At 37.1% G+C, this 115,759-nt stretch overlaps 5 protein-coding genes across 17 annotated transcripts in view; 3 read left to right on the top strand and 2 right to left on the bottom strand.

The window, feature by feature from the left end:
- Positions 1–41,576: 41,576 nt before the first annotated feature.
- Positions 41,577–72,082, bottom strand: LOC132153005 (TBC1 domain family member 4-like). 10 transcript variants are annotated; one of them, XM_059562076.1, is made up of 21 exons: positions 71,294–72,082; positions 62,099–62,704; positions 60,942–61,031; positions 60,455–60,559; positions 59,919–60,051; positions 59,738–59,829; positions 59,528–59,638; positions 58,595–58,717; positions 58,044–58,094; positions 55,949–56,157; positions 54,145–54,297; positions 51,408–51,559; positions 50,724–50,933; positions 48,703–48,864; positions 48,145–48,303; positions 47,799–48,043; positions 46,649–46,808; positions 46,294–46,463; positions 44,089–44,265; positions 43,129–43,388; positions 41,577–42,849 (listed from the first exon to the last, which is right to left on the bottom strand). In XM_059562076.1, exons 1-20 carry the CDS (start codon positions 71,693–71,695, stop codon positions 43,146–43,148), a joined length of 3,753 nt encoding a protein of 1,250 aa, XP_059418059.1. In that variant the 5' UTR covers positions 71,696–72,082; the 3' UTR covers positions 41,577–42,849; positions 43,129–43,145. The 10 variants fall into 10 exon arrangements, with proteins under 10 accessions (XP_059418059.1, XP_059418058.1, XP_059418061.1 ...); XM_059562075.1 differs by having other exon boundaries at positions 41,577–43,388; XM_059562078.1 differs by having other exon boundaries at positions 41,577–43,388; positions 55,949–56,154.
- A 2,714-nt stretch (positions 72,083–74,796) lies between these two features.
- Positions 74,797–76,674, bottom strand: commd6 (COMM domain containing 6). Its single transcript, XM_059561228.1, has 7 exons — positions 76,471–76,674; positions 76,200–76,258; positions 75,951–76,016; positions 75,782–75,858; positions 75,456–75,624; positions 75,214–75,366; positions 74,797–75,118 (listed from the first exon to the last, which is right to left on the bottom strand). The coding sequence occupies exons 1-7, from the start codon at positions 76,493–76,495 to the stop codon at positions 75,068–75,070; spliced, it is 600 nt and encodes a 199-aa protein (XP_059417211.1). The 5' UTR covers positions 76,496–76,674; the 3' UTR covers positions 74,797–75,067.
- A 641-nt stretch (positions 76,675–77,315) lies between these two features.
- Positions 77,316–92,088, top strand: morc3a (MORC family CW-type zinc finger 3a). 2 transcript variants are annotated; one of them, XM_059562074.1, is made up of 20 exons: positions 77,316–77,378; positions 78,566–78,638; positions 78,979–79,111; positions 79,446–79,669; positions 79,909–80,074; positions 80,194–80,341; positions 80,481–80,612; positions 80,876–80,995; positions 81,154–81,251; positions 82,294–82,392; positions 82,488–82,616; positions 86,900–86,974; positions 87,158–87,200; positions 87,328–87,435; positions 87,542–87,620; positions 87,698–87,761; positions 87,880–89,077; positions 91,170–91,250; positions 91,281–91,411; positions 91,535–92,088. In XM_059562074.1, exons 1-20 carry the CDS (start codon positions 77,340–77,342, stop codon positions 91,686–91,688), a joined length of 3,294 nt encoding a protein of 1,097 aa, XP_059418057.1. In that variant the 5' UTR covers positions 77,316–77,339; the 3' UTR covers positions 91,689–92,088. The 2 variants fall into 2 exon arrangements, with proteins under 2 accessions (XP_059418057.1, XP_059418056.1); XM_059562073.1 differs by having other exon boundaries at positions 91,170–91,411.
- Positions 92,089–94,033: 1,945 nt separating this feature from the next.
- On the top strand, positions 94,034–106,877 carry LOC132153003 (chromatin assembly factor 1 subunit B-like). Its single transcript, XM_059562072.1, has 14 exons — positions 94,034–94,185; positions 94,639–94,772; positions 94,879–95,011; positions 95,103–95,223; positions 95,753–95,856; positions 98,440–98,536; positions 98,678–98,762; positions 98,922–99,015; positions 99,744–99,813; positions 102,174–102,265; positions 102,351–102,510; positions 104,832–105,371; positions 106,055–106,134; positions 106,434–106,877. Exons 2-14 carry the CDS (start codon positions 94,647–94,649, stop codon positions 106,571–106,573), a joined length of 1,842 nt encoding a protein of 613 aa, XP_059418055.1. The 5' UTR covers positions 94,034–94,185; positions 94,639–94,646; the 3' UTR covers positions 106,574–106,877.
- Positions 106,878–114,081: 7,204 nt separating this feature from the next.
- Positions 114,082–115,759, top strand: part of LOC132153002 (uncharacterized) — a 7,864-nt gene continuing 6,186 nt past the window's right edge. For all 3 annotated transcript variants that reach the window (XM_059562070.1, XM_059562069.1, XM_059562071.1), the window contains exon 1: positions 114,082–114,580. In XM_059562070.1, coding sequence (XP_059418053.1) covers positions 114,256–114,580 — 325 coding nt within the window. In that variant the 5' untranslated portion in view covers positions 114,082–114,255. The remainder of the gene's footprint in view (positions 114,581–115,759) is intronic.

The raw sequence follows: 115,759 nt of genomic DNA, 5'->3' as shown, positions 1-115,759 counted from the left end.
CCATCTTACTTTTCAAAAAAAATAATAAAAAAAATTACCTAAATTACATTATACAAATTACAAATATACATATATATTTGTTGTTTCATGCTGTGAAGACTTACATTTTTTACTCAATATCTCTGTGTAGTGGCATCCTTAATAGTCCATTCCTTAAATATACTGTTTTTAAACACTGCGGTGTAACACATTAAATGTTTAGGGACTTGAAACATGCAGATAAAATTTCTCAGATCAAAAATTAATTAAGTAATATTGATTCCCGCAAAGGATAACCCACATACATTGTAACTGTGAGATAATTATAAGATATATCAATACAATATCATTATGGTGAATTACACAGGATTAAACAATGACTCGTATACTTGGGTCTGACAAAATGGCCATTGTAATACCTCTCTGCTGATGCCTTTAATGATGATAAGCCCTGATGCTTCTTCATGAAATGCTATACCACCCAGCTGCAGCCTCTGACAAGAGTGGCAATTTCCCCAGCAATAATGACATCTCAAGGAAGTAGTCCCGCTCTGCCCGCACACACCCATCCCAGCCTGGCACACAAAGGGTCCTGGCATGTCTTGTAAAGGGATGAACTGAATCAGGCTTTCCAGTGGGAGGGTGAGCTGTGTATGGAACTCTGCCAGGGAACATGGCCCCATCTTAGCTCCCCTGCAAAGAGGAGAGAGAAAGAAAGTGAACAGAAAAAGAGTGAACACCCTTGATTACAGCTGTGGAACGGAAAGGACCCAAGGCTATTAGGTGGGCTCTAATGTCCGTGTTTACCATGGTTAACTACACAGCAGGCAAACAGTTGGTGTAAGGTGATAAGATTAACCAAACCCATGTAGGCCAATATATACACATTTACACTTCAACCATAAATAACATGCCAACAAAGGTTTCAGTTCCACCAGCCTTGTCCAAAGTATAAACGTGACTGTCATCCCTCCAGCAATCCTAATCTATTTCAACATTAGAAAGGGCATGTCTACGGGGTAGTTTTTTTAATACATTAATTCTCATGATGATCAAGCTTGCATGACTTTCTCTGTTGTGTGAAACACAAAAGGAGATGTTTAGCAGACTAACCAAGCTGCTCTTTTCTATACAATAAAAGTGAATGGTGACCATGACTGCCCCTGGTCCATATGACGTAAAAATTCTGTTTTACACATTGAATAATAGGATTAAAATGGCATGGGAGATTTTTCTGTATTTTCATTAACCTTTTAATGTTTAGACAGGTGTGACTGCAGAAATACTGAAAAGAAAAACATAAAAAACTAATCAAATCAACTAGTCCAATGTCCTAGTGTGAAGAACTAGCTTTTGATGAGGGCAATGGTGGGCCATCAATAAACAAAGTACTTAACGATCTACGGCATTGTGTGGAAGCTGGGAAATGTGTTGATGGTGCATTAGCCATAAAGCTTTCCCGGCTACATGAGAGACCTGGTCGCTGCGCAATAAATGCATCTCCTGCTGGGTAACTTACCGCTATCTGTGAGCCTGCCCTGCACATTCTGCGCAGAACAAGAAAAGGACTTGATTCACAGCATTTCACTTTCAAATTTGACTGGACTATAAATATCATGACATTATGTGCACATCCTTTACAGCTGCAGTTGAGAATTGTCACTACGATAATAAAGTTTTGTTTTTACGTACTTACTAAGAGTATATTTATTGGTCAATTTCAAACTAAATCAATAACAAATAGATTCAAAGTGAAATTAGATTATATGTCTGGATTAGAAATCATATTACACAGAGGTACTGTAGGTTTAGACCTACTCTGAATCCACTTACAAACAAGTAGCATGGTGTTATTATGCTATCTCTGCCATGGTTATACCACAGGATTCTTGGAAGTATAATGGAGTACTATGCAAATAAATACATGAAAAATCTAATATATGAAAAATGCTAAATGTACAGTACCATGATACCATTGTATCTGAGAAAGATAGGTCTATGGTGACAGGGTATTTCTCCATGTTGTCTGGTCACTTCATTTGTATGGGCTCTGATCTCTTAAAGGGTTAGTTCACCCCAATATTAAAATTTTACTCACCCTTGATGAATCCTAGGTGTATGTGACTTTCTTCTTTTAGAAGAATCCAATCTGAGTTATATTTAAAATTGTCCTTGCTCTTCTGAGCATTTCAGTGGGGGTAAGTGGGTGTTTGTTGTCAACAGTTCAGAAGACGTTGAATAAAGTGTTTGCATCTGTAATAAAATGTCCCTCACATGGCTCCGGGGGCTGAATAAAGGCCCACTGTAGTGAATCCATGGGTTTTTGTAAAATAAATATCCAGATTTCAAACATAATAAATACCTTTTTCTCACATCTGCTGACTGTGGGACGTGGAAGACGTGCAGGCAGATGATGTAGTACGTCAGCGCTGCGTGGTTAGTGACGAGTGCAAAGAGAGAACCAAACAAATGCCGGTCATGAATTAGAAGCACAAAACTAGGATTTGTAAAGAAAAATGTTGGAGGATTTCGATATAAGCCAAGAGGAGACTGGTTTTCCTTTGCTAAAGCAAGGAAACTGTTTTCTTTGCTCCTACATTTCCCAAAGGAGCATGCGTGATGCGTATGTCTTCTGCATCCCTCAGTCAGCAGATGTGAGAAAAAAGTGTTTATTAAAATGTAAATCTGGATATTTATCTTATAAAAAAGGCATGGATTTGCTACAGAGGGCCTTTATTCCACCCCCATCAAACACCCCCCCCCCCCCCCCCCTGGAGCATGTGAGGGATGTTTTATTACAGATGTGCGCACTTTATTTAACTTCTTCTGAAATGTTGACAACAAACAACCACTTACCCCCACTGAAAGGCTTGGGAGAACAAGGACACTTTTTAATACAACTCCGATTAGATTTGTCTGAAAGGAGAAAGTCACATACACCTAGGATGCTTCGAGGGTGAGTAAAACTACCTAATTTCACCTCATATTTGGGTGAACTAACCCTTTAAGTCTAATGAACGATTTGCTACAATTCTGGGAGGAACCTTGTGTTTCCTGAATTGTACGCTGATTCAACTCAAGTTTAGTCTCAAATGTTTGAATATTCCTCTTTTTAGGATCTATAACACAAATACATATGCAGTATATACATTTGAAATGACATTGAAGGCCAGCATCACTATTAATATTTCTAATTTTTTGGGTTACGGATATGTGTTAAACTAAGATATATATAATACAAAACTATGCCTCAAATTAAGCAGTGTTTAAAGCAGAGGTGTGCAGTTACTTTTCAAAGTGATTGGATTCGTGATTTTAGCCCGTCAGAGGATAATCCAAGCGAAAAATCCTGCATACTTGCACTGAAGCGGGGGAGCTGAGCCATATCTAGGGACCAGAAAATCATAGACTTGTGCCTTTTTTGGTCTAGTTAGCAACCTCCCAGAACAGCCTAGCAACCACTCATGACACCTTAGCAACCACATTGCAGTGGCCTGGCAACCACTCACAACACCCTAGCCAAGAACCACTCACATTATTTTTCAGAAAATCTAGACATTCAGTTCTTTCAAATGTTATGGAAGGTTTACTGTGAAATTTCCACCAGTTGTCAACAATATAAAGCCAAGAAAGGACCACAGACCATAGAAGAACTGTAAAAGTGAAATCAGGGACTTGGGGCCAATGGTTTTATTACTTTAACTAGTATAAAGACACGTAAAATAATCTTTGCGTAAAGTCTTTTTCTGACTAATAAGTGTATTATTCCAGTAAATGTTCTTCAGTGTGAAGTTCATAGGCACATGACATGTTTTGGAGCCAGGGCTCTTCAGGAGGCTGTGTTTGTGTGTGTGTGTGTGTGTGTGTGTGTGTGTGTGTGTCCACCTGCACAGACCCTGGCTGTAAAGAGGGGGCTCTGGCTGGTGTGGCTGCAGGGTCTGAATCGGGTCTGTATCTTTGTGCAGTGGCCAAGGTCAGCACATCTCCGCGGGGCAGAAGCAGAGGCAGGGGCAGGAGCGGGGGCGGTTGCCTAAACACCACCACTACCTCTACTGTGTCCAATAGCAACTGCATCCGCAGAAGGAAGAAGTGTGCACTCTGTGGGCAACTGCCTACCCCGACACAGACAAACACACACTAAAACATATATATCACAGCTGATCTTTGTAGACATACACAAGCAAACAAAACTACTGGAGAAATGGAGCTTTGTAAAGGACAGCTGTGAAAGTACCAAGCGAGAGCGATGTGTTCTCAGACTGCAGGCTAGGTATTATGTGATTTCCACTCAGATCTATTACATGGATCATTTTCCCTCACAGGGTCTGACTTAGCAAAGGTGGAGCTGACATTTAACCCCCAGGAAACTGCTACCAAAGTCACCTGAACATGAGCGATGGGCGGATGAGTGATACGACTACCCAACTTCATTAATAAATAATATATAGTCATTCACACATTTTCCTCTTCTTTTTGAGAATTTCACAGGCTTCACTGTTGTTAATTTAGCTAGCAAGGGTTGAAATAAATGCTCTTTTCCAAACTCTATTCCACTGTCCATGTGGCATCATTTTATAGCATCACAGTAATGCTTAGTACCTTTCACTGTTGTAAAGCTACCAAGAAACATTGTTTTAGACATTTTCTAACACAGGATCACATAAATTCTCCACAGAGAATGCATTTCCAGAATGCACTGTGAACTATAATCCAAGAATGCAACAGAAGTGAGAGAAATGTACTATAAATATAGTCAAATCTAATTCAATACTAGAGGTGCAGACACATTAGAAAACTTTTTCAGGCCAAAAAACATCCCTAGTCTTCTGTCAATATATGAGTAACAATGTATAAAGCACAGCTCACACAGCTGTAACTTCCAAACCAAGCAGCCTTTAGCTGGTCAATGCAGTGAATCCAGGTGACCAACTTGAACCATGGCAAAATCTTTTGCCCTCATGCAAAATTCCAGATCGTGTGGATTCCTATTCGATTTCACCTATTACAATTCTCAAAACAACAATAAATGTGATCACACCTTTAAAAAAAAAGGTTGATGATTTTCAAATAGCCAATTGTGAACTCCTCTTTAAGTGCTGTAAAGTATTATTTATTTTACCCAATACTATATATGTATTAAATATTTTTAGAGTATTGGGCTATTAGCTTAGTAACAAGCTAATCTTAAACTCTACCAAAATCAAAAACAAGGTGCTTCTCCCATGGGGAGCACTATTTGCATGACATGCAGAGTTGCTGCCAACATACAAAGTTTCAAATTAGTCACATAACAGCTAGGATGCTGCCTAAGAAGACTGTGTAGGCAGCACAGCAGCTCACTAGGTTTTAGAAAAGACATTATCGAATATCGTCATATAAACCATACTCTTCCCTTATAAACATTTACCATGATTTCATTATGTATAGTAACACTTACTGCAGAAACATAGTTAATTTTGGTCTAAGCATTACATTTAGTACCCATCCTTGCTGGATTTACCTGCTGTTACTAGGGTCTTAACACAAATACCACAATTCAACTATAGTTATATGTGCAAACTATGGCCAATTTTAAGAAGGATACATTTAGGGAGTTACAGCAGAGTTGAATGCAAACCCAACACTAAATCAACCTGCATAAGGAACTATAACAGCCTCTGGCATCATCTGAAGGGCCAAATACTGTATACAGAGCACACCCATCACCCAGCCACATGGCCACTAGGAGAGCATTGGGTTTGTGTTGAACCTTTTGTTGCTCTTTCCCCAGCCAGCAGCCATGGTTTAGTAAAAGAGAGACCTCCCCTTGTTTCCAAGCAGCTCCACCCCTCCCACCCAGGCTCAGGGTTGGGAACAGTCAGTGCTGTTCATTCTGGGGGCTTTCGGTACACAGAGGAGGCTGCCAGCAGGTAGCCATGGCAACAACATTGCTTTCACTCTCTACTTTTTTGTGCTTTAAAAGGGGACTGTGGAGAACTGGAGGGGCCCTCATCACAGGCCAAATTAAAGAGGTCACAGTCATTTGCTGGCACCAGTTGAAATAATCATAGAGACGGATGTGTTGCAAAGCAACAGTGAAATGGAGGGGAAAAAATGAGCATATTAAGCAGACAGCTCGTTCAATTGTAATATGATTAATTTATGTTGCAAGTGGGAAATTGGAAGAGAAATGAAAAGAAATGCATTTGTCAGAAGAGTTCGGGGTAATTACGAGCACAAGCATTCTGCGTTAACATAAGGGCACAGCATTCATTTCAGACCAGAGTTGATTGGTCGGGTATGCAAACATCTAACTTTAAAGAGAAGTGCAGACAAGCTTTATCTTTCAGCAAACACCTCAAATCAATAGCCATGAGTGCTGTTTACTCGAACACTACATATTTACAATCAGACAGGATTCACTGCTCTGCATGCATGCATGCTTGCAGCATCCTGCGCACATTCTGATTTTTTCACAATTTCTTCCATAGCGTATAAGCCAAACGTTATAATCTAGATCATGTATATTTACATTTTGGCAAGGGTTAGAATTCCACAGGCCACAAAACCCTTGACTCTGACTAGGTCTATTTCCTGTATTTTCATCAGCTTTTTGTGTTTTTAACTCAGCACGGGTGTAAAACAGGAAAACCGATATCACTGTAAAATGCTGGAATGTCTCATATTGGTGAAGCCTGCTTTGACTTTATGATACTGACCAGGGCAAGTCACTCAAAGCTGCTTATTTTTATTTGGACTTTACTGAACTTAATCAGGAGTGGGATTTGATTTATTGCCCATGTAAATCAAACACGCAAAGAAGTGCATGCAGCCAAGCCTGGGGTGAATTGCTGTAAAGAATATTACAATTAGATTACATCACAACCAAACCATTTCTATTGTTACATTCTGATTAAACACAATTTTTCATATCAGTAATTTCCAGAAGAGAGGTCCAAAACTGAACATAAGGCTTTCCTACTCATGCAAGAACAGTTATAGTTAATGAGGGCATTGTTATAGTAAGCTTTAAAAATCCTTTTTCCACTAGATATTTCTTGGCAAATGCATTTAGTTAAGATCCCATACAAGGTCATTTTTGGGTCAGTGACGTGACGCTCACTTCTTGGGTACAAAAAAATACATTACAAATGCCCTTCATGCATTGAACGACTTGAATGCTATATATATATATATATGACTTTTTCTATGTACACAAAAGGCCTATTTCTCTCAAATATTGTTCAGAAATCTGTCTACATCTGTGTTAGTGAGCACTTTTCCTTTGCCGAGATAATCCATCCCCCTCACAGATGTGGCATATCAAGATGCTGATTACACAGCATGATTATTGCACAGGTGGGCCTTAGGCTGGCCACAATAAAAAGCAACTCTAAAATGTGCAGTTTTATCACACAGCACAATGGCACAGATGTCGAAAGTTTTGAGGGAGCGTGCAATTGGCATGCTGACTGCAGGAATGTCCACCAGAGCTGTTGCCGGGTGATTTAATGTTAATTTCTCTACCATAAGCCGTCTCCAAAGGCGTTTCATAGAATTTGGCAGTACATCCAACCAGCCTGTATGGCGTCGTGTGGGTGAGTGGTTTGCCGATATCAACGTTGTGGATCAAGTGGCCCATGGTGGCGGTGTGGTTATGGTATGGGCAGGCGTATGTTATGGAAAACGAACAACGAAGGTGCAGTTTTTGATGTAATTTTGAATGTACAGAGATACCGTGACAAGTTCCTGAGGACCATTGTTGTGTCATTTATCCACGACTATCACCTTATGTTGCAGCATGATAATGCATGGCCCCATGTTGCAAGGATCTGTACACAATTCCAGGAAGCTGAAAACATCCCAGTTCTTGCATGGCCAGCATACTCACCGGACATGTCACCCATTGAGCATGTCTGGGATGCTCTGGATCGGCGTATACGACAGCATGTTCCAGTTCCTGCCAAAATCCAGCAACTGCACAGCCCTTGAAGAGGAGTGGACCAACATTCCACAGGCCACAATCAACAACCTGATCAACTCTATGTGAAGGAGATGTGTCTGACCCCCCAATACAGTAAAACTGCACATTTTAGAGTGGCCTTATATTGTGGCCAGCCTAAGGCCCACCTGTGCAATAATCATGCTGTTTAATCAGCATCTTGATATGCCACATCTTGTGAGGTGGATGGATTATCTGGGCAAAGGAGAAGTGCTAACTAACACAGATTTAGACAGATGTCTGAACAATATTTGAGAGAAATAGCCCTTTTGTGTACATAGAAAAAGTCTTAGATCTTTGAGTTCAGCTCATAAAAAATAGGGGCAAAAACAAAAGTGCTGCATTTATAAATTTGTTTGGTGTGTGTTATATATATATATATATATAAATATACATATTAGTGGTGGGGATAGATTTTTTTTTTATCTAGATTAATCTCACTGTAATCTTGGAATTAATCTAGATTAATCTAGATTAAAATGGCTCATTTGAATTCTGCCAAAGGCATTCAGAATATGTGTGCTACCCAAATAAAATAATGACTAAAAGTAAGTCTTTTAGAACAGGTCTCTCAAGCCAGGTGGTGCATTAGACCAGGGGCTCATTTCCTGTTTCCAAAATGCATCACAAATTGCTTGAGAAAGCTGTAAACTAATTCCACATTGTACAAGGTGCAAACAACCTTACACCTGTTTCACACATACTCCGTCTGCAGTGCGTATGCGTTTTGTATTTCTTTTAAGCACCCATGTTAACGGATTCCAGCATTCATACGGTTGCGGTCCATCAGTGCATTCCAGGAGCGTTGCGTCTGCAGCAGTGCAGCGATCGAAAGCACAATGAGTATGAGTCCGTGCTGCTTCTGCACCACACACGAAACGCAGACGGACTGCATACGTACTGCAGACAGAGTATGTGTGAAACAGGCGTGCGTCTTGTTGAGGTTTCCATTGGGAAGCTTCTTAAAAAAAAAAGAAAAATTCCCTGAAGCAACCCGGCGGCTTTAGCTGCATCCATGTTAGCACGTCACTTTGATGTGGTAATTTCACAGTAGGCATACACACAAGTTCGACGACTCGTTCTCGCCCCCTACAGTGCAATTTGGCTAGGTATACATCCGCGCTAAAATATCAAGGTGAAAGTTATCATAGCTCGCCTAGTATAGACCCAGCTCTCAACCCAACTTTGAGAATAGATTAACGGCGATAATTTTTTTATCGCCCGATAAGAGTCTCCTGTTAACGCAGCACGGTTACGTCGATAACGGCCCACCACTAATATATATATATATATATATATATATATATATAGAGAGAGAGAGAGAGAGAGAGAGAGAGAGAGACTTTCTGAATATATATACATATATACACATACATATATACACACACATAGGTGCATTTAAGTCGTTTTATATATGAAGTTTATGCTGTGCATTAAAGTGTCAAGAGTGATACATGTTCTGGTATCATAACACAAAAAACACTTCACTGAATATACTTCAATATATATATATATATATATATATATATTTATTTATTATTAGAGTGGAGACTCTTTTATATTATTTACCCAAAAGTGTTTAGTTAAAGTCTCATACAAGTTATTTTAACTTTCTGAATAGCTTAAATTTCTGGTCCCTAATATATCTAAAATAGCCATGGCAACACCCGATAACGAATCATGATGGTGCAACATTAAGTGTGAAATCTCAAAGGAAAACCACATTTTTGCATCGTCCATTAAGCCAGCATCATTTAGCATCAGATCTCATTTTAGAGTAGACTCTGAGCAATCAAATTTCCTTTGTTTTATCTACTGTCAAAATGGTAATTTATGGCTCAGACAAAACTGCAAAAAATGCATACAATAAAAGAGAAAGCATTAGCAACTTATTTCATCATGTTACATATATGTGACTTAGCTTCACAAGTATAAAACCAGTGGATCACTTGCAAGCCATGACATCATTTTACCCATTTCGCCCACTTCTAAGTTTAATCATCTTTCAGCATGGTTGTGCATTGTGTATACTGTACCTCAATAGGTCACACAGTTTTAAAAGACCCGTGAACATTTGCCTATTAATTTACTTTGCATTTGTGTGAGATCTCAGAATGATGGAGAATCCAAAGTTATCAGTTCTCTAACTGTTTGATTGACATGTGTGCACCTTGCTCACAAACTCCTTTACTTGTTTTTCTCACTACCACCCACCCGGCCCCCTCCCTTTCCTGTGTGATAGGCTAACAGGAGACATCGCCCAACCTTATGCTTGACTTCCCCCACATTTGCAGCAGATGGCCCTCACCATCAAGTCTGATGGAGGAATTCATCTGGCTGGGCTTCCTGACCAGGGGCACTCCTCCTCTACACTGACTGACCTATTTGTATTCTCTGCACAGCAGATGAGGCACCCTGCCCTCTTCGTTCTGGGCATCTGGGGACTGGCTCCTGGACCTAGAGCCAGCCTTTCCTGGCAGGAGCTTGCTGTAACCCTCTGAAGCTTCTCGACACGCTTATATGCACAGAGAGAGAGAGAGCAAGAGAGTCTAGCCTCCTGTCCTCGCTGTCACCTGGGCATGTGGTGGTCTGAGTGTATCCTAAACAAAAAGGACAAGTGGTCAGTGCACTGATGCGCTCTGATGTTCTACTAAACCATTCTTAACACAGATGCAACACTTTCAACTTAAAAACTGACACTATGAAAGCAGAGGAAAGAAAATTGACAAATGGGATGTCTTTAATGTCTAAATAATGTATTTATTTTTTTTAATTCAGCAATGAGAATTAATGGAGATCAACCCCCCCCAAAAGGTCTAAGATTTCAAAATTAACTCAAATCTGTTATCAAACTATTACTATATTTTTTATGCATGTAAACATTTGTCTATTTTAGCTTCTCCAAAGGAATTTTAGATAAAGTAACACAAAACTAATAATTCACAATAATCATTTATAATAAATAATCATTAAAATAAACTTAACTGAGATCTAACAGAGCAACCTCTGAGCTATTAAAACAGTGGTTCAGATGAACATTAGGACATTTCTTAAACAAGTGTGACCGAGCCTGACACTGCAAGCCCATGAGAAAGAGAAGTCACAAATAAGACCTATTTAATTTTTCATTTTTGTTTCTCCTAGTCAGAATAAGATTAAATGAAGAGCAAATGGCTTAAATCTACAATCAAAAGTTTGAGATTTCAAAATTATCTAATTTTTCATTAACAATTAACATTAGTTATCAAACCCAAGACCAGATTATGTAAGCTTTGATAATTACATTAATTTTGCATCTTTATGCTCATTCAGTATGTAAACAGTTGTCTCATTTGTGACTGTTTGAGACTGTTTTAACATAAATTAGATCTCCTGAGACCTCAAAGAGCAACCTCTGAGCATTAAAGCCAGTGGTAAAGAGCTCTCATTAGTCCTGATGTTCTCCTGAACCATTCTTAAACAAATGTGACACTATTGATTTCTAGCCCTATACTGCAAACCCATAAGAAAGATGAATCACAAATGTGACCCTGGACCACAAAACTAGGATATTAATTAAAGATCATGTTCCATGAAGATATTTTGTAAATTTCCTACTGTAAATATATCAAAACTTAACTTTTGATTAGTACTAATATACATTGCTAAGAATTTATTTGGACAACTTCAAAGGTGATTTTCTCAGTATTTTGACTTTTTTGAACCCTCAGATTCCAGATTTTCCAGAGATAATTGTATCTCTGCCAAATATTGTCCAATCCTAAGCAACCATACATCAATGGAAAGTTTATTCAGCTTTCAGATGATGTATAAATCTCAAATTCAAAAAACTGACACTTAAGACTGGTTTTGTGGCCCAAGGTCACAAATAGGATCTGTAACTGTTTCTCCTAACAATGAATAAAATCTAATAAAGTGAGAATTGAGTCTTCTGCTTACATCCCCTGCTTCTGAGAAAAAGACGCTAATCTTCCCATATCTTGGTTAGAGATCTAGAAAAGATCAACAGTGATCTTTCAAATATCGATATTTCGATGATTAACAGAACAACATCACAAACTGTGCTCAGATTTGCTAAAATATGTTAGCAATCAAATGTCAGAGATTTCAAAATAACAAACTTATTTTTACCAAAACCCTTATAGGCAAAATTATCTGAACTGTGATATTCACAGATAGTAATTTTATTTATTTAATTTTTTTTTATAAAAAAAGTAATATTTCAGGGGTGACATATCATACTCAGAACTGTCAAGAAATATTTGGCAACAATGATCCAAAGTACCTATCAAATCTGAATGAATTTTGGCTTGGCAGGGGCAGAAATATTACAGTCTGATAAAGTGTTAGCAAACTGCTGCCCGCCCCCACTGTCAATCAGAGCAGCTGAATGTGGCCAGGGATAGAGATGGTTAGGAGGTTCATTTGAAACCAGTCAGGCATTTCTGATATACCTCCATTTCCCTCTCTCCATGTCTCTATCCCTCCCCCTCTTCCTTCACTATCTCTCCCTATTTTTTCATCCTTTCACTTTCTTCTGTGTCCTCCCTCCCTTCTCTAACACACGATGAAGTAGGGTCTACTACACTGTTGTGGGGCAGAGGAATGCAGACCAGGGTAATCACAACATCATCAACTCAGGGCACTGATGTGGCCGGCCCAATAATGCAACTCTAATTGAATAACTTATCCACCGCACATGTCCGGTGGGGACACCCCAGGTGAAGCTCGAACTGAGAGACAGATGGCAGAAGCAGAGCGAGTGCTCATTCATGCACTTTCACAACTCCACCACTAATGATTTTCACTCTTTAGCTAAAGGAGGGCAGCTTTTATTTCATTTTTTATTTTCTGGGCAAAGCAGACAGAGACAGAGAAACATACATGAGATATAGTAGATAAACCCTACTAAGATCCCTCCTGGGCACCACTGGGTGATCCTGCCACATTTGGCATACTATATAGGCAAGACACACACCCACAGCAAATATGTCAGGCAACATGCGGTAAAAAGAAAACTTGGTCGGTACTAACGAGCAGAGTATCAAATCTACATTAACAAAAATGCTGGGAAAATAAACAAAAAGCATGATTTATTAATAGCTAACGTAGACTACACCACTTGGAAGTTGGAATAAAGAAATAAAATAAGTCCTCTGTGAAATCTTAGCATCTCATCACTCTAAATAGACATAGGGCAATTTTGCCTATAAATAGACCAACGCAACGTCTTTTTTAACAAATTAAATTAAGATAAATTTTAAATTAAGATGGGTATTTGGCAATAACGAAATTAAGATAAAGGCTCCGCAGGATTTGCTTCGCCACTAGAAGCTGACATTTAATAAAAGAATAATGCCAACATTAGCATATATACTCTGTCTACATTAGGCATTTAAGACTCAATGAATATTTCGTTTTCATTTTAAAAAACATTTACTCACAGAGATTAGGCTAGGTCTACATGTTTTTGTGGAGGAAAATGATTGAATCCACTGTAGATGTCTTCAGCGCGTTCCTGCGCTCACTGATGGTGTGTCATTATTCACTCATTATTCTCATTATAAACACTTTTCCACACCTCAGACTTTGCTTTAGTTGCTGGTGCACCAAAAGGTAATCACCAGAGGCAAGCCTCCGCTACACCTACTCAGCATACATTTTCGCATCTTTCTCGCGCTAATCGAAACACATCACATGACCGCTCGTTTACCTCGCAAACTGGAGCGCAAGCCCGAGCCCGAGCCCACATAAGATGATATAAATTAAGACCGAACCCGACCAAACCCGTCGGGTCCCGTCGGGTTTGGGCAAAGATCTTAAGCTCTACTCTAGACAAACTTTAAAACATTACTTTAACTTGAATTGTAGTTAAAGGTTAAACCAAAGTTTTGGGGTGTCATGTGATCATGTGACGTCATTACGTCTCGGTACATCTCAGTCGTTGAAAATTTCTGCTGTCCGCCATTACCTCTCTTCACAAGCAAAGGACCATCTACATGTGCGAGTCTGCAAGAAAATTCAATTAAACAAGGTAAGAGCTCAAATGTGTTTTGCTTGGTGACAACATATCTTTTTTTTTTAAATTAAGGAAATTAACATTAAGTCAAAGAACCGGGAACTACTTTACAGACGTCGGGGTGTTCTGTGATGGAGTTTAAGAAATATGAACTGGTTAAAATTGTCATCTTCGAATTTTGTGGTCGCGTAGTTAAAAAAATAACAAAACTTAATAATCATGTCTAGATCGCTCTTAATTCAACTGAAGAGCCCCGCCAGTGTCTGGACATGTTTAATCGGTAGCGGGGTCACTGCTAGCCCCTCAGACATAGAGCTGCAACCGAGCCAAAGTTTTGGCAGGATTAGAGTAGGGTGCTCCAAGGACAGACTTTACGCGGGCTTTTCACCAATAGCCTAACATTAACTGTATTGACTCCGTACTCGTGAGCTTGTTGAGATTGGTGAAGGAGCACGCGCTTTTGAACCCGATCGGTGAACGCTACGGGTCGGACATGGAGCCTGTTTTAAAGCTCTAAAACAGCTAAAAATTGTGTCAACCGCTTGATCTACATCTGTGCTGTTTTGTGCTGTAAAGATTTCCGTCTGTGCTGGTTCGGTTTTTAAATTATTAAAAACTTTAGAGCCTTGAGGCGTCTACAGTCCTCTGAGGCGCGCGCACGTGTCTGTGTGGCGCACGGCAACACACACTGCGTGGAAAAAAATATCTCAAAAACGAAAACAGCACTAATGTAGCTCAAACGATTGACATAATTATTATATACATTTATGTTTAGGGGTGTGTGTGTAATGTATATTATATACATTTACGTTTAACGTACTTGCTAATCAAACGCTTTATATGAACAAACTACTCATCTATAAAACACAATTGGTCTTCCGACCTTTTATTATTGTTAATTGATATTGATATGCGCAAGGGAGAGAGAGCAATACAGCGCTTGTGCTGTTTGAAGGCGATGAGAGTGCGCGCAGCCGGGGCGCTCTCTCTCTCTCTCTCTGCTTGTTTTTTATGCGCCCTGTCCACTGATCTAAATAATTACGTTAGTTGTTACGATGACTTATTTGTTCCCTCGTTTTAATAAATCGTGGACACGTTGAACTATTTCCTTCCCATATTTTGATTTAACAAATTACAACGTGGCCACAATATAGTAAAACGAGGGAACAAATTAGTATAACCTGCTGAGGTTTTATTAATTCGTGCCACGAAACAATATTCGCCTGAATATTCACCAATGCACAAAAATATAGGTCTTTTTTAATATTTAAATATTAGAATAATATAAACCAAAATGCGCGGGTAAAACTGCTGTAGTGAAACTGCGCATGCGCAGGGTGAAACTGTGGCTCTGCAGTCAGACCCTTCTCTAGCTGCGTGCAGTTTATGGTCTGGGTCGCGATCGCACAGAATGTTAAACGAGCTCGGGTAAGGTCATGTTGGATTTTTTTGGGCCCATTGTAAACTCGTGCACCCTGTGAATCTGCTCAGATTAGAGATAGAAGAGGATGACAGTGTTGCTATACACATTTATAAATTCAGTGTCCGTTTGCCACAATGGCTATATTTTCTCTTAAAAACCTTCCTAATGTTAACTTACTATTTACTACTTGTATGTATTTGTTTATCACATATTGTATTTGTAGCAATGGTGAGAGCAATGACTGATTAAAGAGAAACACTACATAAGTTATAGACCGATAACAACTGACTTCCAAGTGACTAACTTAATGAAAATAATAATCACTGTCCCCTATAAATTCATGCCATTTCCTTTGTATTTACAGGTGCCCTCTTTCTGGAATCATTAACCATAAGTTAACTATAAGTAATGGCTTGTAAAGTAGAGGATACAAATGGCCTATTATAAGAAATCTGCTATGAAATATTAAAAATTTGTTCAAAATGACATGCATTTAAACAATTTTTTTTGTAATTTTGTATTTCAGAATGTATCTCACATGTAGATGTCATGTAATCGTTCTTCTGTGTTTTGTTTCATTTCATATTTTTAAGATCAATACTGAATTTCTCAGGATTACAACTGTTCCACTTCAGACAAGATTCCTGGCTTCTTTGGACAACCACCACAGCAAGCTGATCGAGCTCTTCAGAAGGATGGAGGAGTTATCAGAGAGAAGACCCAGAAGTTAATTAAAGTTCTTGATCTCGTATGTACTCAGGTATTGCGTATAGATAGATCTAGATTCATTTGTATGCCTATCCTTTGATCCTTTGTTTGCCTTGTAACTTGTATTCTGAATTAGAAAGTTACAATTGTGGATTGAAATTAGTTAAAAAAAATTATAATTAAGTGCCTGGATATGGTAAATGCACTCCAATTGAGTGACACTCTCATGGTTTTATTTCCCTCGGAGAAGTTATCATATGTTGGTTATGTGTCCAATTTGGTCACTTAAAGGAGCTATATCACACAAACTTTTTTTTTAACTTGATTCATGCGTGTTTGAGTAATCTTCGTGGATCCTGCTTGCTGAGCAGCAGCCCCTCCAAATATCTTTAAGAAAACTAGATAGAACATGGTAACCGTTAACGTGGCAAATGTGGCGGACATTTTGTGAGTGGCTGATTAGCTGGATTCTTATTTTAAGTAATTTAAGAAGAGAGACAGAAATGTCAATAAATGAAGGTCAAAGAAGAGATCCAGTGGTAATGCTGGAGTCCTAACAACACCGGGAAGGGCATCTGTCTTTATCAGGACATAATTCTACTGAACATAATTCTACATTATTATGCTAAACAGGAATATAGACTAAATAACAATTTTTCTTAACTAATTTTTAATTAGTTAAGAACATTTTTCTTAACTAAGTCTCTTATGCTTACAAAGGTTGAATTTATTAGATCAAAAATATAGTAAAAACAGTAATATTGTGAAATATTATTGCACTTTAATATATAATAATATTAATGCTATTTTAATATATTTTAAATCCAGTTTATTTCTATGATGGCAAAACTGAATTTTCTTTCTACTTCAATGTCTTCAATGATTCTTTTGCTGCACAGTTATTGTTGTGATAAATTATGAATACTTTTATTATTATTATTATTAGCCTATTATTTTTGTCAAAAACCATGATACATATTTGACAGAAAGCAGTTCTTTTAAATTGTAATAATTTTTCACAATACTGGTATCATTGTCTTTACTGTATTTTTTACAAAATAACCCTGCTGAAAAAAGAAAAAAAAACAGCTAAAAACGTTCCACCTGGAAACAAAGATACTGTGGCACAAAACCACCTCACGGAAATAAAAAGCCATAGTGTTTACAACTGTGACGACGAGCACTTATCGGGATCAACTAAACGCTGGAGTATGTGAAATATTTAAAGTTCGCAGCACAGAATATTTAAAAATATGTTTGAAAGTTTTACACACTGTTCTGTTATTGTGGGGACATTTCCATGCCGCAAAACATGACGATAAATGAAACGAACTGTGATTCTTTGATATGTTTGTCAAATGGCCTCACGGGTGGGCCTTGACCAATGAAAGCTGACATGAGTTCCAGACCTTCAGCCGTCAGTCAGAAGATATGGCTACGCGAGATTAATTTCGGACAGACGTAACGAATTTCGGCAGCGTAACGGTTTAATGATCTAAAACAAAATAGAACAAATTTTTTTGATAACTAAACAAATATTTAATTACTAAAATACTGATTTCTCGTTAGAAATAACATCAAAAGTGCAAAAAGTTAGTCAGAAATATACATTTTCACATAAACTGACCACCAAACGCAAATTTCAGATGGTATTTGCTTGCTGACAAATCAGCAGAATTTAAAAGCTTGCAAGGCATAAAATGGATTTATAAACTGGATTTAAAAAAAATACTTTCCTAGTCAAACAGTGGGCATGTAAAATTTGATCTTTCCTAGTGTTGAGGCCATTCGAAAACTTGAAAATATAAAACTAACTCCATATATTCAGAAACATACTTTTGCTGGTATTTGCTTTGCACACAATGCCAGGCATTAACTAACTGGTCTGTAATTTTTAACACAATCTGTGGCAAATCAAAAGAATTTGAAACAAAAATCCAACTAAAAGTGCAAAAAATTGATACAAGCTATAATTCTTAGTGGCAACACCGCATCGGTCTGACAGTACAAGTGATTGCTTCATTAAAGTCTCTCACGCTCTCTCACACTGGCCCATTCTTATTGTTGAGTCCCACTGGTGTTATTGATTTCATTCCTTATTGAACCTGTGCATAAATGTCTGTTAACTATTAAGCAAGTTTGTATTCAATATCAAGTCAAACTCTCTTTTAAATATCTGTTTGTACCACAGCAATATTTCCCCACTCTGTTTGCTTGCCCTTTACACTCTCTCTAATAGTTACCTTTGAGGTCCCTCAAATGTAAATGTTGTGTTTTAAACCATACAGCAGCACTTATTTCAACGTATTTCAACACAACTTTGAAATCTCCCAAACTATCTATAAGCCAATACATTGCCTTTGAGAGGAAATGGTCCAAGTTAACCTTTTTTCCTCTAGGATTTTAACCCTCTGTAAAGTGAACACCTTTCCTTTATGTCCCTGGCAACCCAAAGTTGGGCAGATCCGGCAAGACTGTATTTCTTGGATTCAGCCCCAGAAAACAAAAGCTACCCTGTCCACTTCATCCCCAGATGTTTTGTATTGATCTCCCTGTGGTTTTGGCAGGGTGGAAAGTCTGGGATTGTTGCTCCCCTTTTCTCTTTTATTGTTGCAGACAGAATTAGAAGACAAAAGAGAAGGAAAAGTCTGCGGGTGTTTTTGGCGTAACGGTGCATGTCTACTAGGCGTAGTGTCACATTTCAGGCAGAAGTGCAGCTGACCCTGCTCACAGTATTATCTCACTCTCTCTCTTCCCCTTACCTGATCCCTCCCTACACTCCCTGATTAATAATGCAGAGTGTCTCTTTATCTAATGATCAGCTGTAGGTGAGTGCTGCGGATGGGGATGTGAGGAGTGTACCTGTCTGCCTTCGAGGCTCAGGGACCTGGCTGATGGCCTAATGCTGGGAGGCATGAGGAGAAAATGGACAGCAGAGAGGTCTGGCAATCCATATACAGTACATAGATACTATATAAATCTCCAAAACTGACCAAGGAAACTTTTTGCAATTATTATTTTGATCCTTAAAAAAATAACATTAAAATAAATGGGGCTAATTTTGGGAGGAACGGTTTCTTTTGTGTTGCTATTTTTAAGGAAGAGGAGGGACATGTCAAAATAACTTTTTGCTGCAATCAAAATTATGCCAAAAATGCTGCTAAATAAACTTTACATTTATTAAACCCAGAATATCCTTTTAATTCAAGTATGATCTTTGTCTCGGACGTTTCCTCTAAAAGTATTTTGGAGTAATAAAAGCAAATGAGGAAATTGTTGACAGATCATAAGAATAAAGTTAATGTGAACCATGCACATTGCCAGATTATTTGGTTTTGGAAGAATTAGTTGAGAATAATTTTTTAAATCTCTGGGTCTGAAGATGCTGTTATCTAAATCTAACTACTGTTGCGAGACATTATTCAAATTTAACTTATGTGCAAAACTGGAATATCGCATAAAACATTTGTGAATAAAGCACGGTTTCCATCCAACGAGTAACGGAGAACAAAATCGTCAGTTCCTGATTAACTGGCACTAAATATCTCTAAGAAAACTAAGAGAAGAAACTATATAAGCTGAATATACATAGAAGAAACTGTATACACTGAATATAATAATTTTCATATGTGATAAATTACTAGCGCTTCAGAGAGAGCAGACGTAAAACAAATGCGGTCATTGCTTTTAGAGGTGAATGCCGTTTTGGAGCACAGTCATGTAAGACAGTAATTATACAGAAACACTTTAATGACAGACATTCCTCAGACATTTCAGAACAACCAAAACAACATATAGATGCTGTGAATAGAGATGCTCAGTTTTTTATGCACATCTTTTGAATTTATGTGCATCTTGGCGTTTGTATCTAGCGTTGTCTTTTATGCGATAATCCAAAATGCGCATAAAAATAGGTGGATGGAAACATGTGGAGATTTCATCTCCAACTTTAACTCTAAGCAACTCTGGGTATTTTTGCTAAATAGGCTTACTGGGAAAATGTGCCTCTGCCTTTGCACAACTCCAAAAGTATACTTATACATACATTCACTGTAGTTTCCAGCTAAAATGAACACTAGTGGCAGTAAAAAACCTACAACGTTTATTCCTTTTCGTACATATTATGATTACACTGGCAGATTATCAATGAATTTAGACTTATTTTTAAGTGGTTTCTTGCACAATACTAATATATGCTATAACCTCAAAACACTTTAACCATAGTACATGATATGTAAACGAATACATTTTGACAATTGCATCAAATAACCAGCTCCATATCTATGGCTTTTATGGCATAGTAAACTTGCTTTTTAGCTCACATGATTACAGCAATCCACATTGCACTCAGGTAAAATTTTGCCACGTTAAAATTCATCTGTTTCAGATAAAACAGAATGCTCTTATCGGCACTCAATGGACATTGCACTTTGAAAATCTTGCGAAACATGCAAGAAGCAACATAACGTAATTTTACAGAAATGCCACCACAGGCACATTTTTCCCATTTTGCCTCAGTTGTATTTTTCTCAGGGAAAGAGAAGACTTGACTGAACGTTGTTGTTGTTGATGAGATACTTTTTTAAAAACTTGCTCTTACTCCAGTTTAATATACAGGGACAACAAAATGGAACAGCATTGACCCGAGGTAAGTGCACCAGATTTACAGCTGTATGCAAGACGGTAGACTCACAACCTCACCCACGTCCTGTTTCAATAACCCTTCATGGCAGCCCTCTATAAATGGCTGTCAGCTTAACGAACAATCCACTGCAACACAAAATAGCTATGAATATGTACATGAGCTACACCAAAAAGACACCAAATATCTGTGATAGATACGACCGGAACGATCACAACTGTTCATTCCACGCTCAGTGAATAGGGTTTTCAGACTCATTTAACCCAGCGCTAATATTCAGAGCTAAGTCACTAGGAGAAGCTCGTCATTTCTCCCTCTCTGCGTCAATTTTCTTTATCTGTCAGAGTGCAGCTTGCACACGGAATCTGCCCCGAGTACACGGCTGCTCCAGTGTGGGTGGAGAGTGGGCGAAGGTGCGTGGCATCTGCCACAGTCCACCGCCTGAGGAGAAATAGCAACACTTCACATTCAAACTCACTTCCACTGCAGTTTTAGGCACTGGATAGATTGAAAGTGAATACCGTGTTTCAATGAATCATTTTCTTTGGCCAGACTTTACTCTCTACCTTCGACATTTCTTACAGCACACATTCAGAACAGTGAAGAGGAGGTGGAGAATGGATCATAAAAGCTTCGAGCACACTGTTTACACACAGAAAACTGTAGTTTGTTTAGATGAAATATTATCTTCAAGGATTCAATGATAAATAATTATTTTCAGGTTTGTTTTTGAGCTTTCAAGTGAAATAGCTTTATATAGTCTTTATTCTTTATTATATGAAAGAAATATATATAACGGTTTCCAATTAAATATCAGTTGTTGTTGTTTTTTTTGTTTGTTTTTTTTACTGGACCCTAGACATAAAAAAATACACCAAAGATTGCATGATTGAAATAATTGTCAGATAATATTTTTGATGCTCATTTGTGTAGTGGAATATATACATATATACATACATTATATAATGAAATATGATCACTATAATTTTTTATTATGAAACAATATTCGGTTATTGTATTTTGAGTCTTAGAACTTGGACACCACTGTCCATAGTTGCTAAGAAAGTTAAATGGAATAAACACACTGTTTCAATTTGCAAATATGAACTCCCAATCTGAAATCCAGTGACTCCACTGTGAAATTTTTGACTTGGGATACTCCCAAAAGTAAAGTAAATTGGTGTTTTATTCTCATTCTGGCCCAGGCTTTGGCATCCTCCTGCCAAACCTTTCTCATAAACAAACTTCCATTTTGACATCCAGCCAGTGTCCTATTACATAATGTCCCCTTCTTCCCAAATGTGTTTCATCAACACTCAATCACTGTCACAAACTTACACAAACCACAAGATTCATGTCGTCACTTCAGTTTGAAGTTTTTAAGTATCATGACATGGGAGACATTTTGTTAATACTGTTCTATATAAAAAAAAATTAAATAATATTTTATAATGAAAAATTATTTTATTATATTTTTATAATAAACACACTTGATTAGAGCTAACTAGTTTTAATATTGTCTTAACAAATGTGATGTGGCAAGTCTTATTTGCTCTTTTTAAAACAACAACTTTTAGCTTAGCTAATTGTTTTCTGTAGATTTAGTTGGTAGTTTTGTTTGCTACATTTTTGGAGTATTGTAGCTTGCTCAACACTGGTCTTGTGTTACTTTTTCATAATACTGAATGTTTGCAGTAAGACAGACTGTACTACAAATCCTTTATTCTCAGTGTCATTTCTGTTATTGTTAATTAGTGCGCTATCCAAGAAGAAATTCATGAAGTTGTTTTGATTGTGCTGTCCTGTTCACTGCTTTGTGTAAATCATACTGATACCTGAGAAGTCTCATGTTTGCATCTAGCAAATCATCAAGAAAAATGAATGCATTCACTTTTTCTAGTTAGATTCATAATGTAGCTAATTCAAGTTTTCATAAGGTCACGTATACTACATAAGAGGTGTGTTATTAAATACATTTCACTGACATTTTATGTTAATTTGTAGTGGCTATTCTGTAACACAGTTTATGTCTGAATACTAGGTGGCTGGCAAAAACTTTTTAATGCTAATTGGACTCCTATTACTCTGAGGCTGCTTTTATTTCAACAGCGAGAGTAGAGGAGACTAAACTATGGTCTTCAGACTAATCTTTGTGCTGTCTAGTGTGGATGCTGAGGCATAACAGAAATTTCTTTCTAAAAAAATTAAATAAATAACATTAGGAGAACACTTATCCCCCCCCACTGCTGCTGATCATGCACACAATTTCACTCAAAGTGTGCCACTGGATAAATTGATTCCACACTTGTCAAGGCATCAATTATTCAGTGGCTGAGCCTTTCAGCACCGCCATCATGTCCCTCTCATTTGATTTGGAGGACAGGAGAGGAGAACAGTGCCGAGGCGAGTCTGGCGGTGCACGGCGGAAAGTGGCAGAGACTCCTGTCTGATTGGAGCGCGAGGACCGCCCAAGTATTCATTAAACCCCAAAAAGTACATGCAGGCAAAGAGGACGATAACAAGACCCTTGAGCTGCTAGTACCCAGCTCTCTCACACTTCTGGAAGCCAATAAATATTCTCCTGCTCTCCCTCTTGCACAAACAGGCATGTCAAATGCAGCTAACAAGTCAGCAAAATAGGCGATCCCTGTCCCTGTGGCGAGAGCAAGCTAGTTTGATTTGTTCTATAATGTGGAGCTCCTGCAAAGGATTAATAGACCCAGAGTCATTATAAAGGGTTGAGACTTGGCCTCTGTGTCCAAGATTGACATCATTGACACAAGTTATAGTTCCCATGCAGACTGCAAAATGAACCTTTTTGCCACATCTAACGACAAGTAAATTGTGACTTTGGCATATGTCTTCAGCAACCATGAAACAGTTTTTTTTAATAGTTTTGGTTCAGTGACAATGGAATAATGTTATGTTTTGGTTTGCTTTTTCAGTAATGAGTCACATCATTACTATTGGCTTGAGGGGGGTAAATATTTCTATTTAGAGTTTTTATTTCAGTTAGTATTTCAGTAAGAATTTCAACTAAGACTTATTTGAGTGATATTTCAATTAGTTGCCAATGTAACTTAGTTTAACTAACTTGTTTAAATCTTATATTTCTGTTTTGTTTAAATTCAGCTTCATTTCAACTGATGAAAATGATTGCTTTTTCATAAAAGTTAACAATAACAACACTGAACTGGTGATTATATTGTCTTGTTTTATATGTAATACATAGATTTGGTGCTTGGCAAGTGTTACTTGTTACAGGATGCTTGATTTGTTCCTTTTGAGTGCCGTGCTGTAACAGATCTTGAATCCCACAATTCCCTGGATTAAAGTGGAGTGAGGTGAGCATGTTGCCTTAACTCAGGCAAGAAAACTATATGGAGTGTAATATGAATAATGAAGTTGTCCCCTGAGCCACTAATATGACCTCAGGGCTGTGGTCCAAACAGTTTGCCTCAGTGTTTGGGTGTAGTCGACCCGGGGTATCCTTCAGACCCTGCAGCCACTGGAATGAAAACTGCCTCACTGCGGTTAGTTAAATAGTTGGACAATGACTCAAGGCAGTCTGGGTGAGCGATGGAACTGCTGAGCTCTGGAGGACAAAGGAGAGAGAATCAGCAAGAAAACACACACTGACCTGGTTTAAATTTACATGGAATGATAAGAAGAATTAGATTGTTTCCACTGTCAATGTTTGTACGCATTTAACTGGATAGTTATCCCAAAAATTAACATTATTTCATTAATTACTCACCCTTATGTCATTCCAAACCCTTAAGATATTCATTCATCTTCAGAACACAAATTAAGATATTTTTTTATGAGATCTGAAAGCTTTCTGACCCTCCGTAGACAGCAAGGTAATTTCCATGTTCAAGGCCCAGAAAGGTAGTAAGAACGTCATTAAAATAGTCCATGTGACATCAGTGGTTCGAACCGTAATTTTACAAAGGTATGAGAATACTTTCTGTGTGCGAAAAAAAGACTTTATTCAACAATTCTCCCACGAGTTAGCATCTACCGCCATTATCGAAAGTAACACAACGCATGCACGTGATGCAGCTGACATAGAACATGCATGCGCTGAGCCTTGTTTACGAGAGAAGGAAAGCACGCACATGCGTTGTATTCTCCATAATGGCGGCAGATGGTAACTCGGGAGAGAAGAATTGTTGAATTAAAAAAAATTTTTACGCACAAAAAGAATTATCATAGCTTCAAAATATTAGTTGAACCACTGATGTCACATGGAATATTTTAATGACGCCCTTACTACCTTTCTTGGCCTCGACTGTGGGAGTTACCTTGCTGTCTATGCAGGGTCAGAATGGTCGCAGATCTCATCAAAAATATCTTAATCTGTGTTCCGAAGATGAACAAAGGTCTTACGGGTATGAGGGTGAGTAATTAATGACAGAATTTAAATTTTGGGTGAACTACTGTATGTCTTTAAGGTTGCATTTACTAGGTAGTAGTTTTGCTTGTTGAGTAAAAGTAGGGCATTATCTGTGACCAAATATCACTGCATTTATCTCATTTTATGACCGCTGCTCATCTTATCATGTCATTGAATGTGATTTTGTGTAACTTTTTATGACCTAATGGTTTATTGTATATAATTATAAGGGTTTGGTTGTATTTAGATAAGCAAATGTAGCATGCAAGTGATATCAAACACATTTTTCATACTGTCATCTCTTTAGGTTTCAAAAGTTATAAGAACAACTGGCAGTCTCAGTTATTTGACTGACATAATACAGTCTGAATTCTTTATTGGATTACATAACTCTTCTGGCAACATTTGGGAGCACAAGATGTGGAATAATATTATAAGCTCTCTGATTGGTGGGTAGATCTTAATCCCCGCCCACATTCCATAGTGACTGCTTGCTCTGAGAGCTTCTTGTTTTTCCTGGCAAATTACACCACTAGCACATTCCAATATCAATATCACCATACGCTGCACATCAATAAAACATACAATTTCAATCTTACCTGAATCTGCTCTGAGGTTTCCTTTTGCTCCCAACTCTTTCAGTTTTCATGAGTCTCTTTGCTTTATTTTAGGGGAAGGAATTTCATGATTGTAGTCGGCAAAACAAAGTCTGAAAGCAATCTTTGATTTCAGAGTATCTTCATTTATCAGAAGCTAAAAGTTCGTCAGAGTTTGGAAGACAAAAGTCTCTCAAGACTCCATGCAGTGAATGGGATGGGTTTCATAAATCTCAGAGCCAAGTTCCTTTAAGTCCATTGGGAGGCCAGGCATCAGCTATGACTCAAGTCTTTCAAGTGTAACTTGAGCCAGGACATCTGCATCATTCGAGAGGAGGGTACCAGCAGAGGTGTCAAGTAGCAAAGTACAAATACTTCGTTACTGTACTTAAGTAGAAATTTGGGGTATCTTACATTTTCATGCAAGTATCTGTACTTTCTACTCTTTACATTTTAAAAATAGCTTCGTTACTGCTATTTCATTTTGGCTTGTTTTCATTCCGGCTTGTCATCATTAAAAAAAAAAAAAAAAAAAACCTATCCAGATAAATCGCGCCATCCGGATGGAGTGAATTTGATTGTGGTTGGATGAGAAGTATAAACATATACCATTCCGATATGGAATTACATTTGCTTCAATAAAAATGAACGAAACTTTATAAAACTGAACGTAACTTTTTCAGAAACTATCAAAAATATGCCATTACAAAAGAAAAAAAACACAATGAAAATGAAAAAAATTAACACCGTTGCACAAATGTAACAGGCTCTTCCAATATGCTTCATTTTTGTTAATGTTTTTCAAATATTCGTTTTCGCTGATCGTGGATTCTGAATGCATTGCCACAGATTTCGCTTTTGCTTCGCAGTTTTTCGTTTGGAGTTTTGACACAAACTTCTCGTGGGGGCGGGGTTAACAGTGATCTACTCTGATTGGATAGTGAGCTTTTGATGGACAGGTGCTCTCTGACCGGGAAGTACAGACGTCACTCAGTCAGTGGCACCAGAGAGTGGCGTGCATATTGGAAAGCTCTCGTGGTGATTTGTATACTAAATATGTAAATAATATTTGAACTTCGATCGCCTCAGTCTGTAAAGATGAGCTCTTGTCCTTCAAGGCAGCTTGAAGTAAGCTTGTGTTACTGAATGACAGTAATTATCCGCATTAACTGTTGCACACTGTAACATGAAAAACTTGTATCGATGCTATTGGTTACTTCAGTAACACAAGCTTACTTCAAGCTGCCTTGAAGGACAAGCGGAGGAGGAAGATGACGCCGCTCCGTGTCTCCTGAGAGCTCATCTTTACAGACTGAGATGATCGAAGGTCAAATACTATTTACATATTTAGTAATACAAGGCACGACCTATTGCATACAAATCACCGCAAGAGCTTTTTTTTCTTTTCCTTTTTTTATTAATGCAGAGAACAAAAACATACAAAAGTATAAACATACATCACATAATATCAACCACAAAAAAAAAAAAAACAATAAAGAATAAAATAGAACTAAAGAAAAGAGGGCCAAAATCTAAACAAAATCACACGATCAAAGGCGGATCAAATTCTAACAGTCCTTTCTTATTAGATATTGAGATTACATTCAAATAGTTTTCCATTTCTTTTAGAAAAACAGAGAAGACAGGTTTACAGTTGGAGAATTTGCATTTGTGAATGTGAAATTTGTTTAGGAAAATTTTTTAATTAATAACAAAACTGATATTTTCGTTTGTGATAATACCCAAATATAATGTTTTTCATATGTACTGAGAAGTCTGGCAAAATCGTACACTTGACAAACACACCAATATCATCCCAAAGTTTCTGAGTGTAGTTACATGACCAAAATAGTGTACAGTTTCTTCAGAACTCGAACAAAAAGAGTGTGTAAGATCAATGTCAGATTTAAATCTTTGTATTAACTTCTTTACAGGGTAGAACCTGTGTATGAGCTTAAAATAAATTTCTTTCACTTTGTCTGTAAAAAATAATTTTTGCGGTAGAGACCAGATTTAATCACCACGAGAGCTTTCAATATGCGCGGCGCGCACCACTGAGTGATGTCTGTACTTCCCTAAATTTTTTTCATCTTCATAGTTTTTTTTCTTGTGTAATGGCATATTTTTGATAGTTTCTGAAAAAGTTACGTTCAGTTTTATAAAGTTTCGTTCATTTTTATTGAAGCAAATGTAATTCCATATCGGAATGGTATATGTTTATACTTCTCATCCAACCACAATCAAATTCACTCCATCTGGATGGCGCGATTTAAGTTTTTTTTTTTTTTTTTTTGAATGATGACAAACCAGAATGAAAACAAGCCGAAAGTACAGATACTTGCGTGAAAATGTAAGGAGTAGAAGTAAAAAGTCGGCTGAAAAATAATTACTCAAGTAAAGTATAGATACCCCAAATTTCTACTTAAGTACAGTAACGAAGTATTTGTACTTCGCTTGACACCTCTGGAGGGTACTGAGACACCGATTTGGAACACTCAGCATCAGGAATTTTGGCATGAAGTGAGGCCTATCAAGCCACTTTGATTCTGAGATGCTAATTTGTTCTTTGTTGCCGCAAGATGTTGTTTTTGTGTTACTGATTGTCAGTTGAGCCACTGGTTTTAAGAGGAGACAAGCAAAAAGCAAGCTTTGTGTCATTGTTTTCCTCAGGTGCTTCGATAGCCGTGCTAATGTTCACATCCAGAGGGAAGCTGTGTGTCCGAGTTCAGCAACAGCTGTCATTACTGCAACACCTTGGTAAAAGTGGAGAATTATTACACCACTATGCAATTTATTATTAATTTGTTTTTCTGTCCTGGGCTTTTAAAAGACAGTACACTGGAAAGGTTTTGTGGTCATTTAGACTCTAACCGCAGTTTGTTTACACTCTTAAAATGAAAGGTTCTTTATTGGCATCTGTGATTCCACATATAACATCCAGGGAAACTCTTCATTGCAGTAATGATTGTTTGAGATGGAACAGGTTCAATAATATTCTTTACACTATTAAAAATTGTTCTTTTAAAAACTATTCACTGAAAAACTATTTGGAACCTTTATTTTTAACTGACTTAGAAAACATAATCTCTCTTCAGTTAACTTCACATTTAGCAGAGTATCTAAAATAAAATCTAGGGTGTTGCTAAGGTGTTCTGTGTGGTTGCTATGTAGCTGTTTAATGATGCATTTTCCCCAGCAGGGTGGCCAGTGCATGCATTTCCCCAGCAAAGATTAAGATTTCTATTCTGGTAACAATGACCACACATTCAACTGATGTGCGTTGCATTCCTGTGTACAGTGTGTCACTTTACTTTTACATGAAGGAAAATAGCTGATTAAAAAGTTTCTTAAGACTCAGAATATTGGTAAAAGTACATGATGCATCCACATTTTTTTTTTTTTTGTACACAGATTTTTGCCCTGATGTACAGTTTCGAGGAGACTGATTTCACAAGAAAAATTAATTAAATAATAATAATGCATAGTCAGACTGCTAGCTTCAGACTTTAATTACCTCCAGTTTGAGGATATCAAATATGTTTGATATTTTTAACTGATATTACAATACTATTTTAGGCGCATGTTTCTGCACACATTTGTTGTGTTTGGAAAAAGTTGTGACAATGTGATCCTCAGTCATTACGTGTACAGTTCAGAGTTTTTCGTATTCTCAAGCCTTAACTTGATTTTCTTCAAACTGTTGCTACACCATAGTAGTAGCATCAAAAATGAAGAAATTCTACAATTCTCTGAAGATATTTTACACCAATGCTTGTTATAATACCCCTTGCAGCATCTTGCTTAGCTAGAAATGCTTGCATTGATTTATTTGCATAAAATAGGCCTAATACCTAAGGTTAGGAGTTGTTGTAGTTTGTTCTTAACTTATAAATTATAATACATAATTATTATTTGATATTCTATGTCAAATGTAACAAGAAGACAATGAAGAAATGTATCATGAATAGTTGTCATTTATTTTCTTGAAGGATTTCATTACGTTATAATAGATAATTCTTTTATAATAGACTTCCAACGGAGACACATGTAGACAGGAAGTGGCAAGCATAATCGCTCACATTTTATTGTGTCTCTCCTTTTTCTGCTAACAGTGCCTGTGTGTGTTTTTGTGTGAAATCTTGTCAGTGTGTGACCTCCCATGTCCCAGAGTCCTGCCACCACACCCCCCAGCTCTCAGCATGTCTATTCCACCCTAGACATGAGCCAGGTTGCCAGAGCTACGCTACTCCCACCCATTAGCTGCAGGAATCCAACATAACCATGGTAACAAGTCTCTCACCCCAGGGGAGATGAGCAACAGAACTGAAAGACTCCATTCAATTTCCACATCCCCAGTCCACTAGGGCTGACAGCCTCTCATCGTTTGTGTTGCAATGGGCAGGGGTATGTTCTCATTAAAAAAGCCAACACACACTTGCTCTCTCTCCATACACAAGTCCGTGGACACACACTGGCGTACATGCGCTTTGCATTATCTTCACATTAGACCACATGTTTCCTTACCATTTTAATGCTTGAATTGCATCTGCCCACTTAGCTAGACAGAAGAAAAGCGTTGTTTTAGGATTGTGTTTCCACCCTCAGTATTAATCGAGTGTCAGTCTGTACACCTGAAAATGCTGGATCAATACTCTTTTTCATTTTTGCCACCCCTTCCTAATAATTCAGATCTGTGTACATACAAAGATATCTGTTATGTGGTTTCTGACTCACATTTTTTGTATTATTTCAGTAATCAAGCAGTACGGAGAAATGAAAAATGGCCCTGTACCCACACCTGAGGCACACCAGTCTCCTTTGCAAGCACATGGCTGTCTAATCTGTGGTTATTAATCCGTAGTTTATCTTTTTGCAGTTAGACACCACAATATCTATGCATCTACTCCCTCATGTGATGACTGCATTGGAGAACATGCTTCAACTGTACCTCGATGAATCTGTGCTGATGAGATCTAGGAAAGGTTAATGAAGCTCAATGGGAAATCAGCCCTCCTCCACTAGTGCTATGAAGAGGCTAGAGGAGTTTTCTATAGGTAGAGTGGGAGAGAGCAGTTTCAGGTTCTCTCCAGTGAGCGATGAAGCTGCAGTGCCCACACTGCCTGATTCAAAGCCCAGCCCCAGTGCGCAGGGAAACCATGCAGGCTTTCAATTATTAGTCAGGCTGGGGACTGGGGACTGGAGACTGGAACCAAGAGGTAAGAAACTCTGCTGGCAAAACTCCATATATCAGTTACTCTACTTTTTAAAGGCAAAATAGATGTTAGGAATAGAAAATGTAAAGCCTTGAGAAACATGGACTAGTTTCAGTTTTTTTATGAGAAACTGTAATGGGCAATGCTTAGATTCTCTTTAGTGCAGTGCTCAGGTTGGTGAATGCTACTCAGATTAGTGTTTTGATTGCACACTGTCAGGTTTGTAAATGTGATTGATGTAGTCTAATAACCAAACAAATTACTCTTTTGAGCTGATCCTTATAATGAACCATTGAAAGTATCATAAAATCATGAACCATTATTGTTTGAATCAGTCTGACAAATCCCTCTTTGATTTGACAATCTGTCAAGTTATATAACAAATTCAGACCTTTCTTAGTCTCATTGATTTTCATATAGTAATTTTTTACTAAGTCAGAGTGATCAATGGCAACTGTTTGGTTACCCACATTCTTTAAAATACCTTCTATGTTCAACAGAAGAAAGAAACTCATACAAGGTTTGGAACAACTTGAAGGTGAGTACATTTTTGGGTGAACTGTCCCTTTAATAACAATTTTACACAGGAAATGCTATTTAAAGTTTACTTTAAACATTTGTTTTTGGTTGTGATGATTATTATATCTATTAAATATCATAATCTTGGCTCTGTTAATATTTAACATTAATATTTTCTTAATGTACCAAGTTAGACAGTTGCCTTGATAAATAAAGAGAATGTATTTCAAATATAAGCAAGCATAATGCACACTGCAACTCAAATATAACGAAATGAATTGGGATTCAAATCAAGAGCTTGTGAATTAAAATTCAATCAAGAAATGTATAACGACATTCAGCCCAACTTGGAAGGCATTTACATGATCTTTCATGATCTGCCTAGGGTAGCACCACTTAAAGGGATAGTTCAAATTCGCCCAAAAGTGAAAAGAACCCAATAATCTCTTTATAATCTCTTATAATTCTTAAGTTTTGTCTTTGAAAGACATAAAAAAATAGCTTTCAGTGTTTAACCTTCAGTGTTTATTTATTAATTATTTTTAGTTTATATATTTTACTTCCTTCTTTGTATTATTTTTGAGATATTTTGTCCTCTAGTGTTCTTCATATTGTATAGTTATGTACTTGTTATAAAGTATTTTGGCATTAATAATAATAAAAAAAATTTTAAAAAGTGACGAATGTGGAAGCGCAGAGGAGAGAACAAAACAAAACACAGGTGAGAATTAGAAGTAAAAAATTTGGATTTGTAAAGAAAAAAAAGTGATTTCTGTTTATGACCATATGCTCTTCGGTTAGTAGATCTTGCAATGATTTTTAAAGCAAAGATGGGGTTGATTTCGACTTCCCATACAAATTTAAGTAGAATAGGCGAATTAAATTTGTCTTAATTTTAATGCACTACAAAATATTTTTTGTCAGTGATAGAAATATGATTTTGGATACGTAGTGTAATCAAGTTTAGTTTGAAAAAATGTAGTAAATAAGACACAATTAGACAATATTTGAATAAAATAATAATAAGAAGAAATATTTATTTGCAACAACTGATGGAGTGCTGAATGCTGGACGCATCCACAGAGTTGTCAGTGTAACATTTGGTCAGTCATTTCCTTCAAGGAAGTTCCAAATGCTTATACGAGACGAATCCAATCAGAGTTATATAAAAAAAAGCTCTTCCAAGCTTCACAATGGCAGTGAATGGGTGTTATTTTTTAATAGTATAAAAGAAGTCCAATAAAGCACATCCATCCATTCTAAAAAGTGCCCCACATGACTCCAGTGGGTGAATATAGGCCTCCTGAAGTGAATCAATTTTGTATGAAAAACACATTTTGGGTGAAATGTGTAGGGGTGAAAACTTTTGAACAGTCAAATTTTTTCTTATTTTGTTAAAATATCTTATTCATTTTTTTCATTTAGTAATGCCCTTCTGAAGCAACAAAAGATACTTGCATGTGATCAAGGTAAATTTTACTTAATTTTTCCCGGAAAGTCTTCCAGATATCTTTATCCAGATATGCTAAACCCAAGTGACCCTGACCATTACACCTTAGTGCTTTCTCTAGAAACCTCATTTGGAAAGCTCAAACCCTAAAGGCCCTAAAAAATGTGAGAAATGAGGTGTTTGTGTGAACATGATGAGAGCTGGTCAGTTGTGGTGTGAGGGTGGAGGTGGTTTGTTATTAGTTAGAAGGGTGTGGTGTCAACACTACGAGATGTAGGTGGGTTGTGAAATTAATTGAGGTTGCGTCCATGGTTGCACTCCTTTATAATGTTATTAGCTCAGCAGAGCTTGTGAAAGTTTGTCCGGAAGATAGTTGCACGTTGTTTTCAAACAGATGGCCAACTCAAAGGACGTCAAAACATGCTTTTAACACTGGTCCTCCCAAGGCAAAGTTCAATCCAGACATGCAACGTGGGGGATGAGCAACAGTCTTATCAGCAGTGGCTGGACCCATGTAGAAGGGAACAGGGCAGAACAACAAATATTTGGCAGCCGTTCACCTCTCCAAAGGCACACAAGAGCAGCCCCCAGTCGAATGTTTGCTTTGCTGGTGGAGAGTGTCTCACACTGATTTCACTGAGGTCATAACAGATGTCAGAAGAGTGTGGTTTCGGCCAGTTCTTTCTCCCTCTTTCTTTTTCTGCCCACCACCACACCACTGAGGATGTATCTATGATGTCAGTGTAGCTTCACCCATAACATCCCTCACTGATAGTCCCCAGAGCTGACCTCTCCCTCCAAAGGTTGTCAGAATTTTTTTATTTTTTTTTTGCAAAGAAAACATGCTGCTTTCTCTATTGTTTTTGTCTATGTAAACAATCGGTCTTGATCTGTCTTGGTGAAAGGATAATTTGATTAAAAAGGGAGTAGAAAAAATATTCCAAATCTCATTTTCTGTTCCTAATAAACATTGGGATTCAATACCTATATTTTACATTCGTATAACACATTTTATGTGCTGATTTTGGGGGGAAATCTGAGGAATGGATTTAAATAGGCTAAAATATATTCAAAAGAGTTAAGAGTAGCCTAGTAACCACCAGTGATGCGCAGGTCAGTGTATAAACAACCCGCACCCGACCGATGTTTTCAACTAACCCGCCCGCTACTCGGACCGCAAAAAAATAAAAATAAAATATTGTACCCGACCCGCTTCCTGGCCCGCATTTTTAATAGTAGTAAAAGCGTCGCCCCTTTATATTAATTTAATTACGTAAATAGGCTATAGCCTACAGGATAATAAGCGTTATGACCGCACACATAAGGCTTGCCACAAAGAACTGGTTAAAGAAATGATTATGAATGTGTCTAAATTAGCAAGGAGACATCTAATTGTTTAGTAATAAACTGGTGTTTTCGGTGTCGCTGCTAAGATGAAGTTAACGATGCAGACTTGCCATGAACGCCAGAGAGAAATACAGCTTTTTTCTTAGCTATTTCAGAATCTGGGACTGGGGCTAACTTGTTACTGCAGTCGGGAGAGCGATATGAATGTGTGTGATGTACGGCATGATAAATGCTCGTCACTTCTGCTGCCGAGACTTCGTCAGCCTGTGGGTCATTTGGTTTATTGAAAACCGATTGCACTGATTTGCATGTTTCTTGATGATGTGCTTTTTTTCTGTGGTAGCCTACTCACATGCACCATGTTGCTTCACGTCGATATTCTCCACCATGTCCCACAGAAAAACTGCTTTTGCATAAAATGCAAAAAGCTCTCTCTGCTTCGCCATCTACAGGTCTTTACCAAGAGTAGGTTGTGGTCCATTCGCTATTAAAAGTGCATCTTGCCACGGCTGCTTAACCTGACCAAACAGCGCGCGCGCTCTCAAATTTGAGATTGTTGAGGAGGTGTTCGTGCACCAGTCAACGGTTTGATTGACGTACGACTCAGCCTATCAGCTAACGCTATTATTGCTCTCCTCTGCACTATTGGACATAAGTTAACAGTACGCCTATGGACGTATCCGTGTTTTTATTAGGCAGGGTCGAATGAAAAAGCGGGACAGATGCTCAATTTGCATGAGGCAGGACAAAGGTAAAACTGCTGTACAGTAGCCTACTACAACGTAAAGCGGGACAGGTGGTCACTCTATAATCGCGCCAGATATTCAGCCAATAAGTGTAGGCTTATGTATTTCAAAATTGTGTCTAGTACTATAGAAATTACAAAGGTTTAATTGCCATCTTTATTTCAAACGACCCGACCGACCGCGACCTGAATATCATTAAAAGAAATTCTGGATGACTCGTAACCGCGGGTAACCGTGCATCACTGGTAACCATTACTCCAGTCTTCTGTCTCACATGATACTTTAGAAAATATTTTAATATGCTGATTTGGTGCGTGCGATACATTTCTTCTCATTTTTATTTTCGGAGAAACTTTTGGATACATTTTCATGATTTTTTGATGAATAAAAAGTTTCAAACAACAGTCTTTACTGTCATTTTTATGTGAAATTAATTCTTGCTAAATCTAATTAATAATTTATTTTGCTAATTAAAAAATAAACAAATGTGTAGAATGGAGCCACCTCACTGTCTCCATCTCAAATCTAATTTTCCTGGCCTGGAAATTTTCAAACAAGGGCTTCCTAAAGCATGAAGATCTTGTATTGCTTAATTATGTTCACCATGTTTTTTTTTTTTTTTTAGCAAATAAATGACTGCTATTCATATTATCCCTCTCCTCAAGTCTCTGCACAGGCATCAGTAAAATTATATAAAATATCTCTGGGTTATAGCAGTTCTGTACTGTGAAGGTGAGCTTATCACACGACAATAGCGTTGTGAGAGGAAAAAGAAATGAAGGATTCAGGTGATTATTATTTTGATGCCGGTCTAATCAGTTTACTACATTGACATTACAGTTAATGTTATTTTCCACAGTAACATAAAATTGCCCATACTGTGGTCATTAAAAAGTGAGCTTCACTTACAAAAGAAATAATAAAGAGATGAGCAAAATAGCTAAAAGCAGACATTTTTGGAGATTTGATACATGGTGGCACCAGCTGGGAGGGGGTGTAAGCGTTGTGCTATGCTGAGGATGTGCATGGAACCTCCCTCTCACCATCCCTCCTGAACCAAACTGTGCTTTGTTCCCCTCCCAAAGGAGAAGGAGATTAATTCAGTGCTGGATCAGGTAAGCCCAGTGATTTTGCAGCTGCTCTTTTGGGATTAGCTGCACGGTCTCCTGGCAGCTGGGGGATGAAAGTGGAAGTGTGGCTTGCAAATGGCCTCCAGGCAAGAAAGGAGCCTTGACAGGTACACTAGGATAAACATTGATTGCATTCAAGAAACACATTGTCTGCTGTGATACATATCAAGGAGGGATTCTCTTTGTGTTTGAGCATCTGTCTTCTGCTTTTAAAATGTGCTGTGATTGTAAAATGTCCATACTGATAATCTAATGAGCTGCTACAGATTCTTGACAGATATCTAAAATATATACCTAAATAAATGGACAGATGCATATAATGTGACTCTCTGTATGATGTTTCAATAGCATGCAGTGTCTGTGTGTAGAAGATCGAGTATATGGCAAAATTAGAGTTGGTGTAGACTGAATGAGGAAGTGGGGACGAGCCCCTCAGGGATACGGAAGACTTTACCTCACTCTCAAGGCCAGACTCGGTACACCTGCATCTCGGTAGCGCCGGCCCCCTGCAGCTGTCTGCACACCTCTGTCACCTGGCCTCTGTGTACAATTTCCAAACACAGCACGACTCCCAATCCAGAGCCACCACTCTTATCAGTGTGCAAGTTTGAATGTGCAATGTAGACACAAAAACAAAGAGCCTTGATAAAATAAGTGTTTTTTCATTAGATTCATAATGAAAAAATTTAGCAGATCTTTTTTTTTCATATTGTGACACATTTGAGTGTAACAGATTATTGACAAAATGACATGCAGGGGACTTTGTTCTACCTTTACGCAAATTATCCATGGTTTTTATTATAGTAAAAGTGAATTAATGTTTTGGGGTTTTGGTAATGTTTTAATTACCATTTGTTTAACCACAGTTTTACTACAAATACCATGGTTAACTATTGTTAATGTAGCAAAACCATGGTTTGGTTATGGCTATGGTTTAACTTCAACCACCATGTTTATTTTTTATTTATTTATTTTTTGTAGTAAAACCAGGGTTAATTTTTGTAAGGGTATCCATTATTGTTGGTTGGATTTTGCGTTGTATGCAAATGAATGCAAGCTTGCAGTTGATTTTGTAGAGGCAGACTAAATGACTGGAGAAGTATGAGATTTTCACTGGAATATTGAGTCATCATAGTTCACAATAAGACTAATAACATGCATTTACAAAAAAAGGATAATTATCATTTTATAACAAATTTAAGAGGCACATCATTTTGATTGCTTGGTTAATGTTTCTGCATGTTATTTTTCATTATTATTTTAATGTAGACACAAAAGGGCTTTTTTACGCTGTGCTTAACCATGAGTTATCATCATTGTAAACCCCAGTTGTGACCTAATGGTTAGAGAGTCAGACTTGTAACCCAAAAGTTTGAGGGTTCGAGTCTCAGTACCGGCAGAAAATGTAGGTGGGGGGACAGAATGAACAGTGCTTTCTTCCACCTACAATATCCACAACTGAGGTACTCTGGTCGCCGCAGCAAAAATGGCTGCCCACTGTTCCAGGTGTGTGTTCACGGTGTGCGTGTGTGTGTTCACGGTCTGTGTGTGTGTTCATTACTCAGTGCTCTGTGTGCACTCATATAGGATAAATGCAGAGCACAAATTCCAAGTATGAGTTACCATACTTGGCCACATGACACGTCACTTCACTTAAGAGAAAATTTTCCAAAAGGTGACGGAAAATGCGTCAGCTAAAGTGAAGAAAAGGTTATTTAATTCTTACCCTTGTAGTCCAAAAAGTCCATATAATATGAGGGTGTGCAATGCTAGATATAAAAAGGTCAAGTGCTGCGTTAATTCATCCAATCAGTGACACTGTCAATGCAGATCTGCAAATAAGACTGATAACGCTGTGCTTAGGAGTGTACAATGTTTGAAAGGTCACTTTATGAATACCAGGATTAAATGTTAACCCTGGGTAAATTATGAGCAGTATGAAATGTGAAACAGGATTCCATTCACCTGGGTTTAGAAAGACCCAGGATTAACTAAGTGTGAGAAGCCATAAAAATATTAATCTATAGATAGAATTGAAATTGTTTTGTTCACATACTCATTAAACAATTATGAGACAATATTTAAGTCCTCAAATGGATATTGCATCTATTATTAAATGTGCTGAAATCATTATTCCTGTACATCTACAAATAAGACATGCTAATAAATAACCACAATAAAGCAATATACAGGCTCAGAATTTGCCAAAAGGGAAAGTTCAAAACCCAGTGAGTTTGAACAACATAAAAATAAAAGATTACATTTTTTTAAAGATATTGTTATATTTTAAAGAAGAAAATCAGTAGTGCTTGCCTGTTCAAAAGTCACAGAGGGGTTGTGGGTGTTTGCTATCCCATTGCTACGTGGTTGTTCACAATGGTTTTATGTTGCTGTGCACTTGCTAATTACGGGGCTCAGTCTGACCAGTCTAAAAGTTAGATGACAAGCATTTTATGCAACTGGCCAATAAGCGATATTTAGTTTGTTGCTGTGCAATTGCTAGGAGGTTCTGGATGTGTTTTAGTATTTTGCTATGCAGTTGCTAGGGTGTTCTGGACAGTTTTTATCACGTTGCTGTGTAGTTGCTAGGATTTTAATGGTAGAGTTTAACACGTTTCTTAGTGTTTGCTTATTGGTCCGAGTCAGTAAATCTTGTTACTTAAAGCAATAACACACTTACCTTGCATTTATGTGCATAATTTGAGGTGTCTGTAGCACAAACCTTTAATGAGCAATAATGATAGCTTGCCTTTGCAATCTCAACTGAAGTTACCTTCTAAACCAAACTGATCAAAACTCATAACTCAAAACCCATACTGCTCTGATAAATGAATGCAGAGACACACTTCACTTAAGCTAGAGGCGAGACACTAAGGGATACATAGATATTTTATTATGCCATTTAAAAGTTAGGGAATAGTAAGATTTGTAATGTTTCCAAAATATGTTATGCAGTAATATTGTGAAATATTAATGTCATTAAAAAAAAGTTTTCTATTGTAATATACTTTAAAATATAATTTATTCCATCAGCCATTACTCCAGTCTTCAGTGTCACATGAATCCTTCAGAAATCATTCTGATTTGATTCAAAAAAGAAATCTTTTCTAACAATAAGTCTTTACTGTCACTTTTTATCAATTTACCACTTCCTTGCTGAATAAAAGAATAAAACTTACCCTTATTCATTCTAGAACTGCATGACTAGAATTGTTCTCTCAAGAGGAGTGAAAACATGCCTCAAAGTAGTTTGATGGCTAGTATTTTTTTATCACTCTGTCACTCTTTGACAGGGGGCTCTTTATTATGCATCTCTGAGTGGGAGGATGGATCTGGTATTAAACAAAAGCTCTGATAAGGTTGTGCAGAGGAAGTGCTCTGTGCGCCAATCCCCTACTGCCTTCCACGATCCGTCCAGGCATTTCCCCTCCACAGGAAACGCCCTCACCAGGGAACATATACTGTACAGAATGCTGCCTTTTGTTCACAGAGAGAGATAAGTGCTGTGACAATGCTCCAAGTGTGGTATTTTTGCATCATCTCTCCATCGAAAGGAGGTTTATCGAAACAAAGGGTGGGTAATGCACCGTCTCCATCTCTCAGCTGGTCCTACATCTGGTCCAATGACTCATTGTCTACTCCCTGCAGGAAAATTGGGCTTAACTTCCCATCTATCTTGTAAGACTACATATCACCACTTTCTGTGCCAAAACTTCTTCCGAGTACTGTGGTTGTGAAAGGACTGATGCTCTTTTGCAGAAGCATACGCATTTATTAGGGCCAAACACAATCAACCCAGACTTTCATTACACTTTCACAGGTCAGCCAAACAATTTTTAGGCAAAACCTTTGCAATTTTCTAAGAAATCCTTAGGTTTGACATACAAGCAGTCTTTTCTAATTTACAAAAAAGTGAAGGAGAAGTAAGTGTTCATGTAAATGTAAATGAAGAAATGTAAATAAAATTATATGACCCTAAAATCAAAAGGTTTTTTTTACTGTTCGTAAATTTTTGAAAATATCCATGTTTAATGTAAATTATTTTAGGAGAAAATTGAGGGCTGAATTGTTGTGCATAAACAGTATACCTGAAACAGCGAATAATAATACTTATTACATTATTGCGCGTTATAATTATTCTTGATCTACCATACTCTACTAACAGGCAAAACTTCCTTATTTATCCTTTGAATATGTATTATTAATAACAACAGGACACATAACGGCAACCTTTTAATTCACCACTGACTTTTTCAACATCACTTCAGAGACTAAAACAAAACCAAATGCAGGCTGTGCTGTTGTATTACATGTTTGCAATGGCAACATTCTAAAAGCATGAAATTTACATCACAAAATTGTTGTGGTGTTACAAACCAATACTGGGCTTGAGATAAAGGAGAAGCACAGCCAGCTCTCCATGACTGGAGTCTCAGACCTGCTGTTTGACAGCCGCCGGTAAAGGGAACACAACCATAGGGCTCAATTTCAAATTCAAGCACGGTTTGCAGTAGGCTCTGTTTACTGCACAGTGAAGAAAATAATGCAACATGGCTAAACTATGCCATAATTTTTAGGTCTTACAGGGATTCTGGTGCTCTTGCCATTGTACACATTATCGAACACATCTGGGAATTAATATCCAATGTAAACCTGGAAGTAAAAAGGATTTTGAAAAATGTAAAAAATAAATAAATTAACCCCACTTAAAATGTCACTTTATCATTTTTTTTTTCAGATGGTGTAAACTGTCTATGAGGGTCGATGACTGACATTTTGCAATGTTATTGGCAGATGTTCACGCTAGAAACACTATAAATAACTATGGCAGTATCTGATCACCATATATAATTATTCAAGTTTATATTGAGTTTAGTTACATAGAAAACTGCAAAAATGTGCATTGTGCTTGCCATTGTGTTGCTATGATTGCATATTGCAATGTGGTAGCCAGGCGTTTGCTTACTGCTTACAGTCAAAAGCCTCTTGGCTTGAGTTCTTCCTTTAGTGTAGGTTTACAGAATGCTCACCACGGCAAGAACAACTAATAATAATAATAATAAACAGAAATTGAGGTACAAAAAGTTGATTTTAATAGATTATAGAGAACTGACAACTCAGCCAAAATCAAAAGAAACAATCGAGACATTGTCAACACACTGCACATACACTTTCAATGGTGACCAGAGATTCATTTCAAACAAAAGTGCATCTGAAATAAATGTAATCCAACAAAACTCAACATCTTCGTGTAGGAGTTATTGAGAAGCAACGGCCCGTGACAGTGAAAATGTGATGGTAATGATCAACAAGTTTTGGCACACTGGATTAAGTATGATAAAGAATGACTGATGTATCAACCATCGCACCATCAGACCATTTGTCTTTTTTTGTATGAAGACATCATATTTCATTATAACATTGAAAAATACTGAAAAGTTGGACAATGTGACCTTTTTCTTGCTCAGTTTCTCCTCTGTCCTTCGCACTGCTACACTTTGGTGTAGGAGTATTGCTAGAATGTACCTCCACTGAACAGGTGATGTATTTGCAGCCCTTGATTAAACGTGCAAATGTTTTCACTTTCTCCAAAGATAAGCAAGTCTTTTCGATTTGCAATGTTACAGAGATGTATTTTTGAAAAAAAAAGATAAAAGAAAATGATCCAAAAAACAATCACTACCTGGAAGAAAATTGATCATACAAATTATTCAGAGCACCACCACCAGCCCAGCACTAACACTTCTTAATATCATCTTTTGCCATATTATGTTCACACAAACATAGAACAGCAGAAGATTACATTTACCAACACTTTTTACCTTCCATTAGGGTGAGGCAATGAGGCAAGTTCTAATCACTTTAGTCAAGACAAACATTGAAAACAGACATACAAAAATTTGTGTTCAAGTAGAGATTCCTGCTTTTAATTTACATTCATTTGGTTAGATGGGTGACCAATACAGTGTCATATCTCTCATGACATATGTACAATCATATTTGGCCACCATCAAGCTGAACAGGTGGTTTAGACCAACATCTCATCTGTCAGTTTTGTTGCATTAGGCTCATATGCCTAGGCCAAATTGAACTAATGTCAAATTTCTGACAAAAAAAAATGGATGAAATATAATGCTTTAGCATTTGATATCTACTGTATATAAATTCTGACATATTCTCCTCGTAGCTGACCCTTTTGTGAGCCGCTCACCACGACACAGAGGAATATTTTGAACATGTCAAGACCCCTGCACTCTTATACACTACAAAAATATTTGCACAGATGTACAAATACAGTTGGCACAACACACACACACACACACACACACACACACAAAACTACAGATAATTTTAAAAGAAACCCAAACAATGGTAAACTCCCTAAAGGATTGAGGGTTGTTATTTTTTTTTTTTTATGCCCAGGCAACCATTATACACTGCATTTTAAAGAATGCACACACACATTTTACGGCATAGTATGCAACACAAGGCACACTTCTTCAACGCACACACAGAATACTGTGCAATATCGAAGATGTTTTGAGGACAAGTTACTCCTCATGTCTTCAGACAGTGATTCGTTTGAAGTCCATTAGCTCAAACTGGGAAGTCTGGACAGCAGGAGTGTTTGCAAGTCGCAGAGGAAATCATCCAGCAACAGTTGGTTTCACTTCCTACCTGCACTTTAGGTGAAGCACTTTAAGCAAAAGGTCGACATGGTAAATATTTGGTTTCCTCCAAACACCTGGTTTGGAGTGCCAGGCAAAAAAAAACCTTCACAGTGAGCATTTAGTCACATGTGGACATTAATACAACACGCCTCGTACATGGAGTAGCTTGCTGCTCTTTGGAAAGACACTTTTGTATTATTTCAAGTTTTGTCTGTGAGGCTGCATGTCTTTCAATTATGCCATCAAAGGTGAAGCATGATGGGAACACAAAAGAGGAGAAACAGACTAACTCTCTACTGACGTACCTATAATGAAGCATCAGTCAGTAGGATGGTGGCTTTTTGCAGCCAGTTTCTTTGGCTTTCCCGTTGGTGCTGGACTTGAGTTGGGTCATCTCCACTTCAGCCATGGCATCCGATGGTAAACTGCTACGCAAGCGCTCAACGGTCTTTTGGTAGGAAGCTTTCTCCTGTTCCAGAGAACGGATCAGGTGCTTCATCTTGCTCTCGCGTGACAGGAAGCTCTCCACACTGCCCTCCAATGTCTGAATCTTCAAACGAGCCGCCTGTTAATAAAGCCAAACATCAGAATTGATGAAGGAATCTTGTGAAGAAACTATGCCCAAATTTTTTTCATGTGACTATATACTCTACTGTTGAGGTAGTTTGGGGTTAATCCAATATTTGTATGTTTTTGAAAGAAGTCTTATCAAGACTGCATTTATTTGATTAAAAAGCAGCAAAAATATTAATATATAGAAATAATATTACAGTTTAAAATAATGGTTTTCTTTGAAGAATATATCTAATAAAAAAGTAATGTAATATAATGTTTATGCAAAAAGAAAAAAATATGTATATACACACACACACACACACACACATATATATATGCTTTACCAATGGCTCAACTAATAGTATTAGTAATTGTAAGTTTTGCATCCAAATACTCTTACGTTGATCTGGAAAATTTGCTAAGGAGGCCAGATATCTTTTCACTCTCCTTTATACCATGTTTCTAGGAACAGCTTGTTTTTATCAACAAGTTAAAAGTGAGCATGTTGTGACATTTCATGTTAAGACTAATGGAGTTTCAAGGATAATTCATTCTCCCACTAGCAGATGACAGTAGTGAACTGAGAAGTGTACAGTATCTGTAAAGATCTTAGGTTTCAGGCTGTTTGTCTTTTGTACTGTGCTGCCCCACACTGCCAATGAAGGCACTCAAACCACTTATTGTGCTATTTTAGATTTTTATATAACTACCTGTAGTTTCTCTAGTAATTCCATGTTCTGTTTCTTGAGCTGTACACTGGCTTTCTCCAGTTTATCAAGCCTATCCGAGTCCTCTGATGGTGGAGGGGCGTCTGACAGCTCATCCTGCAGGACGTGGTACTCCACTTCATATGCATGCAGCTGCTTGGAGATATCCATCTCAGTTGCCTGCAAACATCATTTCATATTGATAGTTATTATTGGAGAATATGGCGCTACTGGAGATTCACACACGTAGCATAGCAAAGTATATGCAAATATAAACAAACAAAAACAAAAATTAAAACTGTAGTTAATGAATTTTTCGGTAAGAAACACTTTACATTTGGAAACTCACTATTCACTATTAACTAGATGCTTATTGGCATTCACTTTACGAGCATAATTGCCGTTTATTATTAGTACTTATAAAGCACATTTTAATGCTTTATTCTGCATGAGCATATTCTAGATCCCTTAGCCCTACTCAATACCTAAACGACTACCTTAAATGCCATCAATAAGCAACAAATTAGGAGTTTATTTAGGGAAGACTATTTATTAATAGTGAATATGTGTTCTCTAATTTAAAGTGTTGCCGAATTTTATTTATTTTTTATTTACTTGTTCTAGTTCATTGACGAGACAGTATTTTTATTTTTGAAAAGCAAGCTGCACCACCTAGTGGTTAAATAGAGTGCATTCTCGTGTACTACATTCTTCACACACAATACTGGCTGTGTTCGAAATGGCATACTTGCTTAATGCATACTGCTTAGTACACAGTGTGTATACTGCCTCCTTTTTTTTAAGAATAGTGTGTGAAACAGTATACAATAAGCAACAAATGTTTTAGAGTAGAATGCTAAAGTGTTGTCACATCTGCTGAGGTTGTTACCTCACAGATAAATGTACTAACCATTATTTTAACAAAGGCATGTTAATTAAGGATTCATACAAGTAAAGAATGCTATATTCCCCAATTGAACTCATTTCATAATTAATGGACTTTACATACTGAACAGAATAATAATTGTGTAAATAGTAGTTAGGTGGTAGATAGTTATATTTCAGTACTGTACTGTACTGTTCAGTACTTTATCAGCTGCCAACAAATTATGTTATTTATATATTATATTACTTCAATATTTTTATTATTCAATATCTTTGTAATAAACTGTACTGTATAAAGCACTATAGAGATAAAGGTGACGTCATTTGACTTGATCGTAAACGTTCTGTAGAGTGCTGTATTGTTTTTAGATATGCAGTGATCATTTGTATTTTACAGTAACATGTATAAAAGTGTTTTATTACTATTCCCCATCTTCAGTTCACTCACACGTTTGAAGATGAAACATTAGACAGAGTGTGTTGTGTTCCCATGCAGTGTCTTCAGATGCATACATCAAATTTCAACAAATGTAGCAGGTATTGCAATACAGTAGAAGCTGTGTGGTAGTATGCCATTCTGAACACAGCTTCTGTACTGATTTCAGTGTACTTGAGTTATATTTAGCAGATTCTGGTAAATATAATCGGTCATCCTGGTATTTGAGGCATACAGAAGATTTGCATACTATGCACCGGATGCATACTGGATACTGCACAAATAGTAAGAGTAGTATGATAGTATGGCATTTTGAAGAATAGCATCCAGTCTACATCTCAAAGTGAAAAAAATTATATTTTTAGTTTAAGTCAAGGAAGAGATATTAAAAATCATAGCTGTCAGTGTTGCTATAGTAACTGTAACTGAAATAAAGCTGAAAAATACTATATAAATATTACATGAACAACCGAAACTCTCTTGAAATGTTCATATGTCATGTAAATAAGCTGAAGTACTACTGAAGAAAAACATTACTAAAATTAAAATTAAAATAAATAAATAAATGCTAAAATATACAGAAATATTACAATAGTATATAAATAATACTAAATAACACTATGGTTGATATTACTTATATACTTATATTAACTGAAAGATTGTATGGAATACAAAACAGAAGACCAAATATTTAGAACTGGTGAAGCTAAAAAAAAAAGAAAGAAAGAAAGGGTGAAACACAAAGGGTGACGGGATCAAAAACGTACACTTGTCCTTTTACATTCACATACATTTTATATAAAAATGCTATCTTGATAATGAAAAGAATGAAATACATCTAAAAACCTGTATATGCAACAGGAAAGTTTATTCCATTTTAAATGTACCTTGGTGATTATCTCTTCCATCTGGCTGTGAGTGAGGGTGGGGATGGTGGATTTAAGGTAGTCTACAATACTTTCAAAGCCGTCACACTCCAGTATCTCTCCCTCGTGGCTGCTCAGCAAACACAGCGCCACCTTAAAAATCACCTCTGTGCCTTGGACAAACAGGACGTCTGGCACACAGCACACATACATGCTGTCAAAGGCTATGCATTGGCTACAATACTTGACTTATGTGTGAAATACATACATTCTAACACACAAGATCATTTCGCCACTATCCTCTGGTTCACCCGAACCCCATCACATACATTCATTCAGGTGTGCATAATTAAGTAAGAAAGGAAGTGAAATATACCAAATATACGGGCGACAAAGCCAAGCTGGAACTGAGAGGCGAAGAGAGTGAGAAACCAGGGTGCGGCGTACAGGCTGGGACAGATCTCGTGCTCCTCCAGGTGAGTGAACAGGTTACGGTGATAGTCGTGCAACAGTCGGGACAGCTGGTACATCTGGATCTACACACAGAGAAAGAAAAAAAGTCCTCACACTTAGAGGAGTGAACTTTGAAATGACTCAAATGCGACTGGCTGAGACAGGCTTTCTCTCATGGGATTAAACATTGGCACATCTGATGATGAATAACCACTAACAGCTGAGGAGGAAACAGTGTACAAGAGGTGGAGACGGCTGTTTGAATACCACTTGAGCAAATGTGTGTTTAAGTCAAGCGTATTAAAAATACTCTCTGTTCCTGTCCTTACAACAAAATTGTTATGCGGAATTAACATTCACTAAAAGTACAGCACAACTTAAAAAAAAAAAAAAAAATCTTAAATCTTAATTTGTTTCACCAGGCAATAAAACAGTTGCTTTGAAAGTTAGACTGACACCTAGTGGTGTGGATGCGACAATGAGCAAAAACATTTTAATTAACAAGGACACTGTAACAATACCCTATTCACCATTACATTTATTATTAATTTTATAAATTAAAGTGTCAAATAAAAGATGCATTACGAGTAGTATTTGGCTGGTCATTTGATCAAAACATGGCTATGATGACTAAAATGTACATAATAAAAAAAAATTGTCAACATCTATGTTTTGATGGCAAATTCAAAAATAGCAAGTGGTTACACTGACACCTAATGTTTCTGTTGCCAAAGAAACATTTAGAATACCATATTCTTTGCCCTATTTGTTATTCATTTATATTATAAACGGAAGTGTCTAATAAAAGAGGCATTACCAAGAAAAAAAATTAGTAGAATTTAGCTGGCCAAATATACCAATCCAAGGTTTTAAAGTCACTATGTTTACTGCAATGTAAATAATATTAAACTAATGTACCAAAAGTACCAAGATACACGCTCATTCCATTATTTGTAAAAAAAAAACAGTCCTGCTACATTTGACAATAGACCTAATTTAGATAATCAGACATACAAGTTCTGAAAGAAAAACATGAACTAGTGAAAACTGATACTCTTACACACACAGCCCACCTGCAGAGAGATCATGTCGGGACGGTACTGCCGGCGAATGCCTAGGTCGTACATGAGAAACTTGAGAGTGTCGAAAGCCTGTTCCTCGCTCATATGCAACAGCAGCAAACCGGCCACAAAGCTGATCCCCTGGCAGTAGCCCACCTCCGTGTCCAGCAGGGAGTAGGCCTTTAGAAGATTGTACAGAGACAGCTGTCCAGCTCCCAGCTGAGTGCTGAAATACTGGTGTGTGGGGAATGTCCGGCCTGGAAACGATGGGGACATCACTTCAGTAATGTACTGGGTCAAAAATGTAATCATATACTGATGTTTATGTGAAGTAGCAGCGCTTTGGTTAGATACAGACCGAGGTCGACCAGGATGGCGTGTTGCTGTGCTGTGAGCTGTTTGAGGAGATCCTGATAAGACGTTTCAGGGGGCTGCTGCCTCTGCGGCAGACGGTGACGCAAACGGTACTGCTGGGTGAGCACGAGCCATACTTCACCTCGCCGACTTTTGGGGACACCTACAGAGCACAGCACACACATACAAACAAAAGTGTTTGTTTGGAAACTCTAAGGGTTGTTAAGAATACAGAATAGCAAAACTCACATGAAAAAGTATGCATTTCTATAAATATGTACACACTATTCAAATGTTTGGGGTCAGAAAGATTCTTTTAAAGATATTGAAGTTTAAATGGCACATTAGGACAATAAATTGATCAAAACTACTTTTAAAAGAAAGGTTTATACATTATTAGAAGTTAGTATTACGAATAAATGCTGTTCTTTTGAACAATCTATTCATCAAAGTATCCTGAAAAAGCATTAAGCCAAACAATTTTTTTTACGTTTTTTTGAGCACCAAATCTGCATATTAAAATGATTTCTAAAGCAACATGAAGTGACACTGAAGCTCATACCTTGAAAAACCGCACCGTGGATTTCTTCTTTGTCCCACTGTACTTTAGTGCGGCAGGGACTGCTCAACTTCCTGTCCCACAGGGCCTGCACTTCTTTTGAGCACTGACACACTTCCTGGTAGTCCAGCTTCAGTTTCCGAATGTGCAATTCATCACGGCTCGCTGCAAGGTGAGAAAATCGATAGCCAGGTTTAGCATTCATTTATTCTGAACAATTGATATATTAACATATTGTTATTATGTTTTACTTTGGATCTTAGCATTGAGTGTCTAAACGAGAGAGCATCATGAGGTGTGACCCAAAATGTAGACAGAAAGGGAAAACAATGCTTAATGCAATTTCAACTGTAATTAAAATTAATTCATATCTTTTAATTAAAATCAATTAATAAGTTTCATAATGAAATGTCACTCATCACATTATTTTAAAAACATATGTTCCTAAATAAATTCTTATTTAAAATATGTCATTCAACACATTATTTTGAGAATGTTCTATGTATTTGCAGTTTTGTTATTGTGTAAAATCTGGGTCCAAAAGCAAAATCTGTTGAGAACCATTAATCAGTATTTAATGTCTATTTTTGCATCACTGCAAATAAATGGTTGCATGCTTCTGATAGAGGAACATTCTGGGTTATCTGCACCATAAGTTTCCATAGCAACTTTAGACAAGGTTCAGAGTGGATTGAGATATGGCACGGCCTTTTAAATTCACCTTAACAAAGCATCACAACACATTTTTCACTATTCAGGTTAAAAGCATACATGAGGATCTTTGCAACAGAAAAGAAGAGAAATACACTCCGTTAGACTTCAGAATTAATGCAAGTCTGCAACTAAGGGACTCAATGGACTTATTGATTATCTGCACTTAAAAACATGTAGCTATCTGCCTCATGCTGGTTTGTATACTACATTGAAGCCAAACAAAGATATCATGCCAACAACTGCTTGAAGTGCAGCACATTCAGGTGAGGTGTCATTGTCATTGCTGTATATTCTTACTTTCTACTCAGACATGTTTATTCAGTTCGGCCCATCCAAAAGTACACAAAAACAGACAGAAAACACCAAAAAGGAAAAAGAATAGAAAAAGTGACTTGAGGCTCGTGTAATGCAGTTCGGCCAACAGAGGGCAATATTTTACAAAGCTTTGCTCCTCCAAAGCAAAGTTTAAGTAAAACACAATAGCACATAATGTGTTAAAGAGACTGAATGACTGATATTTTTTGAAAGACTAAATATTTTTGAAAGACTAATGCTGATTATGTAGTCTAGAGATAACAGAACTGAAAGTGCACTCTCAAAGAACGTGAACATCATCCAGACATTCTAAACTATAATTAACTTTGCCCTAGAATGTAAAATAGAGGCAGTGGCACTTGCCCATCTAAAAATAAGGCCAGGGCAAAAAATACAGTCTAATCAGAGTGATGGGAGGAAACACTCCCTCTTCTGTGACTCCATAATCTCCCATAAACGCTGAATTACTGCTGTTGGTTTTCACGCCATTGACAGACACATTTTTACAGTGAATTAGATTGATCCAAGATTAATTTTTGTATATAATTTTATAAATTGATATATGCGTTCCCTGGGAATCAAACCTGTGACACTGGCGTTAGTGCCATGTTTGAGCTACAGGAACCATTTAAAGGGATAGTTCACCTAAAAATGAAATGTTGGTCAATATTTAACCACTCAAACATGACTGACTTCCTTTTATGCAACACAAAAGCAGATGCTTTAAAGAAACTCCAGTGTGATTTCAGTATTATTTACATCATCATAATTGCTATGTATAGATGTGTTTTGGCAGGTTTGATGTCCTAAACATCAAATATTAGTGGATTTCATGTGTTTTGTTTATCGAAACCAACACAGCAAGATTATCAGTGAGTATCAACATTGTGTATGCCTTCAGAAAAATGGGAATATAGTCATCCCAAATGAAATGCTAATCCAAAATGAAAGGAAGGTTAAATTATAAAAGCGGGAATACAAGTAGAAACACTAACCCTCCAGGCGCTGATTCTCTTTCTCCATGCGGATGAGCAAAATCTGTTGGTGGATGGCTTTCTTCCACAGGGCCCTGTAATCAGCTGAGCTGCGTAGGCCCTTCTCTCCACCAAAGCCCTGCTCTGGTGACAAGGGGCTGACCTGAGGGTTTTGACCCTGGTTCAAAGCCCGAGGCGAAAGTGGCAGCAGCTCCTGGCCATCCATGTGGTCTGAAAAACAGCAGATGCAAACCAAAATGTCTAAGACTCATGCTGAATTGGGTAAAATAAAGAAAATAAAGTGATTTCCCGAACATAAACTATTGTGATGGTAATATGATATCAATGGCAATAGCACTGTACTGAGTGTTATGTAAAAATAAACTTTTATATCGGATGCAATTAATCATGCTTAACTGATTTAATAGCACTATTATAAATTGTAAAAATAAAATGGAATACAAAATATACTATTAACTAACTATATTATTATTTATACCATGCATTTACTTCTTTGTATTATATACCATAGTTACAGTTTATTTTTCTTGAATCTCAAAAGGGAGAATTATCTTGAAGTTCTAAAGCTTGCAGAACAATGATTTATCCTGCAATGGTGACTATAAATAGACTGCTGGGAGAACAGGGCGTAATGTTGCACCTGTCTGCACGTCTGTGTGTGTGCACTAGAGCATATATACTCACCCATGTTTTGCATAGACGCAGAGGGTTTGTTCATGGGTGACGCCACCCTTAGGAAAATCTTCTGGCGCCAAGAAACTCTGCGTGGAGGCACCAAAGTCAAAGAATCGGTGCTACAGCCTGACAGAGACCTCCTCCTGCCCTCTCCATTACCGCTATAGAAAAACAAAACAAGATATGTTTATTCAAATAAGTAGGCAAGCAACATTTTTAGGGCATTTACTCTCAATACAGGTGGCTAAACCAGTTATAATGTAATAAACAACAGATTTGTGTAACATGTACATTCAGCAATAAATTTAAGCAAAAGCTCATACGCAATAACAAGCGGTGCATTTACAAGGTCCTAATATATGTTAATTGGTTTCATGCATAAGGACATAAAGCACAGATAACCTGATTTAAGGCAAGAGAAATTAGGAATTGGACAGAATGAGGAATAACTAAATGCACACAGGAACTTTACACACAAATCATTCTTTAGATCTTTTCACTAACAATCAATACAAATTATTCAGTCAAATGATGTATGAACAAAATAATAAAAATACACATTTTACAATGTCATTAATTCCTGTTCAATGTCACATGATCCTACAGAAATCATTCTAATATGCTGATTCGGTGCTCAAAAAACATTTCTTATTATCATCAATGTTGAAAACCGTTTTGCTATTTAATATTGAGGAAACCACAATACATATATGTGTGTGTGTATGTATGTATGTATATATATATATATATATATATATATATATATATATATATAAAATCTTTGTTTCCATTAGATATGACATTTTTGAAGGAGTTAAGTCCAAGAAGCAAAGTAGATGGTTAATATCCACTCAGGAATAAGATGTGCCTATAAATTAAATCTGTTTTGTCCTGCTACACTCTAGGTTCCTTGTATCGATCTCTTTGCTTAGTTACCACAACAGTTCACAAGCAATAGCAAGGCAGTTGCTATTCAGTTGCTTCAGGCAGTTAATAAAAGCGTGAAACAGGTTTAAATGTTATGCATAAACGCTGACTAGAGGAATGGCCCAACCCTGACCACCACACCGACAGGTGTGCAGCACATTCAATTAAAAGAGACAGCTGGTGACATTCAACACACAGAGAAAAGCACCTTCTCTCCAGTGTGTAGAAAACAGAGCAGGGCAAAGGATGTGACATTTTAAAAGTTATATTCTTCTTTCAGAGCATGCAAATCATTGAAGCCCACTATGCCAAACAAATGAAGGGCGAAAAAACAAAACAACATCATTTGTCAGTGAGTCCAAGGTGGCTGTTGTTCAGATGAAAGAGCACTCGTCGTTCAAGCCACTAGCACAAAAGTCTGGTCAAACAGAATTGTTAAGAGACCCTTGGGAAAGTCTCTATAATCCACGCATGGATTCATTTTATGTTTTCGGGTTCTAATACACTCGCCCTTGACCACCACTAATATATATTCCATTCACTTTAGGAGCTTTAAGTGTCAACGAGAGGTTGCGAATGTTTTTAGCACAAAACATGGTTAACCATGAGAAAAAGTGAAATGTGTTATATGACCCCATTAACTGGCTTTAAAACATAAAATATATTTAAAGGAGCAGTTTTCCCAAAGAATTCTGTCATCATTTACTCACCCTCCTGTCATTTTTTCTACAAAACACAAAATATATTTTTTTAATTGTTGGTAATTGTTACCATTGACTTCCTTTGAATATCTTCTTTTAAGTTCCACAGAAGAAAGTCATACAGGTCTGGAACACCGTGAGGGTGAGTAAATGGTTCATCAAACGATTCACTTTTGGGTGAACTATCCCTTTAATAACAACATCAAACCAGCGTTATTGAATAGTTCTGTATATGTGGGTATGTGTTAATGTTGCTATTTGATGTGAGACATCCAAAAATTTATGAACGAGCCATTGTTGCAGTTTAGCTTTAATTAAAGACCATCATAAAACTGGTTTGAAGGTTTAAGCTGGTTAAAGATTGCTAGCTATTTTGCCTAAAGGTGCACTAAGCAACTCAGGCTGGGCGCCGAGACTGCTTTGTTTCTTCTTGATAGGCGAGTAACGTTGATTTTGCTTTGTTTCACACATGTGTTGGCTTTTGCTTGAATATGCAGTGGTAACAGCAGGAATAACAGATTCTGCCATCGTCACTGCCAGGGTTGTGAACGTGTGGGCAGAGTTATCAAAATAGGGCCGAGGTCCTGTTGTGGTATGGACATGTTTGTCAAATTGCTTAGTGCACCTTTAAGTGAAAACCTGACATATCTACTCTGAATTATTTGATAACTATTTACAAAGAAGAAATCAGATGAGTCAGATGAAGTAAAGACCATCTCTATTCAAACCAACTTGGAAACACTACTTAAAAATGAATTCCGAATTGTCAATATTTAAACACAATAGAGTATAGATTAGTAGAAAGTTCTGTGACAGTTGTTTAATGAGATATAGATTATGAATTATTATGTTTACCTTTAGTTAGTAAAGACACCAACATGCAAATGAGGTTTAGCATCCCTCGTGTCCAGTGGACAATGACAAAGTTCAACAGTTTGGACAGGAAGAGAGAGTGTAAGTTACAAAAGTGGTTCTTCGTGACTGATGACGAATTGACTGAAGCCTGAAGGGTTAAGAAACAGACAGTCGCAGAGAAGGCGGCCACCATCAGCTCAAACCTCAGGCACCCCCGGGGGGAAACGGACACCGATCGGTCTGAAACTGATGCCCCCTCTCACCTCTTAAGACTCCCGCTGTCCGACAGGGAGGCCAGTGAGCCAAGGGAGCCCTGGTAAAAGGTTTTCAGGAAAGTGGGGGTGTGGAAGGAGGATGAGAGACTGAAGTAGGACTCGCTCTCAGAGACACTGCGCACTCTCGAGAAACCAACGGTGCTGAAGGAGCCGAAACATAGAAGGCCCACAACAAATACACATTACTTTACAGAGGTCCAAACACTGCCATGAAATCACAATCTAGAGCACATGAGTGCTTTTCTGAGCAGATGAAACATTCCTTCAAGTGAGCGTAACAATTTCAGACTTTGTCTTGGAACTGGCAATTTTTTTACTGTTAAAAACTAGTAAAAAAAAAATAATCTGACATAACTATTAAACAGTCTTTAGCAAATCGCAAAATTACTATCCAATTTAATTTTAAATTTTTACAGTTTTTTTTTTATTACTGACCTGCATGTAAATTCCTTAATAATATTCCAACACATTAATAAAATGTCTTCAGTTAGGGGAATTTCTCATTGTTGAATTAACTGCCATATAATATAATTAAGTTGAATAAAATCTTTTAAACATTTGACAGACTTTATTTTTCCATTATATGTATATATATATATATATATATATATATATATATATATATATATAATCAGGGGTGCACATAAGTGGTCCGCAGGTCCGCATGCGCGACCAAAATAAAAAATGCGTTATATAAATATGTTCTGACAGCGCATTTGCGTATCAACATTGTTGACAGCTGTTAATACACAATTACTATTTTAGATCACAGACTGTACTATATAAGTTTTATTTACAACCTGAAAGCATACATCTAGGTTATGTCATGCTGTTTTCAAAGCACAATGCAAAACTGTCTGTGACATTCATCCACTGATGCTCTTTTAATCAGCAGCAGCGCTAAATCCGGAAGCGCGTATGCTTACTTGCCGGCTACCCGCCAAAATAAAAGCCTGCTGATTTAAGTTTGAATATGATGATGAAAATGCTTTTAATGTATTTATTTTCAGACTCTTTTATCCAAAGCGACTTAAAATTGGGGATTACATAAAGCGATTCTTCTTAAAGAGGCAAACAAAGAAATTAGTTGTAAATATAAGCATTTTATTTTTGAATTTACTGTAAAATAAATGTATTTGTATTTAATACTAGGACTGCCTTTTATTTTTAATAATATTATCACACACTATTATTTAGTTTATTTACTATTATTTTATTTTTAAAAAAACGAAATAAAGTGCAATAATATTATACCTATTATTGATTCATTTTTTTATAGTTATATTTAATGGGTCACGCTATATGCAGTGTGAGGACCAAACCAAATCTCCAGGTTCTCTTATGAGAACCAGGCTAAAAAAATTATGTGCACCCCTGTATATAATAATAATAATAATAATATATATATATATATATATATATATATATATATATATATATATATATATATAAACATCACAAAAATGTTAAATAATAAGTAATTTAAGCATCAAATCCTCTAGTTTAAGTAATTTTTTGTAAATGATCTGAATTAGTGCTATATCCAACAATACACATCAACATGCCACATGCTCTCTCCATGTAAGAATTCATGCTAAAATCAGTCACTTTTAGCAGTTTATATGTACTGTGTTGACCAATATCTATGATTTTTGCAATTATACACAAGCTGTTTTCAGCATGTCAGTACATTGCTGCAACATTCTATACATCATATGACTGCTGAAAAAAGCAGATACACAGGAAAGATATATAACTATCACATGAGAGCAAACAGGAAATGATGCATTACCTGCTCTGCAGCAGCTCTGGGCCCAAAGACTGCTGTCGGTGCAGGGGAGCCTTACAGGCCTGGGAGGAAAGTTCAGTGAAGGAGATCTTTTTTTTTATGGGCGTGTGGCTGAAGGTGTGCGCCCGGCGACGGAACTGCGGCGCATCTGGGTCCTCCTCAAGGTAACTGGGTGGAGTTCCAGGTGGGGAATCACCAGGGGAGTCGCCCTGCTGGGTGAACAGAGGATGAACCAGATCAGTGTTGAGATGGACCCAACACCCTGACGTACGACAATATTGTATTCAAAATACATGCCAGACAAACTTTGAAATCCTCAAACGTTGAAATCCACATTGGAAGCTCAGCTTATCCAAGAGTCAAACCTCAAATTCAACTACTTGCCAGACAGAAACAAGCAATCTACTGAGATATGCATGTATAACCTTCAAGTTTGCTTCAGACTAAGCAAAACAAGAGACTTGACGTCAGCTTTATCAAACTACTGATTCTCGACTCACCCAGTGTTTTCCCTCTCCCCGTCCAGCCTAAGTCTCGGTTTGCTTCCCCAGGCAAAAGTGGCTGTGTTGTTGGTAGCGTGACAGCACACACTATTGTATGTTAATAGTCTGTGTCACAGAGCCACATCAGACACACATGAGCTGTTGGAGGTGGACCGCAGCACTATAGGAAGGGTCTTTCTTCCTCACTCTGTTTCCTGAACCCATGCTCTCCAGTGAGTCAGTACACAGAAAGGGCAGGAAACCAGCAACGGCTGCACAATGCTCTCTCTCCTTCCACTTGCACATATCACAAACCCTGTCCACTTCCTTCAGCTGCCTACAGCTAAATTTGGGAAAAACAAATGATCCAAACAACATAATAGTTCTCTTGGCAGGGTAACACAGAGGGAACGAGAACCTTTATACAGTATATGTTTGATAAATATGAAGCCAATTGGTTAAAAGCAATTGTACAAATGGCTCAGAAAAGAAAAGTTAGTTCTGAGGAAAAAGTAATAATCAAATTTTTTATGATTGATCATTGTTTTTGAGTACCACCTGGTTTGATATTTTGTTATAGATTGTATAATCTTTCAACTGGGGTTTGCACACAATTTGACCAATAAACTTCCATGATTCTTGCAGTTGTTTTTGAATTCAGGCAAAGGATTTTTTTTTAAATAATTAAAATAGACATTACTATTGTTTGGGATTAAGTTTTAAGCAATATTTAGCCAATTAAATATTTTAGAGCGGAGCACAACGAGACAAATTGATATTCATAAACATCCCTGATATTTCCAGGTTTTCCATTACCTTAGAAAAACTATATTTATTCTATATTTTTTGATTATTATTTTATGATTGCCCAATAACATACTTTAGTTTTGCTGACCATTGAATGCCATTGTATGGAGAAAGAAAAAAAAATACTGATACATCTTTTTAAATATCTTTTTTTTTTTAAGTAATTTGGACAAAATAGGAGTGAGTTAATGACAGAAATTTAAATTTTGGGTAGAACATCCTTTTAAATTAATAATTTATCATTGCTTTAGATTCACTATATGATAATAATTCTCAGAAGTGATTCACAGTACATATAGAAACTGGAAGACAGCCATGGACAAGGAGTTGCTGGATTGTAACATGTCATTGAGAGCTGAAGTTTAAGTATGAGAAGGGAGTGCAGTGCAAACTGGCAGTGCCTCTGAGGCCATGTGAGGACCTTGTGGGAAGGAAGAGCTGATTGATTTATTTTCCATGGAGATGTGTCCAGATACCCGAGCTTACCATCACACACACCTCACATTTCACACCCAACCGGGACAGCGAGGTGGTCAGGGTCAAAACAAGCCACCCCCAATAAGCAAGATCTCCTAACCAGATTCAATCCTATAACTCAAGCTGAAGCTGAAAAGTGTATCATAATGTAGTGTGTCATAACACAACTTTGGTATAATTTTATATATAATTTTCAGCATGCGGTGGGAATTGACACCATAGAGACATGCTTGCTGGCAGGGGAAGAAAAGGAGTCGCGATTCTTGGCAGGGAGACAACAAGAGCTGGGGTTAAAATCACAGATCCTGGTTTTCACGTGTTGTGATACTCACGCGGTCAAAACTTCCCATGCTGCCGAGACGTATTCGCATGCGATTGGCCCCCTACGAAAGAAAGTTAACAGCAACATTAAAATATAAAAACATCAGCAACCTGCTTGATTGTCAGGATTGACATTTACACATGAATAAAATGATTAAAACAAAGATTCTGTCATCATTTAAACAACATGTCATCTATCATTCAAAAACCTGCATTATATCTTTCATGGAACACAACAAAAGATATTTAAATAAATTAAACCGCTACTCTTTTCCAAGTAGCAATATCAAATAGTGACCATCAAAAAATATAGAAATATAGAAATTCATACAGGTTTGGAGCAACATGAATTTCCTTTTTAGATAAACTGTTCCTTTAACTGAGAACACACACACGTCTAATAGAGAATCCAGGCTTAGCTGATCTTTATCCTTATTTTTTGTGAGTAAATACAGCAGATGGTTGATTCCTTGTAATACTGTTCACAAACAAATGTATTATTCAGTACAAGGGTGGGGTAAATGGGTCAATCCACATACATAGACCACAAACAAGCACATACCCGTGAGAAGATGTTCTCCAGGGAGCTTGTCAGAGAACTCCGGGCTTTGTTCTTCAACGCGTCCAGTTTATTGCGGCCTGCACTGGAGTTATCAGAGGTCAATGTGCTGCCAGAAGCATTCTGCTGTCACACGAGTAAGAGAGAGAGAATGTGCCATATAACTAGACAGTTTTCTGAGAGATCTGTGAAAACAGTGTTCTGCACTTGGTGACGTTTCACTTAATAGATTATAAAATAAATGGAGGAAAGACCATTTAAAATAACTGTTTTCTATTTTTCAAAATATAATAAAAATGTAATTTTCTCCTGTGATGGCAAAGCTGAATATTCAGCATCATTACTCCAGTCTAATGATGTCGAGTTGCTGCTCAAGGAACTGTGAAACTGTGGCATTTCTTTCACAATTTGTTGATGAACAGAAAGTTCAAAAGAACATTTATTTGAAATAGAAATCTTTTGCAAAATTATAAATGTGTTTTTAATATCACACATTTTTAATTATACACACATGCATACAGTATATCTTATTAATATGCATGCTTATATTATTCAATACACATTAAGCAATAGCCACAAGCTAAGTGGTATTAACGGAAAGGGAAAGTTATAATGTGCACTGATAAATCATTCACAATAAGACCAAGAGTAGAAATTAAGAATGTAAATAGCGTTCATTTTGATTTCATTTCTTTAAAAGCAATGACATAAATAAAAAATTACAGAGGCGATGTACTCTTGAGAATGTACCATGCCACAGACTCCAGAAGGGCACCAGCATTCATGCAGGAGCTCTGTTCTAATCTATAGCTGTTCAGATGACACATACAATCGGTCTTATCCAATTAGAGGGAGGTCACAGTGTCATGACTCTGCAAGGCGGCGTGGGTAGGCAAAGCAAGTGTTGCATTTATGCTGTGTGTGTAGTTATGCTACCTGTGGGACCTCTCCAATATGAACATGAGACTTCTGCTTGGTCTCGCACAGCTGTCGGAGGTGAAGAATCACAAGCTCATTTTCTTCATGATCGGATGCAGGCTTCATTTTCTAAAGCATGAGAAAATACAAACTAAAAATGCAATAAAATAATTTAAATTGAAAGATGTTTAGTTACTCTGTCTGCAAAATTTCTCTTTGTGTGCCTACCTGCACCCGCTCGAATATGTTGACCTGCTCGTCGCCGCTCAGTTCGGACAGGTACTTCTGAATGGCTAGTTTCGCCCTGGGAGGATACAAGCCTGGGGGATTGAAAGAGAAACACACTGGAATACTGTACTAAAAATGGGACGAGGACATTGAGTGAGTTGATGGAAGCTGGTGGCTGTACCTTCTATTCTCTCACAGAGCTTGTGCAAGTCATGCATTGGACAAGCTTCGCACAGTTTGATTTGGTTCTTGGAGCTCTGTAGAGCTGCTGCTGTGGAAAAAGCTTGTTTTAGGGTGAGCATTACTTCATCCACCTGTGTGCAGACAAATAAATAAAAAAAGTCTTGGTGAAATGCATTAATGTCAATAAAAAATATCTTAATTCAACAAGTCAAAAACATATACAGTGATATAGACTTGAAACTTAGACAATGGAAATCTAATGGCCAATCATACAAGATTAATTATTCAATAGCAAAGCATGTTTGATTTGTGAAGTTCTCAATTGGCATTTTGAAATGAGACAATCTTTCTGTACATGTGTGCAAAAACATAGGTATAATTTTATTCATCCTATGGGTGGAATTCAGTTAGCAGAGAAATCAGCATACTAAAAGCAACGTCCAGAAGACAGGCAAGGGAGAGTCATTGTTTCCATAAGGATAAATAATTGATCAGTGTGGTGACAACAGGTTCTGCAAGCAAGTCAGGACTCACCAGAGACTCACTAGCACACTGGAACACGTAACACACATTCAGGGCTGAGCCAGACTCCACCACATCCTGACAAATAAAGCCAAAGTGATCTGTCTTTTTAACACCCTGCGGGCAAAAAATACATCATCAATAAGGTAACAATGCAACACAACAACATAATTATTCCCTTTATATAACAAATGATTGTGACTCTGAAATCTGATTGGATGAAACATGTTCAAAACTGAGTGCAACTGAATTTTATATGATGTACCAACTCGCTATACTTCTTGGCAACTATAAACAGCTTAGATTTAGTCTAATAAACTACACTACTTGGCGGAAGAGTTCTTTAATATTATTATTGGTAATACACAGAATTGTTATTTACTGAACAATGGCATTATACAACAATGAAGCCAATTAGCATTTAAAGATGTCACAGTGATTTTACCACATAAAAAGCTCTAAAACCAAACCAACCTACTCCTTACACACACACACAGACCTGTGAAAAGGATGAGATGTCCTTAAAATTCTTCTCCAGAACCACAGATTTGGTGTCAGGGCTGATGAGATTCACTTCAAAGCGTCCAACCTGCACAAAACAGCCATTTGAGAGCATACTTTGCTTACTGAGTAGGAAGCAGCAGAAATAAAAACACAAATATCAAGTAACTGATAACGGAGCACGTAGTGTTTTTTGAGAGCTGTATTTGAATCAAAACAACTCTATTTATCATCAAGTTTGCAGAAGCTGTAATTGATTTCTCAACTAAATGACTGTAGAGACACATATCCTTGAAAAATTTTTAAAAGGAAAACGACTGACTGCTAGACTGTCATGCATGCTAATTAGCAAGATTTAGCATTTCGTCTCTCAAAGAACAGACATTTGCATGCGTAGGGCTGATTTAAACGTTAAAGGGATAGTTCACCCAAAGCTGGAGCACAAAAAAAACACCTTTTCTTCCATAAAATTAAATGTCAGTGGGGTTCAAAGTTGTTTTGATCTACATCAACCCTGTACTGACACACTGCTAAAAGAATCACCACTGACCTAATTTTTGGTTTACCATTTTTATTTTTTGTCTATTTAAATTGAATCCCATGCCCTTAAATAAGCATATGCATTCTTTCCTGTCAAACGCTAAGTCAGATTATTCTGGTACCTAGTGTGTAGGCGAACTGAAGCAGTCACAGGACACAACACACAGTAAAAATAGTTTATTCTTAGCCTCACTGGTGAGTGAAATTGCCATTCTCTAATGGCAGACATAATTTATTAACCTAGCAAAATATTCAATCACTCATGTGACTGATTTACTTGCAATGTAGAGGATTGTCTATTAACTTCAACTGTATGGACAAAAACTGTTGATTGTTGATTGGTTGGCATTTCAACGCCATGCCAGCTTCCTTAACTATTTTCATGGCAAGTGAATATAAGTTTTTTAAAATTTGCTTTAAGTAAAAAGACAAAAAATGAATTGCCCCCGTTTAAAAATTCTTCGGAAAAAAAAAACAGTGTATTAATATCTTTTGCAAAGATATATTAATATATTTTGCATTCTAACATGAGTAAATGATGAAAGAAATGTTATTTTTGAGGTCAAAGTTAATGAAATAACAAGCTAAAAGTAGGCGTGTATCTGTGTGTAGTACCTGGAACAGCATTGTGCGATTCTTGTCAGCATCAGAAGGCTGCACATTATTGGGCTCACTAGCATGTCTCCTACGAGTCGACCCCCTGCCCGCCTCTCTGGGCCTTTTCTGCAGGCCGCCCGCCAAGCTATTACAGCGTGTACGAATCTCCTGCTGCTCCCCAAAATCAGAGTCCTCCAAGATACATTCAGGAAAGACCCCTAGTAGGCTACCTGTACTGGAGGAACTAGTCAGGTCCAGATTCCCATTGCCCTTCTCAGACAGCTCTTCCTCAATCAAGCTGGGCTCGAGTTTGTCGACTTTGCAGAGGGAGGAGCTTATAAGGTCTTCACCCATAGTGAACTCCACGTGGGCCTCGGTGGAGCTGCGCTGGCCATTGAGGAGCCGCAGACGCTTACGCTCAATCTCGTGCTGGCGGAATTTATCAATGCAGTCGTCAATCAGAGTGGAAGGGGCTTTCTTGTGGCTGACTGTCACTTTTCCACAGTAAAGCACTTCAAATTTTTGGGAGTTGTAAAAAGACTCATCGCTGTCTTGCCTGGGCTTGCTTTCCTCTTTAAGAGCAGCCTTGGACACCTGTCTAATGCTGCTAATAACCTCAGGCACCTGGGGAACAGTGTAGAACATTAGATCAACAATAAAAATACTAAATCAACACACTGAAAGGCAAACGAGGACAAAACGTCAATAAAAAGGTTCAGTTGTTGTGTTAAACGTTTGCAGGGAGACATGCAGATTGCATAACTATGCTCAGCCCCTGAAGGACAATTTAGCAGTGATACATAAACCAAGGCAGACTGATGATATTGGAACAATAAATAATTAAGAACCCGAGTGTGCATTAAAGAAGCCAAATGGATATAAATCTATCAGACAGGGCCTCCTTTCTGGTATTTGATATTACTGTCGATCATTTAGAGTGCAACCTGAAGCTAGGAAATGTAGATCTCTATTTTTGAAAATCAGTATGAATCTTTCTAAACTAGGTGCAAGGGCATAGGTTTGGTTTAAACAGTGTTTGAGACTTGTTCAAATAGGCAACAGTATACATATACAAACAAAATATGTATAAGAAAATCCTAATTCTATTTCCTTGTATCTTAATGTTTTTCTTTACAGGATCTAACAGGCATGTTTCAAACAGCTGATAAACTCAAATGTAAAAAAAGGTTTGCAAGGTTTGTAAGAATGTCAAGTAAGTGCAGTTCTTGAAAAAAATCTTAAGACATTCTGAAATATTTTAGAATTTTCATAAGTACATCTTATTTTTTCAAAGGTTTAAGACTTAAGACACAGTGGACACTGTCCTAAATTTAAGATTATATTAACACACTTTGAATTTCTTTTGAGTATTTTATTTTATTTTTTCAGAAAATAATTGTCGGGAACTCCAATTCACCTTCATTTTTGTCTCCACAACAATACTGAGAAAACAGATAAGATTTTGAGAAAGTAAAAATGCACAAAGTTTCCTGTGAGGGTTAGGTGTAGGGTTGGTGATAGGGCCGATAGAATATACAGTTTGTACAGTATAAAAACCATTACGCCTATGGGATGTCACCACTTTTCACAAAAACAAACGTGTGTGTGTGTGTGTGTGTTATTTGACAATATTTAATCGATCCAACCCCTAAATTTTGACTGAAAACTGAACTTATAACAGTAAATAAAATACATTATTTTACTAATTAAAATATGATATTAATTTAACTCAGTAGCTTTATTAAGCCACAGCGGGGATCAATAGAATTATTCAGTAGCCTTTTAACTTTGAGTCATCTCCCTATTGTCCAAACTCAAATACACATTCATGCATTTGGGTTAAAAAATGGTATATTAACTGGTTGTAACTGTCAGATATACCTCAAAAAATACTATGTACATGACCTCTTGTGCCTTTGTTTGGCTCTGAAAAGTTCTGCCATGTCTCTTCAGCTCAAGTTTGTACAAGCTTATGGCAATGCTAAATAAGACAATTTATTTAGATATTTATTAGGAAGACACATCTTGTTGAGAGAATACAAAAAATTAGTGGTGACAGAATTGGGCCTAGTGCCAGCGACTCCTGTCCCAAATTGAACACTTCATCTGCACTATTGGTCTTGCAGACTTACAATTTCTGCTGCGTGCGCGTGTCCATTAAGTCCACAAGACCGTAGGGTGCCCCACTAGTCATTTTAGCATTTAAAAGTGTGCTCCCGAGCACCCCCTTTGTGGCCGTCATGCACCCTCGACCCGCACTGGGGCGAGCTCTGCAGCAGACAGTCAAAACGGCATTACGTCACGAAAGTCTGGACTCAGAGGAAGACTGCGAGGGTTTAGGGTGCCATTTGGGACAGGGCCTCACAGACTAGACTGGAAGAGCATGCTTGGCTAGCCTGATATACTACCATAAGCCTGGTATTAGATTCTATTCTGAGACTCTATATAAACTGAAAACAGAAAGAGATTCATGATGCCTTTAAAAAAAAACTGCTAAAGCAAAACAAAAGAGAAGGGGAGAGAGAGATTCAGTCAAACGAAGGTGACAAGCCAAGCTCTGAGACAAATTAGCATGTTGCAAAGTGCACATAGAGCACAAAGCAGTTAACAAGAATCCAGTTGATATAATCAAATCTTCCAGGAACAAAATGACCACAGAGTGCTTGCTGCATAAAAATACACGGCGCCATACCAAGGTCACATGGATTACTTGTTCAAGGCAGTAATCGAGAGAAAGCTACGCTGTGGTCTATCTTTACAAAGATAAACACAGGCATGTTTGACAAACGTGCTGAAACCTCTAAAAACTTACACATTAGAGGCATTGGACTTTTGACATTTTGCTTTCCTCACTGGCATAAAACTACCCCTATAATATAAGTCATCTTTTCTATGGGCTTGCAGGTATAAAAAAAACCTAACCCACCAAAACATAAACCATTATTTAAGATGTGGCTTGTTGAGAAGAGGTGTGCTATCGGGCTTACAACTTTCACCTATAGCTGACCACCAAGAGTGCAAAAAACAGGAGGGACCAGAAGTTATAAATAGAACTGGAATTTCAACGACTTGAGGCTGGATAAAGTTACCATCCAGAAAGCCCTATAAACCACATTAAAGTCCACTCAGAATGCCTTAGCAACCGTATAGCAACACACTGGCATCCACCCATAACAGGCCAGCATGGTAGCAGCAAGTACTGCATGGGCAGGCAGCACATTTCTTTACTTTGCAATTGGTCTTATGCAATTATTGCAGTATCTTCACAAGCAAGTTTGGAGTAAAAGTAAAGACACCCCAGACCTTTGCTGTCCAATGCACGTCTCTCAGTAAATATGGCTCAGTTTAATTCAAACATTTTATTAAATCTCCCAAGGCCAACTTGTGGAAAATCACAGTGCAGCAGGGCGAAAAGGCTCCTTGAGATCAGGGGGAAAAGCAAACACTCACACAATCATTCAAGCAATCATAGCAAATGGCCTGCCTGTATAAGCAGCACAAAGGGTGTGGCTGCTTGTTTTCAGCTGACAGATGATTTATTTCCCATGAACACTCACAGATTTCCAAAAAGTTCTACCTAACCAGCTTGAATAATCTGCAAAACACTGTTTTCTTTATCTGACTGTGAAAAGGCAATGCATTCTAGTGCTGTTTTTAGGTCACAAGACCAGTGTAGAAGTAAAAAAACAGCTAAAAAAGCATGAGACACATTTGCAGGAAACTTAAGTGACCTCACCAGAAATCAACGACAGTGTTATAAGCCCCTAAATGGTCTGAATTATTTAATTGCAAGATGATGCTAGAACCCCATGTAGTCTAATGAATTATTTGCACTGAAACAAATATGCAAGGATTAAAGTAAAAGAGTGTGAATTACAAGCTGTAAAAATATTTATTGAATGTTTATTAAACTTTTCATTATTTTCCTCCTGTTATCTCTTTTGCATTTCCTGCATTCATCTTTACCAACAGAAAAATTTGTGTCATTGTATTACATCAAACGCAAACCATTTTTAGAAAAAATTTGTTCACTTTCCTTAGCAATATTTGCCTTTTTAACAAACTGGTGTCAAAGGCTTTTAGTGATTAGATTATTGATTGTTTAATCAACACTATCACTAAATAGCACTGTGTATTTGTCCCATATTATTGCTTAATTTGTGTTATATGCAACTGCACTAACTGTGACTGGATTGGGCAAATGTCCAATGTCCACTTTATTGTTAACTATGTAATGAGTATTTGGTGTACCCTGTAAAGTGCCTTGAGCCTGAGAAAGGCGCTGTATAAATTAAAACATGATTATGATTCATATCTGCCGTAGAAACTGCTGTTGTGAAACATTCTGATATTTACAGATAAATGTCACTAGGGTTTATATGATGTAATCAAATGTAATGACATTCATATATTTTTAATTGCAGATGATTGTTCAAACTCTTGTATGCCTCTCAAGCTTTTTAAGACACGTATGACACAGAAACTTGAAACCAGCTGAGGAAAATTAAACTGCTGTGACATGTTTAATAGTTTAAACTTATTATTTACACGTTCTCTTTTAACACAAAGAACTGTGATGAGAAATTCCAGCTTTTCATTAAAAATAGATAAAAATCAAATACACTGATTAGTGCATATTTAGTGCATATTCCTCATATTTCACAAGGTTATTACAACCCGATCTCACGGCAATTCGTACATATTTTACGAGATGGCTTATTGGTATGAATTTGTACGAGTGACCTACACCTAACCCCGCCCCTAAACCTAACCGTCACTGGGGTTTAGACAAATCATATAAAATCGTACGAGTGAGGTCGTACAAATTCATATGAATAAGCCACCTCGAAAAATACGTACGAATTGGTCATGAGATATCATTGGTTATTACCATTTTTGCTTTTGTAATTTAAAGAATGTGGAAAATTTCACCAATGTGCTGCTGTGACCTTACTCCTTCTCATGTGTAAAGGTTGATAGGAATGCTTTAGAATGCAATTTAAAAACCAAGATATATAATGCAAATAGCAGTGGAGGCTTTTCAGAAACTTACCAGTCAAGCCACATAAAAATAAAGTGAAAACAGAAAAGAGCACAGAAAGATTCAAGCAGGTTTTTATTTATTTATAAACACAATTTATTTATAAGGAACTTCTAAAAATCACTATTTAAAGACAAGTTTGGTTATGAAATACTTCAGGGCCCATGGTCAATATTCTTAAATATTTGTAAGTACACCCCCCACACCACCACTCACTAGTTTGAAATAGTACCAAAATACAATTCACACTGGGACAAGACATTCAGAAACTCAAATCACTGGTTACATCCTGTACTGGACATAGACTGGAATGACATTCTAATTATTTTTACCAGGAAGACCAACTACAAGGTATTCAGGTCAGTTGGATAATGTGGGACACTGTATACTCTGACTAGTAGGAATAAGTAGGTTATATCCTGTGCAACATTGATTTTAATTCATATTTTGGTGATCGCTCCAAACTGCAAAGCAACCAGCCCCATCTTAAAGGGTTAGTTCACCCTGATAGCAAAATTATGTAATTAATAACTTACCCTCATGTTGTTCCAAACCGGTAGGACCTCCGTTTATCTTTGGAACACAGTTTAAGATATTTTAGATTTAGTCCGAGAGCTCTCAGTCCCTCCATTGAAGCTGTGTGTACAGTATACTGTCCATGTCCAAAAAACATAAGGAAAGAAAAACATAATCAAAGTAGTCCATGTGACATCAGAGGGTCAGTTAGAATTTTTTGAAGCATCGAAAATACATTTTGGTCCAAAAATAGCAAAAAAGACGACTTTATTCAGCATTGTCTTCTCTTCCGTGTCTGTTGTGAGAGAGAGTTCAAAACAAAGCAGTCTGGATATCCGGTTCGCGAACGAATCATTCAGTTCACCAAATCGAACTGAATCGTTTTAAACGGTTCACATCTCTAATACGCATTAATCCACAAATGACTTAAACTGTTAACTTTTTTAATGTGGCTGACACTCCCTCTGAGTTAAACAAACCAATATCCCGGAGTAATTCATGTACTCAAACAGTACACTGACTGAACTGCTGTGAAGAGAGAACTGAAGATGAACACCGAGCCGAGCCAGATAACGAACAAAAGACTGATTCATTCACAAGTCAAGAACCAGTTGCATCGGTTTTCGGATCACCAGTAGTTCTTTCGGACAGTTCGATTCAATAAACCGGTTAAAGAAAACGGTTTACCGGTTCTTTTGCGCTCGACGTAATGGCATCATTTGCGATGATTGCCCTTGATTCAAGCCTTCGGTTTACCCGCGCTCATAACACTAGCACAGAATCAGTGCAGAATCAATCACCAAAAGAATCAGTTCGGTTCATGCGCTCTGTATGTCAGTCTGCTTCACGCTGAATCACACATGCGCAGTATCATCAGCTCCTCGGTTCTTCTTATGTGGCTCGGCTCGGTGTTCATCTTCAGTTCTCTCTTCACAGCAGTTCAGTCCGTGTACTGTTTGAGTACATGAATTACTCCGGGATATTGGTTTGTTTGAACTCAGAGGGAGTGTCAGCCACATTAAAAAAGTTAACAGCTTAAGTCATTTGTGGATTAATGCGTATTAGAGATGCGAACCGTTTAAAACGATTCAGTTCGATTTGGTGAACTGAATGATTCGTTCGCGAACTGGATATCCAGACTGCTTTGATTTGAACTCTCTCTCACAACAGACACGGAAGAGAAGACAATGCTGAATAAAGTCGTCTTTTTTGCTATTTTTGGACCAAAATGTATTTTCAATGCTTTAAAAAATTCTAACTGACCCTCTGATGTCACATGGACTACTTTGATTATGTTTTTCTTACCTTTCTGGACATGGACAGTATACCGTACACACAGCTTCAATGGAGGGACTGAGAGCTCTCGGACTAAATCTAAAATATCTTAAACTGTGTTCCAAAGACAAACGGAGGTCTTACAGGTTTGGAACGACATGAGGGTAAGTTATTAATTACATAATTTTGCTATCTGGGTGAACTAACTCTTTAAAATGCATAAACAATGAGCAAACTGCATCAAAGGGACCCCAGGCATTTTTTCTTGCCCACAGCATAAACAACGCTTAATCACACATAATGTTTTCCTTTCAGTTCTATCAGTACAATGAGGCCCGGCATCTGCGTACATAGTATTTCATTATGAAAGGAAACATAACCTTACTTTGTTGCCCTTATACTGGGAGGGCTATTCCATGCTGGAAGTGGAGTTATAAATAGGGGGCCAGTGGGTTCACCCACAGCATTAAATGTTGAACTATATTACTCCACAGGCATCTGGAAAGGACTGATCGGGCTGCATTAGGAGCAGGAGATATTTTTATTTTGAAGGGCAAGCCGAGTAAGTCTCTGAACACTAGACAGACTGCTGCACGGTAGCACTTCGAAATGAGCCAGCATCTATCTTAAGACTAGAGCTAAGACACATTCCTCATGGACAATCTAGCACATGTTGCTATCCAGTCAGTTTTTCTTGCAAAACACACAACGGTGATGTATGTCACCTCTGGAGCTCAACATGTACTCACAGGACGCTGAAACCTTCCCTTCCTCACATTCACTTCTAAGCACTTTTACCTCTGAGAATGTACAAAAATAGTACAAATAGCATAAATAATGTGGCAAGTGCAAAGAAAATTATTACTTTTCAACTAAAATTCACAAAGCAACAAACATATATGCTTGTAAATGTGTTAGAAATGTTTAAATTTGAGAACAGGTGTCTCAAATATAGCTCAGCAGCAGACTCACATAGGGTTACATTACAACTAATCTCTAATCAATACCATGGAATAGAGAACTCAAATGTAAGTGTAGAGCATCGTGGTTATTATTGTTGTTTCAAGGCTGTATGGCAGCAATCAGAGAAAGGGGGGATTTCAATATTCTAAGTGTGTACTGTCTAGCTGATCTGACTAATCCTTCCCCTGCATTTGCCAGGAGAGATCTGACCCATCTTTACATGATGCTCTGTAAATCTAATTCCTCTGGAATAATGGTGGCCTAAATACTGGCATTTATCCAACTGACAAAGACTTGTCAATCTTATAGCAGACTAAGCCTCAGGGTGCACTGGCACTGGCATTGTAAAAGTTTAGAGCATGGTGCATAAAGCATGGTGCATTAGAATAAAAGGTGGGGGTTTAAAGGAATGAAGATAGTTTTTTTCCCCTAATGTGATATATAGATATATTAATATATATATATATATATATATATATTTGACCCTGGACCACAAAACCAGTCTTAAGTCACTGGGGTATATTTGTAGCAATAGCCAAAAATACATTGTATGGGTCAAAATTATTTATTTTCACACACGGTGTGTGTGTGTGTGTGTGTGTGTGTGTGTGCACTTTGGATGAGTTAAATGCAGAGCACAAATTCTTAGTATGGGTCACCATACTTGGCTGTATGTCACCTCACTTAAAAAAAAATAAAAAAATAAAAAAAATAAAGGGATTTTCTCAATATTTTGAATGGTTTTTTTTTGTTTGTTTGTTTGGGGTTTTTTTTTTGGGGGGGGGGGGGGGGGGGGGTTGCACCCTCAGATTCCAGATTTTGAAATGGTTGTATCTAGGCCACATATTGTCCAATCCTATTTAAAGCTTATTTATTCTGCTTTCAGATAATGTATAAATCTCAATTTCGACAAAATTGACCCTTATGACTGAATTGACTGGTGGTCACACACACACACACACACATACACGCACCAGGTATATTGCTATTTTTGTCTATGTACCATCTAAAAATTAAATACTTGAAAAAAACAATGACTGTAATTTGTTCTTAAATTGGTCGTGGTGCAGGGTATAGATAGATAGATAGATAGATAGATAGATAGATAGATAGATAGATAGATAGAATATATATATACTTTTTTTCCACCCATATAAACACTTATGCAGCTTAAATGTTTATATATATATATATATATATATATATATATATATATATATATATATATATATATAAACATTTAAGCTGAATAAGTGTTTATATAGGTGGAAAAAAAAGTAACGTCAAATATGTCCCACTTATCTATAGGCCGCCGGATACCGATAACCAGTAAACCTCCAATCCAAAACCCCAGAAAAGGTTGATTCACAAACTATTGTTTTTGATTGAACAGTTGTTGAATGAGTGGCCGTACATACCTGGTTTGGATCACATGCTTTGAACACATGGCATGCCATCTCAGACTCGGGGTTATCCGGCTGACTTCTGATAAGGTAGGCAAAATAAGACAGGTCATGGCTATTGTGGATAAACCTGGATATAAACTGTGCTTTGTGCTCGAATATGAACACGGACGGGTTGCTGCAGTTCGCGGGCACGCAGCGGATCAGAGAGGGCGAGAGATACAGCTGAACTTCTCTGGCCTGTGCGGGACCGGACTCGTTCTTCTCACTTTTCCTCCGGATCTCCGCCAGAAGCCAGGGCAGCATGGGTAGCGTGGTCCGCTTGTCCAGAGAAGACCAGCCCATGTACCAAAGAGTAAACCTCTTGTCTGCCTTTTGATTACTGTTATTATCCCCTTTGCCATCCTGTCCCTCCATCTCTCCTAAGGGCTCCGGGACAAAGACTTTAGTTGCTTTATGCAACAACCCAGTGCCTTTATTTCACTAAATGCCTAAATAAATACATGCACGGGTCATTTTTGTGTGAAAGCAGGTGGAAACATCTCCTCGTGCATTAATGGCACATGGATCACTCACGCTTTTTTTAGTCAGAAGTGCGCAAAGATCGTGTGTCCTGCAGAGCTCAAGTACAATAATAATGGCTTTTAAAATGCAGCGAGGATTTTAGCGGTCAGATCACTCTTTAAACATAAAATAATCCATTCAAAGTGTCTGAAGGCTCGATTAATCCATATATGAAGTTAAAGAATTCGCGTGAGTGTATCCAACTTCTTGAAGGAAGCGCGTTTTATTCCTGCAGATTTCTCGAGTCCCAGCGCTTCGGATTGTGGACGCCGCATCGGACAGACGTCTCCTGTGTGAAGTTGCATCAGCTGGGGTCTATTAGAGTCGTTGCACATCACTTTTCAGTCGTTACTGAGTCATTTTACAGCGGTGGAGAACAGAGAGTGCTGTTGTTTCAGGAGGAGTGGCCATAGAAGACGTGTTCACTTTAGCGTGTGTGTGTGTGTGTGTGTATCTCTGGCTCCCCTGTCTGCCTTCAGGATACACACTGAACTGGCCTAGGGTATGTTAATAGTAAACGCTTTAGAGCTAGTTTTACACTTTTTACTCCAGTGAATATAATATTTTTGAAAAGCGACTTCTTTATGTGCTATAAAAACTGACTTTTTGTGACAACATGCCCCGGTTGTGAATATGAAAATTGCCATTACATATAAACACAAGTATGAAACACAAAGTAATTCATGAAACAGCAAACATGTAAACGGTGACATCCATCAAACCATTATTTTGGCCAAGTAATTTTGATATGAATATATAAAAGATATGCGTTTGACGTTTAAAAAAAAAAAAGATACAATACTCAACGGCGCCCTCTGCTGTCTCAGTGGCTGAATTCGAAAAGCATACCACTGCTTTTACTATTTCTGCAATAATATTCTACGGAATAAGCACTGTAGAAATAGTAAGAGTAGTATGCTATTTAAAAGTACACAACCTGGATGCGGCTATCACGAGTTTTCATTTAAAGAGACAATTCTTTTCAAGCTGTAAGTGTCATGTGATCAATTAGGCTACTTTAGAAAACCTGAAAGACAAAGAAGAGCTAAGAGCTATTTTAAATAAAAAATGTATTTAACCTGATAATCTGAAAAAAAAAAACTACTTTTAATGACCACTAATGGAGAAACTTGCTTTTACTCATATAAAGATCTACCAGCAGAAGCAGCCAGCTAAACCGTGCCCTCCTAAAAAGGTCCGTCCACAGACATTTTAAGGGGCAGATGCCCAATCAAAAAAAAGGGGGGCACAAGGAGGGTGTGTGCTTGTTAAATCAAATTATTCACTTGTTACAAATATATAATTAAAAGAGAAGACAGTACCCTCTATAAGAACGGACTTTATTGTAGATGTTTTGATAAGAGTGGGCTCTCTCTCAGCAGGGGAAGTTGACCCAGCCCCTGCATCTTGGCGACTTTACACTTTTACTGTCATGTGACCATGTATTTTGGAACCACCCATAATTTCTGCCAAACTGTGAAAAGGAGAAACAGATTGGGGGAACGGAAGGCACCACAGTTGTAGACAGGGATTGAAAATCAGTGTGGTCTGTGCTATAATAACCCCACTCATTATATACGCTAAAAACTTTAATAGTTTAGACGTAACATACTTGTTCCACAGATCTCTGCACTAGTGTTATATGCTACTGTTTTTATAGCGTTGATAATGTATCTGACAGATAATATGATGTGTTTTTTGTTTTGTTTTTTTGCTTTGCTTTTGCCTTACCAAATGTGGTATCCTGTCAACAATAACATGTCTGTGGGCTCTTTGATTTCTATCAGTTTGAGTTCTGGCAGTGTTGCCAGATATTGCTATGAAAAAATATATAAATAAATAAAAATATCTTTCAACCTGTAGTCACTAATGGCAAACAAACACTCGGTTTAGTCTGTTCTTAGGAAAGCTACAACTTTGGTGTTCAACATATTGTTTCAGAGATGTAAACTATTAAATATTGAAATGTAAACTTAATTTGGTTGGCTTTATGGTGTAAAAGTTAACCTTAAGAAAACAAATATGACTGTCTGTGAAAGGGAATTATTAGTTTTTTTTAATTATTATTTATTTCACATTCTTATGAATCATATTCAGTCAGATGGTCATTTTACACCCAGATGGTGCATCTTACCCACTGACGCGACTCGGGTCAACTTACCCCAAACCTGGGTCATACAGAGCCATGGCAACACTTCTTTAGAAGAATAGTTTAATTTGGACAGGATAGACACTTTCATTGTACTTCTGCATCATTTTCCCTTATCTTGAGGACCACAATAGTAAAAAGTGGCTAATCTTACCCCACTTTCCCCTATAATTATTAGACATTTAATTTTATATTTTACAGCATAAATCTATATTATATACTAATAAACAACTAATTTAGAACATTTATACTTTATTTGTAACTATTTATAGACCTACTATTTCGTTTTAATAAAATATTAAGTGTTATAGATTACTAGTATCAAGACAAGTGTTTATAATTGGAAATATACTTAATTTCAAGAATTAAATAGTGACAAACTCCTAAATATTATAAAAGATGATTTACCTGCTGGCTTGCTGGAGCTTTTTTTTCGTGTTTGCACTCTTTCTCACTCCGTCTTCTTTTTTTTTTTTTTTTGTCTAAATAGTGTGCCAACAACAGCAAATTTGGTGTAATCTACTGTATATTAGATCTGATCCGGTACAATAATTTGATCAGACCTTCTAATTCTAAGAACATGGATATTTTGTACAAGTTGTTAGCACTTTTAGAAGACCAAGTCATTACTGACAAAAACAAAAACAAACAAACTACCAACTAATTAATAATACAGAGGATCACATACTATATTGTATACTGCAGAAACATCTTCTGTCATCTGAACCTCTGCATCAATTATTTTAGGTATTAAGTATGTTAATTCAAGTTAATACCTTTTATTAAATATAACGACTGACAAATGTGTTTTTTTTTTTCTTTAATTATGAGATATCAAATTCAGAAATTCAGGCCACAGAGTAGATCATCATAAATTGTCTAACATTAACAATACCACGATTTATTATGATAAAATAAGAATTTTAACCTTGAAGATACTGTAACAGTAGAACAAAAAATAAAAGGTTGGTGGAAAATTCTATAAATTTAGGTTGTTAAACTGTTAAATACTGTACTTAAATGTAAATATTTGGTCATAAAAGACTAAATGGTTCACAATCACTACTATAAAAATATTACACAGTCTCTAAAACAGAGGCCATTTCCTTGAACTGCCTGTAGAAGTTCTGAGGGACAAAATAACAGAAAGAGAATGGTTAATTGCAGCTGTTCAGACACTTCAGACAGTTGAATTAAATTAGGAAAACGCATACTTCCATACCTGAAACTGCTGAACTGTCATCTCAAAGGATTTATATGACATCTCCCCTGATGTGTCTGCGATTTTCATCAGAACAGAGATGAACGGGGAGTTGAGGGATCGACATGTATCTGAGCTCACTGCCATTCCCAGTTTCCACTGGATATCTACAAGCTAAGAGTGAAGAAGCTTTATATCAACAACCTGACAGAGAACAGTGGCTGACCGATGTTTATACTGTAAACAAGAATCATGTGACACACCTGTCCGATACTAGCCATTGTCAGGACCTCCTGATGTGCATGTAGAAGAGCAGCATGCTCAGTCCAGAGCTGGTGCACCAACTGTAGGGTTGGTTTGGACCAATTACTGCTGCATTCAGTCAATTTACTGACCAATACATCCCCACTGAGATTGCTCTTTGCAGCTAACCTGTTTAAATAAACATTTATCATAAATTCAAACACAACAGACACACATCAAACAAGACAAATCGACACATCTATGCAATGGGTGTTTAAAATAAGCCTTTTTAATTCACAAACATTTGCATCAATGACATTTCGTCCTCAAAAAGATAATACTGTACCTAAAATAGTATGACATCAGTCTCATAATATCTTGAACAGTTTTCTGATCAAGGCTTATCCCAGCTCTTTGAAATTTCTGTGTTAGGAAAATATAAGCATTGCAAAGACATAAAAACATGCATGCTTAATTTACAGTATATTTACAGGGATTTAATTTGGTTAACTTACATCACAGGATTCAATCAAATCTACTGCTCCGTTCTGATCCCAAAGATTAACCAGGATTGACTGAAGCTGGGAAATGAAAAGACGAGTATCAGAACAGTCAATACAACACTTAAAAATGGGACATTCAGTAAATAAATACTATGATAATATGTCTAAATGATCTGTGACGTGTGGCATTTTTCTTAGTACAAACTCGTAATGTTTTTCTTCCCATTGTACATGACCACCCAATGTAATGTCACATCTTACCGTTTCTGCAAACAAGTCTTTGGGGAGCTTCTCGAGTTTTTCGACCACACCATCCACACCTGTAATAAATATTGTATCATATTGTATTATACAATAAGAATCATTTATTAATGCCATATCGACGTATTATGTTCTGTCCAGAAAAGCAGCCAGTATACTGTATATTATTTATATAAAACATATAATAACGTCTGTATATAAGGTTAATTTTGACTTGCTGCTTTGCTCGAGTCTTTATATTTGCGAGAAAATAGTCACAAATTCTACTCACCAGTTGACAGATCCAATCCTAACATCTTCGACAACTATGGCAATATTTACTTTAAGGCTACTACATTCAACCACCATATGGTAAAAGCGAAACTGTTTTAAAGCATCGATCAAATACTTTAGTCCAGTACTGTTTATAATATCTACTTCTGTAAAAGCAGCTCCAGACCGGAAGTGATAGATCTCATTGAGATTTCCTTTCAAAATAATAGTACGACAGTCGATTGGTACTAGCTACCATCTGTTGGTGTTATGAAGGAATAATTCAGAAAAATGAAAAGAGATTACTGAACAAAATAATTGTAAAAAGAAAAAATAAATAATCCAAGGTGCATCTTGGATATCCAAAGTGCATTTTCAAATAAATTCATACATAACTTTTTATGTGACAATCAGAAATCCAGTTTAAAGTGCAAGTATCGAGTAATTCTCTCTAATGTAATCTCATAAAATGCCAAAAAGTCTAAAATACTTTATTTGTTTGACATGAGTTAAACTTAATAATTGTCATCAAAACTTAATAATTGTCATCATTTTTTATCATTATTTTTTTAAAAATTTTAAAACCCTATATTTATTAGTCATTAATATAAAGAGTTACTCCTTGTACTTTTTCATAAAAAAATACAAAACGTTCTTTAAAAATAACTGAAAGACTAGTATATCGTTAAACAAATAATACATTAAGTAAATGCAAATATAATTATTATGTTATAATCTTATTGTAGATATCATGTCAAATTATTAATATTCATTAAAATATGTATTGTTTAAGGAAGTCCGTGAGTCGGAGTCACCATGTCTATGGGAGTCACCCCTCTTGAAGTTTTGGATCTTCCGGGATCTTCGCGGGTTTGTTACTTTTTAAGGATGGCTGTGCAAACGGAGAGAGGAATCCCGCTCAGTGCGGTATGAATGTTTAATTTATTTATGTTGAGGACATTTGTAATTAACGCGTGGTAGTAGACTGCATGCTAATAATTTTAAACTATGCTAATTATAATAGATATATTAAAAAGTTTATACGTAATAACTTCTCGCACTGACATGCTGATGAAATATATGTAATCTTAATGTATGTTTTTGCTGTTAACAATGAACAACATATAATTTACAAAGAACAACATATATTTTCACAATGTGTGGAAAACAGATCGTTTAATTTCGTGGTCATGCATCTGTTTAGCTGTGACGTATGTTTTCGTCGTCCTATTAGAAAGGCTAAAAACTCGATGTTACTTTTAGTTTCGTTTCTCCGTTAATGAGCTTGAATCCAGTTACGTAACGTTATTCGTTCCGACGCGCTCTTTTTTAAGCTTTGTGCGCTAATAGTCCTTCGCACCTTTGTAACTCATATAATGTAAATATTATGCTTTTAAATAGATAAAAGAGTAAGCTATTCTTCAAATTTTCTGTCGAAGTAGTCCAATTTTTCTGTGTAAATTATTCTTTACGTTCTGTGTATATTCTTAATTTTGTGGGAAAAAAAGAACACACCCTTGAAAATGAACATTAAAACACATACTTTGTTAAGAGCCTGGTCCACTTTAGAAATGCGGAATTGGAAATGACAGTAAGAAGTAGAAATGGTGATGTGCAACATATCAACACTTACCTTCCATGAGTTCCTGCTAGGCCTCTCAGAAAAGGTGTAGGCCTATGAATTATCAGTAAAAATGTTATCTATAGAAAAATTAAAAAGAAAGTTTTTACTTCTCTAGTGCTACTGTCTTATGTTGCTTTAAAAAAATGCTTTGAACAAGTATCTTCAAAATGTTATATTATTTTCTTATGGAGTGTTTTAAGGACAGATTCTGATTAAATAAAAACCCTCATAAAATGTAATAACAAATTAAATAAAACTTAGGCTCTTTTAAAACTCCAAACTAAACAATTTTAAATTAAACCAAAATGGGGGGGGGGGGGGGGACAAATAATGCCTCTTACATTCAAACCTGCAAACCGATAATATGAAGAAAAATTATATGTAAGTCAGATGACCAGATCCACAGCTTTAGAAAACAATGCATAGTTTCATAAAATGTATTTTAAGGGGTTTGCTTATACATTTTCCTGTGTCTTTGATCCTTTTATAGCTTAATCCAAAGTTCCTTCACACCAACTCCACCAGCCACACCTGGCCGTTCAGTGCTATTGCGGAGCTGATAGGTAAGCGAACACTTCAGATATCACTCATGTGAAAGTATGTGTTTAGTTGTTTGGAACAATGGATGTTTGCCCCCAAGTGTTAGATTACTATGAACTTGTAACCTAGTTTCCCCACATGTGTATTCCTGTCTACATATATTAGTATTGTGTGTAATAAATTCTTTGAGTAATTTTATTGCATCCCATGTATTGCTCAATGACAGCTAGCCAGGGACAAGTAAGAAAATAAAAGACTAATTATGTTGCATTAGTTTTCAGGGATACCTCAGTAGATAGCCACTCAAACTCTGATAAATATGTGTAATCTGATCATATTTGAAGTATATGTTTTCTGCCTTAGACAATGCTTACGACCCAGATGTGAGTGCCAAACAGTTTTGGATTGATAAGACAGCAATCAGAGGTCAAGACTGTCTAATTTTCATGGATAATGGAGCAGGAATGGATTACGATAAGATGTACAAAATGCTCAGGTGGGTTAGAACATTAAGTTGACAAACATACATTTGGGTTACATGATCCCCTAATAAACCATTCTAATATGCTGATTTGGTACTAAAGAAACCTTTCTTACTGTAATTGTTGATTATTAATTAAGTGTGGAAACAAAATAGAATGCTTTTGAAACAGATAGAATGTGTTTTGTGAATATATATACTAACCGTTGTTTAGTAAGTTTTTTTATTTTTTATGTCTCTTGCTGCATTTATTTGATCTTAAAATATTTTTTTTTATCTTAAAATAAAAGTATTAATTTATTTTGAAAATATTCTAATATATAATATTTTGTGTTCCTATCCCTTTCAGTTTTGGCTTCAGTGACAAGGAGACTATAAATGGCCATGTCCCTGTGGGCCTCTACGGCAATGGATTCAAGTCTGGATCCATGCGTATAGGAAAAGACACTATTGTGTTTTCCAAGAATGGAGAGTCCATGTGTGTGGGCCTGCTGTCCCAGACATATCTTCAGGAGATCCATGCGGAGAATGTCATTGTACCTATTGTCTCATTTAAACGCATCGGACAGTCATATATCCTTACCTTCCAAATAAGCAAAGACAAGCCAAGACCTAAATGGATGGACTACAAATATTTGGCATGATATAAAGAGATGAAGAGGGTATTAGAGAGATGATATTATATATCTTAGAAGTCCAGTGACTGATGTATCTTATAGTCATGTGAGTTTCAGGAATAAGTTGTATTAGTTGTTTTTAGCTAAACATTTCACCACATATCTATATTCTTTATCCTTGACCTTTCCTCTCACTCCGACCCGAGTCACAACACACAACAAGTCTTCAGGATATCCTGCGCTACTCTCTGTTCCAGACGGAGGAAGAGCTGCTCTCTGAGCTCAGTGCTATCAATGCCATCAATGCACACTATGACACAGAGTCCACAGGGACACGAATCATCATCTGGAACCTCCGAAAGTGAGCGTGAAAAAAACATGATAATATAGTTCAGAGCAGTGTTTTTGATACTACTAGTGTCATACTCTCAAGCTACCAGGTGCAGGAATGCATAAATGAAATATTTTTTTCTGCTACAGAACATCCACAGACAAATCTGAGTTTGACTTTGACACGGACCGCTATGATATCCAGATTCCATCTGAAGTATATGAGAGTGAAAAGGAGAAATACAAGCAGCCGTCTCGTGTATTTCAGTCAAGCCCAGAGAGCGACTTCTCTCTGCGGGTGAGTATTTCACCCTCCTATGTTGAGAAGGTCTAACACAATACAGTCTACATAAAGTATTTTCAGATATCACTTATTATGCATTACAGTTTAAAGAACATAACAGTAATGTGAGTCTATGCATGTTACCTTTTTATAGGCATACTGTAGCATCCTATACTTGAAGCCCAGAATGCAGATTATCATTTGTGGACAGAAAGTGAAAACCCAGCTGGTCTCTAAAAGCCTGGCACACATTGCCAAGGATAAATACAAACCCAACTTTCTAAATGTATCCACAGAATCACAAAGAAGAGAGCTGTAATTTCTTGTTTCACAAAGAAAACCTTATACATTGTGATAATTATTGTAAATGTTATTGGAAAATTATAAAGAAAGGTGTTCGTTCTATGGTTCAAAATCCTATAATTAAAAAACACCCAATGACACAATCAGATAATTAAACTAATTTCTCGGCAGAATACAGTCCTAAATTGGCCAACCAACTCAATGAATGCATACATAGTGAGATTTCCTTGAGTCTTTTCTTCTCAGAGAGAAAGCATTCCTATCATATTTGGCTACAATACCAAGAGCAAAGAACATTACGGAGTCATGATGTACCATAAAAACAGGCTCATCAAAGCCTATGAACGTGTTGCATGTCAAAACAAGGTGATTATTTAAATTTGTAGTCAAATTATATTTTTTTGTTGTTGGTGGGGGTCAAAACACCCCCTCTGCCACTTTCTTTAATGTAAGAAATGTTTTCTAGTTTATTACTTTTACTATTTAGAATATATGAATGCAATTTGATCTTGGTTTTGCATTAGGCAAATGGAAAAGGAGTGGGAGTCATTGCAGTGATAGAGTGCAACTTCCTCAAGCCAACACACAATAAGCAGGACTTTGACTACACAGAAGAATACAGGTGAGTGTGATACTGTACGGGTGAATTGTAGAATATTGTAAGTTTGAGTTTGGAGTGATTATTTTCTGTTAGTACAGGGGTGTCTGTAACAGAGTACAAACTTCATAATCACGAGAAGAAGGAGGCGGGAACCGGCAGACATTCAAAATGAAAATTTTAATAACCAAATAAACACAAAACAGCGCGACAGCCCCTCGCAGACGACTGTCGCACACAAACAAAAACCAAACACAAAATAAAGCCCAGGCCTGGTCCTCTCTCGTCCTTCACTGTCGTCGCTCCTCTTTTGTATCCTTCCGATCTCCTCCATGGGACCAGTGAGTGGAGCAGGTGTCGCTCATTTCCAAATCACTCCAGCGGCCTCCCTCCGTTCCCTCGGCCCCGCCCCACTCGTCACAGTGTCAAACTCAGCTCCTGGAGGGCCACTGCCATGCAGAGTTTAGTTCAAACCCTAATTAAACACAGCTGTGTTGTTTGAATGTGCCAACTATGCCCACTATGGTTTCGGACACAACTACAAATGGCTGTATTTAAATGCATAGGGGGCGATTTTAAACACAGCCTAAGTCTTTAGGAGTGCTAGAAACTCAGGCAGGTGTATTGAAGTTGGTTGGTGTTACAGTCTGCACTGCAGTGGCCCTCCAGAAGCTGAGTTTGTCTCATTTGTTAGTGTATGTATATACTGTCCAGGCCATATACATACATGTTAACTGTACAACAAGTACATTACATGTTAAATGCTAACTGTATAAGTATTCACATTTAAATTGTTTCATCTAATTATTAATTTTTTTTTTTTTGTGAGAACATTTGCTACTTACTCATCAGCGTTGTTTTTTTGATGAGGCAGGCAGGGTTACAAACAATTCCGGTAATTACAAGTATTGCCCGAAGAACCCTTGTTAAGTTCTGTTTTCATACTAGACTAACTAAATGAACAAGCTTTTCTGTTCAGTTTATACGTTTTTAGGAGCTAAATTTGTTTTCTAACACAAGAAATCAATAATATACGAGTCTAAGCTGTTTATTTTTGTTCACGCAGGAAAACTATGTATACTTTAGGGGGGAAACTGGAAGAGTATTGGAAAGCGATCCGCCAGAAGAAGGGATTAAACACTACATTACCTATGGAGGATATCCCGTTAGTATACACTCACATACATCTTCAAAACATTCCATTGCCAGTTTATTCATCACATTTCCATATATAACCCTTGTTCCTTGCTTAACATAAAGGAAGCGTCCTGATCAGACCTGGGTTCAGTGTGATGAATGTCAGAAATGGAGGAAACTTCCAGATTGCATCGACATGAATAAGCTCCCTGAAAAATGGTTCTGTCGTTTAAATCCAGACCCCCTATTCAGGTTTGTTTAATCAGACTTTTCATTGTATAGCTTTAAAAAAGTTAAACATCTAGATTCAAGAAAAAAGTTCCTAGGAGAATCGTAGAAATATTTTACAGTTTGTCATATTTGTGTGCTTTTGCAACAAAAAAATCTATGAATTGCTTAACAAATTGAAATAATATTAGAAATATTAGAAATATTAAAATAATAATAATAGTACAATACAATTCAGTGCACTTGAGCAACAGTTCATCAGAAGACATAAATATTACATTAAATAACAGTGATACAAATAAGTCACCTTTTGATGATTAAATAGTAAAGTAAACAAACAGTGCAGATATAATGATTGTAGTGCAAATTAGCTCATTTAGTCTGATTAAGGTGACAAAAAGCTCAGAGAGCAGTTCTTTATTTAAACTGACAGAAGAGGTAGTTGAATGAGGTAGTGAGCAGACCAATGCTTCACAAAGTGACTGGTGCTGGTTACAGTGTGTTAGTGGGGGCTGGTGGGGGGGGGGGAGTTCTGAGGTTCAGAGCTCAGTAGTTCATGGGTCAAAAGACGGGGTGGGGGTGTGGTAAGGTCGGGAGGGAGTTCAGCTTCCTGACATCCTTATGAATGAAGCTGTCCTTCAGTCTGCTGGTCCTGGCGATGGCAGCAGACTGAAGAAGCTGTGTGACGATGCAGAGGGCTTTGCGGGTGAGATGGGTTCCATAAATGTCCTGAAGGGAGAGGAGAGAGACACCAACGAGCTTCTCAGCTGCTCTCACTATGCGTTGAAGAGTCTTCCGGCAGGAGGACGCATTGCAGGCGCGATACCACACAGTGATGCAGCTAGTCAGGATGCTCTCAATGGTGCTGCTCACCCTATCCACAGTCCCACCATTGACGGTCAGAGGAGCATGTTGAGTTTGCACTCTCCTGAAGTCAACAACAATCCCCTTCATCTTTGCCACATTCAGAGAGAGACTGTTATCACTGCACCTCATGGCCAGGTCGACTCACCTCGCTCCTGTAGTTTGTCTTAACTCTTTTGCTAAAGAGAACCACCACAGTTGTGTCATCTGCAAACTTAATGAAGAGGTTGGATTTTTATAAGCAGTTATTTTGAAGACTTTTTAAAGCTTATGAAAATAACATCTATCTAATAACATGCATTACCATTTAAAAGTTTGTAATAAATTGCAAGAAATTCATAGATTTTTTTAAACTGCGGATGATTCATTAAATTAAATTCTCACAGTTTCCCTGCAGTCCTTGCAAAGCTTATAAAGACATGGTGAAGTTTCATGTTATGCTTTCTATAACACTTCCCATTGGGGTTGCCTTCTAAGGAACTACTCAAAGCAAATTGACACCTCATCCATCCATATTACTGGTTTTATAACCTTTTACCTGTTTAGTTTTTAAAATTATGTAATAGTGTTTGATTAGTAGATTGACTAGTATTAATTACTAAAACACAGTTTTACCGTTTCATTCCTCTGAGCCAAACAGAAACGATTGTTGACGCTTAGTCCCACCCCCATGCCCAGATTGGTTCAGTCTGTCCCATATTCAACCAATAAACATAGGTTTTGGTCTTTTGAACCACTATTTAACATATTTCTTTGGAAATATGAACAAACGCAAAGTAAAAGTAAACTCTGCATGAAAACAAATACAAAATAACACATTTGCTTGAGAGAACTATCTGAAAAAGCATATAAAAACACACAACATAGTACTTTGACATAAAACAAACCAAAAACAAGGTTGAACCAGCGGTACACATCTGATAAAGCACTGGAATTTATGTCTTCAGGTCTAATCAGTTCTGATGCAGATTACAGCCAGTGGATCGATCATTTATATTATGTATATTAAGTAAATAATTCTTACATAGTTTATTACACTTAACTTTTTAACATCAGGAACAATGTTTTGCTTTGAAATGATAACAATAATTAGTCATCATAGTTTACTGAATTACACACATGGTTTTACTAATTCAACAGTTTTTATATATCTACATAATTGTAGTATATTACAGTTATATTTAATAAGTCATAATTATAACCCCAATTCCATTTTGTAAAATGCAATAAAATCAAGAATCTGTGATTTGGTCATTTTCTTTTAATGACCAAAAAATACACTTTTATTTAACTGACAAAAGTACAAATAATTTTTTTTTTTAAGTTGTCACTGACCAACTTAAACGTATTTTGTAAATATTAAAAAATTTAGATTTTTGATGGCTGCAACACACTCAAAAAAAAGTTAAGACAGAGGCAAAATAACAGTGAAAAGGTTATATATATATATATCAATATTCAAATTGAACTGCTTTGAAACAGTAAGCAGGTGAACTGGTAATAGGTGAGGGTATTGTGTCTGGGATTAAAATGAGCATCTCAATCTTTGCAAGCAAAAGTGGATCATGGCTTATCACTTTGTGCCAAATTTCATTAGAGAAGTCTCAAACAAATTAACAATCACACTTCTCAATGCAAAAAACACAAAGTATTTAGGGATTTCACCAACTACCATATATAATGTTGTGAAAAGATTCAAGGAATCCCGAGAAATTTCAGTCTGTCAAGGGCAAGGCAGGAAATCTCAGTTGCATGTGCATGAGTCATGACCTTTGAACCCTCAGATGGCACTGCCTAAAGAAACCGTCATGCTGCGCTGTTAAATATAGCCACATGGCCTCAGGAGTACTTCAGAAAATCACTGTCACTAAACCCAGTCTGCCACTGCATCAATAAATGGAACTTAAATCACTGTTACTCTATGAGTAAGCTATAGATCAATTCTATGCAGTGATGGTGTGGATTCTCTGGGCCCAAGCTCATCTCAGAAAGACAGCGGAAATGTGTGCTGTGGTCAGATGAGTCCACATTTCAACTGGTTTCTGGAAAAAGTGGATGTAGAGATCTCAGTCGTAAAGACCAAAGGGACCATTCAGACTTTCATCAGCGACAGATGCAAAAGCAGACGTCTGTCATGGTGGGTGCAGCAGAGCAAACAGCATAGGTGACTGGCATATGTGCGAATGTACCATTGACATGGACGCATATATTGAAATTGTACAGAGACATATACTGCCATCAAGATGACATCTTTCATGGGAAGTCCATGGTTATTAGATCAAGACAATGCCAGGTCTCGTTCTGCATGTGCTACAGCAGTGTGTTTTTTTATTATGATGCAGAGAGCATGTGCTAGACTGGCCTGCCTGCAGTCCAGATCTGTCTCCTATTGAAAATGTCATGAAAAGAAGAATCAGACAATGACGATCACAGACTGCTGAGCATCTGAAGTCTTGTATCAAGTGAGATTGGACAAATATTTTGTTTGCAAAACTTAAAAAATTAGAATCCTCAATTCACAATCAATTAAACACTGTAATTAAAAGGACAGTTGATGTGACACAGTGGTAAACAATCCTCTGTCCCAACTTTTTCGAGTGTGTTGCAGCCATCAAAATCATGTGTTAATATTTACAAAATAAAATAAAATTGGCTATTGAAGACATTTTTTTTCTTTGTACTTTAAATTAAATGAAGGTTAAAGAGAATGAAAAAAAATATATTCTTGATTTTATGGCATTTCACAACTTTTCTGAAATTGGGGTTGTATTTGGTTATGGATATTTTTTTTTTAAATAATAAACAGCACATCGTTCATTGGTGTGGACACTTATATAGATATAGTGTGAACAAGCCTTTCCCTTTTCAAACAAAACAACCTGTAACCATCTTACTTTTTTTTCCTTATGGATTTACATCTCTGAACAGACATAGGGTCAGATTTACTAACAGCTTGCACCAGCGCAAACCATCTTTTGGTGTTAAAATAGTACTGTCAGAATTTACTAAAGGACAGTTATTTTTGCACCTGACCTTATTGAATATGCATTTGTAGGAGAATGTAAAAATTAATCACAATGTGATTTACTAACGTTTGCATTTGTCAAATTACTGGTATTTGTGCCATTAATGCTCCAAAAAAGCATGTCTTAAAGCAGACACTAATATGCGCTGCTCTTTGTAGATTGTGTATGGAAATTATGGAAATTATCTGACTGGGTCTGTTTTTTAATTTGCGCATTTGCAATGAATCACCCTCAGAAGGTTTTTTTTTTTTTTTTTTGCAATCTCATGCTAATTTCCCCTGTTAAGTAAATCAGGCCCATAATATGTGAAAACACAGATGTAGTGTGTGTGTGTGTGTGTGTGTGTGTGTGTGTGTGTGTGTGCACATGCAAATCTCGAAACGTCCTAGCTCAAACAGCTGTTCTTTCTACATCCAGGCGATGTGAACAAGAAGAAGAAGCTGAAGATTCTGAAGATGAAACTACAGACTACCTGAAAACTTACAAACAGCAGTGAGTGAAAAAATGTGTTACAACAATTTATGTAATTTGTTATCTGACTATGAATGAATAGACTTATTGTATAACCCAAGATATTAATAAGATAAGCCAATGATTTGTTCAAAAGATGAGTTTAATATACCAGGTGTCCAGAGGTAAAATAGTCTGACACTGATGTGCTTCATGTTACCACAGGGAGAGAAACCTCAAGAAACAGCAAGAACAGAGAAGAACTCAGGTAATGCTGTATGTCTCCATCCAGTGGTGGTGTGTTTGTTGCATACTCATCTTTCCGGTCTTTATTTATTTATTTTATTATTATTATTAATTTAATTGGGGATTCATTGTAATTTAATTGGGATTAGATTGAAGAAATCAGGTTGAGGCAGGGACAGCAGAGAAATGCAGCGCTGCTTCAACAGAGTGAGGATCTGAAAAAGAAAGTTGACATTGTGCGTCAATTCTATCAAAAAGTATGTTTTTTTTTTGTTTGTTTTTTTGTTTGTTTTTTTACAATGCATAATTAAGTAATTATAAATTCCTGGAATATATTTAAGTCTTCCTTTTTTGTTTCCATAGGCCCCTTCCTCACCCAGATCATCTACAGCCTCTTTGACATCAATGAGCCCTTTTAATTCAATGCCCAAATCACAGTCTGGTGAGGCTAAATTTTGTGTGTGCATTGTTTTTGATACAGAACCTAGATTATTCTATTAACATTTTGTGTTTCAACAGTTTCTAGCCCCTCAGACAGCATACCAGTGATTTCAAATACCATGTCCCTCTCCACTCCTAAAAGGTATATCATTCTCATTCTTTCTTTCTCTCTTTTTACACATGTATTTCTATCCATACTCTCTTAATTCTGTTTTTGCAATATAATTTGGAAACCAAGCTAAACTTTTTTTGTTTTACAGAACAAAAAGAAGTCAAGGATTATCCCAGAGCCAAAATGTAAAAAGAGCAAGAACACATGACTACTGTAGCAATACTCCAGATAGTCCATCAACATCCACCTCTACATCAGATGCCATAAACTCACCTGTGGGGAGTGTGAACTACAATAGAAATAAAGTTAATGAAAACAATGCAGAAAGCAGTGACAATGATGACGTTGTTATTGATGAAACCCACAGCACTCCAAGACCCAAAGCCTTTGACCTTTCTAAGGTGAAGACAGAAGAAAAAACCAGTGATGATGCACCAGAATTAAATATGGAGTGTAGTGATCATGCTTCCATGGAAACTGAAACTGAAGACACCCGAAAGGAAACAGTGGAGGCATCAACTTCCAGTGGCCAAAGAAGCATAACAACCCAAACAGAATGTCTGCCTGTAAAGGCAGAGGAAGGCCAGCAGATAAGAAATGAGATCAAGAAAGAAAAGATTGAGAATGATGCAAGACAGATGGAACAGAGCACTAATGAGGTAGAAAGCAGCATAAGTAACAATACAGAAATAATCAAAGACCCAATGGAGGTTGAGAAATGTAGCGGCGTAGAAACCTTTAGACCAAATCTCATGAAACTAGAGGAGATACCTAAGGAGAATAAGATCAGTTTTGAACAACATGCAAAGTCAGATGTAGAAAACCAGGAAAGTATGACACCAACAACTTCCAAGACCTCACTTTTTTCTGACAGAGACATAGACCTTATGCCAAGCCATGAAGCACAGAAGCAACAGGATAACCTGCTAGATCTCCTGGAGGCCACAGCCTGGGAGAGAGATGAATTGAGAGAGCAAGTTCAGGAGAAAGAAATTAAACTCTTTAAACTCACCATGAAAAAGGACTGCAACCATCAGAGCATCCAGACAGATCCATCAGAGGAACAAAAATATAAGACTCTCTACTTACAGGCCACCCAGTGCATCAAAGAGCTTACAGAAGAAAGGGATGAGCTGAAAAGGAAACAGGTGATGTTGCAAACATCAAAAGCTGAAAAAGAGGCTCAGGATGAGGTGTGTCATGACCGGTTGAAAACTAAGAAGGAGGAACACTCATTAACAACGAGTGTTTGTGAAAATATAGATGATGAAATGGCTCTTCAAGTGGACCTTATGCTAAGAGACCTGGACAAGCGCAACACAGAATGCAATGAACTGAGAAGTAAGGTGAGAACCTGATATTTTTTACTCTCTAAATTCTTATATCTAATAAGAAATTACAAGAGTCCCTGCTGAAAAGACCAGCATGAATTTCCAGCCAGCTTAGTACAGGTTTGATGCTGTTCAAGGTGAGTTTGCCAAAAAAAACACAAATTCTGTCATTTACTCACCCTCATGATGTTCCATATCTGTGACTTCTACAGTACCAGTAGTACCAACTCAAATCTGTACCTGCTTGAAGTCACCTGTTTTCGAAAAAGTTTCTATTTACAATGTATTTTTGCACCATTGAGAATTGTAGCCAATCACAGGCATCTCTGTTGAAAGCAATGGCCAATCAGAGGTGTTGTTTACTGTAGGTTAGTCAAAATCCACTCTGAACTCATTTTTATTATCACAAGTTTACAGAGTTCTACACACTCGCAGATCTTATGTAAATAAGAGATTGTGTAGTTAGTTATTGATTATATCCATAGACTGTATACAATTTTTAACCAATTAAATCAGTCATATGTACATACTCAATGGCAGCCTTGCAAAGTTTAGAAAGTGTTTTTTCAGTTAGAGAAGATCTAATCATATAACTTAGATACACTATTAAACATAAGAAACATCTGAAAAAGCTGATAAGATAGCAAAAGAAGCACTGAAAAAAGAGCAGATAGAAATTAATATTTCAACAGGGATAGGCTAAAGCTAAGAGAACAAGGGATAGAAAGAAATAGACTCAACGCTTTGTTATTATAGTTAATAAGAAGAATCTAGGATGTTTTTTTATTTTTTATTAAGTAAAGTTTCTGACAAGTTCCTCTACACACTTCTGTACAGTAGTTGGCAGTATGCAATAATTTCAAGTTGGAAATGCCAGATAAGAAGAAGAAGAGCATTAGGAGCTTTTGTGTGAGTGAGCTCGGTCAGTTGCGCTACCACCTCAGTGGTCTCCAATCTCGTTCCTGGAAGGCTGGTGTCCTACAGAGTTTAGCTCAAACCCTAATCAAACACACCTGAACCAGCTATTCAAGGTTTTACTAGGTACACTAGAAACTTCCAGGAAGGTGTGTTGAGGCAAGTTGGAGTAAACTCTGCAGGACACCGGCCCTTCAGAAGCGAGTCTGGAGAACCCTGCTCTAACTAATCCATTCACAATTTAAAGGTCATTTTTAGTTTGACCAAACAAAAAGTAAATTCGCTAAATTGTTCTGTGAGTCATTGATGTTATTGACAGATGAAAAGCAACCATAGACTGTGTAAAAACAGGCAACTGGGCTAATGAGCGATCCTCTGCTGCCATCTACTGGTTATACAAGTAATTTCATGATATTTTAATGTTAAAAGTCTTTGTTTTCCACCAGGATTTCTGGCACATTTTTCATGTTATCTTCATGAATGAAAAGTTCATCTTTAAAGTGAATTTTACTGCACAACTATAGAGTTGTAGAGGAGGGGGCATTTTTGTCAAATGCATCAAGATATTTTTAATGAAAACTGATATATTTCTGTTCCTCCAATGAAAGTCACTTCCACCAAAACTTTGACACTTCAGAATGTTAACACAAGAACAAACTAATTCTTGCACATTAACCGTGTGTTAAGCAATTATCTGTTTACCATATTTGACTTTCTCTATGAACGTGCATTGATAAAGGTTTATATGAGAATATAAGCCTAAAGTGAATCTGTTCATCAAATAAAGTGATTGTGTCTCATCAAAAGACTTTGATTCAACTGCTCAATTCTACAATCTCTTAATGAACATTAGGAAGCATCAAAATTTTGGTTGAATGGACTGTGAATGGAGGGACAGAAATCTCTTAGATTTGATTTTTAAAAGTTTTTTGTATTTTAAATATAAACAAATGCCTTAAATTTTTTAAATTACATGAGGGTGACCAAAAGAGGACAGATATTTCATTTTTGGGTGAACTAACCATTTTACTAGTGAAGCTGACTGACCATGAAAGCCTTACTGGTTTAGATGTAACAGTCTCCTAGTCCACAAAAGCTGGATTTTCTGCCATTATTTGACTGGTCAGGATTCAGTTGTTTTTCTTTTTTCCTTTCTTTCATTCTTTACCCTCCAAAAACTGTATACTCAAAGTTGGACAGCTTGGAGCAAAAGAAAGCTCAATGTGAACAGTTGCAGAAGGAAGTAGTAGAGCTAAGGAAACAGAAAGAGGAGTGGAGCAATGCAAGAGTGCAAGAGGCTCTGAAGGACCGTAACACCAGTTCAGAACAAACATGCAACGCAAATACAGCTGCAAACCTTGTGAATGGGATCAAAATGGAAAGAGAGAGCAATAAAAGACCTGTGGAGGGAGAGAACACAGTGACACCAGCCAAGTAAGAGCCTTGTTGACTTGTTTCAAAGCTTTTCAGTGTTATGTGGCATTTCTGTACATGCTAACTAGGAGTCACGTTTTGATGCACATATATAAATCTGCTCTTTCTCACTTCTGTCATCAGGTTGAGGGATCTGAGATACAGCATTGCCCGTTTATTGGTCACTTTTGTTCCTGCTCTGGACCTCGACCAAGTGAATTATGACTGTGAGGTCATAGATGAGATTTTAAATCAGGTCCTACAGGAGATTTACCCCACTGAGACCACCATTACTTAAAGCCAGTTGTCAAAGTGTTCAGCCTAGATAAATGTTTTGTTCATGAAGACAAATATTTTTTTACATTTCACTTAAAAAAAATAAAAACTATTAAATTAAGTTTTTATTTTTCCTGATTAACACTCATAGTTGTTTGGGCAAGTTTTACATTTTTTTGTTGTTTTTATTGGTGGTGGTGGTTTTCTGGTTATTGCAATAGAAATAAGTTGTTTCAAGAATAAAGTTTGACCTTTCTGTCACAAAGACTTAAGCTTATAAAGCTTGCAAATGTTCTGCCATTTCATGCTAGGTTTCTGTAATTTTTCTGATATGCAGTTGTGTGTGATACACAATATTTTGTTTACACAGTTATGAATGGATAACAGCAGTAGGGGGTGCTACTCAAATTGTGTACCACCAGATCTGTTTTAAAACAAAATGGTTTATATATATATATATATATATATATATATATATAAAATAAATTTTATATTTGTTTGATAAAAAAATTTTCTTTCTGTCTTTCTTGTTCACATGAGATATATATCACCAACATGACGAAATTATTCAACATTTAAAAAAAAAATATTTTCTAGAAATAATGTTGTCTTCAAACCCGATTCCAAAAAAGTTGAGACTGTACAAAATGTGAATAAAAACATAATGCAATGATGTGGAAGTTTCAAATTTCAATATTTTATTCAGAATACAACATAGATGACATATTAAATGTTTAAACTGAGAAAATGTATAATTTTAATGGAAAAAAATAAGTTGATTTTAAATTTCATGGCATTAACACATCTGAAAAAAGTTGGGACAAGGCCGTGTTTACCACTGTGTGGCATCCCCTCTTCTTTTTATAACAGTCGGCAAACGTCTGGGCACTGAGGAGACAAGTTGCTCAAGTTTAGGAATAGGAATGTTGTCCCATTCTTGTCTAATACAGGCTTCTAGTTGCTCAACTGTCTTAGGTCTTCTTTGTTGCATCTTCCTCTTTATGATGCACCAAATGTTTTCTATGGGTGAAAGATCTGGACTGCAGGCTGGACATTTCAGTACCTGGATCCTTCTTCTACGTAGCCATGATGTTGTAATTGATGCAGTATGTGGTCTGGCATTATCATGTTGGAAAATGCAAGGTCTTCCCCGAAAGAGACGACGTCTGGATGGCAGCATATGTTGCTCTAGAACTTGGATATACCTTTCAGCATTGATGGTGCCCTTCCAGATGTGTAAGCTGCCCATGCCACACGCACTCATGCAACCCCATACCATCAGAGATGCAGGCTTCTGAACTGAGCGCTGATAACAACTTGGGTTGTCCTTGTCCTATTTAGACCGGATGACATGGCGTCCCAGTTTTCTAAAAAGAACTTCAAATTTTGATTCATCTGACCACAGAACAGTTTTCCACTTTGCCACAGTCCATTTTAAATTAGTCTTGGCACAGAGAAAACGGCTTTACTTCGGGATCATGTTTAGATATGGCTTCTTTTTTGACCTATAAAGTTTTAGCCAGCAACAGGGAATGGCAAGGTGGATTGTGTTCACTGACAATGTTTTCTGGAAGTATTCATGAGCCCATGTTGCGATTTCCATTACAGCAGCATTCCGGTATTTGAGGCAGTGCTGTCTAAGGCCCGAAAATACGGGTATCCAGTATGGTTTTCCGACCTTGACCCTTACGCACAGAGATTGTTCCAGATTCTCTGAATATTTGGATAATATTATGCTCTGTAGATGATGATAACTTCAAACTCTTTGCAATTTTTCTTTGAAAAACTCCTTTCTGATATTGCTCCACTATGTCTTACTTTGCAAAATCACAGCGACCGCCACTCTGAGAGGCTCTTTTTATACCCAATCATATTGCCAATTGACCTAATAAGTTGCAAATTGGTCCTCCAGCTGTTCCTTATATTTAACTTTTCCGGACTCTTATTGCTACCTGTCCCAACGTTTTTGGAATGTGTAGCTCTCATGAAATCGAAAATGAGCCAATATTTGGCATGATATTTCAAAATGTCTCACTTTCAACATTTGATATGTTATCTATATTCTATTTTGAATAAAATATAAGTTCATAAGATTTGTAAATTATTCTATTCCTTTTTTACTCACAATTTGTACACTTGTCCCAACTTTTTTGGAATCGGGTTTGTACTTAACTCTGTTCCAAACAGATATATAAATGTTTAAGTTGCCAAATACCTTTAAATATATGTAACATAAGGGTGTTTATTTTATTGTTGGATTAACCTAAACCGCCAAACAATATTTTATACGCATTTTTCTTATTACAAATAACACCATAATTATAAAGACAAAATCACAGTCCAACCTCGGATTGTTTGTGTAGGATCTGGCAACCTTCGACAACGGAAGTGCTCGTTTTCGGAAAGTTGCGCGGGAAAGGCGTCTGTTTGGGTGAAAGCGGGAGAGATACACGTAGCTAGCAACTGTGTTAAACAATTGATACGATTTTGTAACTTTAGCTGTCTTAGTAACGCAACTGGTAAGTTTTGAATTATATGCACTGTGACTTCTTCATCTATTTTTGGTTAACATTACGTGCTGTTATGTTGGTTTTCACCGAGAACTGTTGTGTTAGGTGAGTTGGTCCGTATTACGCTGTAATATTCGTTTATTATCCAAGGTGATGGTTTCTTTGTTCTGCGTTAATGCTACTGATTAACGGTTTGCGAGAACGCTTATTAATTGTTTTTAATAGTTTCTGCCTCTATGTCCATGAATTATTTAATTTTAAGCCAAAAATGTGTGTGGTGTTAGCATTGCTTTCAACTCCACTTTTTGTTACATCAATGCTTTACTTTTGTTTTTTAAAGGATTTCCTCTTTTGACAGTTTCAGTTTGTGTTTTTCTCATATTTTTTCCTGTTATATTACTTTTGCCTTTACTTTTTTGCATGATTTTAATATTTGTATCTCTTTATATCCTTGTCCATCAGGTGTCAGGATGAAGGTGGTAACTTGTGAGATTGCCTGGCATAATAAGGAGCCGGTGTACAGTATGGATTTCCAGCAGAGTGATGGGGGAAAGACACAGCGCCTTGCTACAGCTGGGGTGGACACCACAGTACGGGTAAGACAGAGCCTCTGCCTTCACGTTATACATCATCATAGGTGTCTTCCTAAATCAACACTGATGGCACATTACAGATTGTAAGATGAGAGCTGTTCTCTTTCAGATGTGGCGTGTGGATAAAGGGCCTGATGGGAAGGCGGTCGTTGAGTTTTTGTCTAACTTGGCACGACACACTAAAGCAGTGAACGTAGTGCGGTTCTCACCCACCGCTGAGGTCTTGGCTTCTGGAGGGGATGGTGAGTTTAAAGTCTAATCATTACCTGGGTAAGCTGGTTGAAATTGCTTCTAGTGCCTTTAAATGGTTTAATTAAATTTCTCTTTCTCAAGATGCTGCAATCTTGCTTTGGAAACTGAATGACAATAAGGAGCCTGAACAAACCCCGATTTTTCAGGAGAATGAAGATGATCAGCTCAATAAAGAGACCTGGAGTGTGGTCAAGACACTGAGGTCTGATTTTAGTGTTGTTGCTGTTGTTGTTTTCCTTCTTTTAAAATGTTCCCCTTGCCTGTCTTTTACATAAAAAATCACATTATCTGTTTTATAAATTGTTATTATTCTTGTGCACAAAACATCCATTTAAGTTTTTTTTTTTTTTTTTTTTTTTTTTTTTTTTTTTTTTTTTTTTTTTTTTAGATTTGTAATTTTCAGTCATAAATGTCATAAATCAGTCTAATTTAATCTTTAGTGAAATTAGATACTTCTATTTGTTTTTGTATGCTGGATTATTATTATTTTTATTTAAACCCAACCATTTTCTTACAATCAACTACAAGCTCACATTCAGATGATCTGCTTCCATCCAATTAACAACCAGTGCATAAAATCATGTCCCCATCCTTTTTTTAATAAACCATTTAACTCGGACGTATGTAACAATATGAAACAAAAATCTGCCACTACTTCCATTTCATTGCAACCATAAGTTATTTACTTTTGAGACATATCTTGAATACTCCTGTTGTTGTCTGTTTGTTAGGGGACATATTGAGGATGTATATGATATCTCATGGACCAGCGATGGGAACTTCATGGTTTCGGGCTCTGTGGACAACACTGCCATCATGTGGGATGTTAATAAGGGTATGAAATAGAGCTGTAATCTGGCATTAAAAGTTAGGCCCGACAGATTTCGGCCCAAGCCCGACAAGTACATTTTGATTGACACACAGCACTTTTGCCTTTTGTCACGAATGAGTAATTTATACATCTTTTAACATAATTTATTCATAACTAACGTAAGCTATAGGCCACTTTGAAGTTTGAACAAAGAATAAAATAAGTCCCCTGTAACATTGTAACATCTCAGCACTCTAAATAGGCCTAGGCACAGGCTCATTTAGCCTATAAATAGGCCAGCGCACCAATAAAAACGAGTCCTTAAATTAAGATAAATTCTAAATTAAGATGGGTATTTGGCAATAACGAAATTAATATAAAGGCTACACCGGATTTGCTTCGCCACTAGCAGCTGAGATTTAATAAAAGAATAATGCCAACATTAGCCTATATACTCTGCCTACATTATGCATTTAAGAATTAATATTTAGTTATAATTTGAAAAACCTTTACGCACAGATTAGGCTAGGCCTACATGTTTTTGTGGAGGAAAATGATTGAATCCACTGTAGATGGCTTCAGCGCGTTCTTGCGCTCACTGATGGTGCGTCATTATTCGCTCATTATTCTCATTATAAACACGGTCAAAACTTTTCCACACCTCAGACTTTATGGAATTACATTTAGTTCAATAATAATGAACGTAACTTTATAAAACTGAACGTAACTTTTTCAGAAACTATCAAACATAGGCAATTACAAAAGAAAAAAAAACAGAATGAAAATTGAAAAAAAATAACTCTGTTGCACAAATGTAACAGGCTCTTCAAATATGCTTCATTTTTGTTAATGTTTTTCAAATATTCGTTTTCGCTGATCGTGGATTCTGAATGCATTGCCACAGACTTCACTTTTGTTTCGCAGTTTTTCGTTTGGAGTTTTGACACAAACTTCTCGTGGGGGCGGGGTTAACAGTGATCTACTCTGATTGGATGGACAGTTCTTGATGGACAGGTGCTCTCTGACTGGGAAGTACAGACGCCACTCAGTGGCGCGCGCCGCGCATATTGAAAGCTCTCGTGGTGATTAAATCTGGTCTCTACCGCAAAAATTATTTTTTTACAGACAAATTCAAAGAAATTTATTTTAAGCTCATACACAGGTTCTACCCTGTAAAGAAGTTTATACAAAGATTTAAATCTGACATTGATCTTACACGCTCTTTTTGTTCGAGTTCTGAAGAAACTGTACACTATTTTGGTCATGTCACTACACTCAGAAACTTTGGGATGATATTGGTGTGTTTGTCAAGTGTAAGATTTTGCCAGGCTTCTCAGTACATATGAAAAACCTTATATTTGGGTATTATGACCCCACAAACAAAAATATCAGTTTTGTTATTAATTTAAATTTTTTCCTAAACAAATTTCACATTCACAAATGCAAATTCTCCAACTGTAAACCTGTCTTCTCTGTTTTTCTAAAAGAAATGGAAAACTATTTGAATGTAATCTCAGTGTCTAAAAAGAAAGGACTGTTAGAATATGCTCCGCCTTTGATCATGTGTGATTTTTAGATTTTGTCCCTCTTTTCTTTAGTTCTATTTTATTCTTTGTTTTTGTTTTTTGTTTGTTTTTTTGTGGTTGATATTATGTGATGTATGTATGTTTTTGTTTTCTGCATTAATTAAAAAAGAAAAAGAAAAAAATTCAGTAACACAAGCTTACTTCAAGCTGCCTTGAAGGACAAGAGCTCATCTTTACAGACTGAGACGATCGAAGTTCAAATATTATTTACATATTTAGTATACAAATCACCGCGAGAGCCTTCCAATATGCGTGCCACTCTCTGGTGCCACTGACTGAGTGACGTCTGTACTTCCCGGTCAGAGAGCACCTGTCCATCAAAAGCTCACTATCCAATCAGAGTAGATCACTGTTAACCCCGCCCCCACGAGAAGTTTGTGTCAAAACTCCAAACAAAAAACTGTGAAGCAAAAGCAAAATCTGTGGCAATGCATTCAGAATCCACGATCAGCGAAAACGAATCTTTGAAAAACATTAACAAAAATGAAGCATATTTGAAGAGCCTGTTACATTTGTGCAACTGAGTTAATTTTTTTCAGTTTCATTGTTTTTTTTCTTTTGTAATGGCATATTTTTGATAGTTTCTGAAAAAGTTACGTTCAGTTTTATAAAGTTTCGTTCATTTTTATTGAAACAAATGTAATTCCATAGACTTTGCTTTAGTTGCTGGTGCAATCAAAATGTAATCACCAGAGGCAAGCCTCTGTTACACCTACTCTGCATACATTTTTTTGCATCTTTCTTGAGCTAATCGAAACACATCACATGACCGCTCATTTACCTCGCAAACTGGAGTGCAAACCCGAGCCCATGTAAAATAATCTAAATTATACCTGTCGTATTCAGTCGAAGATCTTCAGCTCTAGTATGAAACCTGAAGCAGGACTATTGACTTGCATATTTTTTGCTTTTGATGAAGTGATGCGTGTTGTAAATTATGACAGTGAATAGTTTTTTTTAGTTATCAGAACTTTAGAAAATGTTTTGTGGTTATTGAATTCAGTGTCTGATTTGTTTGCAGGTCAAAAGATGTGCATTTTTAATGATCATAAGAGTTATGTGCAAGGAGTAGCATGGGACCCTCTCGGACAGTACATCAGCACATTAAGCTGTGATAGGTTAGTATGCTGATATAAATGGCTTAATTTCAAGCCATTACAGATAATCATAGCCAAGAGTCTTATCATGAGAATTTTTAGATTAAACCTTTTTTTACATGGTTTTGCATACTGACAGCATGTAAAATCTGTGTGTCTTAGGGTTATGCGTGTGTACAATGCTCACAACAGGAAAAAAGCTCACAGTGTGAGTAAGATGACCTCAGCCGCAGCTGCAGACGGAGAGGTGAGTGTCACTGGGATCTTCAGCCGGCCTTTATTTTTCAATAAAGCTGATATTTATTAAGAGATTGCCCACATCAGTCAATAACAGTGTTTGAGTACTTCTCAGATTTTAAAAGGTCTTCTTTATTATTATTGTTGTGATTTACTCACTTTTGTGCAGGTGAAGAACTACAGAATGTTCCATGATGACAGCATGAGATCTTTCTTCAGACGTCTCACATTCACACCTGATGGGTCATTCCTCCTTGCACCAGGTGCACTTTTATTTATTTTATTTATATATATATATATATATATATATATATATACACACACACACACTTTGGCTATATCCACACGAATCCAGGGCTTTCCCTATCCGATCTTTTTTTTTTCTCCTCGCCTCAAGAAATGTCTGCGTCCACACAAAACCACAAAACCAACAGAAAACGATGTAGTATACATGCCAGACCAGTATGTGGCACTGTAATTCTGCCACAGATACACAAAAAATGGAGAAGACATGGACTATGCATAAACCTTGCGCGTGGTATACAAACGAACATGGAGCATTACATTTATTAATCTGTGTTAATGTTAGATAATAAAAAGACAATCATTCAGTGTTTGTTCATGTTCTTGTTGCTGTTACGTGACGTAGCATTATTTGACTAGGGGCGAAGCGTGGGCTGATGACGTCATCGTTTCAGAAAATATACGGATTCGCTGTCCACACGAAAACACCAGATCCATGTGGACAAAATACCTATCCACTAAAATATTTGTGCGTATTCACAGAAACGCTTCTCTGTGTGGACGGGGCCTTTAACGTGCGTTTACTCAGAATGTTTATGTAATGTATGGGTGAGTAGTTATAACAAACTTTTTAATGTTTTGTTAGAACTATTCAACATATTAACAGTGTGTATTTTTGGCCTAGTGTCCATGTGCATTCCTTGTGTAGTCAATATGGAAAATGTTTATTTACTCATTTTATTTTTAGCCGGGTGTGTCGAGGCTGGAGAGAATGTCACAAACACAACATACGTATTCTCCAGAAAAAGCTTCAAGAGGTTTGTGTTTTATTGGATGGGGAAGCATATTTTTATTCAGCAAGTATGCATTACATTTACTAAAAGTGATAGTTAAGACATTTATGTTAGAAAAGATTTCTAATTCAAATAAATACTTGTGTTTGTACATTATTATCAGAGGTGGATAGAGTACAAAAATATTCTACTCAAGTAAAAGTACCATTACATTAATGAAATTTTACTTAAGTACAAGTACAAGTAAAAGTACCAGTCTAAAAATCAACTCAAGTAAAAGTAAAAAGTAGCTCATTTAAAATTTACTCAGAGTAAAAACTACTTAGCTACATTTTAACAGTGGGAGTGAGTCAAAAATGGGACAGGCCAAGGGTGTCAAACTCAGTTCCTGGAGGGCCACAGTCCTGCACAGTTTAGATTTAACCCTAATTAAACACACCTGATCCAGCTAATCTAATCATTTAGGTTTATTTGAAAACTACATGATATGTGTGCTGGAGCAGGGTTAGAACTAAACTCTGCAGGGCTACGACCCTCCAGGAACTGAGTTTGACACCCCTGGGATAGGTCTATTAATCTCAAACTAGTTGTTTTTAATTAAAGGAATCAGTTATTTAGAATAATAAAACATTTGGGCTGTTACCAGGCAAATCAGTATGAACAAACTCATCTTTTAATGCAGAAGATTCATTGGAAGTGGCATTTAGATGTATTACACTGTTTAGTGCAGGACAAGAATGCATTTAACCTGCAGTTACAAATGCATGAATAATGTTTTGATATACAAGACATAAAATGTTGAATACTCATTTGAAATGATAAGAAATTAATTATTAAAAAAAAATCAAAAGATACTTTAAATGTGAAATTAAAATGGCCAGTATGTGTCAGCCATATATATGATATCTATGGTGTCAGCAAGTCACTGTTAATAATTGAGTAATTGCGATTGAACCGAATCATTTAAACGGTTGATTCATTCAGGAACGAAACACTGTCACGTTGCTCAGAGACGCAAAACTGTGCTTTGGTGGCTGTGTTTGGAATTATTTTCTGGTGTAGAAATAGAGCTAAAAAAAGGCAATATGGTGTCTAAAACGCAAGTCTCTTAATTAACTTGTTTACTGAACTGTTATATATATGTATGTATATATTCATGATGATTTTTGGAGGAAAAGACGGCATTCTTTGTGATTTTGATTTAATATATGAAATTATATAAATATGTGAATTTTCTGCCCTTATATCTTCAATTTTGTGATCATTCTAAATGCATTTTAGGAGACTGAATCACACAGTGAAAGAACGCACTATAAATGCGCATGCACATCATTAAAACAAAAAATATGATATTATCGCAGACGATATATATAGCACACTCCTCACCACTGTCTTTTTGGCTAATTTGTGCAAAACCTCTTGCTAAAATGTCAAAGCTTCATTTTAACCACCAATGCAACGATGCAATTATTTAGCTTACCTCTACATTCTTGCGAAGGGTTGATGTCTTGTCGAGATTTTATAAGCTGCTAGTTTGGTCTTCCTAGGCAAGTACAGCTTACACTGCATAATAGAGCATACATATGGCCAGGGGTTCGCTTCATTTCCTTCGAGTTCAACTTCAGAATATGACGGGGTTTCGTTTTCAGCGATGTCTGCACCACTAACGCCTGTTTTGACCGTCTGCATCTTTCTTGTGATTTTAGCGCCAGTTTGCCCTCCTGCCCATTATTTACTGACGTAGTTTCCAGGGAGCGATTTTTATTTTTTCTTTACTCCGTAATTAATGAGTTTTAAAATGTAGCGAAGTACAATACTTTAAACAAAATATACTCAAGTAAAAGTAAAATTACAGATTTAAAAAATTACTTTAAAAAGTATTAGTACACAAAAAAGCTACTCAATTACAGTAACGCGAGTAAATGTAATTCGTTACTTTCCACCTCTGATTATTATTCATTAGTTAGGCCCGAAAACATACCACAAATTTCACAATCAACATAATCAACACTACTGTTCTCAACATTGAGCACCAAATCAGTTTATTAGATTAATTTTTGAAGGATCATGGCATGCTGAAGACTTGAGTAATGGCTATGGAAAATTCAGCTTTGCTATCACAGGAATAAATTGCATTTTTAAATATTCAAATAGAAAAGAGTTATTTAAAATTGAAATAATATCTCACAGTAGTTTTATTCAAATAGATGCATCCTTGCTGAACATAAGATTCAAAAACATTTACAAAATCTTACCGCACCATAAAATGTTCCATCTTGTGTATTTTTGGTAAATGAAAATGGTTTACAATACACAGCCTGACTGCTGAGACCGTATTGATTTTTGTTACCATGTTTAGTGTTTGACGTGTGTTTGTGTGTCAGGCCCATTGCTCATCTGCCATGTCCATCTAAAGCGACACTGGCTGTGCGCTGCAGCCCAGTGTACTATGAGCTGAGGACAAAAACAGCTGAAGGTACACCCAATACCCTTCACAAACTGTTCCACTTATGTCACATGCATGCAATGGAAAGACAGTGCTGTCCTTTTATGTTTCACAGGTGGTTCACTGAAGCCAGTGTCAAACACGTTTAATTTGCCATATCGGCTGGTGTTCGCAGTTGCATCTGAAGACTCAATCTTCTTTTATGACACACAACAGGCGCTGCCGTTTGGATACGTGTCCAACATCCACTACCACACACTGAGTGATCTCAGCTGGTAAGTTGCACAGACTTGTAGGTGTTTTGGGCCTGTTATTTTTACGTGACTTAAGTTGTGCTTGTTCTACATCAGGGATATTCAAATCTGGCCCAAGAGATCCACTTTCCTGCATAGTTTAGCTCTAACCCAAATCAAACACACCTGAGCATGCTAATCAATGTCTTCAGGATCATTAGAAAATCACAGGTAGGTGAGTTTGATAAGGGTTGTAGCTAAACTCTGCAGCAGATTTGCCCTCCAGGGCAAGATTTGAGGAATCCTGTTCTACATGGTGATAGCAGGAGGAAGATGCTTCTGTCCACAAAATGTGTCCCAGTGTAGGTGCATGTGGTAGCCTGAAATGACCAGGTATATTTGGAGTTACAAAAATGTGATCTTTAGAAATGCTTTGTTCATAAACCTGTCAGTAGTAAAACATGCTATTTTATTAAGTGTTATATTTTATACATGTAAATTTTATTTTATTTTGAAATCTCATTATGAAAAAAATAGCTGTTCTCTAATACACATTGGCCGCAATTAATGGCACACTTTTATTCAATATTTTTCAACCTCATTTTGCCAAGATTACAACACTCTTGAGTCTTCTCCTATAATGTCTGATGAGTTTGGAGAATACCTGACGAGATCAGAGACTACTCCTCCTCCATATAGGATCTCTGAAATGGCCTTGGCAGAACCTTAAACGGGTCATAGTACACCTTTTTACGAAGTCTTGATTTGTTTTTTTGGGGTGTATTAGAAGTAAAAGTGAAAGTCGTGACATTTGCCAAGTATTGTTACCCATACTCGTAATTGGTGCTCTGCATTTAACCCATCCAAGCGCACACACCATGAACACACACCCGTAGCAAAGGGGAAGCTATAGATCCAGCGCCCGGGGAGCAACGGCGGGTTCAGTGCCTTGCTCAAGGGCACCTCAGCCATGGGTATTGAGGGTGTTCATTCACTCCTCCCAACTCCTGCCAGCACCAAGACTCGAACCTGTGGTTGGAGTTGGGCTTATAACTGAAGAGTTGAGAATAAGTTTTCATGCTTGATTGTTCCAAAAAACGCATAATTTTTCACGTATTTTACATAGTGCAACACCTCTTCTCCCAGTCAGTTTCAAACGCTGTTTAGTTCCTGTTTCATTGAAAGCCCTCTTTCTGAATTAAGAACTTTGTGTTGTGTTTGAACTGCTAAGTGCGTGTGCCGGAAATGTCACACCCTTACCATAACTACATGTTTCATCTGCTCAGCTGTAAATATTATTGATGGCATTCATTTTGACATACTGCTGTCCTCTGTAAAATGTGCACCGCACAGATAAAGTTGGAATTAAAATGGTAAAAATGTTTTTCTGCCTTATAAAGGCCAAACAAAGGGGTTTTGGAACTGGGATGGAAAAAACAATGGATTCATCACCTTATTAAAGCAGATCTTTTTTCTACTTTGTCCTCACTTGTGCAGCTCATCCAGGCCTTGTCTTTGTGTGTGTGTGTGTGTGTGTGTGTATTCTGTGGGGAGGAATTATTTAAATGAGTAACATTTTGGCCTCACAATATCTGGAAGAAGCACACAGTAGCCCAAACGACCCATTTGTTGTAGTTCTTGAAGTGTTTTGTCAATGAATCATTGTCCTGATGGAAAATCCAAACAAAGCTCATTATAAGATTTCTAGCAATTTTTTTTTTTTAGTTCGATAGAATCTATGATGCCATGCATCTGAACAAGATGTCCAGGACCTCCAGCAGGAAAATAGTTAACAGCATTGAAGATACAGCAGTATATTTAATTGTACACATGGGCTACTCTTTTCATCCCTGTGTGTAACTTTTTTTTTTTTCATCTGACCATAGAACCCAGCCCACTAAGCCCAGTAAGAAGTTCCATTAGTGTCTGGCAACTGAATGTTCTGGAATTATTTTTTGGATGAGAGCAGAGGATTTTTTTGAAACCTTCCCAAATAATTTGTGGTGATGTAGGTGGTGTTTTATTTATTTATTTCAGGCTTTTTGACCTCTAGACTCAGCTGCACATCAGCCTGATTTGTTTTACTTGAATCCTGGCCATTGTTTCTGCTTTACTAGGAAATTAATAATTTATATGTAGCCAATGCAACCAAATACTGCCATTTCTTGTGAGTCACAGATGAGTACAGAATATGTTCTTGTCTGTTAAGATTAACTTTATCTGTGGTGAAATGCATGGCAGTTGACCAGCCAGTGTTATTGTTCAAGTTATAGAAAATGCAGACCTCAAAAATCTAGAGTAATTTTGATATTAACTTCATTGACACATTTAACACATTTGCTGTTATGGATGTTGTTCTACAGGTCTCGTGATGGCTCCTTCTTGGCAGTGTCATCTACTGACGGCTACTGTTCCTTCGTGTCATTTGAGGAAGGGGAGCTGGGCACCCCATTGAAAGAGCGACCTCCACTGGAGATGGTGACTCCATCTTCTACTAATGAGAAGAAAGGCAAGAGACCCTCAGCTAATGGGAGGACTGCTTCCCCGGTTCCTCGCCAGGCAAATACACCTGCTGCACAGGAAAAGGAGAAAGAGGGTTCTGCTGGCCCCTCGTCCTCCAAGACCCCCAGTGTATCTGGTCCAGAAGAGAAACGCACACCTCAAGCACTGAAAACCAAACCTCAGCCTAGAAGGATCACACTCAATACCCTGGAGGGCTGGGGCAAACCCAGCACCCCCAAATCACCGGCAGCTGCCCCCGGTACAGCCCCAAACACACCCAAATCTGCTCCCTCCACCCCTGGATCCAGCAGAGGACCCCTTACACCTCTTACAGCACCTAGCACTCCCCTGGGACCCCTCAACTCCAAAAATACCACATTTCCAAAAGGACCAACTCCTCGGTAGGGCAGCACATCTGTGGTATGATCTGATGTAACATTGTTTTTTAACTATGCTTGCATTCACTTGGGGTCAGTAAGACTTTTGTTGTTGTTGTTGTTTGACAGCAAAGACATTTATAATTTTCAAAAGATTTCTATTTCAAATTGTTTTCTTTTGAACTTTCTATTTAAAGAATCATGAAAGAATGTTTCAGTTTTCACAAAAATAAGCAGAAAAACTGTTAAGACAAAATGTTTCTTGATCACCAAATCAGCATGTTGGAATGATTTCTGAATGATCATGTGACGCTGAAGAATGGAGTAATGATGCTGAAAATTCAGCTCTGCCACCACAGGAATAATTTACATTTACATTTTACAATACATCAAATACATTAAAATCGAAAAGGTCATATTTCACAATATTACTGTTTTTATTGCCTTATTTACTGATAAAATGCAGTCTTGGTAAGCACAAGAAACTTTTTTTTTTCAAAGACTTAACTTTTTCGGACCCAGACTTTTGAACTGTAGTGTTTCTGACGACTAATTTCTCAGTTTCCTGGTCTGACTGTTATGGCAACCCATACATGTATCCCTGAAATTATATAGATTTAGTGTTACAGCTTAATCCATGACCTGAGCAGTAAAGATGATGTGCACAATAAATCAACTATGTAAAAATTATTATTTATTTTTTTCAGACGAATTTCACTGACTCCAGTTGTCTCCAAATCCCCCATTTCTTTGGTCACCCCATCTTCCACAGAGAAAGCCAAACACGGTTAGTAGGCCCTTGCTTTTAAGTTTTGCTTTTTATGTAAGTTTAGATTTTTTTTATGTTGAAGTGGTTTTTCAATGTTTGCTTTAAATATCCATCATTTTTTGTTTTAGAAAATTATTTGTTTCTCAATCTCATTTTGAGTTGCCTAAAAGACTATTTTGTATTTAACCATATTTGTTCATATTTTGCTGTCATTTTGCTGTTGCTTTATGTGTAAGAAGCATGTAAATGAATTGTTGTTGTTTGTATATTTGTGCACACGGTCTTACCGGTCATTTACAAATATTTGTTCATCACAGAGAGACCATCTCCCCCCAGCGACCCAGCATGCAAACCTCCTGAATCCAAGAGGTCCAAGACTGATGTTACCAGTGGTTCTGCCCAGAGCAGTGAGCACAAAGTAGACACAGAACCCAGTGTCAAACCCCAGGAACCATAAACACTTTGTCCCTCTTTATTAGTAAACTCATAAACCAATAACTTAAACAGCATGATCCCATGGACATTTGGAGTTGCATACTATGTTTCTGAAACTCATCTTCACTTTCAATTTCAATGTTTGTCAATTTTCTATATGAAGAGAAGAAAATACATGTAATTATTCTTTATAACCACCTAATCCCTTGTGACTGAAATTCCTTTTTTGAAATCCCATCTTATGGACAGAAATATTTTACTTTTGTACCATTTGTTTGAATTTTCTTCATAAAGATTAAGAATGGGGAGGTTATTTGAAGTAAAAAGAAATGTATACAGTGGATTGCAATGTTTTGTAAAGATTTGCTTGAACATTTTGCAAGATTCTTAAAAAAAAAATTCTAAAAGACTGATTTGTTGCATTCACATTTATTGAAACAGAGTTGTATAGCATGTTGTCAAACAAAATTTCTATTGTTGTAGGAAGTTATTATACAATATGTATTTAGTCTTTTACAGTAACAAGCTCTGTTAAGGGAATTATGTGAATTTGAATTCATCATCACAAATGCAAACAAACTGTTAAATAAAATCCTAAATTAGCAGAACTAAAAAAAAAGAGATATTATAAGAGATATAAGTTAGTAGGACCTTCGATTTTGTACTACACAAGCAGGTTATTGCACTTATCTTGAAATATTGAGTGAGAAACTCATTTAAATTTCATAACCGTAACTAAAATGAGCTTTAAGGCAAAAAAAAACTTGTTACCTAATTTTGTTTTTCCATTTAGAACCCATTTCAGAACTCTTAACAGGCACGTGCACACATAGACATGAAAGGGGGCTTGAGCACCTGCCCTTTTTATTCCTGGAGAGAAAGTGCCCTTTTTTCTGGGATGCTTTTTTTTTTATTTTTGAAAAATAATATATATTTCTGTTTGCACACAGCTTCCCTGTCAAACAAATATATTTATTGAAATATAGTATCTAAATATCAGGTCAGAAGTTCTGAAGCGTTCCCTCTTCCGCTAAAGAAAATAGTCCGCTCCGTCTCTACGGTTAGAATCATGTGAGTCCATAGCAACGCTCTGTTTTTCATGGCAACGGCCTGTTATACTCCGCACAGCGGTCTGTTGGTTATAACAGACCGCATTCTACATTGGAATTCAACCAAGCCATGTAATAAAATAAGTTAATAAAATAAGCATATATCACCACCAGGTGATATGCTTTAGTTATTTTGTTTATCCTATTTACCTGCATTTCCCTGTCAATTAGATGCAAATGTGCGCATTTTAACTAGTTGACGCCTAATTTGCATATACAGAACGTCCCCAGTTATTGACTTACATCAAGAGTCTTGCCCCCTGAAATTTAGAAATCTAAATTGGTGAATTTAGAAGAAATCTACAGATGCAAACAGATGGAGGATACACTCTAAAAAATGTAGTAAATCTGAGTAACTGCATCTGGTACATTAATAAATAAAACTGAGTAGAAATAAGTTAACATTAAACTTTAAAAATAACAATATTTATAAATTAACTATTTAAGTAATTTAACTTTTTTATTTCCTCGAAACCTTTATAAAATAGTATTCCATACCACCACAAATACATACATGACATTGGCTTTTATTGAATTTTTACTCAATTATTTTGGTAAGTTTAATTTTAAAGTGTTATGTATTCTGATAACACCAAAATAATTAAAACGATGTAGTGCCTTGTGCAAAAATAAACAAATTATTAGTAAAACACGCCCCTCTGTTTGATGCAGTTATTTAGGTTATTCTAAATATGAAGAGTTCAGATGAAAAATCCTCTAAGTGCCATCTGAAATTTCCTTCAATAATGATCATTTTTATCAAGCTTGTATGTTTATGTTCACTTATTTCACATTACTGGCAATGAAAATTACCTATTAATTGTCATTTAGGTTAAATTACTGAACTTAAATACGAGCTTGAAAAAAAAAGCTCATAAGAAAATTTCAGATGGCACTTAGAGGCTTTTGCATCTGAACTCTGCATATATACTTGAAACTAGTAGCATAGAAAATGTTTTCAAAACATGCACATTGTGGAATGGTTTCCTTTGCTGCTCTATAAACCTAGTGAATACTAAGGAGACCATGGTTTCTGTGAACTGATTATTTTGTAGACATCTTTTGAAAATGAAACAATTGTGTGAGTTTGAGGAAGATAAAATTAAAACTTTAAATTATTTTTTTTTAAAAGGAAGTCAGAGTTGCGTTAATATATATATATATATATATATATATATATATATATATATATATATATATATATATATATATATATATATATATACTTTTTTGTTTAAAAAAAAAAAAAACTAATTATGAGAGGTGCCCTTTATTTCACTTGAGCCCCTGCCCCTCAAAATGCCTGTGCACGTCCCTGACTCTTAATATAAATAGCACTCAATGTATTTAAAGCATTTATTTACAAAGCTTGAATTAAGATTAAAAATATATTTTTTTTTTATGGATGAACAGGGTGGGTTGGGTTGGGTTTGGGGCAATATTAAAAGTAGTTGCTGGTATCTTCTGTGGCCACCAGCTGCTATAAATACTATAGTGCATCTTTTCCACATGGACTGCACCAGTTTTCCACCAGGCAATTGCAAGTTTTTGAACATGGGAGGACATGATTATATGTGGGTTGACATTGCAAGGATGATCAGCTGTCTTAAGCATCTTTTGTTATGGACATTGGCATTTTTTTTTTTTTTTTTTGCCACACCTGCAGTCATGTTTTCCTTACAGCAGAAGTACCGTATGGCATGTTTAAGGAGTCTGGGCATCTTTTGGTGCTTTTCAGAGTCAGTAGAAAGGTCTCTTAAGTAATTGTAACTGACCTTAATTGTCTGCTGCCTGTAAACCATAAAAGTGTCTAAAGAACTGTTCCACTGGTGCATGTGCAATAATTGTTTATGGTCCGTTGAACAAGCATGTAAAACCTTGTTTAAACCATTTCCAATAATGTTCTGAAACCCGAGTCCTATTTTTTTCTGAGTTTATATACACACTGATCAGCCAACAACAATAAAACCACCCGCCTAATTTTGTGTAGGTCCCCCTTGTGCTACCAAAACAGGTCCGATCCATCAAGGCATGGACTCCACAAGACTTCTGAACGTGTCCTGGGGTGTCTGGCACCAAGACATTAGCAGCAGATCCATTAAGTTGTGAGGTGGGGTCTGTATGGATAGAGTTTGTTGGTCCAGCACACCCTATATAGCAGGGGTGGTCAGCGTCAGTCTTGGCGAGCCACACTCCTGCAGAGTTTTGTTCCAACCTTGATAAAAACTTACCTTCCTGCTAGTAACCCTTAGACCTTAATTAGCTTGCTCTGGTGTGTTTGATTAGGGTTGGATCTGAGGTCTGCAGGACTGTGGCTCTCCGGGACTGACGTTGGCCACCCTTGCTAATGATACTAAATCGGATTGTGATCTGGGGGTTTTGGAAGCCAAGCTTTGAACATCAAACCATTCCTGAACATTTGTTGCAGTGTGTTAGGGTGCATTATCCTAATGAAAGAGGCCACTGCCATCATGGACCACCATTGCCATGAAGGGCTGTGTGTGGTCTACAACAATGTTTAGGTAGGTTTTTGTCAAAGTTACATCCACAGGAATCCAGGTTTCCTAGCAAACCATTGCCCAGAGAATAACACTTCCTCCACCAGCCTGCTGTCTTCTCATAGTGCATCTTGAGGTGAACAATACACATGCACCCAGCCATCCATCTGATCTAAAAGAAAACATCATTCATCAGACTAGACAATCTTCTTTCTTTGCTCCATGGTCCAGTTTTGACACTCACATGCCCATTGCAGGCACTTTCAGTGGTGGCACTGACATCTTTTATCATGGCCAGCATAAAGTTGTTCAGCGATTTTTACCTCCGTATACTTCATCTGTGTGTTTGGACAAAACAGGCTAGCCTTTGCTCGCCACATGCATCATAGAGCCCATGGCCCTGACGCCATTTCACCGGTTGGTAGGTTCTAACCACTGCATACCAGAAATATAACCCACAACAGTTGGCGTTTTGGACGTAGTCATGGACTCTCAGTTTGGACTCTCTTTTTAAAGATATTTCACCATTAACTGGATTTATTAGAATTTTCTTAATTACACACTACATAAGAAACCAAAATCAAATACAGTAACAACAGTTTACACTTTACTAAACAATAACATTTTCCAAAATGTAACGCACACTTGCAAATATTTAAGAGAAATAGGAAGTTTCAGCATATCATGCAGGGAAACTTGTTGAATAATGCAAGAGTTGTGTGTAAGGGAACATTTACATTTAGTTATTTTGCAGACGCTTTTATCCAAAGCTTCTTAAATTGGGGAATACATTTGCCTTGTCCAAATGGAAGTGGAAGTAGGCGGGTGCTGAGACTGTGGCTGTTCTATATGCAAGCATCAGTGTCTTGAACTTCATGTGAGACGCAACCGGTAGCCAGTGCAAGGAGATAAAAAGAGCTCTTTTGAAGATGTGCTCTTTTGGGCTCATTGAAGACCAGTCATGCCGCTGCATTCTGAATCATTTGTAGAGGTTTAATTGTGCTTGATGGAAGTCCAACCGGATGAGTATTGCAGTCGTCCAGCCTAGAAATGACAAGGGCCAGACAAGAAGTTGTGCAGCATGCTTCATTAGAAAGGGCCTGATCTTTCTGATATTGTGCAATGTAAACCTGTAAGATTGAGCAGTTGAGCAGTGTTTGCAATGTGGTCTTTGAAGGTCAGCTGGTCATCAAAGGCTACACCAATATTTCTGACCGGAGTTAATGAGGTAATTGTAGAAGAACCTAGCTGGATGGTGAAATCATACTGTAGAGTTGGAGTGGTAGGGAAGACAAAAAGCTCAGTCTTTGCCAAGTTGAGCTGTAGGTGATATTCTTCCATCCATGCCAAGATGTCTGGCAGGCAGCCTGAGATCCGTGCAGCTACCAAAGGACCATCTGATTGAAATAAAAGATCAAGCTGTGTGTCATCAGCATAGCAATGGTAGGAGAAGCCATGTGCCTGTGTGCTGGGACCCAGTGATGTCGTGTATAAGGAGAAGAGGAGGGGTCCTTGAACTGATCCCTGAGGAACCCCAGTGACCAGTTGATGTGCTTTGGATATCTCCCCTCCCCAAGCCACCCTGAAAAACCTGCCAGTGAGATAGGATTCAAACCAGCAAAGTGGAATCCTTGTGATGCCCACTGATGAGAGGGTAGACAGGAGGATCTGATGATTGACAGTGTCGAAAGCAGCAGATAGATCCAGCAGAATAAGAACTAATGATTTGGAATCAGCTTTTGCAATCCGCAGGGCTTCCGTGACTGACAGTAGCGCAGTCTCAGTAGAATGGCCACTCTTGAAACCTGACTGGTTAACATCCAGTTTGTTGTTCTGTGAAAGAAACAATGATATCTGGTTGAAAGCCCCTCTTTAAAGGTTTTCACTATGAATGGAAGGAGAGAGACAGGTCTGTAGCTGTATGTGAAGTTTTTAATGTTGTTTTTTAGCAGTGGGGTTACCCGAGCCTCCTTGAATGCAGTGGGGAAGGTGCCTGTGAGGAGAGATGTGTTGATGACTGGAGAGTAAAAGTTTTGATACTACTGCCTCAGTGAGGGGACGGAAGGAGAAGATGGGAGTTTTAGCAGTGGGTGTGGTTGGTTTGAGGTCCTGTGTGTGGGGAGCTGAGAATTGACTACTAATTGTTCTGGTTTTGACTGTGAAGTATGTGGCAAAATCAGCTGTTATAGAAGTGGTGGGAGGTAGTGGAGGGGGACAGAGGAGAGAATTGAATGGGAAGGATCAGTGACTTCATGGACATGTCTCATTGGACAATTCTGTTGCAGTAAAGTAAATATGGACTTGTTTCTTAGTTATCCAGTGTCAATTACATATATGCAGCACTGAAGATGTCATTAAAATTACTGACAAATAAACAGGCAATATACAATAATAGTCTAGTGTCTAATGTGCTTTTTCACATGCCTATTACAGTGACAAATGTGAGAGATTGTTTAAAATGAAAATCAGGGGTGCATTCAAACAATAAAACTACATTGTTTCCTCTCAAATAATTCCATATTGTGTTGTTTTTATAATAAAAGGCACACAGCACTGCGTTGAAAATACAAGTTTATTTGAGCATTTCCTCTTCATTCATTTGGCGAAATGTACGAAAATGACAATAGATTTGTACAACCAAGCATACATTGCACTATGCAATAATTATAACCTTAACTGTGACAATCTATTGTGATGTAATCTATCGACACATTAATCGTGTAGACAAACACGAGAATGTGTGCTTCATATGTCTTATTAGGGGTCAACATGAAAACAAGTCGAAGCGAAACAATATTTCGCACTGTTGTCCTTTTTCATATTGATAAACTTGACACTAAGTAAGGTAACGCTGACGTCAACAACCTATCTTCGTGTAGGGAAAAAGTAGGGAAAACAGCAAAGTGAGTGACAGCTTCAAGGGCCAATGGAATTGTCCGCAGTAGCTGTTCTTTAATCATTCGACCAATAGGCTTCGAGGAAGGGAGGGGGTTAGGCAATTGGGCAACGAGGCGAAGTTAGGTTGACGAATGGAAACCAACAGAAGACTACGAGTTAAAAATTGGATTATTTGATCATCTGACTGGCTTTAACGTTACATGAACGGACTCGGATCACGTTAAAGTAAACCCGCGGATGATACTGTAGATTTTGGAGCCCGCCATTACGTTTGGATGTGTTTCGGGAAGACCCCCGCGTAACGCGGATAGGTGGCGTAGATTAGCCGCGGCGTGCTGAGACCGAGTTCAAGAAATCACAAGTTGCACGCGCGAGAGGGAGACCCTTCCTCGCGATTCTTACTGCTGGCCGCCGATAAATTTGGATGCTCGGATCTCCTATTATGACGTAGTTGGCGTTTCGTGGCACGTTGTTGACTCAAGTGCAGTTACATCTGATGAAAGAGGCCCTAAAGTACCTCGCGAAATAATAATTTAATATATTAATGGATGGCAGTCACTGCATGTTTGACAGAGTGAGAGAGAAAGGATTAAAGACATTTGTCACTGGATTGATTTCTGTGTAGTTCAGTTTCCCAGGACAACCACGCTATTGAAAAACTTTAATAATAATAATAATAATTTAGAATATTTAATAAATAATGAATTATTACCAGTGGTCGGGATTGACATGGCTTTTGATGGTGGAAGTCGCACCTCTGTATTGAATTCAAAAAATTACCTCATGGAGTTGCTGTCCTTTACGTCTGATAGGATGTGATGAAAATATCCGTCACACCTTGAGCACCAAAGATGATGGACTTTATTGTAAAATACTTAAGGTAGTAGTAGAGATCATCTTCAAAACAGAAATCTGGATGTTTGAGACCTGTTAAATAAGTCTTATTTATTCATAATATTATTAATCACATTTACTACTTACATAACCATATTGAGGGTTTGCTGTGCATGTCCTTTGAATGTTCAGCCGATGCTAAAAACTTCTCTCAGAGCATCTCTGATTTCAGAAACTTCTCAATGTTGGTGGATGAAGCCAAGTTAAAAAATTCGGCTTTTTACACATAGGAGGAACGATTAAAAGCAATCTGCACTGAAAGTAGAAGTGGCTCGAGAAAGAACTAGAATCTTGATTCTAAAAAAATGGCAAGTGAATGCACCTACAGTGCTCAGTATGACTCTGATGACACCTTTCGCACTTCTAAACTCTCTGCGGACGAGCAGCGTGAACGCGCGGGATACGTGAACGGCGGCTGCGCGTCCGTCGCGTCTTCTGCCTTCTTCGAGGTCATCGGCGGCTGTCTTTACCGCAGAAAGTTGGAGAAGGGTTTCGTCCAGTACCGGGAGGTGCTGGCTGAAGATAAACGACTCCAGTCCATAGCCACCTTCCACGAGAAAGCACCCGGCAAGACACACCACACCCTGGAGGACACATACAGACTGGTGGCCGAGCACTATTGGTGGGAAGGTTCGGCATTCTGTCTTATAATATTATTATTGTTTATTATTTATTTTAACAATTGTTTAAATTGCTGTTTTGATTTAGTTTTAAATATGAACTTTGAATCAAATAATTTTAAAACCGAATGAATATTTACGATAATATTATCAGTAATTATAAAATTTATGGGAGCTTAATATACGCATTTATCTATTTCTGAGATATACGTCACGTGACTATTTGCGATGCAACAAAGTTTATGCAAATGAGCAGTGCGACTTCCAGTGAGAGTGCAGACAGTGGTCTACCACCTGACACAGTTAAAATCCGGCGGCAGAGACCTTTAGCTACTCAAATGTTGTCAGTATGTGAACAGGGCATTACGCTTCAAATGTATGTGATTCTAAACTGACAGTGAATGAACAGGTAGGGACTCTTCAGTACCAAAACTGAAGTAAACTTTGAAGTTATGTCGTGTTCTGTTGATGTTTTTGTCCTGCTGACTGATGCTAATATGTCAATCACAAAGGCGTGTCATTTTCTGTTTATCCAATGTTCTAAAGTGGCCCAGAGATGTCTTACAATTTTACACGTGACTTGCAGAAGAAACAATGCATCAAGCACTCAAGAAGTCACGTTGTTGAGAAAACGTTGCAGCTCACAGAAAACCAGACATGCCCTAATTGTCAGTGTCTCAGATGTAGCATGTTCCCCTCACAGAACCCCTGGTTTGAGAGGTGGAGGTGCGTTAGAGTTGCCTTGTTTTAGGATGACCAATATGCAATAGCATCTTGATGGGGGATTTTAAGGTGGCACAAATCTCCATTATCTCCAGACTTCTTATGATTTTTATAATACCTACACTGCTTTTGGAATGTCAGATATTCATTTAGTTATGCTTGGTATTAGATGATAGCTTTGTGATTGAGCATCTTGGCTGTTAACTATTGGTTTGATAACCCTTGAAGATGAAGCGATTGATCACTTAAGACACTTAACCTTGGGTTATTCCAGGAGCACTGAACATGTTATTTGTGTACTAAAAGCTTTGGCTAAATGCCTGCTTGCTGAATTACTGAGAGGACGTCATTGATAGAGAGGTAAAATAAACTGGCCAAAATAATAAAATAATAAAAGTTAGCAGGATGACATATCTGTTGCTTCACTCTCTATTATTTGTAAACCAGGTCTTGTTGTGATGGGTGT

The sequence above is a fragment of the Carassius carassius genome, chromosome 11, assembly GCF_963082965.1.
Source record: "Carassius carassius chromosome 11, fCarCar2.1, whole genome shotgun sequence".
NCBI classification, from domain to species: domain Eukaryota; kingdom Metazoa; phylum Chordata; class Actinopteri; order Cypriniformes; family Cyprinidae; genus Carassius; species Carassius carassius.
Note: the sequence above shows the minus strand (reverse complement) of the source record. Positions and strands in the feature narration are given on the sequence as shown.

What these genes read in the sequence shown, in the direction of transcription:
- LOC132153005 (XM_059562075.1), bottom strand. Translation starts at nt 71,695, where the DNA reads ATGGAGGGACAGGATGGCAAAGGGGATAATAACAGTAATCAAAAGGCA. An exon ending in AAGCATGTGATCCAAACCAG is followed by an intron (nt 62,705 to 71,293) that starts GTATGTACGGCC and finishes ACTGTTCCCCAG; the next exon opens with GTGCCTGAGGTTATTAGCAG. An exon ending in TGGAAGAGATAATCACCAAG is followed by an intron (nt 44,266 to 46,293) that starts GTACATTTAAAA and finishes TGATGTTTGCAG; the next exon opens with GCAACTGAGATGGATATCTC.
- commd6 (XM_059561228.1), bottom strand. Translation starts at nt 76,495, where the DNA reads ATGTTAGGATTGGATCTGTCAACTG. An exon ending in CAATGGCTAGTATCGGACAG is followed by an intron (nt 75,367 to 75,455) that starts GTGTGTCACATG and finishes CTTCACTCTTAG; the next exon opens with CTTGTAGATATCCAGTGGAA. An exon ending in TGACAGTTCAGCAGTTTCAG is followed by an intron (nt 75,119 to 75,213) that starts GTATGGAAGTAT and finishes TTTGTCCCTCAG; the next exon opens with AACTTCTACAGGCAGTTCAA.
- morc3a (XM_059562073.1), top strand. Translation starts at nt 77,340, where the DNA reads ATGGCTGTGCAAACGGAGAGAGGAATCCCGCTCAGTGCG. An exon ending in ACAAACCCAACTTTCTAAAT is followed by an intron (nt 80,613 to 80,875) that starts GTATCCACAGAA and finishes TTTTCTTCTCAG; the next exon opens with AGAGAAAGCATTCCTATCAT. An exon ending in AATCCAGACCCCCTATTCAG is followed by an intron (nt 82,617 to 86,899) that starts GTTTGTTTAATC and finishes TTCTACATCCAG; the next exon opens with GCGATGTGAACAAGAAGAAG.
- LOC132153003 (XM_059562072.1), top strand. Translation starts at nt 94,647, where the DNA reads ATGAAGGTGGTAACTTGTGAGATTGCCTGGCATAATAAGGAGCCGGTG. An exon ending in CATGTGGGATGTTAATAAGG is followed by an intron (nt 95,857 to 98,439) that starts GTATGAAATAGA and finishes ATTTGTTTGCAG; the next exon opens with GTCAAAAGATGTGCATTTTT. An exon ending in ACACTGAGTGATCTCAGCTG is followed by an intron (nt 102,511 to 104,831) that starts GTAAGTTGCACA and finishes GTTGTTCTACAG; the next exon opens with GTCTCGTGATGGCTCCTTCT.